This window comes from Barbatula barbatula (assembly GCF_947034865.1).
Source record: "Barbatula barbatula genome assembly, chromosome: 16".
Taxonomy (NCBI): Eukaryota; Metazoa; Chordata; class Actinopteri; order Cypriniformes; family Nemacheilidae; genus Barbatula; species Barbatula barbatula.
In genome coordinates, this window is record NC_136779.1 from 2389477 (window position 1) to 2533655 (window position 144179).

General features: G+C 38.0%; 1 protein-coding gene across 1 annotated transcript; it reads right to left on the reverse strand.

The window, feature by feature from the left end:
• Nucleotides 1-33600: 33600 nt before the first annotated feature.
• Nucleotides 33601-106657, reverse strand: tcerg1l (transcription elongation regulator 1 like; the record flags this gene model as incomplete). Its single annotated transcript, XM_079477107.1, has 13 exons — nucleotides 33601-33757; nucleotides 36745-36863; nucleotides 37341-37430; nucleotides 37967-38105; nucleotides 39668-39746; nucleotides 40383-40534; nucleotides 42958-43046; nucleotides 44522-44604; nucleotides 47809-47934; nucleotides 88579-88752; nucleotides 103096-103276; nucleotides 104165-104311; nucleotides 106394-106657. 13 exons carry the CDS (start codon nucleotides 106655-106657, stop codon nucleotides 33601-33603), a joined length of 1800 nt encoding a protein of 599 aa, XP_079333233.1.
• Nucleotides 106658-144179: the final 37522 nt, after the last annotated feature.

Genomic DNA, 144179 nt, shown 5'->3' on the forward strand with positions numbered 1-144179 from the left:
TTTGAAACCGAGTCTATTATTCACGGATGCCGTGCAAATTTTACAGATGAGTGTGAAATCTCCCGTTCATTCCCATGGGATGCTTTATATAAGTTAACAACAGTAACCTAAGGGGTTACTGTATATCAGAAGTGTGCAACCCATTAGACAAGACTGAGGTAATGTCTCACATTCTCCATTTTCAGTCTATTTCGGAAATGCATCATGTCAATGCAGCCCTTAAGACAAATCACTACATTTAATATTTATAGTTCAGATCTTAAAAAATGGAGCTACTCAAGTCATATTCTGCTTCATATTTCCCACATTAGTGTCTACAGAACATTGCTGAATCAGGGGGCAGAAGGCCTCAAAATCATTTAAAAACAAGCATTAAAATAAGAATAAAACAACTAAAAACAACTAAATATATAAAAACAACTAAATATATACATATACTTTAGGTGTGCAAAATGCAATCAACTAGCAGAAATTTAGTATACTTGTACTGTAGGTATTGCATTAATACTTGGGATCAAATTGTCCCATACTATAAAAGTGTTATATACACTATGTTTTATTGACGACTATAATTTACATAACTACATTTTTGGCATGTTCTGCAAGTATACTAAAAGTGATTTTGTAGCTATAATAGATTGCTATTCTAGCTTTATAGTATACTAGGTTAATACAGTTTTTGTAGTCTATTAATGTCATGATCCTTACTCTCCTTGTCTTGGTTTTCGAGTCTTGTGGCAGGATCATGTCAGTCCCATGTGTTTTGTGTGGAGAAAGAGCATTGTTTTGGTTTGAGAAGCCATGCTCTCTCTCCGGTGTCACGTCCTTTAGTCCCGCCCCCTTGTTTCCCCGGTTAGCGGTCCATTAGTGTTAGTCTTGTCTCTAGCCCTGGTCCATCTTTCCCTTAGTGTTTCAGTCCCCTCACCTGCCTCGTGCAATCCTCCTGTTAGCTTTCCCTTAGTGTTTCATCCTTGTCACCTGTGGCCGCTCTCCCTGTGTCATCAGTCCTTGTTAGTGTTTCCCTTTATCAAGCCCCAGTTTCCCTCTGTCCCTTGTCGGTTCATTTTGCACACTTTGCACATTTACCCTTCGTCTGTCTGGATTACCCGTGTTCCTGTTCCCTGGACTCAAGTTTGTGGACTTAGTTTGTTATTCTTAAGACCTTGTTTGTTTTGTCCCCCTTGTGGGAAGTTTTAGTTTTCAGTCTTTGTGTTCATGTTTTCCCCATCGAGGGTCTTTGTTTTGAAATAAAGTCTTGTTGTTCGACACATGTCTGCCTGCTCTTGGGTTCTGTCCACAACCATAACAATTAAAGGTCATTTTTAAGTATATGCTCAGTAAACTACTAGTTAAATGTTTTTTTGAAGTAAATTCCAACTGCATACATAAACAATCAACTACTATTTCATGTGCAGTGCCAACCCCCTCTCGAGGCAGCTCATGGCATAGGCACGAAATTTGTAACTATTGATTTGTGTTCGTGGACACGAATTTCCCCTTATTTTCGTGTCACTCAGCACGACTATGAATACACAGACCGTTTGTGTTAATTTATATATTTATAACCTGATATCAACATTTGTGACCGATTGACACAAAAAAAGAGGAAACACAAATATATAGATTACAGTACGTCACATTGTCACGAATTCCCTTGAGACTGTGTTGGCAGTGCTGTGTATGTTTTATGTCTTAGCTTTATATACTTAAGTCTAATTTTAAGTATACTATTGAGAAAGTAATAACTATAATGAAAGTATACTTTACTTTTTTTTTAAATTAAAATTATTATACTGATTGCAACAGGTAGAAATGGTCAGGGGTGGTGCCTTTAAATCTTTTGTGGACAGGGGGGTCCTTGAAGTGAAATAGGATGAGATCCACTGTTTTATACCCATGCAATCAGCCTGTGTGTTCGTGTTACCATTGTAAACTCAGTACATTCCCAAATCTAAACCACAGGCCTCATTGCTGGACTTTAATGGCCTGTAATGAGTGTCCGTCTGATATGAGAATGAGGGAAGGGCTTGACAGTGTAATTAGCTGATCATCTTCACACACCAATGCACAAATAAGCCAGCGCCGCATCGCATTCCTTATTTACCAGCACGGAAAGAAGGGGCACGGGGTGCCATCAATCTCTCGCCGAGGCTAGAGGGAATAAAACATGAGGTGAGATCCTGACCTGCTATTTCCTCAGCCGTTCATCTCAGGCAGGAATTACCTGCTGCCGAATGTGCACCGGGAGCGCGGACGACTGTGTGACCCACATTAATAAAAAGACATGCATATGATTGCCTTAATTGTGGAGAAATTTGTTCTCGGAGGGTGAGCCTTGGCACGCCGTAACCTCTGTCACATGGGTAATTGATGCGATAATTAAATGAAAGTGATGGATGATGGGAAAAGGTTGCTGGAATGGATGCTGATATTCTGCCGAATGCATCCTGTCAGTCAAAACTCGCCGCTGTGGATCGGCGAATTTTGCTTCTTCGCTGTTTTCAAATTATAATGTAAAATTATTATAAATGTATTTCAATTTCTGTCAGTTTTCTTAACAAATCCGTCTCTCAATCATTTCCCTTAGAAGTCAAGCAAGAATTATTCTAGTCTGTCAGTTGTTTTATAAGATGTCCAGGTGCCACGAACACTATTTCCCCCATCGATCACTCAAAAGAGTCGCAGTACGGTAGTGTTGTGTTCCCGGTTTAACGTCGCAGGAAACTCCTCAGGGATCAGCCCGAGGGAGGTTTTGGCAGAACACCGTGACTGGAAAACGTCCATGGCAAGAATGTTGGCAGGCCACACGCGCAACGTTGCTGCCCGCTGCCGTGTTGAAACAACAATGACTGACGCTAGAGCCAATGGGATTCTTAATGTGGCATATGAGAATGCTAAGAGGAAGCTGTCGGGAGGCATTACACAAATCCAACAGTTCTCCGGTTATCTCTGCAAGCCTCCTCGGAGCGAGGGGAGTAGGAACTTAACATCAGCATGAATACAAATGGGGGAGCGAGATATTGTAGAGCTTACAGGACAGAACGGCAAAGTAAGGAATTAGGTGAATGTTTGTCGAACGGTTTGTATTTGGGATGAAGCATCCGCATCGGCGGAGGCCGGGCTTCTGTGATGTGCGATTCAAATTCGGCATGCCGCCCAGAAAATATTGCAAACAAGGAAGGTTATAAGCAGATAGAAGTGAGTATGTAGAAAAGAGCAAGAGATTTGCTTAATATGACTAGGTGTTATAATCCCACTCTTCAAATTTAAGTTATAATCGAATTCCTCTGACTCTTTTGATCGTGAAATGGCCATGAATGCACAGAGGTGAAATTGCACCATATTTCTAAATTTCATGGCTGAGACTATTAATACTTTTACAATTAACTAAAAGGGCTTGTTGCAACCGAACACTGAGTATTATTTGTTGCTTGTTGCTGTTCTCCGATGCGTCTCAGTGTGCTTCTCACTACATGATGCTGAGGTGAAACTGCCAATGGAAAGATGTTCGGTGTTCAACGTGGCTGACAAAATGTGTTGTTTGTGTCAGGTGATGCGCATTGATCTGAAAATCTAATTTCATCGCTATGGGAACGTGGCAGGAGCGTGTGACATCAGTTTTGCATACTACAATTTCAACTCTGCATTGCACCAGAGTACTTAAAAAATACATCATGTGCAGAAGATCTCAAACACAGTCATTGTTTTTACATTCAACGTTTTCCTGTTGATTACTGAAGCCCATTAAAACATTGATTGGATACTTATTACCAGATCAACGTGATGTAAATATGTACCTATCTGCAAGCAGATTTATTTCAAATAGGGCGTAAAAGCTTTTGCCGAGTTTGGCATGTCTTGAGAGTATTCCTGCTCTACACTGTAAGAATATTTCAGACTAAAATGAAAGCACATGTCATGATTTCATATGCCATGCTCACTTATATATTTTTCCATGGGATGAAAGTTCTTTATCTGTTTTTAAGGAGCTTGACAGCTGTGCTCATTACAACCCATTCTTGCATTGGACAAACAGCATATGGGGTTGGGAAGGCATGAGGGTTAATAATTCTGGGTAAATAATTGAGGATTTGTTGGAATAGGAAGGGTGTTAAGAGGTCGCCGATGACTAAGGGTTTGGCTGGTTTGTGTGGTCCAGACAGCTCATATATTCTCAATTTCATTGTATTCAAAAATTATATTTTCTACATATTCAATTGTTATAAAATGTACATCATATTCCCTGACTACATGTCCGGTAGTCTCAGGAAAAGTTTCACATTTTTGCAATAATACCCTGCATTGGATTGTATTCTGTTTGTGTTCTATGCATTGAATGATTTGAATATTTTTTTCATATAGAATTGCTTTGAAACAATCTACAACCACACGGTCAAAGTCATTAGTACCCGCCTGCAAAATGTCTTCTTCGATTTGATTGGCTGAACGTTTTGTCTTCTTTAGTTTTATTGATGAACTGTCACTGTAATTTGATTGGCTGGAATTCCATAAACCCTGTTTGATTGGTCAATCTGTTGAAATTAATATGACACTTTGATTCAGAGTGGCAAAATGTGAAAAGTGCAGGTACGCAAGAAAAAGTGAAGGTATGTAAAGATTAAAATAGAGAAGTACAATGCACCGGCACGTAACGGCACTGGTATAGATTATGGATGGTATATGAGTGAAGGGTTCGGGACTGTGCACATTCTTGTGTTGCCAACAGCTAATCAGATTTGTCATGACATCATTTCCTGTGGCTCCAGAGCGATTACTAACATGACATTCAAGATTCAGGGGTTTGGCTCAATCTGCTGTTTCCATGATCAAAGATGGCAGATTTTAAATTGCATAATTTTGCACAAAGGCACAAGTGCCATTGAGATGAATGAGGATACCAACAGATAACTCAACGTCTCATACCCCCGATGCAAGCGATGGCAACTTCATTTATCAGCGATCACGGTTTTATTTGTTTTTTCAAATTGGCAAGTTCAATGAGCTACATTATTGTACCAATTTTGTTGTTTTGTGAAAAGTTTTAATGCAGAAAGCACAGCCTGGGAAACATTAACTGGAAGCAATATTTGCTGTGTTCTGTGATGTATCTGCATAATGCAGGAATGATTCAAGGCACAAATATAAAAGGAACTTGGCACAATTGCTGTTGGAGCTGAAAGAACCAAATTTCCTCCATCAAAGGACAAAAATAATTCAATTAGGTTTGTATTGAATGAGGGTTTTAATGGGGAAATTGTGTTTATTAAAAAAAACTGACAATGAAATAACTGGGATTCATATTTGTGGTTACCTTGACAACACTTGTAAGGTGCAATTTTCTATGTTTTAGATAATTATTTTAAATTACTTCAATTATTCTAAAAACATTCGAACAAAAACTGTTCAGGAAGACATTTAACCAATTCATAAATTCGAATGGTCATAGGTCTCATGGTAAAATGAAAAACTGCAACGCATTTAAACAGAATTGGAAACCACCCAGATTGAAACAGGGTGCTTGTAAGATTTCATGCTTTTAAAAGTATACTGATGGACTTCTAAATTGTCCGATATTCCCAAGCGACGCTTCAATGCGTAACCGTGTAAAATGTTTTGGAATCAAAGCATTTTGATGAGGCTCCCATATCCCTCTTAGTTTTATGAATAATTCAGTTTACAACCTTGAATGCAAATGAAGGTGAATGATATCAAGAGATTCCATTTCATTTAACGTTCCATCTGGATGGGTTTTTGTTATATTGCGGCTTTTACATGTCATTACCGATAACCTTGCGTGCTGTTATTGAAAATGTAATGTGCATGAATTCCCTGCAAAATATTTGTCTAATTTTATCTCCCAGTAACGGAGATCCGTCTGTAGATTTGGGATTCTTTGAGTGCGTGCAGACAATCAGACACCATTCCTAATCTTCTGTTGATCTTAATGGTCAATTACGGAGTCCATGTCGTCTCTGGACTGTTAAAATGTGTCAGGTGGAGCTGCAATTATACGTCAGACAGACAGATGCTCTGAATGCCGCTCTTTCATTTAGTGCTGCTATGAAGCTTCTGATAATCGTTCTGTTTTAGTACAGATTAAAATCATAAAGCTGATATTCAGTCTGTCTTGAACTTAAAATGAAAACTCTCAGTTCTTAAAAGGATCCGCTTTAGTGAAATAGGCTACTGTAGGGGGATAGACCCCTCTTTATTCGTTGCTCTTTTATAGCTCAGGATATTTAATGGAGTTCTTATTTGTGTTTCATTTAAGTATCAACTTAGTCTCAGATGTCTTTCCTAACGTTGCAAATAAATTGAGAAACAAATGAGACTGTAAATGTTGAAGCACATGAAGAGTCTGGAGGTGCAGATTGTGGAGGTAAAATCATCTGAAATTGGTTCGATTTGATGAGAAATGTTTGAGTTCATATTGAGATCTTCAATAACATCGACATTTGATTGCAGATTTGACATCTGAACCTAGTTTGAGACGTTGTTGACATCTCCTCTGAAACTCGAAAGGAGACGTTTGTAAGATTTCTGCTTTTGTTTTCACCGATGCAGAAACATAAGAAACATTGGTTTATGTTTATTCTACATTTAATCTTATATCTTTTAAGAAAATGTAATTGAATGTAATGTAATTTTTTTCTTATGGGATCCTCCATGTTCTGCTGCTCTTCGACACTCAATGCGACGATAAATTCAGTTTGTGAATGCAACAAATATCCATATTCCCCTTAAATTTAGTTAAACATACTGCATTTCTTCACATAAGATGATACGTTCCTTCTTTATGTACTGTAGCCACGGTTTATTTCTTATTAAAGTTTCTTGGATATTTACCTTCTCTTAGTCGAAAGCAAAACAAATCTGATGAAATGAAATGTGTTCTATAATACATAGACAAACCTCCTCCTGCACAGAGATTACTGACACAGAGGAAATGTAATATACACAGTTCAGCGCAGAGATAAAACCATGTAACTCATAATTCAACAACAGCTCAGCATATGCAATTGGAAATCCATTAAGAGTTCAGTGATTTATGACTATCTAATTATTTCGAGTAAAGACGATATATATTCAGACATTGCAGCCATTTGCTTTATCATTGAGTTTTTATTGTCCTTAACGGAAACTCATTTGTCTATTTTGAGTTAACGTGATGTATTCAAATAGCTTGATTTATATCAGAATAAGAACAGCAGGGAAATACAGATTCATGCAGTAAGAAATAGTTAGAAAACTTGCTTCATATCGAGCCTTACATTGCTCATACTGATGGCCAATTGGATTAACAATGTTCTTTTTTGTTTAACAGTTTATGTTGCACAATATATTCACTTTTGAAGAGTTAGAAGTGTTTGGTTCCAAAATGAGACAACATTTTTTTTTAAGTTTTTTATTCCAATTCATTTCAATCAAACTGCAGTTGGTTTATTTTGATATGAGCCATTATAACTAAACTGATTTGGCTAACTAAGACAATAAAACACAACAAGAACATGATAACCTAATACAAAACATGATTTTTGTAAAAAGGTAAAAAATAGTTTTTGGAACCAAACTCTTCAAATATGCAGTAGTGTTAGGAATTGTGTTATATGCGAACTTTGCTATACAAAGTTTTAATATTTCAACAATTTTCTGGGAAAATACCTGTTGAAGGAGGAGAGTGAATAGAGGTTTTTTCCTGTCTGTGTCTTGTACTGCTGAAACCTCTGAACCTGACACCTCACCTGACCTTTTGTCCTCTACTGACCAAACAGACAGTTTTATGACATAACCCACAGCGGCTGGAGGGACTGAACAATATATTAATCAGAACCATCAGGCCGTCCATGACAGCATGACACACAACAGAGAAGAGAGAGCACAGCATCCCGGTGAGACACAATCAGACCATGAAACAAAATATCAGAAGATGAGCTGCAGAGACCAGCAGATTTCTGCTGCTGCACTTTGGTTTCCATGTGAAATGATCTCTTTCAAAACTACACAATTATTTAAATAAAAGATCAAATATACAGTCATTTTAGCAGTAGATTTTTACATTTTCTAAACAAAACCTGAGTGCAGCTTCTGTGTTTTTAGTGGTTTCCATAATGTTTGCAATCTGGTTGCTAAGGTGTTTTAATGGTAGCACCAATGTTGTTGCTACAGTGTTTTTTCAGGGATTGCTGCAATGTTTCTGTGTGGTTGCTAAGGTTAAACGGTACCCTCAATATTTTTTTGTGGTTGTTAAGGTGTTTTAATGGTAGCACCAATGTTGTTGCTACAGTGTTTTTTCAGGGATTGCTGCAATGTTTCTGTGTGGTTGCTAAGGTTAAACGGTACCCTCAATATTTTTTTGTGGTTGTTAAGGTGTTTTAATGGTAGCACCAATGTTGTTGCTACAGTGTTTTTTCAGGGATTGCTGCAATGTTTCTATGTGGTTGCTAAGGTTAAACGGTTCCCTCAATATTTTTTTTGTGGTTGTTAAGGTGTTTTGAGAGGTTGCATCAATGTTTCTATGTGGTTGCTAAGATGTTTTCAGAAGAAGCATCAATGTTTCTATCTGGGTACTATGGTGTTTTGAGGTGTTGATGCAATATTTATATGTGTTGCTAAGGTGTTTTAAATGGTAACATCAGTATTTCTGTATAATTGCTAAGGTGTTTTGAGTGGTTGTTTCGATGTGTCTGTGGGATTTTCTTCAATTTGGTTGCTAAGGTGTTTTAATGGCAGCATCAATATTTCTATGTGGTTGCTACAGTGTTTTTTCATGGATTGCTGCAATGTTTCTGTGTGGTTGCTAAAGTTAAACGGTTCCCTCAATATTGTTTTGTGGTTGTTAAGGTGTTTTGAGAGGTTGCATCAATGTTTCTATGTGGTTGCTAAGATGTTTTCAGAAGAAGCATCAATGTTTTTATCTGGGTACTATGGTATTTTGAGATGTTGATGCAATATTTTTATGTGTTGCTAAGGTGTTTTAAATGGTAGCATCAGTGTTTCCGTGTGGTTGCTAAGGTGTTTTGAGTGCTTGTTTCAATGTGTCTGTGGGATTTTCTTCAATTTGGTTGCCAATGTGTTTTGAGTGGTTGCTGCAATGTTTCTATGTTGTTTCCAATGGGTTTTAAATGGTAGCTTCAGTGTTTCTATGTGGTTGCTGGTGTTAAATGTAGAATCAATGTTTTCTATCTTGTTGCTAAGGTGTTGAATGGTAGCCTCAATATATTTAGTGTTTTGAGTGGTAGCATGCGGTTTTTATATGGTTGCTGAGGTGCTTTGAGTAGTAGCATCAATGTTTCTGTGTGGTTGCTAATGTGCTTTGAGTGGCAGCATCTGAATGTGTGCTGTATAATTGTGTCTGTATCTGAATTTCTGGTTTTATGAATCCCATTACCCCACTGATCAGAAATTCCCTGCTGTTCTGGTCCCATCAAATGTTTTCTGAAAATAAGCACATCTGTGCCGATGGTAGTGTTTACATTTCGACCCTCTCTTGAAAGCAGAAATGATCAGATTTTCTTTTTTCTTCCATACATCTCAATTTCTGTCTAATAATAGTCTCTTCACTTGGACGTAATAATAGTGTTTTTGGGAAAGGCTGTCTGTGGATTGGATTTATTGACAGGGGACACTGAATGGTTCAATATGCTTGCTTCTTGTGCTAAACATCATGGGAAATAAGTTGCCTGGAACCACTGACTTCAACAAAGTTAATCTTACATCATTCATTGTGTTGTGTTTTGGTTCAAAAACAACATTAAGTTGGTTTAGATGTTAAAGGGATAGTTTACCCAAAAGAATCTGCCATCTTATACTCGTGTCATTATAACCCTAAATAACTTTTTTCTTCTGAAAACACCAAAGAAGATACTTTGAAGAATGTTATTAACCGAATAATGGCGGTATCCATTGACTTGCATTGGTTTTGTGTACGATAAAAGTGAATGGGTTGTTTGACAGATTTTTGTGTGAACTATCCCTTTGGACATCTGTATCAAAATAAACAGATAATTAGTTGAAGATCTTTGATTTGTGTATTTTGATGTTCTTTGTCATCTGTGTTTAGGTGCTACAAAATTATGATTATTATTTTTTTGCTTCTAGAATGACCATTTTTGGTTCCCCAAAGAAGTATTCACTCAGTTTTTTATAATCTAAAGACCCTTTAGCCAAATTTCACCTTTTGTGAAACAGAAAGGTCCTTTGGATGTTACAGATTCTTTATGGAACTATTCAGCCAAAGGTTCTTCCATGGCATCATGAAGTGAAGTGTACTTACTATTATTCCTGTCTATAGGACAAGACAACCTTTGTTTTCCCCGTTGTATGGTTTAACCCGTCCATCAGTCAAGGTCTCCTGTATGGCTGACCAAGCACAAATCAATGCCTGAAGTAATTAGTAGTCTTAGACAGCGATGCAAAAGTGCTTCAACCTGACGTCCACTTGTTAACCACACAGGAAGAGAGCAACAGCTGGTCAGAGACAAGCAGAAGAGAATCCTTAAGGCCGAACAGATGGTCGGCCGATCAATAATTACATCTTGTACAAACAATGAGGCCAGAAATCAGAGCTGCATCAATGACAAAGAGGAGAGATGAAACCGCAGAGAACGCTCGGCTTGCTGTCGCTCCAGCAGGCAGGCAACTCGGCTGAATGGCAAAGAAAACACACTGGGTGACATTTTAGAAAATTGGATGTAAACAGTTTCTGGTGAGTGGTCTCAAAGCACCAACAGAGCGACATAAAACACCATTGAGTAAAAATATGTTCGAGTCAGGCAAAAGTTCAGCCTGTGGGAGATTTCACCAGCATATCAAATATGATTTGTGTCCCTTTGTAAACATTGTGTAAACAATCTTCAAAGCACCAATGCTTTTTCGTAATACATCTCCACCTTGTTTTTACATGGTTTATGGTTTTGTGTGCAAGTATTGAATGATGAGTGCAAAATTAGCTGTATTGTAGATTATTTACATTGTAACTTTTTCTCATAAGAGAAATGTTTGCTAAATGCTGCAATACACATCTCTTCTTCCTTAAAATGTAGTTTTTATTGAGATTTTACAACACACCTATTTAAGTTGCATTACTTTGCTCCTATCGACAGCTTAATCACGCTGCCCTCAAAACCCACCTCCATCCCCATCTCCTCCATATCTGCCTGTATCTATCGGATCATTTTAATTGAATCCTGTTACTCATCATGAACGTTTCTGGTTCCCCGGGTGGGGGGACATGTAATTTAAGGCTGCATGGACATTCGGAGAGTTTGCCCATAACAGTTTCATTCCGCAAACCTTAAATATCGCTATTGTTTAAATATTTGACAACAGTGGTCCTCATGGAAGTATGGGATATTGTTTGCTGAAAGGTTCAATGTCTTTTGGTTTATTTATCTGGGCATCTGCACAAATCAGATTAGTTTAAATAACATTTGCCGCCTGCGCCGTTACGGTGCAACTATGCTAATACACTAGCGGGAGCAAATTGTCAGTCTACGGCAAACCAGGGATGGAATTACAATTTAACTTGCCTTCAAGGGCATTTCAGGCTTTCATTGGTTATTCAAGCGAAGCAATGAAGAGCAATCTACACTGATATTTCAATTAAAGTTTTGATTCAAACCGCTGCCGCACACAAAACGTAAACATAAACCGTCGACCAATCCACTTTCACGAAATGTGTCTTTCATGTCCAATAGACGTTTAGACCTCTTGGGATCTACTTTAAGATCCAGCCTTGTGCAATGCATGTCCACTTAAGATGCGATGATAAACACAATGTACAATGATGAAAAAACATCTGCCTGTGTTCAAGGACAAGGGAAGACATATTTACGACTGCTGAGCTGAAATTAGACGTGTCAGTGCGCAAATGGGTAAGAGCTCAATCAGAAATCCCCAGTTGGATCAGATTTACCTCCAATCCATACAAAACAAAGCAAATGTATATATTTATACTGTATATGCTTTTAAATGTATATATTACATGGATCATATATTAAACAGAGCTTTGTAGCTCAGTGGTAAGAGCATTGCGTTAACATTGCAAGGTTGTGGGTTCGATCCCAGGGGATTGCAGGTACCTATAATGCAATGTAAGTCGCTTTGGATAAAAGCGTCTGCTAAACGTAAATGTAAAGCGTTTTGTCTTTACCTTTTGAAAGTGGACACCTGAGGCTGGTGCGCATGGTGTTTATGTGCTGAAGGTTTGTAATGAGCGCACACATTTGCGATACTCCCTATAGTTGAATGACTCTTTTAAGCACATTTGTGTCCTTTTTGTTTTAGGTTCTGCCTCGTGTCCTTCACTCTGTACATTTTAAAAGTTAAATCATTTTCATTTCTAATGGGATGAGGTGCGTTTGTTCAGGTCATAAATAATAAATGAAACATATTATTAAAAGTTCATGTCTTTTAGTCTGATTTGCACCACGCACTTTAAATGTGCTAAAATCTCTGCAGAGGATTGTGTTTTTGTTTTGACTGTACGGTTGATTTTGAATATGTGTTTATGATGATGGAAAGAACCTAAAGGCATTTGCATTTACTGAAACGCAAAACATTTAACAAACTGTATCCCGCAAAAAAAACGAGGAGATCGAGTAGGGAATTTTCACAGCTCATGGGATTTTATGTGTAAGATTTGCTAAAGTGTCCAGTGTGGGTGCTTACACCAAACATCAGGTCCACATGAGATTCGGAAAAAAACTGTGTTTGTAAAAAATTAATTATTACACAATAAATTACCCAGAAACATATTGCATCACTTTGTCAATGTCTACTCTCTGTCTGTCTCTCTCGCTCTTCATTTTATTTATGGTGAAAATGCATTTGAGAGACTCAGCATGTTTCTGTTGAAGTTTCTGGGTAGTCTTTACTATTGTCACCGCATGCCTGTACATCAAATAATAAATTGTTAATTTTTTTAGAATTGAAGGTTGATGCTACAGGCAGTTTGTAAAAAGAAAACTTTATAATGACTGTTCCTTAATTAAAGCTTAGACTGAGATGTACAATTTCGGGACTAACGCATAACAGAAGTGACAATAGTTGCCTAAACGCACAATGTGATCGATAAATTCAAGTCCTTTTTGCATTTCTGCTTTTTCTTATACGTACATACTTTTAATATAATGTTTAATACCTAGTCAACTGTAGACATGCACTCTTAAAAATAAAGGTTGTTTACGATGCCTTGCAATGACCTTTTTTGTCTAAATGTTCCCATAAAGAAGCATTTTCTGTTTGAATGTTCTTTGTGGCGAGAAAAGGTTCTTTAGATAACGAAATGGAAAGACAGAGATGGTTCTTTGTGGAACCAAAAATGGTTCTTCTATGACATCGCTGTGAAGAACCTTTTAAGCATCTTTATTATTAAGAGTGTAAATTCAGTGAAGCATCATTTTCATTTTTTTAATTCAGTGTAAAATCACCAAACTCCTCCCTCTTGTAATGGATCGTAAGAGGATACTCATTTCAACTTTATACATTTTGGGACATGTAGTCATTCCAACTTCAAGTACTATTTAGGAAAAATTTTGCAAATCGGGACGCAAGGATGCTATGAGGCCATGTGTGTATTATCATATTGGCTTTTATGTGTGCAGTAATTATGTTCTGCTGGACAGAATGGAGCTTTTCGCTGCAGATGCTGCAGATTTGGCAGCTGTTCTTTGACAGCCCGCTGTCAGACACAACCGTGTTGTTTTTTCTTCATGTCAGGAGTCAACAATGTTTCCCTCACAATGCTGCTTGACATTAAGCCACTTTAATGTTCAAACATCCGATTTTAAAAGCACTCAATGTGAGACAAACCTAATAGCCAGACAAATTCACAGAACAGCTTCAACTTTGCTTCGATTTCATGTCGATGTCAATTTGAATTCCAAACAGTAGACGGCAGACTCCTGAAAAACAAGCTTTTCTGTGTTTCTTTTGGGGTCTTTTCTGTTTAATGACTTCCATTTTAAAGTCTTTTGTTCCATGCACAGCCGAAAAACATTCGCTTGAGTAAGAATCTTGAACATTTCACACCAAGTACCACATAAAAACAACCAAATGTTGATCAGACAGACCAGATTACCTATACTCACAATACCGTGTAGGACTTGAATGAAAATGAAGCACATTAAGCAGACCTAAAATCAACATCCCTGAAACGTATTCAGTGAGTCTGTCTCTGCATCTCACGCCATCTTTGTAATCTGTCATCCCGTCCTGTTCAAAACGCAGAGAACGATGCGTTTGGAGCCGCTTTGACACCCATGCCTGCGCTCTGCCATTTCTCCTGCAGGTCATTACCAGATACTATTTAGTTCTCTTCTCCTAGTAATAAGTCTGGCCGGGCTGACTGCCATTGGTCCTGCTTTAGAGTTAAAGAGGAGAGGACAGCACCATTTATCATCTAGATTCAAGCATCAAGCATCATATACGGGACATGACTGTGGAGCGCAGCTCCTGGAGCTTTTCGTTGTAAACCCTTAGTGGGATTTTCAGTATTCAGCATTAAGGGTTAAAAAGAAATGCAAATTGTGTCATCATGTATTCCTTATGTCTTTCCAAACAAACCTCTTTCTGTGAAACACAAACGAAGAAAGTCATTCAGGCGTACAGGTTTAAATCAGCGTAAAGGTGAGCAAATGATGACAATCTTTGATTTAATTCTTCTTTTAACATGATTTCCCTGTATGCTTTACACCTTTAAATCACGAGTGTTTTAAAATCATTTAGTCTTCAATTTTTTCTTCGGAACACACTTCACACCCCTTTGAACTTTTCAGCTTTGTCATAATAACCACACGTCCCCGAAGTACCTGCTCCATTCTCACCGTGACCTTTTGCTCTGAGACAGAGATCAAGTGCTGAAACATTTCCCATAATGCCTCCACATCTGCTGAACTAAACTTGGCAAGATCTGTTACAAATGAAAGTGTTCGGTGAACCCAGCAGCTCAGAGCACATCAAGGTCACGTCACCGAGGAAACATAAAGGACAAACGGTCAGAGTTTATTATGTGTCGTCAACCTCAAAAGGTGGTATTTTATGATATGATCTGCGTCCCAAACCTGTGAAAATCTGCTCTTTTAGGAAGCATTAGGGGTAGGAGGCATTTAAGCAAAAAGCTAATGTATTGCTGTCATGTTATATTCACACTGTTATTTCAGATTTGTCCTGGATCATTACAAATCACTTTATAGTGAAAGTGCCTTTTTATACAAACTCACTTGATGCGTTCACTGATAAGTGCGATTTCTATTTTAAAGTGTTTTTCGCGCGTCCTCCCCACCTGGATAACCTGGATTGTTAAATTTGATGAGAAATATATGAGTTCATATTGAGATCAGAGGTAAATTTTGCATGATTTTTACCCACCGTGCAATTAAAAACCAGATAATACACTATCGATTTATTACGCAACATTTTCTGTAAATGATATTTCATTCTGCTGTATAAAGCACATAGATTGTACTACAATTGTCTATTCTTATTTTTTACTTCTTCATATTAACATACACGCATGGCTTTACTCTCTATATCTTTATCTTATGTTTGTCGTATCGTATTTCTTTTTTTATACCCATAGGCCCTTATTGAAATCATCTGTGTACTGTATTCTATTGTGTTATGATCTCTGTGTACTGTTGCTCCTGTGTACTTGATGCTCTTGTCACCAAAACAAATTCCTTGAATGTGCATACTTGGCAATAAAGCTCTTTCTGATTCAAATTAGAAGACTTGACCAATCGGATCTCATTTTGTGACACTGTTGAGATCTCTTCTGAAAGAAAGAGACATTATGGAGATTTCAGACACTTTTTTTCTCAGGAGAAATATCTTAGATGTTTCCATTTTCTCTCCATTTAATCTCTAAGATATCTAGGAGAAAACATTGCGATATGAAAGATCTCAAGAGTGATTTTGCTTCATTTTCTTTTACATTACTTGATCTGGTGTCGGAGGGATTTTTATAAAGCGACAGAATATTAAGTAAAGAGGACAGATAGCCCTCCAGGCATCATGCTGATATCTCAATCTACTCGGCGTCTAAGTAGTTCTTCTGTCAAGATTCTTCTCTTTATTGTCAAAAGTAGCGAAACCGAAGTTCTGATTAATGGCATATATACGCTGCAGAAGCACATCACTGTATGTTCAAGTGCCACCTTACCTAACTGTATACTGTCATTAAAAAGAAAACCACATCTTCTACTTTAAAAGAACCGAGCTCAGATAAAGATCTGTATTCTGTATTCTTTAGTCTAATTTTGCCACTTTGCAAACTGCTGCATGCCTTTCTGGTGCCTTACATCAGCTAACAAAGAAACATTTTATCTTCCAGACTGCCTAGCCGTTGCACTACAGATCTTTTATGAATCAATACTAATGATGAAATCTCATCGTGTTGCCAATATTTTTCTACAATTGTGAATAATCACTTGTCGCCTAGTCTGTGCTTCGAAAGAAACAGAGCATAAAGATCCAGACGATAAGAGGTTATGAGCTTCACTGTAAAACATTTCTGTAGAAATGACAGTATTACCGTATTACAGTATCTTACTGTAGATTTACATCCATCTAATTTACTGGCAACAGTTTGTTCAAATATCATTAAACATTAACAAGTCTTTATCCTTACAGAAAAAAAACGATAATAACAGCCTCGTGCAAAGCTTTCTGGGAACCAAAATAAGAAAAAAACTGAAAAAGGTTTAAGTGGATTTCTGGTTCCCAGAATGCTTTGCATGAGGCAACGATTTTATCGTTTTCTTTCTGTAAAGATAAACACTTGTAATTGTTTTATATTCATTCATCTTTGAACAAACTGTTGCCCAAAAAATTTGATAAATATAAATCTACAGTAAGTTACTGGCAACTTGCTGCATAACTACAGTAAAAACTTTTAAAGTGTAACATTTAATTCAAGCATGTAAAGCAAGACATTGCATACATGCATCATTTATGGAATTGTATCCGTTGATCATAAATATGTTGTTGAAATATAACGCTGTTTTTGAGAATGTAAACATGCTGTAAGCTATTAGTCACCCTTTCTTAAAGGAAACAGTTCAGCCGAACACGCAAATTCTATCTATTTACTCATCCTAATGTCATTCATTCTTCTTCAGATCACAAAAGAAGATACGCTGGTAACCAAAAATGATTAGTTCATTAGTTCATAAAATTGATTTTGAACAACATGAGTGTAAATGATGCCAGAATATTTTTTGGGGGTGAACTGTCCCTTTAAAACCATTGTGAAAAACAAGATTGGACAATTGAAACAGAATTTTATACTACAGAGAAATAAAACGCTAAAATATGACCCATTTAAAGTTTTTCTGATGATGTTACCATTCTGTCTTGTCTAAATATTTATCAACCCCATCACTCTCTTCGATCGGCTCTCTCTTTAGTCTCCACGCAGCTCTCGGCTCAGCTGCCTGTGAGTCCGACGGAAGGAAAGCGGGTCTGTCTGTCAGAAGTGCCTCAAGTGCGGAGAAATGACACAAACTCATTGAAGAATGAAATGAGGAGATCTGTCATGTGTCAAACCCCTTTGATGTTGTACATTTCCCAACCAGAGGAGGAGAAGCACAACACAGGGTGCAAGAAACATCAAGGGCTGAAGAGGAGAAGGGTCGAGGACACATGGAGAACCAGACGTTGTGGGGAGGTCAGATGTCATCAAGGTGCAATATCCTGCCATCTATAAAAACACTGTGATTATCAGCTCACTGAGGTTTGACATGCAGTATTATAGGCCCTGTCTTCATGCTAACATGTTTTCCCCCGCAGTGATGTATGTATCCTGGATCATTGCAGCCTTATTTAAATTCCCGGCTTCAGACACGATTTCTCTTTGGATTCATTTCCATATTTTTCCTGAAGGGCCCATATTGAAATCTGCCAAGCATTCTCTGAAGCAGTCTAGCTGAAAAAGACTTAATTATTTTCTGCACCATTCTGTCCAAAGCCTTGCAGCCTGCAGTCATATTTCAACCATCTTCTGCTTTGTCATAAGCCGCTACATCTGTGTTCAAAAACAGACGGGTATGAATTTGAAGCTGATTAGAAATAGATCCGCGGAAAGTGAAACATATTCTGGTTCATGCTTGGTAGCACAATTTGCTTTTATAATTTGATTGTATTGATACATGATTATGGTTTATGGTTATTGTAAATGTAAATGTATTAGCACCTATTGTACAATTGCTCTTTTATGACATATCTCTTATTGCTCCCTGAATTCTTTGTAAGTCGCTTTGGATAAAACCGTCTGCTAAATGACTAAATGTAAATGTTAATGTATTATGCTTATACAACTCTAGGTACATGTAAACATGGCTTTGTGAACTGCACTTATTGTTAACTCATCGACAAAATGTGGAATGCTCTCTCATTTCTAAGTCGCGAAAATGCTAAATGAATAAATGTAAATGTACGGGTATATAACTGGTTTTATTTTATTATTGCTTTTTATGTTCCTTTATTGGGGCATCTGTTCAGCCTTCAAAGTGCATGCAAAAAGCACAATTTTCTCTAATAAAGAGAAACACTTTGAAAAGAGTTCTCTGCTGTGATAATGAAAGCAAACATTTACAATAATCGACACTCATTTTATTCATTTACTAAAGCAAGCGCTGTTTTAATGTTGCCCTGTTGTGATTTAAAAGGTTACATTACATTACATTTACATTTATGCACTTGGCAGATGCTTTCATCTAAATTGACAGTGCATTTACCCTTTTTACTTTTTTTATTATTAAGTGCCGGGAGTCGAACCTTTTAGGGTCATGGTCTATCAGGACACAGAAAAGCTATTTTGTCAAATTGTGCTTTGTTGTTTTTAGGTCGTCACATGATGGTAAATGTAAAAATGCTCAATTGGTACTTTACATTTTCTATATAATCCCGTTGGGGATGCTGATATGGTAATTCCTTAACACTGCAAAGTCACGTATGAATTTTGCCCTGACAAAACGTTGCACGGCGTTTTTTAAACGGAAACTCACCTGTTGTGATGACGCAAGAGTTGAACTATGGCAGCTGAGAAGGCCATTCTTTGTATTTTTTTATATGTTTTCGGAGCCTGATGAAATCTGTAAAAATACGTTTTTAAAACTGCAAAATACTTTTCTTCTAATATCTTCAATTGTTGCTTATACCGAGCTGCAGACGACACAATTGTAAACCCCTTTACTCGGACCCATTGTGCAAACCGTCTCTTAAATACATACATGTTTCTGCTGATATTCTTGACATGCCCACCAGGCAAGAAAAAACCCTCTCTGCTTTGCAATTCACCTTCTTATACTGTGCTTAATAGTAGGTACTGTTTTTGTGTTTGAATAGTAGGAACTTTTGAGTGTATGGCAAAAAATATTGCACAGACTGGGGCATACTAACAGGAAGCGGAATTGACTGTTGTTGCCTTGACGTCACACACATCAAAATACAGCTCTTCTCTCCATTAAGATATTTATTCATTCCTTATTTTGAATGTAATGTTTACTGTATACTTTTTAATTTGTTAATTTAGTGAGCTTAATATCAGTTTATTAACTATTTATACAATTTATTAATGCAGTGGAGCGTCACTGAACTCCGCCTACTCGCAGTGAGTTGTGGGTAATATCAGCCTTTTACTACTACTCGGAAGTAGTAGTAAACCATCTGGGAATCTTTGGAATACTATTTTCAATATACTACTTATTCTACTTTCGAATACGGTTAGCCTGTTGTACACCGTGTCGGAAACCGTAGCAAAACGTTGCACACCGGTTTGAGTTTGAACGTGCCCCAGCTTAAACCAGCACATGACCAGCCTTGGTACATGATACCTTACCCAGCAAATGCAGGTTATATCAACAGGGTGACTCAAAAATATTTCCATAATGTTTTAAACATGTGAGTGCTTTATGTTTTTTAACAATTTCAAAGAGGATATACATTTTTTTATTTCATTATTGAAGACTGGGGATGAAATTACACATTTTGTTCATACTGTATATAGAGGTTTGCAAGCAGTAAGTAAATGTAAAAAACATGTATTGTACACAAAGATATCTTTTAATGTAAATTTACCAAAGTGAAAATAAATTCCAATCTTTGGAGAATTTTACAATAAAAAAGGGTCAACATCCCTCTCTCACTTTTACAAAAGAGCAAAGATCTTCAATAGTTAATGGAGCCAAATTAAAAGCAATGAGCTGTTGGCGTCACGGCAAGCGCTTCAATGGCCATGTGTTGTCAGGCGGCAAAAAAACATGTTGTCGGGCGGCTAGTTTTTACCTCAAGAGTTGACAGGAATGTTAGAAATGAACAATGGTCCGGTATTTCACTTGAGTACCCGAACGCTACGACGCAAAAAACACTTCTGGACCCTGACAGCTCTTCTAAGATGGGTGTCTCACTTCTTCAGGTGCGAGGCGAGTAAATGACAGATGGAGGTGGGCTATGTGTTTTTGCTCATTCACAGGTTTTGAGTCGCTCTGTCTGCGTTCACCAGCCCTCGAATGTAGTCCAACAAAACAAATGTTACGGTCTCGAGAGAGTGCAGTTTGTTTAGTAACAACAGTTTAAAAAGCAAAAAAATATTATTTTGTGATGCATCTTCAGACATAAGTGTTACGTTTTTCGGATGTCAGCGTGTCTCTGCTGCATAATTTTTGTTTTATCATTAGCAGTAACCTAGTTAAAGAACAGTGGCATCGGTTGGCGGCGTTTCACCAAAACCTATGGTATTACAAAATGTCCTCTGGCCATACAACAACCACATTCCAAAGTAACGGAACAATAAATTACACCAAATCATATCTTACATTAAACTAAATGTGTACAAGAATCCACGAAACTGAATAAATGCATGAACATGCACAAAGACTCACAGAAAACAAAAGCTACCATCATATTGTTTAAAATGTGCTTATTTCTGCAGCAAAAGGTTGACTCCAAAATATCTACTAAACCATCTGCCATTTATACTGTGCGTGACAATTGCTTCAAATCCACAACCAGATGCTATCATAACAATACAAAAGACAACATTAATCGAGTACGAGTCTAAATTGTTGGTCAAATTTTTTTTTAAATTAACATCAAACAGGACTGAATATAAAAGATGTCTTACCTTGTAAGAAGCAGTTTAAAATCTGTTCATCCAAACGAAAACACAGGCAACGTTATTCCTAAAGACGCTCTTATATTTAGTGTAGTAAACTGCGACTGCGCAATACCGACACATGGACTACATTTTTTTATTATTGACAGACAAACTAACAAATATGATTCATTCACTTACTATATTTATACATCTGGCTTGGACAGATGAGATTGATAGGTGACTGTTAAAATAAAAAATAATAATTTGTAATAATTAGTATGTCGATAATAAAGACCTCCCTACTACCCCTCCCCTCACCATACACTTTATTATTAAACACCTGTTTAATAGTTTTATTTTGCTCCCCATTTTGCTGAAAAAAATGCCTTTATGATGTGAAAATGTACACGAGGTAAAGGTGGATTGGAACCTGCAACGCCACTGATCCCACCATTAAAGATGTTGTTGTGTGAGAGTCATTTTTACTTTCTGAAACATACATGCTTCCGACGCCCATGCTAAAAATATACAGCCGTTTAAAACATTTTGATCATCTTTAATGAGCATCAATATGAACGCTTTGTTTCCACTGTTTTATCTGAATGCTAGGGTACGGCAACCATATACGCAAACGTCGCCCCTGCCCTGCGTCTCATTCTAGTTACACTCCTGACATGAAATACAAAAGAACATTTCATGGAAATTGCGATTTGTTTCTAGGTTTTGGTGACACGCGTTTATTGTTTGATATAATTTCCCTGTCCTCTGTAATTTCAAATTTAGTTATTATACTCTGAGTGTATGTACAAAGCAAAAACACATTTATAGACAGTTCGATCATTTCTAGTGCAGTTGGATGGCTTTTTTATGTTATACTGCGCTTTTATGAAAGATGTTTTTTTCATCTGGTGTGTGTCGTGATGACAGCTATGTGAAAGCATTCGACTGCGGGCTTCTGAAGTTTTTCGTATTGACCAAGCTTTTCTTTTAAACAATGAAGAATTCCTCTTTATATACCATTTTATTTCTGACTCAGTAATTGCTATTGAACAATCTCTTTGCTATGTAGGAAAAGCATTTTGTTTTATGACTGGGACATGAATTGCTTCAACATGGCAATTTTACCGAAATGAAAAACATTCAGTTTGTTTCTTCAACTCTCCACTTTTAGATTTTAAATCAAACGGAGAATATTGCTGCTTGTAAACCCAGTTTAACTGAGTTATACAATTCTCTTAATATGGACTTCATAAATTCATAATTGTTCCTAAATCTGAAGTTTTTCACATTTGGTTCGATTTGATTTATTCTTACTTTTATTTTGTGTATAATGTGTTGCATTTCATACCTCGGAAGACTGTTAATGAGTTAATTTTCAGAAACAGAAACATTCAATAAATGAAATAAATATCATGTTTTTTATTGTGCATTTGCAATTACATCAATCAAACTGCAGTTCAGTTGTTTTGATTAAGTAATACAAATAAGAAAATACAGCTAACTAACACAATTAAAACATGATTTTTGATCTAGAAACACCCACTTTTTCAGGCCAATGATAGTGATCCAGGAATTATTTTGCACACCTGTTCTGATATTCAGGACATTATAAAGCCCGTGTGAGTTAAAGCACATGCGTGTTGGTGCAGATGTCAGCTTGTTGCACAATTTGCTCTCATTAGTTTGCTCGGTGCGCTCTAAAAAGAACATATCCAAATTTGTGACAACCGTGTAAAACATTTACACGGTTTGAGAACTAAAATAACAAATGGCTTCCAGATGGAAGTATTTTAAAGTTAAAAAGCATGCCTATTTTTACACGCCTCTTTGTGATGGCTTTAGATTGACTTGTTTGTTTAAGAATGGTGACCAGGTTTAAAATGCACAGAAGTACCCGTATTTAGATGAGATGAAGATGCGTGTACAGATGTCACGCTGCCTCGTTGAATATTCACAATCCCACTGCCCTGTGCCCGGATCAAAGAGCGCTTTAAATAAGGAAAACCTGAAGCAATGGGAGATGTTTTACCAATTTGTACAATTTATAATCTAGGTTGAACTGGCACAAGTGAATGTAGGACGTGTCACGGTTCCGGATGTGAATATTGGAGGAGACTCGTGAGATGAGCTTCACAGAGGGAGGCTTCCATGTAAATCTAGACTGCTTGTGAAGTTGTGAACTAAACCCGTTTGCACGAGGAACACTAAAAATACATAGAAATACGAGAGCTCTGCATAGTGACTTGTTACACATTTGGTATCAGTGACTTTGTTTCATAACTCTGGGACCTGGACTTGGAAAGCTGAAGGATTTTGAGGTCGTTTTTTGAACTATTTATGCGATTGGCAGTCACGTATCCAAAGCGAAGTGCAATAATGCCCACTAAGGGATCGAACCATGACCTTGGTGTTGCTAGCGCCATGCTTTATCAATTGAGCTACAGCAAAGGTAAAGTCAGGAAATATTTTATCAAGTTTGTAAAAAAGTGAGATTTTTTTTAAACATTGTTACGCTATAATTAGAATGTAAACATTTAACATTTAAACTATATGAAGTACTGACATTTGATTCAAACAAACCATTTACATTTACATTTATTCATTTGGCAGATGCTTTTATCCAAAGCGACTTCCAAGTAGTTTTTTTACAGTGGCACATTACTGCAGAGCAATCAGGGTAAGGTGTCTTGCTCAAGGGCACTTCAGTCATGACCTGCTGGCACTGAGATTTGAACTGGCAACCTTCTGATCACAAACCCAACGCTCTAACCATTAGGCCACAGCTGACCACTGACCAAAAAGAAAACCAAAAAAGAAAAATCTCAGATGAGATCTCTTAAATATTAGTCATCAATGAGAGTAAATGGAAAGTGAATGGATTTTTTGGATATGTTCTCTTGTGTCTCAGATGTTTCTCTTGAGAAAACAACTTTGAAATCTCACCAACGTCTCCATTTGGAGTTTCAGATCGCCTCAATGTCTTTGAGATCTCAACAATGTCTTAAACTGAGCTCAGATCGGTCAAGTCTGCAATCAAAGGTCAAAATTATTGAAGATCTCAAACATTTCTAACGAAATGTACCCAAATTCAGATTATTACCTCTATAACCCGCATTCATTTTACACCTTAATACTATTCATGCATCTTAACAATTGCTCATTCATTTCTTGTGTTTATTTCTCCTGCGCAATTCTTTGAGAAACATTTGAGACCAAGTTGATGCTTAAATAAAATGCAACTGGGACCTCCTGAGCTATGAAAAAGAAACCTCTGCACAACAAAAACTACCTAGTAAGGACAGAATAAATATGAAGAGAACCATTTTCAAAAGCACACTTCAGTATTACTGTGCTGTGTGTATTCAAATTATTGAGATAATAGAATCAAAATATTCTGCGTGCACTAATGAATATTTCAATAAATAAAGCGAGATCTTTGTTTTGGTCCGTAATGAGCCCCTTGAGGGAGCGGCGTATGGTCGTGCCCCTTCCTTGTGTGAATCACCTGTAAATGAAAGATTAAACCAGCGCATGCAAGAAGCATTTCGTATACATTCCCGATAGACTGAAGATTACTTTTCCTCTCCGCCTGTAAAAGAGCCAACATTTGATTAATTAGTCATGGAAAGTGGCACATCTTGAGCTAAAGAGAGAGAGAGAGAGAGAGAGAGAGAGAGAAACTCAGGCCAAATGAGGCACTGACAAATGAGAGAAGTGCACCAAGCTCTAATTGGGGAATTGGTGAATATTTCAGAAGTCGGGAAGCCATTTGCCATCCTGGCAGATTTGCGGTTACAGACCCCGCAAAACACCCCGGAGAAGCCGGAGACCTTGTAACCTCACACGAGCACGTAGACAAGGGCGGTGAGGATTATTCATTTACTGTAAGCAAGCAGATTTTTGTTTCTAAAGCTCTTACTAGTTCGAGACGGGGGCGCAGGGGTTCGGACGGCTTATCGGAGGGGAACCTTCCTTTACTAGTCGTTCCTCAAAACCAATATGTGATTTGTTTCGTATCAACACAAATGGCTCCAGGCACAAACGCTTTAGTGAGCGGAGGCCTCGTGGGAAAAATAAAAGCACAGTTTTTTGTACAAATCACACTTGTGTAATTTCTTACGAGAAATGAATTCGGTAAAGCAATTTCAGTGAAAATCCATAATGCAGCCACGCATAACGATCTTCAGTCTTTAACAAAAGAGCTGTTGCCTGCATGTCTAAAATGCTCAAAATCCCTCAAGCTTTTACTTGTAGCAATTAAAATATGTTTTCAACGAATCTCATGAATTAATCTTTCAACGACTTAAGAGAACTGAGACTTCTCTTTATTTGTTTTTAAAGTAAAATAGGCCTTTTAATATTAAAATGATAGCTTGGAGTTATCCAGTATGGGTAATAAATGTTATTCTGGGTTGCTTTGTTTCATGTTTTATGATGTTCATATTTAACCGTGGGTTAAAAACGTATTCTCGGTTTTCTGTTTTCACCTTGGCATCTACATTTTGCATCTACATTTTGATGGGATCAAGAATATATTCAAGATGCTTTTAGTCATTTGTGAATAACATTTCTGATGATAAGTATGCACTTAAAAGTAAAAAAGTATATTTTTATATATTTAAATGTGTAATGTTTGCCTTGAACTGTTTAAAAAGGAAATATATTCAATGGTTTATCTATAGAAGATCATCTATAGAGTTTCTAGAAGTTACATTCTAACGCTGTATTTTTAATAAGCTGTGCATTATAAAAATAAAAATGTATATACTATGTTGCTTTACCCAGGGTTTAAAGCGAGTGAGTCCAGAGTGAAAACCCTTAAAAGAACCACAGACATTTGTTTACCTCCGCCAGGTACTGTTTGTAACTGCACTTATGAAACACCATTACATGACAGATGGTTTGAGAGGACTCACTCAATTTCCAGTTATTTGCAGCTCTCTAACAGCCTCCTGAACATCCATTTTCAGCTGTGAGGGTCTGTGGTCCATCGATCCATTCCTGCATCTTCACCTGCATGGTCTGTCATTTATGTATCGAGGGTGAATTTGTTTCTTGAAAATGTGAATTGTGATGCTCTGTAGACCATTTATGGACTTGTGGACGAGCGAAGAGTGCAAAGGTGACTGTTGATTCATACAGATTTAAAACCTGGGATAATGATAGGGAATTGCTCCGATCTGCTAAAAGCTTTCACTTTCTTCTGAAGGTTTGCGTTTGAATCATGAATTTTCTTTCACAAAGGTATTACTGCGGTCAGGTGAAGTTTTTTCTTTCGTGTTATTTATGCAAGTTTTACTTTTACACATATGCATGTGGCTAATGCGTTTCTCCAAAGCAACATGTAGTGCATTCAAGTATGGATTTTCAAGATCTTCGCATGTGTTAACACAGTGTTTTACCACATCTTTAGTTTCCCACTTCTTCCCTTTAGCTCTTTTGCTCATTCTTTTATCTAAAGCACAGTCTCATCTGCACCTTCATCTCTAACTGTGAAAATGAGAGCAAATGGAGGTTTCATTAATGGCTTGGTTTCACTATTATAGTTACAGCTATATAACTATCTGGGACAGATTGCTTTGCTTGCTCGGCATATGCAAATAGTGGCAGATTAATTGGCAAAGAGAAGAAACGCAAAAGCACAGTCTGTTAAATGACCAATGCATTGTCAGCTAGAATTATAGCAGCAGTCAGCCACGTGAAGTGCTTTCATTTTAAGGGACATTAAGTTGCAAGTCTTTAATTTATCTCTGTGTAACAAGGCTCATGAGGGCCGTCACGTTCTCATTTTCTAGAAAATTGGAAATATTAAGAGAGATATGAACATGACATATTAATCATTGATAAATGATATAAAATGTTGTTTTGGATTAGCGCTGTGGATGTTTAAACTGGGTGAAATAATTTTTTTCTTCCTTGCTTGAATCTGTGATATGAATTCATAAATTGATCGTATTTTGGTTTTCTTGTGTCGTGATTGAATATTGTGTGACATTTGCTATTATTTGTATTTTTTTTTGTATTTGCTTTTAATGGTCCCACAACTTAAATGAACTAACTTTAAGTATTTACAGTACAACAAATACAGCTTGGTTAAAGCATTTGCAGGGGAAAAAACAGGCAATGCTTTTTTCCAATATCCACAATATTTTATAATATACTGCATAGAAGTTGCATCGCTTGCATAGCTTTTTATCGCTTTATTTAAAATGCAAAGTTATTGCATGGGACATGCCACCTACTTTGATTTAAAATCTTAAAGGTTCAGTGTTCAATCTAATATTGATTAAAGTACTGAATGCCTTCTAATGAGCATTGAACAAAGTGAAATTAGTCTTTAACAGAGTCTGTTCTCACAAACAGTGGCTATAGTCAAATATTTAGTGGGATGGTGAGTAACAGAATGAACGCTGAATCATTTGATAGGGTTCTGAAATATTTAAAGGACATAATAAAAGCATGTTATTGTCTTGTGGTAGGTCAAGTTATTCATCCGTAAGGTGTCTCCGAGCAGCTGAGGAGAGCAGAGATGTGTTTCAGGAGGGATTCTTGGTGTGGCTGCGGCAGGAGTGTAAATTTAGCACTCACACACCTTTCCTAAAACTTTTCACAGGCGATGATATTTGCCCACAGTCACAGTCAGTAGGTGTCAGAACAAATGTTTGGGTTGGGAGAGCTTCTTTTTTTCTTTTTGCTTAGAGCTTTCAATATTACAGTACAGCACAAATGTGATGTGATTTCATTAAATGTCTGTTTATGTATAAATGAAAATAAAATACACAAAGTGCATTCATTTGGTAATTGGCAGAATGAACATTGAAGCATTGAAGCTAAAATATAAATGTTTTCATAATAAAAGAGTATATGTGTATGTACTATGCGTGTGGAATGTATAGAAAATATCATTTATATAATCGACACGGTCCTTCCGAAACCTCTTCGCTGATTTTCAGGAAATGTTTTTTAATGATTAAAGGGGTCCTATATATTTTGCCTTCATATCAAAGTCTTTATTATCTTCATGTGCTAAACAAAAGGTTTTCATTTTTCGCGACTTTACAGATGTTGTGCCCAAACAGCCCCTCACTACCTAAATTTAAAGAAGTGAAATTCCACCAGACCTCCCCTTTAAATAGCGTGTTGTCAAAGTCGACAAACACTATTTACATTTTTGCTTATATATTTAATAGCACAGCGACGAACATTAAGTGTGATTATTAATTCATAATAATTTATTGAAAAAATTTAACAAAATGTGGAGATATGAGGTTTCACATGAAAAACAGCGATACGTGTTTTAATATAATGTAATTGATTAGCCTTTATGCACGCGAGGCCATATTATAGAAATCGTCTTGAACCCAAAGCTATGATCTGAATTGAGGTTATACCTAAAATAACTATGCTTACAGATTCTCAGTTGGATGCTTTTGTTATATGGCTCCTGGTGAAAAAAAGATAGGCCGGATGCCTTTACCGTTTGCATGATTTGGACATTTTAACATGCTCATTCTGATAAACATTCTGTGTTTTAAAACCTAGTGACCCAATGCCAACAGGCATTGGCAAGTATATGCACACAGATGCTATAAAATGCTGTTTTGGCTCTAAGCATATATTTATTTTAAAGGGAGGACGAGGTTAAAAAGTATTAACCATTTAGCAGAAAGCTCTTGACATGAATTACAAGATTAGACAACATTATGCAAGACAGCACGTTTTGTTGAAACAGAAACCCCCTCAGCAACACCAGTCAGACCGAGTGTGTTCTCATTATGTTGTGTGGATTTTTATAACAAACAGAACTTGTATCTCATAAGTACTGGGACAAACTGTTCATGTAGGAAATATATCCAGAGTTGTGGTGGTACCGGGGGGCTCAGATCTTAAACGCGCCTCCTGGCGAACCGAGATGATTCTCCAGCAGTTGCTAATAACCCTGTCTCATGAATATTACATGAGTAATGCTTTTCTCAAATGCCACATGTAAACACAAGCAATTTGATTAAAATTTTCAGAATGTGCTGTTTCTGGAGTACACAGTGTAATGGTGTTTACTAATGAGAGATTTTTATTATGAAGTTCATATCTTGTGTTTGAAACTGGGTTAGATTAAGAGTTTTAGTTTTTCGTTGATTTGCAGTTTTAACAACAACGATGCACGAATGAATGTATTTTAGTGGAGCTTACTAAAGGAAGCATCACATGGATTTGGCTGTATTTTTTCCAAAGCAATTTTTTGTGAATTCAAGCTATACAATATCAGTGTTTGATTTTGGGTGGGAATTTGAACCCACAACCTTGTTGTGATCAAATGTATGCGTGAAAGTTTTTAGTGACATGGAAGAAGAAAAAAACGTATCCATTTTTTCCAATGAGGCTGTTATTGAGTGTCCTATAGACTTTCTGCTTGTGTCATTTCCACAGTTACATCAATGGAAAATGTGGAAAATTAAAGGACGATGTTTACATTTCATGAATTCCTTCATTAGTTCTGCCGTCTTACTTCGGCATCAATATTGATTCTGATGCTTTATCCCAACAGCTGTGATCTCTCTCTCTCTCTCTCTAATAAAACGTCGTTATTTTTAATATAATAAAGATATATATTTGTATTATGTGCCATAACAGATTATTACTATAAGTTGTGATAAATAAACGTGCAATGTTTGTAAAGCTGCTTTTAAAAATATGTAGTCTGATTATATCCAGTGTAACAACTGTAAATTAAATAATTGTATTTGTACTTTTTTGGGACTTTTTGACCACGTCCAACCTCTCTCTAAACCTTGCATTTAAATGGACGGCTATAGCTGTCACTGGATCACGTCTCCTTTGAGGTCACTATGGATAAATGTTGTTACTGAATATTCACCCGTGATAATGCCATTTGGAAAGCACGCTTCCTCAAATAATTCAGCGCCTTTAATTAATTTATATAAGCATCCATAAGCGGTCCGACCACCTGCCGGACGTCACAGAAAAAAGTGTCCTGAGGAATGCCACCTTACCTTGTGACAGCCATAGTCCTTCAGCAGTCTGTACCTTTGAAGACCTTCCTCAGAAACGCTGCATATATCCGAAGGACTTAATGCAAACATTGTAATGAACTTAACTTCTGAACTTTGCCAGGAGAGTTTCTGCATATGTTGGAAGTGTGTGCATGCTAACTATATTGCTAAGGCCAATCGGATAGACTTCAGCTTTGGGAATAAAATACAGAAAATGAAAACTGGAAATGTAGATTTGAAAAGAACGATGTTTTTGTGTGATTCTTATGATGTTATTATTTAGACGAGAAAGAAAATTACAAACATTGGAGGAGAAACATTTTTCTCTGACATCATTTTGCACGTTTGGGTTTGCTGACGTTGGTCGCTGTGTCTTTGGGCGCAGGGTTAAAAAGCTCTTACAATAGATGGCATTTGAAAAGCCTTTCATTACCTGTGATTATGACAGATGCTGTCAGATTGTTTCTGTACATCCAAACAATGATGCTCTTACAGTCAATGTAGAGTTAGTGATCTCCTCACTCCCTATCAGCCGGCCGTTGGCTTTTCTCTCTCTCTCTCTCTCTCTCTCTCTCTGCAGTGTGAGTCACCTGCAGTTTCAATAATGGATGGGAGTAGACACATGCTTGGAATGACGCCAGAGAGTATGGATGTCCCGTAGAGCAATAATGGAGTTTACTCCTCCATAAAACAGTTTGCCAGAACACTGTCTGCTGTCCCGTGTTTATTTATAGCTGTGTTTCTCAGAGGTGACACTGATGGAGAAGGGCTGTTGACTTTTCCTCACGAGTGAGTCGGTTCAATCACTCTGTGTGACGCTGAAAGAACGCTGTACCCCCGACAGCGTGAACACGCTCCGGTAAACCAGCTCCGGGTCTCAGTACCCACAACTAGAACCTCCAGCGAAAGACAATCATTTATCGGCGTATTCAAGGTGAACACAGGGGTTTTATGGAGCAAAACCTTCGATTGAATTAGTTTTTTTATCAATAATTAATACACAACATCTCTCTCAGTAAGTTTTGAATAAGGAATATGTGATAAGGTCTCAAGCTCTCACAGCAGTAGTGGATGTTATCTGTTTAAGTGTAGTCTTCATGGTTGTGCTAATTTAAAGTTCTTTAATGGAAAGATAATTGAATATATTTGTCAATGGAAATGTGATGTCCTGGCACGTCTCCTAAACTTTAAGTCTCATTTGCTCATTTTTCGTCACAGTCATGTGAGTTGAACACCAATCGGGTTCATCGTACATGTCAAGTCATAGATGGGAACTTGAGTCTAAAATGTTGACTTAAAGAATCAACCGAAGATTCACAAGCAACTGATTTGACTTGTGAACAGTTATCCAAAATAAAGAGACCATTTCAAAATAGTTTTCAGTTGAATTTACTATTTACATGTTATGTATGTGTTTAGGTAAAATGATAATTTTGTTTTTAATTCTGTGAAGATATAACAATATTTCTCCCAAATTACATATAAAATATTTTTTAGATTTGTATTTATTTGCAGAGAACGAAACCTGGAAAAACAGGTGAAAATAACAGAAAGGATGCTCTGTATTTTTTCAGACCTCAAATACTGCAAAGAAAGCAAGTTCATATGTACTTATGTTAAGCAATATAACAGGAGTATTTGTAAATGTATTTTGGAAAATAAACATAAATGAATTAAAAAATATTTTGGATGTGATAACCTGGAGTTTTATTACGGTTTTCATGTGTCTTGTCATGCTGTCAGTCTTTCAAATTGCTGTTGTCACTCCTGAGGTTTGATTTAGTTTTTTCCACGGCTGTGTGTTTTAACATATGATAATATATGTACAACGTGCTATACTGTTTTTTAGATAAGTGTGCCTTAACAAACAGTTCCTAAAAAAATATGCATTTATAAAAAATATACAATTCCTGAAAGTAATTATAAATTAATCCAGATCTTAGAGAAACTTATAATCAAAAGGTATTTAAGATTTAAAACTTGTGAGGAAACACTAAAATTTAAGATTTGAGTCGTGCCAAACTTGTGACAAGAACACTGCCTTTATTTTATTGAACAACTGGTTTTACATAATGTGACGTAGATAGAGTTTGGGAGCTCCAGTGGAGGATTATCCGTAAACAATAGTCTCTTCTGGCCTTAGTGTCATTCTGTATCTGTATTCAGTAGAGGGATGTTTTATTTTCTCTTGAAATAATGAGGTTGCTTCACACGGGCGACCAAAGATGGCACCTCTGGTTGGTTATTTGCAGGCAATGCAGCACCAGCGAACAACTTTGTCAAGCAGTAAAGATTCAGTGATGCCCTGGGAAGATGACCTCACCCCTCCATACTCATCCATAGCTGAGAAGTTTATGTACAAAATAAAGATTTCATTGAATGACTAATGTTGATGCATGACAAATGTTTGGTAAAAAATGGAATCACATTGAATAATGAACGCTTTCCCGGTGGCGTGTCACAGATAATTAGAAAATCTCATAAGAATTACTTGGTATTTCTCAGCCTGGATGAGAGTTTGTGCCCATCAATATCACGGCATTTCATGAGAGATCATGTTTCCTTCAGCATTGATAGGCTGCTATTGATCGGTCCAGTGATGGAACGTTTTATAATCATCCAGAGCTTCCGCAACTTATGACTTTTATTGTGAATAAAAATAAACACTGACATTTAAGAGTTGACTGATATGGTAAAAAACAGATTTATTGTAAATGAACAAGACAAATCAAAAGGTGAAATGACCGAATACTCGTAATTGTTACATGGTAACAATATGACGCATCGTGTATTGAATGAATAGACTGACAACTTAATGGCATCGTGAAAAAATAACTTCATTATTCAATTCAGTTATTTTAATTCATCTAAATGAATCCACTAGATCTTATTTTTCTTACAGAACATTTTTTCTGCACTTTTTTCAGCATTGTCAAACTTTTAATTTTACAACATCATGACAAATTGAATTACACAAACCGTTAGACAAGAGACCCATCAATGCACAACATCACTTATTGATTCTCACAAATTCACTGGAGAATCATATCCATTAAACGAAATCATTCACTTTTACAGTCACTTTTATAGCAGTTCATCGACATCTATTTACAATTATTAAAAATCCTTCTCTACCTGCACCCACAGGTCAATGGCTTTATGTAGTGTTGTGTACATCTGTCGGGTCAAACAGCGTATACATGTTCAGCGTTGAGATTCAGAGATTAAGAGCTTCAATATGAAACACATTCAGTATGGAGTTAATTCACAAGCTGTGATTCCTATGTGTAAAGCCGCTTCCATCCGACCAGATTGTGCTTGTTGGGCATTTCTTTTGTTTTGTTTGAAAATCAGTCATTGGAAAGCAAATAACAATGCCGCCGTAGGTTTCGCCGCATCCTCTGGTCACACATACGGAGGGACATTATCACCAAAACACTGATCCCGACCATGTGATGAATCCAAAGAGCTCTCGCCAATGCCCACAAATCCTCATCTCATCTTTCTCAGCCGCAGTCGGTTTTCTTTATCCCGTTTCTTCAACGTGCTGATGAACTGGGTAAAAAACAGCTCCTGGTCTTTCCTCTTCACAACTTGTTTGAAGCGTGGATCTTTCCCGTACTTTTCCAAAAACTCTTTGAATGTTGATCTACGAGAGAAGACAGAAATGAGATTTCTGATACGGTTTTATTTCAGCAGTGTGATGGTTTGAAATCATCGCTTTGGATGGTTCTGTGTTTTCCTCTTGAAAATGTGGTCTAATAGAGGTTTGATTGAGAATGTGTTCCGTGGTTTGACAGTAAACCCTTTTCGGTTAGAGAAATGGAAGGATGCAGGACAATTTCGCTGTGTCTGAGCAGCGGGCGAAATGTTCGGTGAAAACATCAGGCGAAACTTGTGTACCTGCTTCAGGAGCAATACATTATCTGCTGTCTTGTACTGCCTCACAGCATTATAGGCGGCTAAACGCAAACCTGGCAACCCAATGTGCTGAAACACCAGGTTCACCTCCCACAGATCAGTCTCGCAAGAAAACATCGCTCCTTTCACAGGATGCTGTAAAATCCTCAGTTGTCTTGTTGCTGTTTCGCATGGTTGCAAATGAGAAATCTTGCTTGTGCAAAAATCATTATAGTGCTGCGTGTCTGCCTGGATTTTTCTATATGGTTGCTGAGGTGTCTTGAGAGGCTTTTAAAGTGTTGCAATGTGGTTGCTACATAAGATATTCTGATCTCAAGATATGCCTTGCGCCTGTAAGCCGATGTAAATGTAACTGTAAATTTATATATGACTTTAGGGTTGTTGTGTGCCGTGTATAGAACAAACACAAGGGTAGAATAAATAGTGTTGGACAGAGATGTGTCGTTGTTTGTCTTGTTGTTTGTCTTGAGCTTTGAAAATACTTATACTGCATGTACCCTCATGAAAAATACTATAGTATACTATAATATTTACCACTGTAAACTTCAGTAAACGTCCTAGATACCGTAGTGTTTTAAAAGGTACGATAATGAACAGAAAAGTAAACTGTTTATTCACATACTATAGGTAATATAAAGAATATAATAAAAAGAAATGACAATTTACAATAGTAAATACTACAATATTAACTACATGTTAAAGTTATAATATTTTATATAGTTATCATTTAATATAGTTAGTAGTACTACAAAATACTATAGTAGTATATTTACTATCATTAACTACAATATACAACATGTTACAATTTGTTCTAGTAAATACTACAGTATGTTACAAAATTGAATACAGTTTAAGATTTATTGTTCAAAAGCCATAATTTCATATAGTTAATACTACACAATAGTATAGAAGCATATTTACTATAGCTTACTATATAATTTAGTAATTATGTATTACAAATTACTATAGTTAATACTGTAGTTTTATTGGAAATATATTTAAAGAATAAAGAATAAATATATCAACTGTATCTGTCATGATTCTGCCTAATCTTGTCTTGGTTTTCTGGTCTAGGGGCAGAATCATGACAGACCCACGTGTTTTATGTGGAGAGAAACATATTATGGTCAATCAGGACATAATATGTGTTCTCTCCAGTCTCGTCATTTGGCCCCGCCCCTCTCGTTCCTAGTATTGCTTTCCTCCTGTGTCTCATTACCCACACCTGCCCATTGTTATCTCCTTTGTTAGTTTCCCTATTTAATGCCCTCTTGTCTATTGTCTTGTGCTCGTTCGTTTGACTTGTATGCTGTACTTGTTCCCGGCACTGTATGTAGAGTTCTTTTGGCCATGCCATGCCATGCCATGCCATGCCATGCCATGCCATGCCATGCCATGCCATGCCATGCCATGCCATGCCATGCCATGCCATGCCATGCCATGCCATGCCATGCCATGCCATGCCATGCCATGCCATGCCATGCCATGCCATGCCATGCCATGCCATGCCATGCCATGCCATGCCATGCCATGCCATGCCATGCCATGCCATGCCATGCCATGCCATGCCATGCCATGCCATGCCATGCCATGCCATGCCATGCCATGCCATGCCTAATGTTAAGTTATCTAGTGAGTCTTGTGTTTGGTTATGTTTGCCCCCCATGTGGGAAGTCTTTGTTTTCAGTGTTTTCCCCCCATCGCGGGTGTTTGCTTTGTGTTTATTATTTATTAAAATCTCTGTTAACCCCGTCACCGTCCGTGTCTGCCTGCACTTGGGTTCTTCCACCACGTTCCACGTCCACGTTCACGACAGTATCTACCCAAGAATGATTTATTTAAAATGATCTTTTCCTTACAATTTACATTGTTTGGAAAGAATTGTGCATGTGTTAATATTTGTGCTTAATATTTCTTCTGCTATGTTCACTATAAATGAATCAGGAAAAAGAACGCAGTAAGAGCGCACAAAAAGACTTCAATCTAAATCTCCTCCTCGTATATTACAGTATATCCGATAAATCTTTTTATCTACAGCATGAGCACACAACACATTATCGCATCAATCCCTTCTTGTTTTTCACATTATGCAGGTACACGCCGATTGCCAACAAAACATAGATGTATGACTTAGTTTGACATACCGCGCGCAGTTCATGTCTGGCATCTTTTAGCACTGGGACCGCGCCAACTATCAGTTTCAAACGATCTCCCAATCGAGCATTATATCCACTGTTTATATAACATCCATCACTGAAGTGCCCTGAACAAACAAACACACCTCAGCTTCTCTCCCTATCGCAAGTGTTACGAGCTGCAGTGCAGACCCAAGCTTGACGCAGAACAGCGATCTTGTTGGTAGGCGGGTCTTACTATCGCTCGTCGGTTGGCACGTGGCGTGTTATGGCTTTCTCCTTGCCGAGCTTTTCCAGGAGAGTTGCCCAATAAAAGGAATAAGATCCCTGTTACGAAGACTTATAAAAAACTTTCAGAAACAAGTTGGGGTGTATCATGCACAGCAAATAATACATCATACGTCCAACTTGTTTTTTAACATGTTGACCATGTTATGCATGAGAAGCCAGCACGTTTAACAGCGTAAAGATGTCAGAATGCATGAAAGAGCGTTAAATCCCCCCTTTAAGAGCTCTGCTTCATTCTAGAGATGATCTTATTAATGAATCAGGAAGAGACATCGGGCTGTTTTAAACTCACCTAGACGTGACTTTCGACTCCTCCAGCAGTTTTCTGTATTCCTCCTTGGCTTGCTGAAGTTTGCACTTTTTCTCTTTGCACTCCTCGTTCATTCTTGCTTTGACGAACTGTTCGAAAATCTGAGGACAAAGAGACAAAACGTTCTCATTTACGTTATAGGTTATACCTGTACATTCAGTTTCATATGCAGTCAGAATCTAGATTTAGGACGTTTAAAGTATACAAAATATAAAGGTACATTAGTTTTACAGTTTTGGGTATCTTGGGTTTTCGAGCTCAAATGCTATGTGATGTTGTTTTGTATTGAAGCCAAACTCATAATTTTTTTTTATGAATTATTTATGTTCTGGTTTGTGTACATGAGGTTTTAAATAAAAACAAAAAAATTGACAAGATCTACAAAAACATACACATTACCGCATGAATATTTAATATACAAGCCATTTCGGGTTACATTTCCAGTAAAACAACAAAACATCTAAGAACAGAATAGTGGTAAACTCGTGGAGGTCTGGAGTGAATTGAGTTTGAAGTTTGGTTAATGTTTGACGTTTATCGAGGCTGATGTGAGCAGAAGCGAGATCGTCGTGAGATACCTGTTTACGTTCCTCTGGACTCAGCAGCAGGTAACGCGGATCAAAGACAATTTTGTGTAATTCCTTCTCCCAGGTGGAGAACGCAGACACCTGTTCAAGACAAGCGCGATGAAATACTGCTCAAGCACAACAAACTCACGTCAATTACTGCCTGCTGCGTTACTTCATTTCAACATACACACTGTGTGCAAACACACTGCCGGTAAAAAACGTTCCCTCAGTGAGATTTTGAGGAACATTGTGGAGCAGAAGTGTTCAGTGATGGAGTGGAGATCAACTACAGAATAACTCTGGTTCGCCTCTGCAGATGAACTGAAGATAAACTGAGCTCTCAAAAACGTCATCTCACCCTGATGTTGTTCTAAACTTGTGTGCATTATGCTTTTGTGTATTTCTTTTTTCAGTTTAACACGAAAAGGGAAAACTGGGAATGGAGGAAAGCAAGATTGGCTATTTCTGAAATTTAAGAGCACTTTTTCATTGTCAAAATAAACTACAAAACGTGCAATACAAATTTCTCATCAATGCAGATGAGTAAATAATGAGTGACACAACTTTTTTAATTCTTGTATTTCTTTAAACCTTGAAAATATGACAGATATATATACTGTAAATGAAGCTCTTACCCCTCGTTCCAGAAGCATGTCTCTAAAGTGGGCGATTCGGAGCTCCAGCGGTAGACTCATCTTATCAGATGATGAAGAAAAACCCTTCTGTTCGCATTTTTCTCCACTCAGTTCATCACATTCAACATTGTGCTCCAGTCTTTAAAGATATTAATAAACATATTAATGATTTGTTCATTCACATACAGCTGTGAAAAAAATTAAGACACCATTTCAAATTCCATTTAATCTGCATTTCTAGATGTATTGTGGCCATTTCAGTCCAGTGTCTGTTGAATTTCAACAAAATCGAACCTCATGAGTGACAAAGCCATCCAACAGCAATGTGAAAGAATGACAACATGATAAGACACATGAAAACTCCAGGTTATCACGTAAACTTCTTTTTCTAAATATATGTACTATTATATGGTTTAAAAGTTAATATGAACTTGTTTTCTTTGCAGTATTTGAGGTCTGAAAAAATACAGAGCATATTTTCTGTAATTTTGACCTGTTTCTCCGGTTTTCATTTTCTGCAAACAAATCCAAATAGAAACAAGATTTTAATTTTAAATTTGGGAGAAATATTGTTATAGTTCACAGAAAGACACAACAATGATCATTTTACTTAAACGCTACCGGTCAAAAGTTTTTGAACACTTATGTGAAATGATCATTGCGTAAAAAAAGGTTTTGATCTGAAGGTGTATGCTTAAATATCTGAAATTAGTATTAAAGACAAAAATATAATTGTGAAAATATAAACTTTATTTATTATGAACTAATACAAATTGTATTTAATGAAAAATGACTTATAAAAGAGCAGCCAGAAAGAACACAGAATAGATGGGAACTACTATAATATTTTTCAAAAAGCACAAAAATGAAACCCCAAGAAGCTGCTTGAGAAAATAGCAAGAGGACATTTTTGCAAATATTAGGCTAAAGGTGACTACACTTAAGACTCTAAAAATTCTAAATAAAAATGTTTAACTTGTTATAATTTAGTCAAAACATAATCCATATAGTTGCCTTTGTGTTATTCTACAGTTTTGATGATTCTACAATTTTTCCTACAATGTGGAAAAAATGTGACAGTGTAACCTAAAAATTGTAAATTCAGAAGAAAACTACAAATGAATTTGAAATGGTCTCTTATTTTTCTGTATATATTAATTAATTGTTTCTGAACCGTGGCCTCAAGATAACCTAAATATTTAAAATAAGACAAAACGAGCATTAACAGAAGCTTAAACAACATAATTTAAATCAAAATGTTCTAGTTATGCCATAACATCTTATTGAGTCTGACTGAGTGGTTTTTTATTATTGTTGTGGAAAGTAAGGAGCCATAAAGTCAAAAACAGAACAGAATAAGTTTCTTCACAAACAAAACTGTAAACTTAGGACTTATATCATTTTTTTATTAAATTCTTCAGACAAACACACTCTAGTGTTTCTGGACGAAATGTAAAGCGTGGGGCTTGTCTCCGAGCAGACGTTTGGTAGCACTTGTTACATTTAAATAATCTCCACGAGAGACAGTGTGAGAAAATGAACGGCAAGCTGTGAGTGCAGATGTTGTCATCCCAAACCCAGAGCTTTCCCGTGGAGTCGTGATTATCAGGATGAGTGACACACGACGCGTCTGTCAAAATCTCCTGTGTGAATAAAAGCATCAGAATAGATCTGTTACTTTAGCGTTTTCACATCACTCACCTGTTGCGTTTGCTCTTTGATCCACAATCTTCATCTGTATCATCATCATCATCAGCGAATGGAGAATACGAGTCGTCGTCTGTTGACGATACAGGCACATTTGACTTTTAAAAGCGTTGCGTTCAGAAGAATAAAAGTCTACAATATAATTATTTAAATTATGAATATGTGAATTAAATGTTTAAAGTGTTGATTCTATATTTAAACCACTTGGTAATACAACAAAAGCTGTCAGGTTGTTCATCTGTAAAGTAAAACCCGAGAACGAATTCGCTGGAACGGTCATATTTAAATTGCAGAAGTCAAATAGATTAAGGTCATCGATAGATAATATCCTTGAAACGGCAATATAACTAAATCAATACAGATGAGAAGCTGGATGGGAAATCAAGCCAAGCATATAATAACTTCCAGACAAGATCCAGACTAATTCAATATTTGTTGAGCTATTTCATTGGATTAGTGCCTTTACGTAATCCACGAGTACCGCCGGCGGTTTGTGGGTGTATTAATGTCACTCGAGCATCATTATCTCACAGTGAGGATTAAACTTCTGTGTGGAGTTCAGCCCCTTCGCATGAATGTGACCCTGAATTTCACAGCAGGATTCATGTGTCATGATCACCGAATTACAGCCCTGAAAGTGTCAGCTAGGGACTGGAAACTACAATCCAGTTGCCAGCGATGAGATCCAGAAACGACCATCAGCTCTCACCTAAAGAGTCTTTTTTGCGTTTATGTGGCGGATCCTCTATGATGCGGTTGAGGTCTCCACGGTCTTTCAGATCCACCGGTTTTTCCCATACTGACAGGTGCATTGTGGGGTTGAAGAAAAATACCCTGTCGTCTCCCGTCCACACCACACACCTAGACAGAAGAGAACAGATGTCACGCACGCCAACAATCTGACAGTGTTTTGTGTTTGGCTCACAGATGGCTTCGAAATCCCAACGAATGACAAAAATCTGCCAGAGAGAGACCGAAGAGACCCAGACGGGACTGTGGGTCACACCGAAGAGCTGAGGACGACTGGGATCGGTTTGTTTACTATGGACTGTGACGTGTTTTACCTCACCAGACGGTTTTCTATTTCAAACTCATCCCTCATGATGACAGATCAGGAGATTTTTAACAGATCAAATTCACGATATCTCCGACCTCAAGTTTCGACTATTACGCATTTTAGGTACTTGTCATAAATCAAAAAGTGACACAAAATGGCCGCCCTGGATATTTTGGCGTCGCGATTATAATTTCGGACCCATTTCGGGTCTGACGTGATGCGTGTCGGATGAAGTATTCATAGATTCCGCGGTAGTCTGTGAGGTAATTTGATACAACCTCACGCCAACCATGACAAACCAATTCTGACATTTCATTTTGCTTCCCCATCACATCAGTGCTGTAGAACTGACCCCATGATATTAAAAAATCTCTGAAATGGCACATCCGCTCAGCTCATATGCAGTTATTCATAGCGCAGACAGATGGCTGGCACTGCTCACATGCTTTATTTATATTTCCTATAATATCGCAGGGATTCTGTGTTTGTGGATCACATCCGTAAAACCTCTGTATATTTATAAAACAATAAGCATAAACTAAGCTTTAAAGGCCGGGAACTCTTACTGAAGACACATTTATCCCTTTAGAATGAGTTTTTTATAGACCTAGAGACTTAAAGGTTATGATTTCTTTTCAATTTAACAAGACTCTCTACTATAGCAGCCGGTCCACTGTATGAAATTTAGCAGCATCTAGTGGTGAGGTTGCCAACTGCAACCAATGGCTCGCTCCACCCCTACCTTTCAAAGCACTACGGTGGCTGACAGGGGACTATGATGTCGTCATGTTTTCGCTTCTTTGCCGAAGGAGATAACGTATGTACGAAACGCGCTCTGCAGTTTGTCCCTTTAGGGCTACTGTAGAAAAAACATGGTGAATTCAATGTAAGGCGACCTGCCGTGCATGTAGATGGAAAAGCTCATTTTAAGGAAATCAAAACACAACGCTTCATTATGTAAGGTCTTTATACACCTCTGAAGACATAGTTTTGTTAATTATTTTGCATTTCTGTCAAAAGATCCTTCAAAAATGACACACTGGACCTTTAATATGCAGAGACAAAATATATATATATACATATATCTAGAACCAACAAATGGAATTTAATTTACTCTATGTATAAAAAGATACAAAAAAGACATCGAGATCTCAGACTTGGAGGAAAATGTAAAACGTAAGGAGTTTTCTGAGTTGCGTTTCATTTAAAAATTCAACACTGCTTAGAAGAATAAAAAATAGAAACAGAAATGAGAAAATTGTTTGGAGGTGTAAAATGAATGTAGATTGTAGAGGTCAAATAATCGGGATTTTGGTCAATTTGATGATAAATGTTTAAATTCATAGTGAGATCTTCAATGATCTGAGCTCAGTTTGCGACATTGTCGAGATCACTTCTGAAACACTAATGGAGACATTTGCGAGATTTGCTGATACTTTTCCTGTGGAGAAATAACTGAAACGCCGAAGACTCAAGGAAAGTTTTCATTTTCCATTTAATCTCAGTGAGAAAAACTGAACTACGAGATGTCATCTGTGATTTTCTTTTCACACAAGGAGGCACGTGTGAGATGTTCTGGGGTCTTTTCTTTCCAATTAATTTTCTTAATCTCTACATTGCAGCAATTTAAAGATTATAGATTTATTTCCTGTGGGTCTCCGCTCTTTACGTTTTTATATCCAACAAGAATCTCATCTGAACTGGATAATTATGCAACAGCTCGTGTTTCTGAGAGTCCCCTGAAGCCCGAGGGTCTCGAGTACGAGTTAAATGCAAAGATTTACCAGTGAATTTGGCTCTGTGAGTCAACAAAAGCTGAACGCGTTAAGCCGGGATGCCTGCGGAGCTGCAAGAAATTATGTTTGTGCGTGTATGTTTGTATGCAGTGAGGGAAAGCACCGCACTCCTCTGGCAGAGAGAAACATCTTGCATAACACATTGTCATAATGCAGGTTTGTGTTTGTGTGTCATTGCATCTGTTTCCACTATATCACAATTCCATCATCAAACACTGAGAAAGTGACATGTGTCATTTAAATGGCTTTATAGCCGTTATATGAGATGCAACCACAATGTGTAATAATGTGTTGGATTTTATACCTTATAGGCTAACCCATAGACAGCTTGCACCTACAATACTGCCATTTTAAATGTATTGCTGATTAACTTGCAGAGTTATTTATAAGTTATAAAAATGCGTCAGATTGAGGATTAGCATTGCAGTTACCATGGTGATCCAGGTATCGGTGTAGATGCAACCGGCCCATTATCTTTGGGCGAACTGTCCTCATCCATGTTGACTTTAAAAGTCTCATCCTAGACACAAATACACAGTATATCAGCATAACATCCAAGAGCGAATGATAATGTTAAATGTGATGATACAGTAACAGTCAAATACAAAGTGAGCACTTTGAGTTAGAATATGGCTATTTCATTTCGCCCACAAGAAAAACAAAAATGTATAATGCTTTAGTATTTACTATAGTAAGCTGTAGGAAAGCTATTTGAACCTTACCAGAGTAACTATTTAAGTGTACTACAGTATTTACTAGGCTACAGTTGATCAAGTCACTATTGTTCATACTACAAAATATTGAAATATACAGTATAGTCTTCTAATTAATATAAAGTAATACAGCATACTAGAAATGAATGTAGCAAATACTGCTAAATTACTAAATTTTACTATAGTAGATACAAAAGTGCACTATTGTATTTACTGCAGGTTATAATTCCACTACAGTTAACACCACAGAATACTGAAGTATGCATGAACAAAGTATACTAATTTCTATAATGCACTACAGTAAACAATATTTTACTACAGTTTACTATAGTAAATACCAAAGTGCACTATAGTATTTACTACCGTTGATGATCAAATCACTACAGTTAATACTACAGAGTATTGTTGTGTACTGTTCATGAAAAGGTGTATTGATTTCTGATATGTACTACAGTATGAGACAATTTACTACAGTTTACTATAGTAAATACCAAAGTGCACCACAGTGTTTCCTACGGTTTATTATTTCACTACAGTTAATACTATAGTACAGTATATGAACAAAGTCTACTATTTTCTATAATTTAGTACGGTATACTATAGTAAATACCAAAAGTGTACTTCCGTGTTTAGTACTGTATTTATCACTATAGTTGACACTACAGAATACTGAGGTATACTGTACATTAACAAGGCATAGCAATGCCTACAATACATACTGCAGTTTACCACAGTTTACTATAGTAAATACTAAACAGTATTTTATCATGTGGTTATTCTAGCTTAACTTCAATTATCTAACTTCAATAGGTTACAGGCCACATAATAAAACATTGTTTTCATTGTGTTCAGCACTAAACACACACTCGGAATTACCCAGTTCCTACATGACCAACTGATGGAGACTACTAACTCTCCACATCTGTTGGCCTGGAGCCTCGCTCTGTCTTTACGGTCAAATGAATGATCATTCTGGGTAAATTTCTCGAATTAATCTGGCTGAAAAGTTTTTAAAAGCCATTACCTATCGGGGCACAGCGGTACACCGCACTCGAACAAAAGCCATTATAAACTCCATCTTAATTGGACTCCAAATTTGATTTTGCCGCAGTTTGACCTTTACCACAAATCCGTTTAATTTCACCCTCAAAGAAAACTTGACATGATTTTCGTTGAGACCAAAGGTCCGGAAACAAATGAACTGACAAGTGATGCCCATTATGTTGATGTCGCCAAAAACACGGGTTTAAGTATCAAAAATACAAATGAATGAATGAAAAACCTCAGGTTTAGTGCGTGGGTTTGGATCAGGGTGGAGAACGAGGGCGTCCGCGCTAGGCGTCTTCTTCAGTTCCAATATCTTATCTGACAATGAGAAAGACAAATGATCAATATTCTGCCGATGTCGTCTCCTTAAATCCACATTGTCTAAAGTGGCTCATCAATAGTAAATATTGCAAAAGACAATTCCCTGTAATGCATGTCAGGAATTATAATTAAACCTTTAAACATTTACTCCGTCTGCTAATGAAATTGTTATGCTATTCAATTTCATTAATGTATTCCTGAAATGAAAACACTGCACATCAGTTTATAATTAAACCTATTTCAGTTTTTCTATTTTAAGGCAGAACAATGATCCAGCAATGATGGGTGACTTCATTTACATACAGTGAATCAATATATATATACATTATATGTGCAATTAAATATTATTCGTGTGATTTCATTGCTTAGCTTTTTTATCTAAAACTTTCACATGTGAAGCACCGTATGTACAGTATACGGTATAATATTGTATTTATGCTAGAGATCCAATACAATATAATCTACATGTACAATATAAAATAATAAAACAGAGCAGTTTTCCGCGTTATCTAAGTGTTCAGCAAGTCAATAAGGCATACAAATAAAATATAATTTTCCAAGCAACGTTTGAAAGTTCTGAAAAGAGATTTCAAAAGATTTTTAACAGAAATTGATCCGAATAAATCACGACTCCAAATGCCACTGAACGCATGGCAGACAAAATCAATAGGAAGAAACCCACTGTGACCGGCAGTGATGGTTAAAAGCATTATACACAGCATTGTCATTCACTTTAGTTAGTTTTGGACGCACTCGAGCGGAGTCTGGCCTAAAATAATTTTTACTTCTCGATGGAAAGCTTTGAAATGAGATGTGGCCAAGAATAAAGTGGAAATCAAAATGTGCTGCTTGATCTTTGGTCCTGAATCAAATGAAACTCGAATTGAAGTCGCATATTGAAGCAAGTTTGACTTTACACAAACTCGACAGGGATTATATGGTTAATATTCTAAATCAGTGCAAAACTACAAAACAAATATTTACTCTAAAAATGTACATTACATTTCCATAGGCGTAATTTACGGGTGGGACATGTCCTCACTGCTTTTTGGAAGAAATTAAGAAATGCTTGCGGAAGGTGTGTATTGTTTTGGGGAAAAATGTGTGGAAAGCTCAGGATGCGCCACTTTCTCACCGTCTCCCGCTGCTCCACAGTTAGATCTGCAGAAGACAGAGAGCCACTACTCCAGAAACACGGCCAGTATGAAATGCGTGCATCATCCGTACTTGCGGCGCTTGCTTTTGCATCCAGTGTCCAAGCACAAAATGCGTAAAACCAATGACATTTTTAATCATAAGAATAAACTGTTTTTAAGTGTAATGCATCGCAACAGCCAAATGATCTTCCCCGAATGACAGTTTGGGAACCACATACTGTGATAGCTGGAGTGGAAAAGCAGAGTACATATGATAAATATTCTCAACGAGTTATTACAGAAACAATTGATTAAAGTATTGTTTTTGTCATCCCTGCTCCCACCACTTTTCAAAACAAAGGTACGCCTCTGTTCCATGACTTCCATTTCCGTTGGCCTAGAGATCACACTTTAAAAAGTCAAGGTTTTTCGTGATCACAGGGACTAAATACGAGAGGGCCAGCGTGAATCTGAAACGACTTGTTTTATAAAACATTCAAAGCTGACATATCCCGATTAAATTTGCATGAAACTCTTCTGGCCCTATAGCAACTCTTACAACAAGCAACTGCTTTGCAATTAAGGTCGAATGAAGATTCTGTTTGATTTATATCAGTTATCATCTCGACGCTGGAAGCGATGACTGGGATTCTCTCATCCACGCCTACGTCGCTCATTTATCTGTTTCTGTCAGAAGACACGCTCGCGTGGCATGCGACCACTCTAAGTCTTACATTCATAACAAACAATGGTGTGTCGCTACTGACTGCTTGTGTCAAGCTGTTTGAGTCACGATAAACATGCTCTGTGACGGAAAATGCAGAACTGCAGTGAACAAAAATACAAAATGAATTCAAGTCAGCTTTGAAGTTGTTAGCAAGCAAGTCAAAAGAAGCTGTGCTTTGTGACCACAACAGAAGTGAACCGTTTACGGGAGTGTTCTCAGGCTCAAAATAACGTAAAAAAAGTGTCAACACAAAAGTGATATAAGCTTACATGTAATGTAAATTCAAAGAACACAAAAACAAACAAAAAAGTGTTTTGCTTAAATACATTTTTTAAACATTAAAATATAATTAATAATAAAATAATGAAAATTAATTATAAATAATAATTAAATATATACATTATATGAACATTTCAAAACTTTTTGCGTTTTTCTGAATTTACTATGTATAGGAATGACTATTCATCTTTGTTTCATTATGTGAACTATTAACAATATTTCTCCCAAATTTCAAATTCAAATTCAAATTTTGTTTATATTTGCACTTATTTGCAGAAAATGAAAACTGGAGAAACAAGTCAAAACAGCAGAAAATATGTTCCGTTCATATTCACTTTTAAATAATACAACAGCGATATTCATGTAGTTTAGAAAAGTACAAAATTATATTTTTTATGCGATAACCTGGATAAACCTTTTATCACAGTTTTCATGTGTCTTGTCATGCTGTCATTCTTTCGCATTGCTGTTAGACGACTTTGTCACTCCTGAGGTTTGATTTTGGTGAAATTCGACAAACACTGGACTGAAATGACCACAATACATCTACACATTTTAATTCCATTAAATAAAAATTTGGAATGGTGTCATGAATCACGTGATGATTGGAAAAGCAATACATATTATCATCCTTTTCTGTGTGTACCAAAAAATAACAAAAGTGACAGGGCGATGCTGTAAAAATAAATAAAAGTATCCTTAAGAATTGACTGCAGGGTAGAAACTTTGCAATAAAGTTGTCAAAGAAATCCACAAATCGATGCAGTTAAGAGACTTAGAAGCCCATTTTAGAGAGAGAGAGCAGACAGATAATAACACGAACAAAACTAGTAGGGACTGGGATAGAAACACATTTTAAAGAAGAACATTTTAAGGCAAAGGTTATCTACTTTCCAACCAAATCTAAATAAAAAATAATTTATATAAGGAAAGGTGACACTCACAGTGATATATAATCAGAGGCTTGGAAAAGAAATCGCAAACTACTATATTACAACTTCTCACTGTTTGTTGTGACATTGCGTTTTAAATGTGTTTCTATATTGTGTATAAACACACCTGCTCGTCTTTGCTCTTTCCAGTTTCCAGTAAGCAGTGTTACTCCAGGAGCATTGAGCGATGTTACCGCGGTAATGTGTGAGGGCAGGACATGTCCCAGCAAACCCTCCCAGCTGCCGCGTGTACCTGAATGACACAAAGAGAACAATCTGTTTTTCTAAACATGAACTGGGTCATTCCTTCTGTGCAGAACCTGACCGTCAATGTGGTTTGGGCTCAATAAGGCCCAAAAACATACTTAAAAACTTAATGGGACAGTTTACATAAAAATGAAAACCATGTCATTGTTTATTCACCCTCATGACTCCGTGAAACACAAAATAATTATGTTTCTAAAGATCTTTTAGTGGTTTTGTGTCCATACGTGGAAGTCAATGGCCCTTTGTGTAGTTTGGTTCTTTAAAATACCTTTTCTTTTGCGTTCTGCAGATGACAGCAGCATGAATACATGATGGGGTGAACTATCCCTTTAAACCACAAACCAAAAAAGGCAAACGCACTCCTCAACAAACATGTATAAATCTTTCTCAGTCCAAAAATGCATATCAGCTTTAAACGTGAAAAGCATCACAGCATGGCTTCACAAATTTAGATTGTATCACCGCGAGGCGAAAGCGTTTCATTACACACGCTCAACTTATCAAAGCTTCAATCAAAAGTTCTTCTGACTAGTTAAACGTTGAAAGATGCTGGAAGCAACACGAGCCATATTTAACCTTTCATTTTGTAGAGTCCGTCTGAATTCTGCTCGACAGACTCGGCTTGTTCATAAAGGTTAATTACATTTGTCTTTAGCTGTGGGCCGGGCATTGCTGAAATCCAGAGGGGTTGACGGATTGTCAGGTTGAATATGTATGTGGCATTTCCACTGGCAGGGGCAGCAGATGCTAGGCTTTATTTCAGCTTTCGCTTTCTGTAATCTGCCTTTTATGAATATCTCGGAAAATAAATGAACCATTGAAACGGTAAACTGTTATCCATAACACATTCATAAACTGTTATATCATTTAAATATCGTTCTATATAGAGACTTTGTTTCTATAGAGACAAATATGCTTCAAAATAAACTAAATGAGTTATTGAGCAAGTGCATAAGAAATCTGTCAAAACTCTTACAATAATGATTTATAGTATAAGGATTCTTTCACAAATGTCAGTTTGAGTTCGTTTGACGTCAACCCATGTCAAGATAACTACGTAAAGTGACCTGCAATTTTACGTTTTAAACATAGATGGCGATAGCGAGGCAAAAGGGGACAAGCGCGGTTTCAGCGGCAACAACATAAATAAACGTGATGTGGGCCAAACTTAACCGGTAGAACGCCGCAAAGAATCAACAACTGTTGAGTAGTTTTAATGTAATTGAATACAATTAGTATACAATAGAATATTAAAATAAATTAATATAAATGGATATTAAATTGTTATATTGTAACCAAACACAGACCGGAAGTGAACATCAGGCCAGGTGTGTGCGTCCAATGAAACCATCTTTTCTAGAACCACCAACCAACAAGACGCTCTACCAACAAAGCAAACGGATCAACAACGTGGAAGTTAAACATCCGTCAATCGTCATTTGCTATCTGTTTTTATTTTCTAGATGAATTATGCATTACGGGAGTTAAATGAAGAGGGAGATTATGAGATCTGCTCATTAAAACATTTAATGGAGCGTGAACTGAAGATTTGCATCTGTTCGCTAAAACAATATGGCTGTTAATATTGCTTTCAGATCTATAAGACACGCACAGACACACAAATATGGTGTATTGATAACCCTGGGCAGCTTTCAATCATTAACACACTTTTCGATGTCTGCTTTGTACATTAGCCTTCATTTATTACACTCAAAGTTGAGTCTCGCCCGTGGTTTTTCATCAGCCTTCAGAAAGAGTCTCTCATGTATCTCATCCATATTGAATTAGCTGCTTGTGTTGCGTATAAAATATGCTTTAATGGCTACAGGCATGCGAGCCTCCATTAAAGGGTCCGTCTTTCAGCTCAGTCATTTAATAATTAAAAGCGTAAGATCATGAAGCAGATAAGAGGATTCAAGCTACCTAAAGCAACAGTGGAAGTGTAGTCTACATGTTGATGTTAGCAGGCATGAAATGAGTTGCCCTAAATCATGTTGGAGTTAATATTGCATGTGCTATCATTAGCCGGCGTTAACTTTGTTATCTACAAAATTACTTGATAAGAGTGCATCTATTGTAGCTTATGACATATATGACATAGCTGTGAAAAAATGGAGGCTTAACAATAACAATTGACCAGTTCAGCAAAATTTGCTTTGTGGCACATCCTGCGAAAAACCGAGCCTGAGCCGGGTAAAACGGGGTCAAAGCACAGAGATGACTCTAGGGGAGGTTAAGAGTTTGATGCGTTTTGATGTCAGGACTGACAGGCTAGGGGACAAGAGCACATTATCTATAATCTGTTGTTATAAAGGCATCAAACAGAGACAGTGAAAGCGTTTGGAATGACCTAGACATGACAAATGGCTGCTGTGAAACCTTTACAGCAAAGATGATGTGCACTGAACGTTTCAGGTTCGACTGAGAGGTCGAAAATGAGCATCCTGGCTGTCTATTACTCTAAGGCTGACAGTTTGTTATACACGGTTTATTCACGTGTGCTACCAGTGTACTTCTTTTGAGCTAACCAAGTATGCATTCAGTCTAGTTCCCAAAGTTCTCAAAAGTACAGAAAGAAAATCTGTCAGTATCCACATTTTTCGCACTGCGCATAATCAACCATCATACCTTGCGTATGCGCGTAGGGCTGATGCTTAAGACTTCCGGTTCGCCGCTTGATCCCATTGGTTACCCAGTACCAAGTTAGCTTGAAAGCTTTTAAACAGACGTTGTAATACTTCTGTTTCATTTAAAACGGCATAATGTCAAAGAGCAGTATCTACATTTTTCACAGGGGGCGCAGGGGCATGAGTTTTTTTACATAGAGCGTAAAAAACAACTTTGTTTCTCACCACAAGAAGTTGGACAGTGAAAACTACTGGGATTATGACATCAAACTCCAGCCAGCAGGCACATTTGATATCTCATCTCATGTTCGTAGACGGCCAAGAGCTTTACATTTATAAAAAAAATCTTTGCCATAACCATCAACAGTTCACATTTCTAAAGGGGAGGATGCTGAGTGCAGTTTTCTTAACAGGGAAGGTTTTGATAACCACAGCAGATATAAATAAATCTGATGACATCGTGTCGGATCTTTTTTTAAATAATGTAGTATTGGAGAAATCTGGATGCTTCAGTGTGACTGGTTCTGTTATGTCATGTAGCGATATAGCATGCTAAATGTGCCATTATTATAATGTCAAGTAGCCCTGGATATATGCATCATGTGTTAATAGTGATGTACTATGCTATAACGATAAAGTAAATAACGAAGAAAACAATATGTTGTGATGTTTTTGAGAGGGGCAGAATGTAGTAGTCAGAGCTAAGACCGAGCCGTCTTTAAATGTCATTTACTTTACGCTCTTGTTGTGTCACGCGGTTACACTCGTTTGTAAGGTTTTCAAAACTTTCTGTGGCCTTTTACCCCAAAGATTCTTTGAGAAACTTTATTTTTAACCATTAACAGACATGTTCTCTAACATAGGATGCGTGCGTCCAATGAAACCACCGATACATACGTTTAATATAAAGGGTAGTGGTTTACTATAATGGCATATTCTAAGTATACTGAAATAGCCTATTAAATACGTTTTACATAGTTTTACTGTCTTAAAAACATCGGGTTCGAGCAACCTGTACGGAACCTGACCTTATTTTTCCAGAGTTCATTTAAATTTTCTTGTAAATCTAGTAAAATACTTGAAGAGCAAAGATAGTAATTATGTTACTGTAAGTTTACATGAAGAAAACTTTCAAGTATACTTCACAAACAAGTAATGTATATATAGATTTTTTATTAGTTTTTCTTTGCTACAAGTATTGATAAATGTAAATATAATTTCCGTGTAGTACCTGCAGTATAAGCAAAAACGGCTGAAAATAAAACCATTTTTGAAATAGTAGAATACTATTAGTACACGTCATGTGCTTATCAGTCCACGGTTTCATTTAAAGTTGAATTCCAAAGCTGCTCATCTTCCGCTCTATACTGAGTGTTTTTTTTATCGATGTCTTTTCTTTTGGCTAAAACCTAATTTCAGCTCTGTCTTTATTCCCCTCAAAAAGTGGCTTCCAATGGTTCAATTTTGTAATATATAGCCAAGGCAAAGAAGCAAAATAAAATCAAATTTTGTGGGATTCTTTAACAAGAGACTTTTTTTCTTTGCCTTAAATTGCCCCCTTTATATCAACTATGTGGGCTCAAAAACATCGAAATTAAATTTTATGAAAGTTTGCCTGAAGAACAGGCAGCCGCGACCATGCTATGAATGCCAAAATAGCAGCTTTCGTGTGAACCGCATTTTGAATATGGCAACGCTTTCCAAGAGAACGCTGTTATTTCGGGAATCGTTCACAGCCCCTTTTAGACCACCTGCACTTACTGCCTCTGCACGCTGAGGTCTGTAGTGACAACACCTTCAGACATGTGAACTTATCACATCAGATCACATTTAAAAGCTTTAGAAGAGTCGAGCTGAAAACAGCCTCTGCATGCATTCGTCATAAAGCTCGAGGTCATTTGCAACAAACCCGCTGTGCATCCTACTAATTTGTATCAATTTACAGTTCCTGTCATGCCCATGTGATCAAGAAAATAATCACTGTTTATTTATGTGAGGAAACAGAACAGCGTCTTCATTATGAATGAGGCTGTATAGTCATTGGAGACATAGGGGTATGAATGCAGACCGATGACTCCATGCTTCACTAGCTTTAGATTATATTCAGATAGAGCTAGACTGTGTGTCCATTTTTACAAACCTTTTATCACATCAAAGGCCCTTTAAAAAGGAATGAAAGTTCACAAAAGCAGCTCTGAAAAGACAATGAAGAATGAGCAAACTGAATTGAGGAATCACTTGAGATGTTTCTTCTAAAATGTCTATGATGCAAAAAAACATTTGACAGAGAGAATACATTCATTACATACATAACATTCATTGCCAATTTAAACGAATTAAAGAAACGGCACGCTATACGGAAGGGTTTATAACATGGCGAAATGAACTCCCTGCGGATAATTCCATTTGAATTAAATTTTAATTTAAGTGTGTTTTATTGGCATCATGACAATTGTAGATATGTATTGCAAATGCATTTGCAACTGGGCTGCGTACAACTTATGCGAATGTGTGTACAGGAAGAAGAAAAGAAAAAGTCAAATACCTCACGAGTTTCAATGCGTTATACTTTACTCCAAAATAAATCTGAAATCTCACAATGATCTAACACAATTACACATTTACTTTGAAAACGAAGCCGATAAATAGATAGATTTTTTAATAATTAATAAATAACAATTTTACACCGGAATCACTTAAATGGGTCATATGGCGTGAATATGTGTTTTCTGTGTCTTTGGTGTGTTATAAGTTGCCCATGCATGTATTAGAAACGTAAAATTGCAAAAATTAAAGTGTCGGAACAAAAGACGCATTCTATCTAAAAGCGCAACACAAATCTACGTCAGTTCGTGGTATGACTTGACTAAGACCGCCCAAATGTTTAAGCAAGTAAGGTGGGCGTACCTGTCAGTACAATTGCTTTGGAGCCTGATGTTCCAAATATGGTAAAAGGTGTTACATTTCCGTCACACTCTTGCAGTATTTGATCAATCACTACGCACAACGATAACTGGCCAATCATAGCACACCTCGCTTTTCAGAGAGGCGGGGCAAAGAGGAGATACAACGAAGGGTGAACTATTCCTATAATAACAATTCTAAATAAATACAAAAATAGATCAAATAAAATATGAATGCTTATATTCCAATAGATAATATAAAACAATTAAAATGATATAATCCTTGGATAACGCAATGCGGCACAATAATTGTTTAATCATGATTTTGGAGACCAAAATAAAATTTTAAATCCATTACACAACCTTATTACTCTCATTTGAACCCAACGTCAAGAAATCTCAAGTAACACGCTGACAGTACAGTAATAAAGCATACCGCACCCAAAAGCCCTTCTTCATCCTTCAACGGTGCATGTCGGGTTTTAATATTGATGTCGCACATCCATAAAACTGTACTTGCATCATAGCACAGATCACTTTTCTGGCTGTAGTCTTTTACAAACAAAGCACAACAATATCACACAGCATGAAACATCTTTCCTTAATTGCTTGATAATCCAGACTCGTTTTATTAATGACAAACTCAACAAGTCTCTCTTCACCCTTGCATTTAAGACCTCGTCCTGCCAAAACTGGTATCAAAGAAACAAAGGAACAGAAAGTGATCCAGTTCAGTCCCACGGCACATCAGACGAACATCAGAACCAATGAGCGGAGACGTGCGACGCATCTGCCAAGAAACACAAGCGTTTTAACTCCAGAGACGCCTGCTGGCCCTGTGAAGCAGTCTGTTTCCTTTCACTCCGACGCTTCTTGTGAGCGAAATGAAGTGGCCCAAGGGCGAGTTTTCGGGAGAGATGAATTGAACATTAAAAGCTGTACTTAAAACTCTTTCTTAATTAATTTTGGGAATAATTATGAAACGCCCAGTGTGGGTTTTAGTTTAAAGAGATTTAAGTTATCTGGGTTTGGACCCACTTACCAAAACGTGAGGCTTTGATTGGATAATGGAGCTCGCTGTGAAGTATTATTGCATTCATTATTTGTGCCTAAACTAATCTCGGTTATAATAAGCGTGAAATTGATACACGATATCTGAAAGATGCTTTGCTTTAGATGTGTGTTCTTGTTCAGATATCTCAGACTCAAAGGCGGTGTGACAAAGCAACCCACAGTCCGTTTTCAACATCTGGTTTTTAATGATGCCATGTTTGAAATAGCAACACATGGCCAGTCATACCACAATGGTCTTGGACGATGTCATTTTGCCGTCATATCGACATTACAACGTCATTTTACAAGTCCTTTGCATGGCAGCACTTACAGTACTGTGAAAGCATCTCACTGCCCCCTACAAGTGGCACTTTAATCAGACTTATTACGATATTTGGGAAATAGTTTCATACAGTTCATACAACTACAGAATGGCAAGCCCTCAAAGTTCCGCACAAATTCTCTCTATAGATGATTTGTGAAACGTCTGCCATTCTTTGCTTTGGAAGGATGTCACGCCTCAGCAGTGCATTGTGGGATGCCAATAAGGCTTGCCGTGCCAGGGCTGCCACCCCTAGACTTACTAATCCCCCTCAACAGATCCATCTAAAGAGCAGGTAAACAAAAGACCTCCAATGCGTAAGATTAATTTGGGAAGAACACAGAGCGGCTAAATTGTACAGGCACAGAGAAAGTGAGGGACGGGATTTAGTCAGATTGGGCATCAACTTTGAAAACCGAAACATTTGCATTTTAGCTCACAGGTAACTTAATTCACACATGGAATCGACTATTTCTCATGAATATCCTTGCAATTAAATAGGGAGAAAATGGAAAGTTGCGTAGGTATCAGATATTTCTCCCCAGAAAGAAGCAGAAATCTCTCCATGATAGTTTCAGATGAGATCTCAACCATGCCTCAGATTTGTCAAGTCTGCAATTAAAATTCACAAAATGAACTCCACATCCATACTGGATTTTATCAATTGTCTCCTTTGTTTCCATTGTTTCTCCTAAACTATTTTAAACAAAAAATCTGTGATCAAATGAATACTTGAAACACAGCTGAGAAATCTGGGCAGATCTCCAACATCTCCATTCTCAGATACATTAACTGGGTTACTGTCAAACAAGAGTACAGACCTCTAACAACTCAGATACATTAAGCTTATGTGTGAACAAGTACAAGAGAAAAATCGACTTTAAAATAAAGGCAGCGTATCGGACATCAAAGTCTACAGAAAAACAGATCAATAACTGCTGTTTGATTCTTAAGTTAGGGGAGTGACCACAACCCTTCACCTATTGACCAAAAATGGGCGATAAACTCAGAATTTACAGACAAATCTTAAAAAAGCCTCTCTTGTGTTGGTGAAAACGGTCAATACATCCAGCAGGAACCTCTAACCGCCGGTCAGAGAGGAGGCAAGTCGATAGATCTTTTACCCTTAAGTCCAAAACACTGTATACAGTCCAACTGAACATTCTGTCATTTTTTTTTCATTATACAAAAATGACAGAATGTATCTCTTGATTTAATTCCAGGTTACACCTAACAAGAACAAACACAACTAAAGTCGTCCGTGATCAACACATCACAGACTTTCATGTACTGTAGATGCTTCTTATACTGCACGCTGCACACAAGGTCCTTTCTTTCGTTCTGGCGTGTGCTTTGACTTCAGTCTGTGTGCCTTGTTCTGTTTGTCTTTCAAATGAATATGGACTTAATTGGAGATGTAGATAACCGAATGTGGAATGTACTCCGGTCCCCTGAAAATACTGTGTCAATAGAGATTACAAGAGCGAAGCAAGTCAATTACTCTAAATGCCAGCCATTTTCCATCTGTGAAGAACACCTTGTGTTTTTAAAGGTCGCCTAAGGTCTTTAGACAGATCTGTTGAATCTTTCTGCTCCGAGATCTACATTCAAGATAAATGGAACTAATACTAATACTAATACAAGTACACCAACACACAGCTGTTTGTAACTTTGAAATGATCTCAAAGACTAACACGTGCACGTAAGTGTCCTGCACGTACCTCAAATTTAAGTTCTAGCCCGGGCCTTGTCCGATCGCTTGTCAGAATTATCAGCCCGAGTCCGAATGACGCCTGTTTTTTTTTTGTACTTCGACAGGCTGTTGCAGGCATTTTGTTTAAATGGCAAATTATTCATATACTACAGACCTTTTATTAAGTTAATGTAGAAAAATGTTTGGATCATTTTTATGCTGAACGCATAGTTTGAATTCATGATGTGAATGAGACTGTTGAAACCGTTGCAGCCATTAAAATTCATTTTAAAATTATGTTTTGTTTCATTTCTTTTTCACGTGTTTTTGTTAGTTTGTTGCTCAGACACAGAGCTGCTTAAATTCCTCTTTTAGCTTCGGCTGTTCGGCACAAATGGTAATTGTATTCAAGTGTGCTACTAGTCTACTTCTTTTAGGTAAAAAATGGGAAAGTATCCTTAAAGTTAACATTTTATGCACTTAAAATTACATTTAAGTATACTAGACTTGTACTGATGGTAAACAGTATATATACGTCTACTTAAAATAAAGATATGAAAAAATCAAGAAACGCCAAAATAGGAACACTGTAGTATACTTAAACTACTAAAGGAACACAGAAGTATACTTAAAGTGCAAACCAAATACAAATAATAAACTATGCGGATGAAGTTGAATTCCCCTAAAGAAGTACTGTATAATTTAAGTATAAAACCGACTCAACTAGTAGATTATAATAGTATACTGTACCAGGTAAGGTATATTTTTAACAACAAACTGTCCTACACAAATTGAACACATAAAGTATTGATCTAGTAAACTAGTAAAGCAAGTTTGTACTCTTACAATTAAAATATACGAAGTATGCTTTTATCAAAGAAAAAAGGTAATACTACAATTACTAGTACATGACACTAGTATGCATTCATGTACTGAATAAAATATACTTCAAATATACTTGAACTATTCCTTAAAGGAGTTATTGTATTATTAAGGTCACTTAATGTTCATTTTGAAAGGCAGCAAGGTACATCAATATCCAAAATATGTTTCCTTCCCTTTCTCACATGAATACGCTCCCTATTAAGTCACTGACCGTCTTCAGCATCGTTTTGATCAGAGTTCATACACGAAATGAAGGTAAATCTTCACAGAAGGTGAAATATTTACACATCTGAGAGAAGAATTTGATGTAAACTCTGTTTCTCTCACGGAAGAGAAAACATCAGAGTAGTTCATCTTCGAAAAACCTCTTAAGATGTTAAGAGTTAACGCAACGTGACTGTGACATCTCGGCACAAAAATCGGTGAGTGCCACTTTTGAACACAATGTGTCTTTGTCACATTACCCAGTAGCGGATGCCTTGAGACACCTCGGATTAGTTTAGAATTTAAAATCACTTGGCCATGATGGAGACTCACGCTGCTGAGTCAGCGCTGACGGTAATGCCTGGAACACTGGCCTTGTCCTAAAACACTTTTCCGACTCAAATTAAATGGAAACAAAGTCTGAGACAGACACTCACTTCTCAGATGAGTGGAAATTCAATCAAAGACACTGAGATCAGCGCACTTTTATGATGTAACGCTTTGCAAGACTGACATGTTGGGAAAACAAACCTCTTCCTTTCATGTGTACAAGTGTCGTACTGCCAATGTGAGAGATATTCGTCTAATCCAGCGAGTGTTTCTCAGATCTGAAGGAAACGTGCTTACCTTGTGCTTTTTAAGCAGAAAGAGAATAACGTCAAATATTTAAAAGCACCTTGAATACGTGTGATGCAACTTTCCCTTTAAAATCTGAATTTATTGAAAGACTTTCCTGTTTTAAAAAATATCAATTCAACGTGGACTATGATTTGTTGTACTCTTAAGATGCTGTGTTGTTTTAACACATGGTTGAGCGAAATATGGACAAACCCAATCGCTGGGTTGATAAGGTTAATAATAAACAAGGGTTGGACATTTTTAGATTAAACTTTTGAGCGGTTTGTTCATATTTTACAGGTGAGTGCCATCAAATAGTTCATATTCCTAGAAGAGATAAAAGCCAAAAAAGATTTAAAGCAGACTGAAATAAATACATACATTTAAAAAAAAACAGAACCCTGCTCAAAAACGTAATAGAAAATGTAATGGATTTACTGGTTAAAAGGGGAATTGCATTGTTTTAAATGGAAACTATAATGGTTTCTATTGGTATTAAAGGGGTCATATGGCACGGAAGATACTCAGCCACACACCTTTCATCAATACTTTTTGTTGGTTATTAACAGGCAGGTACGTTAGAAGTAAATGAGAATTGATCTAGGGTAGGGTAAATGCAAAATCAGAAATCAGTTCTATTGCAACCGAGATGCTGAAACTGTGGAAAAAAACTATGTAGAACGCAACTGTGCAAGCCACAAAAATAGCACCTTGCATTGAGTCACAACATATTTCGGCGGTATGACAAAACCATGCTCTTCGGCTAATTATAAGATCAGGTCATCGCAATGCATTATGGGGTAAGCCATGACGGATACATGACATTCTGCCTTTGGCAAATACATGTTATCTATCTCTCAAAACATCCTTCACGTCAGCACCTCGAAATGCTTTGTAGGCAGCTCAATAGGTTTGGAAACAGAACAACAGCATACGATAAAACCGGACTGAGAACTCATAACATGTCACGTTTGGCAGATAGTTCTATCGCCTGCCCTAAATATTTGTCTACCTCACACAACCTCACTGATCCATAACAACAGCACCGGTATATGTGATCCATCCAGATTCTGTTTTCTTACACTTTTCCCTGTTTGCGGGGCAGATAAAGCCCTATCCATCCAATATGAACCTCCCCGAACATTTTTCTTCGCTCTGTCAGGATTGTCGTGTTCAGAAACAGACCGATGCCTTTTCTAATATGTCCATTACCTTCCTCCTGTAGGGAGCTGGATGCCGGAACGCTGACACTGCCTCTTAAAGTTTGGCTTTAATTTGAAGGAAAACAACGATTTAAAGCGAACTCCTGTAGAGAAGAAATTCAAAGATTGAAAGATTTTAGTAATTACGCTGCAAAACGGCCCCAGGAGACAAACAACAATTATTTAATGTTGTGATGGAGACTGTGGTGATATACAACATCACAGTTTCCTTTTAAAGGGAAAACATGTCACAAACGCAGAAGTTTCACTTACTAGTTTCATTTCTACGCTAGCGGTCAAAAGTTTGACTGAAATGCTTCTCGTGATCTTAAAAACCTTTTGATCTTAAGGCATATGCTTAATGGCAAATCCATTTAGCCTGACACATTAAAGCCCCTTTTAGAATACCACACGTGCACTCTGAAAAATATTTTTTAAAGCTGCTCTAAACCCGGGTCCCATCATCCAACTGTCAGGTGAAAGACTCCGACTGAAGTCTTAAATTCTCTAAAGGTCTAATTGACATCTCTGAAGGTCTAATTTCTTTGCACGGGTCCTGTCGTACAGTGTGCCGGCAGCCGTCCATTAACATGCTTGACACTTCTTCATGAACTCACGCAGACAGTGGGAACAAGAAGATTTAATGGTTCAAAGGGACCTTACAGGCAAAAGACAAAAACACACTTAAAGTACACTTGGCGATACTAAGCATTAAGACCCGAAGTGAAAGTGATATTTATATCACGATAAGATAAATTCTTCAAACATGTCTACCTGGTTTGCAATAGAATGTATTTAAAACATTAAAGGAACAGTTCACACAAAAATACAAAATCTCAACCTCATGTCATTAAAAACCAATATGTGGAACACAACAGAAGGTATTTTGGAAATGTCTCAGTGGTCCGTGATGTTCGGTTACAAACGTTCTTCAAAATATCTTCTTTTGTGTTCTGCAGAAGAAATAAAGTCATACCGACATTTTCATTTTGTACCAAGTCGGAACTGGTAAACCTGGTAAAAGAATCAATACTTCACGTTTTATCAGATTTTCATGCTAAATGAGTCTATCGTGTGCTTTTCACAACAAAGACGAGTGAAGGCTTTAAACACAGCCTGTATTGAAATAAATCAAATGTGGGCGTATAATGTGTGCGGCGACAGGTGCTATTTAGACACTAGCTGTAATATAGATTCATTCACACAAATGCAAATTGTACACATTACTATTTTCTCTCAAATAGGGTGGAGTGTTGTGGGTGTATTTTGACATTCTGACTTTGGAACAAATATAACGCCTGTTCAAAAATAAACTCCCATGTTTACCACTCTATAAAAGTGTGATTTTATAAACTGCTCATTCATAGTCGAGGATTAAAATTGATCTGCTTTAGGAATACAGACGGAAACGGTTTCAAAATACGTTACATATTAACATTTGTACTTTCCAGAGAACAACACAGGTAAAGAAAGTCTGTGCATTAGTAATTCTGCATTCATCACAAAATTCGCTCTCTTCTTTATTCTTTTGAAGTGGTGGTTGCTATAATCGACAAAACAACATTTACACAAAAATCTTTGAGGTCCAGTGTATGACATTTAGCGAAATCAATTGGTGAGGATATGAATTGCAACCAAAGGCTTATACACCTCTGAAGACATGTTTACGTATATTGTATTGTATTGCATTTCTGTCAATAGATCCTCCAAGACATTACACACTAGACCTTCAACCTGAATTCAGCTAAGTGTCAAATGGTAGTACACCTGTAGGAAAATAACATGTTGTTTTATTCTATTGGCATACTGATTATCATTGATGTAACCATGTTTTACTGCAAAAAACCTTAGTTAAACCATAGTACATCGTTCAAATATGGTAACTATAGTAAAACTAGAGAGTAACCATTTTGTTGGTTTTATTTGTAGTAACATCCTCAGATTCTTTCAAACAGGTATACATTGATAAGGAAGATTGTTGAAAGACTTGGGCTTTCTGACATTCTTCCAAATTTCTTGCTTTGTGTTCATCTGAACAAAGACATTTATACAGATTTGGAACAACTTGAGGCTGATTTAATGAAGACAGAAGTGACATTTTTGGGTGAACTGTCCCTTTAACACCGCACTTAAACTAAAGCAAAGAGTAAGCTTTAAAGGGATACTTCACCCAAAAATGAAAATTCTGTCATCATTTACTCACCTTCGTGTTGTTCCAAACCTGTATAAATAGTAGGAAAAATTACTTTATAATGTATTTTGTTCTGTTGAACAAAAAGAAGACATTTTGAAGAGTTCTGAGGCACTTTTGACGTCCATTGTCATTTTTCCTACTATGGTAGTCAATGGGGGGAAACATCTGTGTGGTTACAAGCATTCTTCCAAATATCTTTCTCTGTGTTCATCAGAACAAAGAAACGTATGCAGATTTGGAAGAACTCGAAGGTGAGTAAACGATGACAGAATTTACATGTTTGGGTGAAGTATCCCTTTAAAGCGTCATCTCCAATAAATTATAGTTTAAAAGTATATCATCAAAATATTGTGATTTGTAACATAATAATAGATTAGTTTCAGAAGACAATTTAAAGCCATATATGAGGACTGATCTTCAATCAGAGAGACCTGTGACACGAGGACACGCAGAAGAGGAGAGAAAAGGACAGATGACCTTGAGAAGAGTTTGCAGGATAGTGAGAGGTCTCATAATATGGATGACGCGTCAAGCTAGAGAGTGAGGTTGAGAGATGGGGAATATCTGTGGAATGAAGCTGGGAGTACTCGAGAGGTCCGGGAGTTCATCTATGAGGCAGGATTCATTAAAATGAAGCAGGAACCTCTTTCTGTTGCCGTTCCCTGAGGTACAGGTGCGGGGCTGGAGTCTGGAGGAGAGGCACCAGAGGAATGAGAGCAATACACCATTCTGACAACGAGGGCTGTGTTCTCAATACCTGCTGTGCCGCCTGCCTAAACAGCATGTGTAGGCATCATATGCTTTTTCAAAATGTAAGCCAAGTTAATTCTGCCGCATCAGTAGAAAAGCAATCCCATAATGCTATGTGGCATGTTTAGTAAGAAAACAAGATCGAAAGGCGATGAAGAAAGCAAGAATATAAATATTTGTAAATTATTTAAAGATTTAAATTGAATTACAAATTGATCATTGTGTATGTGTAAGTCTTTTAGAGAATTGCATCACAATCTTGAGTTTCAAAACAGAGCTCAGAGCTTCAGAAGCAAACAAACCGTTCTGAAGTCAATGCAAGCATGTTCCTGCTTAGAATACACAATACCCCAGCAAATCTGTTAGACGCTGAACGAGATGTCCCTTGTTTACCTGCTATTAACATCCAACTCAGGTGATCAGATTACAGATGGACAGCGCTCAATACAAGTGTGAACAGACTCGAAAAAGTTTAGAGATGCAATCGTTCAAACCACATTCAGCAGTGAGTAATGCTCACTTCTGCAGGGGACCACATCACTTTTGAGGTGTACATGTAAGCGCTAATGTGTCCTACAATTTCAAGTAGGGCTGTCCAACGATTAATTGCGATTAATCGCATCCAAAAGTTTGTGATTTCATAATATATGTCTGTGTGCTGTGCATATTCATTTTGTATTTGTAAACGCATACACATACATGTATACATATTTAGAAAATATTATCGTGTATTTCTTTATATTTACCAATAATTTAAATGATCTATAAATAATTAATATTTTACTTAAATATATGCATGCGTGTGTATGTTTTTATAAATTCTAAATGAATATGCACAGTTCACAGACATACAGTATATTATGTAAACAACAAACTTTTATTCTGGATGCGATTGATCATCAATAGGTGTTTGACAGCCCTGATTTCAGGATTTAAGCTTGATGCCCAAAACAGCAAACGGGTGCTGGGAATCCCATATGCTTAGAGGTGAAATAAAGATGCAAAACTAATAATTTGATATAAATATTTGGCAATATAAGATTTTCGCTATATGTTTATTGAAAGAATTCACAATATCCCAATCTATTAAAAATGTTATTAATCGAAATCATCTTCATTTTGTCTTTTCTCTTTTGTGGCATAAAGAAACTAAATATTAAATATATATTATGAAAAGAAATACTAAATCATATGTTAAGAATGCTACAATATGGCAGTCAAAAATGATCTCAATATATGAACTATCTTGCTCGCTCTATTACTCTCTCGCCGTACAAAATCATAACACAAAATGGCAGAGAGACAAAAAAGCAATAATTCTTCATGAGAGGCAAAGACACAAAACTTGCCTAAATTCCAGTTTTATTGCAGATCAATCTAAATGATCCATACATTGTGTGTAAGAAACAGTACATCTTATTACATCATTCAAAACGTTGGACGGAAACGAAAATGTTTCGTCAGACAGGTCTCTCTAATCCTAGCCAGGGGTCTTGAAGATGACTTAAACTTGGACTCAAACAAGACAAAAACCTAAAAATTTCATAGTGTTTGGTTATTTGTACAACTAAAACACATCTTACTATGTATGCCAACCTCTAGAATCTTTTTTCTACTTGGGTGGAAAATGTGTGCGAGGAGCCTTCAAAATATTGTTCAAGAGAATAGTGTGGCCTTGAAGTCAAAAAGGTTGAGATCCACTGTTTTGTAGAGCATCATGGGTGAAGTTTCTGTTTGTCTGAGTTAGTTCAAATGTTATATTAACGGCTGGAATAGAAGATTTATTTCCTGTCGCTCTTGTGCGAAAAATTCCATTGTTTTGTGTGACAGAGAGCAGGCAGCACAGAGGAATATGCATTTCCATTTGAAAGGAGACCTGAGAGGCTCTGAATAAAAGCACGACACCAGTGTCAAATAGTTGCATCAATTCAGGACATTATGCGGCGACATTTCATTAATCTTCTCTCATTTGTCTTCTTAAGAGAGCCGCTGTATTGAGGAGATTTGAACGCGCAGCTTGGCTCTTGCATGGGTATATTCGGTGAATAGTCGGCCAAGTCAAGGCGTCATAAAAATGAACCTCTTAAAAATGGGAAAAGGTTTTGGAGGACTTTGTGATTTGATGTCACGCTGCCTTCGCTCGAGAGCAAATTTTAGAATCTGCCTCACAATAAGGAATTATTCAAATCTGTCCTCTTTTAACCCCTCTCTCTCCAGCTCTATATTTAAAGGGTGTCATGTTTTCCTGGCAAGCTTCCTGAGCAGAAAACAGATCAGATCGAGCGAGTGTCAGTCTGTCAGCTACATCCTTATCCATTCCAGAAATGTAATATGCAGACTCCTGTGAGTCTGGGCGTGTCTGGATAAGATATCGCTCTGATCTGAGAGAAGAAAAGGAAATGGATATGGACAAATTCATGTTCATTAGCGTTGGTTTATGAGTGGGCTTATACCTGACAGACAGTCACTAGAGATTATGTCAAGTTCTCCAGCGGTTAGCTGTAATTGAAACATGAAGCTGATTCATTTCAATGTGAAACCTTATTTACTTTCATAACTCATAATTAGTACATGTTGTCCCGAATCATTTACATTTACACATTTAACAGATGCTTTTATCCAAAGTGACATCTTTTCAGTATGTCCTGCGAATCGAGCCAACAACTTTTGCAGTACTAACGCAAACCTTTTGAGCTACAAGAACACAACATACACAACGATGACTGCAACATTAAACAAAAGTTTGTAAAGTAATTTTGCATGAGTGTAACTTGCTCTAAAAGACATCTGATACGTTGTAACTTTACAATAATATTATATTTGTTAACATTAGTTAACGCATTAGCTATGAACTCAATAAAAATCTACAGAATTTATGAATATCAGTTTGTGTTCATTTTAGCATTACTAATACATTTCTTAAATCAAACGTAGTAACTGTTAACATAAGTTAATGCGTAACATAATGTTTTATTTAAACAATACAGCTGTTGCTTTCAAACTTCATTGTTGAAAACGTCTTTCCTTTAAAATGTCGCTGCAAATGCTGCTCTCTGAAGACTGTAGGTGACACATCACAGGGACGCACATCACGTCACATCACAGGGACGCAAAGCATATCTTGCCAGCTTGCTCAAACGTATATGGAAGTAATATATCAATAAGTAGCCTATTGTATTCGGCCTTCAAACATAACTTCCCGAACGCTTCTGTCTGTAATTCGTACATTAATGACTCCAACAATATCGTGTCTCGTATCTGTATCGGTATAGTTGTGAACTCCGCTATACTCCTAGAATGATTTTGAAAAGTTATACCTTAGTTATCGTTTGTAATGTGAATGTCCATTAAAGTTGGGTGTATATCTCACTGTTTACTGTTACAATAATTAAAAAGCTTTGCTTGCCATGCTTGTCTGACCGGTTTGATTGTCAGACAAAATGGCGGTCAGTCAATCAAACTGTTTACGAAGGGTCAATTGAAATACCCTTCGTCCACATCTAACAGCATGGGCTAACCAACCATTGTTTACTCTTTAATAGAAGTTTAGAAAGTAAAGTCGGTTGCAAACAGTGTTTGATGTTAACTTCTGCAAGTGTTCTGAAATGAAATATATTGAAGGGATGGATTTACAGTACACTGATTGGTAGAGTGGAATCTGTGCACGGAGCTCTGGTGACTGTTAATGTCCCCAAACTCAGACCTCTGACGATAATCACACTCCAATCTAAACAAACAATGGCCTGATCAAGATGTTTGCTTCAGTGCAATTAAAATTTTATAACAGATCAGATTGAAGGGCTGCCGCAGCGCACAGGAGGTTTGTTCCCACACGGGCGACGGATTTGCCATTAAAGTCCAGCATTTCTGTTGACTACATCAAAAAACATTTTACAAGATGTTTAATAATTTATCAAAGGTCTTCAAAAGTTTGAGGAACTGGGCCATTTTGGTGAGAAACTCAATGGATGGAAAAACCCACAGTTCTGAAATAGGACCAGGCGTATGGAATAGAAGTATAGAATAATAAAATTCACAATTCTCTTATGTAATGCAGAGACTGCTTGTGATAAAAAGTGAATTATTCTATGAAAAACTAATTGTGTCCATCCACGACTACCCATTTGAAAGAAAAACAAATGAGTTATTTTTGGAAATGAATACTAGTATACCTGCGTTGCAGAGTGTAGTAAACTATTTGATGCAGTTTGCAACCAAATGTTGTAATATTCATGATTATTACAAGGCTCGTTGGAATGCTTGATTTTGATTGGCCAGTCGGGACATTTGCAGGTCCGTTATTCCCAAATAACAAGACAGGTAAAATGTAATATTAAACAAAACTTTTTTATATAAATATATCTTTTAATAACATACAGTATATGACATTATATTTATAAATGATTAAACCAAATTGCCTGTTCGTGACATCAGAAAGTCGTGTAATTAGTGTGATAATGTACAAGCAGCCGGCTGTTATCGCGAAATACGGCACTTCAGTGTGATACAAGATCACACTGTCTGGGCTTATATCTGAGATAACAACCGGCTGCCTGTATATTATACCTTACATATGATGTGACGGTGTCCCTAGAGTGATATATAGAACAGTGGACCCGTATACCCAGATCAACCTGACATTAAACCAGCCATTAAATTATTCACACTATCACCTCACACTCACTCCCGTGACAGCTAAACATAGTCATCCATCTGGATAAGATTAACAGAGAGCCAACCGAACCCAATTGTGAGATTCAGGACTGACCCCAGGTGGCCAGGCGTGTGATGTTGATAGAAAACCTCAGTACTTGATTGGTGTGGTTTGGTTTTGCAAAAGGCCACACAGAGGTTTGCGGCATTCAAAAGTGCATTTCAGGGCCGCTATATGCAAATCATCCGCCATATTGGAACAGTCAAAGGCGGCCCCGTAAACACTCGAGAGCAAGTTGACTGTGCCCCTGCATCCGTATGAACATCAAATGGTGCGTGCTGTTGTGAAAATCCAAACATTTTAATTGCCAAACTAACACAATATAAAATGTGTTGTTGTATTGTTACCATAAAGTTACCATACTTGAAATATTAGCAATATTGAGAAATTCTAACCTCATAATACAGTGGGTCTGAAAGTGTATATATTCTATAGATGTGCCACCTTACTTTGAAATATTAACCTCTAAGCCTCTTAAAGAATTCATGACATTGCTTGACAGGGGCCTTTGTTGTTGTCTATTGAAACGGGAAATTGGTGCATATGAAAGGCTCATAGCTCATAGCACATATCAGAGCCATAAATGTTGCATACGACCATGCAAAACCAAAAATGTATTTTTATGTAACTAAATTAAAATTATATAACAATCTAAAAATAAATAATGACAAAAACACACCAAAATAATAAAAAAAAGAATATACATAAATCAATAATAAAAAACTGACAATGAAGATAACTCTCTCCTAACCTATGTTATATCATAAATATACATATTACAAACTATTTATAATATTACACTGAAAAAAACAACTAGAATTTACTTTTTTTATTTTATGTACATTTTATTTCTAAAGTAAAAATTATGCAACTTAACACAAATATATTAAGTAAATCCTACTAGTTGTTTGTATAAAATAATTTATAAATAAAAGCAAATTTGAAATGCTAATAAAGCTAATAAAAAAGGTTTCCTGGTTTACGTTTAAGGTACAGAAACCTGTGTATGTGTGCACACTCTTCAAAAAGTGACTCGACCAAAATAAAACCAAATTCTTTGAAACGAGGAATTCAAGGCATCACAGCGAGGAGACGCATGCAAACCTCGTCTCTTCTCAAAGTAAAAGGTCAGTCGAGATGTTTCCTCTTCACGAACACAGATCTGCAGGTGACCTTTTCCTAATGCACCTGGGAAAGCGTTGTTACGCGGTGACCTAACATGGTCTTTTCATACTCTCAAACGCATGTCATCCAAGTGTTATCGGTAGAAAGGCTCTTTGTTTTGCTTTGTTTCCTCTCCCTTTCCACATTTTTCTTCAAATCACTTTCAGCTGGGGAAAAATGGCTCTTTCCAGGAGAGGTCTAAAAAACCGCCATAAAATTTGTCAATCACTGGGCTGACTACAGAGGCACTCACAGACAAAAGATACGAATCAGGACATCCCATGTGATACCCGAACGGTGAGGTTACCTCAGGTTCACGACCAGATACACACAGCGACGTTTGTCAAAGAATACAAAGCCTACAGTATCTCTTCAGCACGACCCAAAAACAGCTCTGGGTTTCTTGGTGCTGGTTTAGGTTGGACGGATATATTTGATACATAACATGCAGGGTAATGCAATGCAACGGTTTCTGTGCTGAATATCCATTCATAAAGGCCGTACGACTTCACAAGCACATCAGAGAGCTACAACAGACCTGGCAGAAATACAAACACTACCACGAAAAACAATCCTACCACAGCACTTTATATTCGACTGTCCTGTGAATTAAACATGAGGGGGGTCGTAACAGGCTTTACCATTCAGAAAATTTAGATAAAATAGCTAAAGAAAATGGGATGGAGGGATGAAGTGATGTATGAATGAGTGTTGAATGAGTGTTGCTATTAACGGAAAACCTAAAAATATAACAAAGACGGAAGGATGTAATGGACTGGGCCTTTTTTGGACTCTACACAACTGTTGAGTGAAAGTCCAAAATGAAAACACTGCCCAAGGCCCAATTCACATTTTGCATCTTTTCTGCATGCATATTTGTTATTTTAAATGTAGACACGTGTCAGGCGCTTGCAAATAGGGGGCGACGCGGTGGAGGGCCGATGTTGGCCAAATTATTCCAGGGCGGACTTTGCTTCTCAGTCCGCCCCTGGACAAATCTGATCTCTTTTGAAACTCTAATGACTCCTTTTAACCGAAGACAAAAGTTTTTATTTGCTGTCCATTTAATCTCAACAATGTCTTTATTATTAATTATTGAGATGATTGTTCGTTATTATAGGACAGGTTACCAAAAAGGTAATATCTCCAAATAGGACCAAATGCTTTAAAAAAAAAAAAAATGAAAAACAGTCAATGCAAAACTATTATATTACTGTATTTCGAGTCTCCTGAAGCCAAGCGATAGCTTTGTGTGAGGAACAGGCTGAAATTAAGTGTCCACACAAACACATTGTCTCAAACTAAACACAGACCTCAATATGAACTCAAACATTATCTCATCGAATTGACCCAAGTCCAGATTATTTTACCTCGACAATCTACATTCATTTAACACCTCCATACTCGTCATGGTTTTGTCTCATTTCTCTTCTTAAAAAACTAAGAACGCCATCAAATCTCTCGAGCTTTGAAACAATAACATTTGTCTTTTCATCACCACACCAACTGTCCCGTCTATCAGGGTCTGTGTACTTGAGCTACGTATTAAACAAACCGAAACAGATTTTATAATATAATAATGATGACATATTACATAATTAAAATTAATATAATTAGTTTGCCTTCAGCTCCTCGCTTAATTGCACAGAACTGGGGGGTCAAAGCTAACGATGCGAGGCGAAACCAGACGGATTTCAATTACAATAATCTTATTACACATGATTTTAATGGCACATTTTTGTCTGGAATTCATGTTTACCATCAGCAAAAAATAACACAAGCCTATAAAGCCCATATCAGATTATTCCGAAGCACTGCCATCATTCAATACTTTGTTAAAAATAAACACTCTACTTCATCACAGTGATGTTTTATACAGCCACATATGAATATGATGATATACTGCACACATTATGCAAAGATATAGAGCCATTCCTCCACATAAAACCAGCTATTAACGCAATCCCTTTTGGCGGACTGTTTTTATTCCTTTAAATGCACATCTAGAATACTCTAGAATAAAGATACACACAGCAAAAAATATAAAGAAGACTTCTTTCAAAGAAATACGTTACATACATATTAAGTTACTTTATTGAGTTTCAAGTACCACCTTTGTCTCAGATGTTTCTTTTATAATTCCTTATAAGAATTGAAGACAAAAATAATACACTTGAGGACATGGATCAAGACATACGTGGTCTGCTGGAATATATTCCACGGAGGACAAAAGAGTAGGACATCACCCAGGGAGATCAGATCCTCATCGATCGCGACAACCAATCAGAAGCACGGCTTGAAGATTTCGCACTTCTTTTTTTCAAACTTTCCATACCAAATATTTCAAAAGGAATTTTAATGTGGAGACTTACAAAGGGACAGATTTGAAGAGCGACCCTCTTCAAACGTCCTCGAGCTGAATTCAGAACTCCGGTAATAGTTTTCTTTTCTCCGAGCGAACGATAAAATGGTACTTGAGTTCACTTATTTTAGACACTGTGGCAGCACCTATCCGGATATGATATGACCTCGCGTTTAAAAGAGAGACGATGAGATTTATTTGTCGGCGACAAAAGGAGAGACGGGAATCCTGCCGGTCTAAATTGATTTTGGGAATTTGTCATGATTCTGCTGCATCATGTCATGTTTCTAAGTATAGTGGCAGGATCATGGCAGAACCTCATGTTTAATGTGGAGAGAGGCAATTATTGTTGTAATTGCCTTCCATACGCTCTCTCCAGGTCTCGTCTCTGTTCCCATCCTCTCGTTATTGATTAATGCCCTACACCTGTTTCCCTCTTGATTTGCTCCCTTACTTAATGCCCTTGTGTCTTCTGTCTTGTGCTGGTTCATTGTGGTTCGTGTGGTGAGTTCATGTGTCCTGTTAGTTTAGTTATTTGTTGTTCATGTTTAAAGTTTATTGTAGTCTTGTTAAAGTGTAGTTAGTTTTAATCCTGTCTTGTTATTGTACCCATGTCATGTTTTGTTATGTTACCCCCACGTGGGTCTTTGTTTTATTATTTATTAAATTATCTGTTAACCCCTTACCCGCTGTCTGCACCTGGGTCCTCTCTCTGTGTCTCACCACGAGAACCATGACAGAATGAACCAGCCATAATCGGACCCAGCAGACAGAGGGATCGTTGTGGCAGCAGTAGAGGCTGCCGGACTCACTTCCAGGGCCAAGAACGCCTGACTCCCTTCCAGGGTTGAGACTGCCGGATTCCTGCTCAGGGCCGAGGCCGTCGGATTGCCTTCCAGGGTTGAGACTGCCGGTCTTCCCTCCAGGGTTGAAGCTGCCGGAATCCTGTTGCCCGCAACCGATCCCCAGCCAGGCATTCCAGGTCGGTGCAGCTGGGCATTCCAGGTCGGTGCGGCCGCGCATTTCCGCCTGGTGGAGCTGGGCATTCCTGCCCGGCGGAGCCAGGCATTTCCGCCCGGTGCATGCGGCCATTCCAGCCCAGTGTATGTGGCCATTCCAGCCCAGTGCAACATGTCTGTGTCTGCCGGCTATCCAGTTTGTGTCTGCCGGCGCTATCCAGTTTGTGTCTGCCGGAGCTACCCAGTCCGTGTCTGCCCATGTTTGGACTTCCCTTTGGACTCTTGTGTCCCTTACCTTGGACTCTTGTGCTTGCTTGTTTTGATTTGTTTTATCATGTTGATTTGGTTTTGCCTTTGTCTGTCTTGTCTTGTTTGTGCCTTGAGGAGCATCAGGTTGCTGCTCCTTAAGGAGAGGCTTCTGTCATGATTCTGCTGTATCATGTAATGTTTCTAAGTATAGTGGCAGGATCATGACAGAACCTCATGTTTAATGTGGAGAGAGGCAATTATTGTTGTAATTGCCTTCCATACACTCTCTCCAGGTCTCGTCTCTGTTCCCATCCTCTCGTTATTGATTAATGCCCTACACCTGTTTCCCTCTTGATTTGCTCCCTTACTTAATGCCCTTGTGTGTTCTGTCTTGTGCTGGGTCGTGTGGTGAGTTCATGTGTCCTGTTAGTTTAGTTATTTGTTGTTCATGTTTAAAGTTTATTGTAGTCTTGGTAAAGTGTAGTTAGTTTTAATCCTGTCCTGTTTTTGTACCCATGTCATGTTATGTTACCCCCACGTGGGTCTTTGTTTTATTATTTATTAAAGTATCTGTTAACCCCTTACCCGCTGTCTGCACCTGGGTCCTCTCTCTGTGTCTCACCACGAGAACCATGACAGAATTGGTGAGTAATTCTCACTGCTATGAGAAACTGGTCTGCGGACACTTAATCTGTAAAGATTACGTATTATAATGCGAAAATCAATGTTTTAGAAATAAACAGGGGGACTTTGTCATATTGTCGATTAGCCCGTAAAGTATTCCTAGTGAGAAAATGATCATTATTGGTCTCGCTGAAAGACTCCAATGCAGTGTTTAGACAACAATATATCACGTCTGGCCCTGTTGAAAAGATACAAGCTTCTAACAGTAGGGTGCAAGACATTTTACGTCATGGCAATGTAATTCTAGCTGGAACTGAAATGATAATTTTGTACTTTAAATGTGGAAATTGCTACCATTGTTTGATGGGATTATTCTTAAAAAATTAATGAATCAGCTGTTCGTGCAGAAATATCCGGCCATTGCACATTGAATTTCCGCACATCAACAAATAAATACGACCTCACGTTGTGTCAAACACGTTTACACACGGCCTCCGATATTTTCGTCATAGTAAAAATTAGTTAGATTTTAGTTACGATTTTTTGCATCCGTAACAAGCATCTTGAGATGCGTTTGACCATTCACAGACACTGTAAAATACGAAAAAAAGCATACGAACATTTCGGACTGCAAAGCTTCAATTATTAACTTTTTTTTTTTTAAATCTAAAGTTTGTCTTGGGTCCGTTTAGCCTGTTAAACTTTATGGTTGGATTGTCGTACAAAATGGCGGACAGAGAGTGGGGCACATAATATCGGCGTTATGATTGGTCCGGTCGCCTGTCAATCGAACTCCACACGAAGGGCCACTCAAAATCTACCACACTCACTTTCATACATCACCAATTCTGCTGTCACATCATGGGTGGATACTAAACATATCAAGCAGTCTTGTCACAGTGCAGAGCACAGCATGTCGAACAAAGCTAATGATGGAGATAAAATAGCAAAGGCTCGGCGTCATAATTTCACTCGCACTTCAGTAAGTTACAGTACGTCTATAATTGATGTACCATTTCCTAACCAATCATCCTGTCAGTGCCTGTGCTGTTGAACTACATCATATATCGGTGAAATTATGACATTCGCTCTTCAATTATGAATTACATATGAAAGGCTCGGAAATGAGATGGGCGTCGTGGTAAGCGTCACCATTGTTGATTCCTTCCCGCGCTTGCTGGAAAACAAATTACAGGTAATGCAGCCATACGTGTGTGTGTTGCCCGGCACAGACATTAAGACAGATCTGTTATTCACAGACGGTGCAACACTTACTGACATAAAATCAAATTTGCCATTTACAACTCAACTCATTTTAGTCTGGTAATGATTTTTCCTGTCAATAACGGAATAAATAAATAACTCGACCCGCAATTACAGCGTTCTGATTCTTATTCAGAGACGGTAATGGTGGTGGCCAGTGGTTTCAAAACCAATATTAAATGTCTTGGGTTTTTAATCAAGCTCATATTAAAAAAGGCTTTTGTGGCACTTTTATTGAGACGGGAGAGAGGGAAATAAGTCAGACTCAACCCCGTCATTCTCACATGAGCAATAATAGTTGATATTAAGGGAGCGTGTGGTGTAACCAAGGGATGAAGGTTTGGCAGATTAGCACGGACTGCTCTCTAACTGGACACATTTCTCCATTGACAGCCATTTAATAGCAGCCGTGTATTCTGATAATATAGCATTGTCATGATGTCATGTCCTAGTGCTAGAAATGCAGTGTATCCAGTCCGATAAATCACTTTTGAATCAAATTGAAAAGCAATGAATCGAAACAATTCGTTGTCAATCTAAAGAAACTATATATGATTAGATAGCAAAAAACAGGCCATTCCCATCGAGTCGTACATGCAGTCCACCATCTGCGGACGCTCACGGGACATCCACGTGGATCTAATATGCTTAACCACAAAAAAGAAAAAAATCACAGATGAAATCTCTTAAATATCTCGATTATTTCTCCTAGACGTCAATGAGATCGGAAAAGAGTCAGAAATGTCCCCATTAGAGTTTCAAAAGAGATCTCAATGCCTCAAACTGAGCTCAGATTTGTCTAAACTGCAATCAAAAGTCCATTTTATTGACGATCTCAATATGAAGATTTCTAATCAAATTATATTTGATATAATGTAAAGTATAAAGATTCAGAATTGTATTATGTCTAAAAATAAGTAACAATGTTTTTCACTATAGTCATAAATAACATTAAGAAACATGCAAGAAGCATGAGTCCGCTAAGAAGACTATAATATAATATATTATAAATATGTTGATTGATAAGGTTATTTCCTGATATATTGCATGGGTGTTTTATTGTGTTCAGTTATAAAAATAGTTGAATGTAGTTAATCTGACCATAACAACCTGACAAGCCACGACAACTGGATTAACCCTAACATTGTGAAAATTATCAAGATTTTTCAGGAGAACAATACAGACACGGTCCAATATTTCTGTCTTTGTGATTTATCACTAAAAGTGTTTATCAGCGTTTTACTAAAAGTCCAAATGAATACCTAAAGCGTTATCTTTATTTCCGTGCGGTGAAGAAAATTCCTCTTTGAATCGTGACCTGCTAACACTGCTCTTATCTAACATCATGTCATTTGCATAACCGTCCTCTCATTTTGTTGGCCGGCGTGTTTAAATGTGAACTTTTGGCGGGTCAGATCTTGTATGAGCCAAGCACACTACGTGCATTTCCATAATCACAATCTATCATTCATAGTAATGTGATTCCTAATAAAACCATTTCTAACTTCATATATACACACACATTTAGTAAAACAACAGTATCATACCCCCACTGAGAATGGCGTTCTCACTTACACACATCAACTTTTTTAATAGCAGGTGAACGGAAACGTCTTTAAGTGCGAGCCAGAAAATGTCTTCTCCCACATCAATAAGACTTCAAGACACTGTGAGCTCTGGAAATCTGGCAGTGAAATATACAGAAATCACACTAGTTTGTCTTCACGCACAACATGTCGACATAAATAGACACCTCTCTCTGACACAAACAAGTATAAACACTTTAATGTGCAATACGTCTGCCTTTTTACATGGTGTCAGTCATCGGGGTTCAGGAGAGAAAGGAAAAGAATTACTGCAATTTTCTGATTTTTTTTTTTTTTTAGTGTATTAGAAGTTATAGTATAGAAAGTCAAGCCATATACATTTCTTTCGGAAAAAGTTGAAACCAATTCTTTGACTCTGTTGGTGTTGTTTTGTATTTCCTTGCAATTATAGTATTATCATCAGCATTACAAAACACATGTTGTACGGAAATGTCACCACACACAAACACGCAACCACACCGAAGCGCGCTGCTGAATATCACACGCATATACTATACGCTTGCTAAGAACGATACTCGTTCTTTATCATTTATTTGCAGTTTTACAAAAATAAAGTCTTCCAGTCACATTCAGGGCGTTAGTTGAAAGTCTAATGTCTCAGCACAGATAGGACTCATGTAATTCAGGCATTTGAAGAGAGCTCAGAGCATCTCTATTGACATTAAGGAGCTTCCCACAGTGTTGGCACCTCACAGAGAGCATGAAAAACTAAAAGCAAGACAGAACTAATGCACCACGACACTAATATAATGTAAACATCTGCTTTTAAAAAGAGAAATCCATCCTGACCACCAGACTTGTGCATTCATGAGAATCTTAATGGGCTCTGTTTCAGAAATCTAGTGAGCTGACTATGTAGACAGCATTTTAATGCTTGGTAGGGATGCACATAAATCATGCATTTGTTTCAGTGAGCAGATAAAAATGTAGAAGAGATGATGTATTATTGGGAAAATATACGTACAATTTGTCAAACACATTTCCAATTAATCCCACAATGCTTTGTGGTAAAAATGTTAATTTATAAACTATGTTAAAGTTTAAAGCATTATTGTTTCAACAGGATACATCATATATATGTAGTAAGTTATTGTATCTTTCTTTAATATAGTGCAGAAGTGCTTTACAATAAGGTTCCATTCCCTTACATTAGTTTAAGGTCCAGTGTATGAATTGTAGCGCCATCTAGAGGGGAGGTTTCAAATCGCAACCAACAGTTCACTCCACGCCTACCCCCTCCCTTTTGAAGCAGTACTGACAAAGGACTTAAAAATTACGTCATGTTTTTGCTTCTTTGCCGTAGTACATAACGCATCTACGAGGAGCGCTTTGTAGAGAAGATAGAAATAGCTCATCCTAAGATAATAAGAACACAACAATTCATTATGTAAGGTCTTTATACACTTATGTATATTATACTGCATTTCTGTCAATAGATCCTCCAAAAAATGACACATCGCACCTTTAATGCATTAGCTAACATGACGTAAAATTGTGCAATTTTTACATCATTTAATAGCCTTTGTTGATGTTAGTTAATACTGTTGTTTAGTTCATTAACTATTGTAAATTGATAAATTGATTTTGATTTTTAGTTTTGATTGTAAACATGTATTAGTAAATGTCGAAATTAACATAAACCAAAATGAATGACTGGTGTAGAGGTATTGTTCATTGTTAGCTAATGTAGTTTACAAATGGAACCTTATAGTAAAGTGTCACCCAAATACGTTTTGTAACATTGCATGTACAATGATGCTCATGTATAGCATTTCTGAATCAGTCGCAAGAATCCAATTGCATCAAGATGTTGTCCTGTGTAGCTGCCGATGTAGATTTTGGACCAGAGCCACTGTGTGAATGATGTATTCTCCTGAACAAACTGCATGACAATCACTCCCCACTTTTACATTACCATTTACAATCCAAACTGCATGAAAGGCATCAACGATTCTTTGTGGTCTCGATATGACGAGTCTTCCAGTTACAATCAAACAGTTGTTAGAGCAAAATTAAAAGCCCTTTAGGGTTTACATGCCCTTATGTTGCTTTTGTAGCCTGAATGAAAGGAAATAATTCCTGGGTTTCCATCATCTATACATCTGATAGCCACAACAGCATCTCTATAGATTCACATGATAGAATTCATCCCCCGCAACCACATATAGGACTCGGCAGTGAAAACATTCCTTATAAAATATATAGATCTGCACACAGACACACATACACACTCCAGCTGACACGTACACGCACTCTGTTCTTTACCTCGGGCGATCAACCTGGCTGACTCCAAATGTTCACTGAGCACCAAAGGAAGAAAACAGTTAATCAATATGCATGATGCAGAGGAAGACGGAAAGATGGAGAAACCGAGGAAGACGGGAAAATAAAAGGATACGCTTTGTCTGTTTCCTTTAATGAACGACCATACTTCTCTCGCTTTAATCTCAGTGATTAGGCCATGACCCTTGATTTGGCAAAGCGAGAGAACAAGAGCGTCGTGCCGAGATCTACAGAGAAACAAGCGGAGAAGCAGGCAGATGCTCAGTTCGCAGCACTGCTTGGAATTGCTTGGGGAAGTCCAAACCAATAACCATAATGTAACCCGGATAATCCAGGTTACGAGTAAAAGTGTTAAGGATGTGTAAAAACATGGGAAAATTAGGGAAAAGGAATGAGAGAGAAAAACAAGTATTTTAGAAGAGAAAGTGTTTCATCCAATCATCGATCGTGCTGCATTGATTGACACTCCAACGAGCCAATGGTAGCAGCGCACTGAGATTAAGCCCGTGACGCTGCGGCGGTCAGAGACGTTGAGAGAGAGCGAGTCAGAGGATAGATATTGAAAAGGTAACTTAGATGCAATCAAAAGATTTCGTTTATGAGTGAAAGGGATAACTTTGAAGAGCTGACGACGAAGTGAGAAGGAGACGGAACAGAGAATTGAGAATAAAAACTGATGTAGATGAATGGAGCACCAAAATCACCGCGAATTATCTTATTGAAGGAGATATTACATTTTTGCCTTGGTGAGTTGTTTTTTTCATATATTGGCTTGACTTTTCACAAGAAAACTGTTGCAGACTTAGTTGAAAAATTAGTAATGTGATGTTAGCGTTCATATAGGCGCTTATGCATAGCGTGTGAGCTAGTGCTAATTTGCACGCGGGGCTAAAGCTAACCGCATGTAAAGATGCAAATGAGTCAATGACGAGTGATGATGTCATGTAGAAGTGTCAAGATATTGAGTCAATATGTTGTTTAAAATGTATATATGATGTTTGTTGATGAAAATGTTCGAATGGAAGACTAATTATTGTTTTGCCTTGTTTTACAAGGCTGGGTTTTTTTGTTTCTTCTTTTTTTTTTCATGTATGTGTTCTTCTGCGAAATTGTGATCACCATCCTGGACACGTGAGACGCGTATGAGCGTATGTAAAAGGCGAGCCACCCACGGAGACAATTTGATTGTTGCGTTTTGATCTTGAATTCATCAAACTGGTATGAGAAATCTTTTCCTTTTGTTTTTGGACAAATCAGACTGAACTTTGTTTTTCTATATTTTTTCCTTGAGTCTTGGACAAGAGAGACTTTGAATCTGAACTAATTGATTCTGAGGAGTCAACAAATCTTTTGATTCGAGTCATTTAAAATCTGAACTGAAAATAACTGAATCAATTCAGTCAATCTTGAATATTTGATTCATTTTGCTGAAAAGACTGTCACCCTTTGAGTTTTGAATTTGTGATGATGTTTTGAGAACATTGTTTATTTTGTCCTTTCAATTTTGTTGGGTTACAGAAACCGAGTCTGTTGAGTTTTCAACAAGTTTATTTTATTATTTCATTTTAATACAAAGTATTTGACAGTTGTTTTCAATTGAACTGATTTGTGAACTGATTCGAGTCTTGAGAATTACTAACTGAAATACGAAACAAAGAGAGTTGATCGTAAGCATTGTCATATGTTGTATGTTCTGAATGAGTGTGGAAATTGAAATGCTTCAGACAAACTGCTACTGAGAAATTCAATGAACGCAAGATTTCAACCAGTAAAAAAAGTTCTGAGTTTTCACCTACCTGCTGTGTTGCCTCCCTCTCTCCAGTAGTCGTTCCTTACCTTCTGATCAGTGGCCCATATCGAACAATATTGAACCTTATACAAGTGTGACACATCACACCTGACACGCGCTACACGAAACTTGGCGAGCCAGCCAGGAGAGAGGGCACAGCAGCGACAGAGGTGAATAATCATCGATACAAGTACGTACAGTGAATCTGACAGAGATGGATGTTGTGGAGAGGGAAGGCGTTAATGTGCAAAATGCAGTAATTGTTAGTGGCATAACACTGACTGAATCAGATCAAGCACTAGAAACATGCCTCTTGAAATTTGGCTCCATACGACGCAATCTACTGATTGACGATCCACAATCTGAGTTTTATCGTAATGTAGTAGTGGAGTTTACGCACAGTTCAGCCATGCGCGATCTTGAGTCCCAGCTGCCTCTAACCTTAGTGAGCCCTGCTGATGCAGATACTGTGTTCCATGTGCGTGCTCTGGGTACGGTTTACACCCCCACCACTAGTAGCGCCACCGCTGAGTGCTTGGAGAAACTACAAGCAATAGCAAACGCCAATGGAGAAACCCTAAGAGATGTCCTCCAACGAGAATTGGTCAAGGTTAGTGGAGTAAAAGCTCAAGCCGATGCGTCATGTAGAGCAGGACCTGGGCAAGAGCAAGGCCCTCTAGAGACAAGCCCCTTGACAAGTGCGACTAGCACTCCTTCACGATTGGAAGGATTAAAGTCACCCTCTGAACTGAGAATAGAGCCTGAAAACCCAGTCAAGGTGAACATGGGTGCAGCGTCGCCTCACTTTTCGAACAATGCAGATGACAACTCTGCTGAGACTATATCAGTGAATCTTCCCATGTCTACTATGAACCCTTCAGGCATCCAGAGAATAGTGATGGAACATATTGTGAGGACGAGTGATCCCGTATCCCTACACAGTGCTCCATTCCGCCTGAAAGCTTTCTCTGGGAGGAGCCCTCGTCCAAACAACGAGCCTGACTTCGACACCTGGAGGGCAAGTGTTGACCATTTACTGAATGATCCATCCCTTCTTGAGTCACATAAGACGCGGAAAATTCTGGACAGCTTGTTACCGCCTGCTTCAGACATAATCAAGCATGTGAACCCGAACGCCCCATCTTCAGAGTGTCTAAGGCTGCTGGAGTCCGTCTATGGGTCGGTGGAGGACGGAGACGAATTATTAGCCAAGCTTATAAGCACCCTGCAGAATCCTGGTGAAAAGTCATCTGCCTACCTTCACAGATTGCATGTAATTCTGAGTGCTGCCATCAGACGGAGCGGAGTCGCAGAGAGTGAACGAGACCGTTGTCTGTTGAGGCAGTTCTGCCGTGGCTGCTGGGACAATGCCCTGATAGCTGATCTGCAGCTTGAAAAGAGAAAAGCAGACCCACCTCCTTTTGCCGAATTAGCCATACTCATCCGTACAGCGGAAGATAAGCAAACATCAAAGGAGGAGAGAATGAGGAAACATCTGGGTATGAGTAAGCACCCATCAGTTCCCCTTAAACTGCGTACAGCAACACACCAACAGTCTGCTTATTGCAACACATCAGAGGAAGACACTGATTCTCCAGCCCTTGCTGCTCCCAAGCTGAAAGCCTCTAAGCAGAAGAGTAAAGTGCAACTCCCTGAAATGTTTGAAGTAGGCATTCTGAAGGAAGAGATCGCAGCCCTCCAAAGCCAAGTTGCAGCCATAAAAACAGCTACTCATCAGGAAGTAAGAGAGCAAGCAGGGATGAGTGATCTGCAGGAACTGAAAGAACAGATAGCGGGGCTTAAAGCCCAAGTGGCTGTTTCTGGAGCGCAGAGATACCAGTCTGAAAGATCCCTCAGTCAGAGAGAGAACCCGAAACATGGCGCCGTAGAAAGCAGCAAAGACAGATATGCAAGACCAAAGTACACTGAGATTAGAACAAATCGGCCTCGGCCATGGTATTGTTTCCGCTGTGGGGATGACGGCCACCTAGCCATCAACTGCCAAAATCCCCCAAATTCATCTAGAGTTGAAGAAAAGAGAAGGAACTTGAGAGAAAGGCAGGCTGAGTGGGATTTTCAACAAGGACTTGCCACAGAGGCTTTAAATTAAAGTCAGTCTCAGTCGCAGGGCTGACGGAGACTGAGAGAAACGAACAATGCCCTAAGCATCAACGAGCATTTGACAAGCAAGCCGACACCAGAGGCTCCCCGAAGTTACCAGCTGGACTGGTAGGAACGAAATGCACTGCACAAATTAAAGTTGAAGGAAAAAAAGTGAACTGCTTGTTGGACACAGGGTCTCAGGTAACGACAATCCCCCTGTCTTTCTACAATAGTCACTTGTCACAGCATCCCATGCAACCGTTGAACCATCTGCTAGAAGTGGAAGGAGCAAATGGACAGGCCGTTCCCTATCTGGGATATGTCGAATTAACTCTGAAGTTTCCTCAGGAGTTCCTAGGAACTGAAGCTGAAGTTCCAACATTGGCCCTAGTGGTCCCAGATCTGACATATGCACCTCAAATCCTCATTGGCACCAACACGTTGGACGTCCTGTATACTGATCATGCACAAGCGGTTATGCCCAAAGCGAAGTCACATTGCCATGGGTATCGAGCTGTGATAAGAGTCCTTGAAGCAAGACGACGACGAGCTAGTACGAGTGTTTTGGGTCAAGTAAAAGTGAAAGGAGGTACGTCTGAAGTTGTAACAGCTGGAAGTACCGTAGTTCTCGATGGTTATGTCAACATCATTGGGCCACTGACAGAGACTTGGGTGGCAGTGGAACCGTCAACATCATTTTCCTTGCCTGGCGGACTGCTAGTGGCTAATAGTCTGCACTCCTTACCTCCAAAGCGCATTGTCCAGATACCAGTAGTACTGAAGAACGAGACGCAGAAGGATTTAATAATCCCTCCGAGAGCAGTACTGGCCGAAGTGCATGCCATCCAGCATGTGATTGAAGGAAGACACCCCGCGAGTATCCCTGAGTGCAAAGCTGCGAATCCTTCACTAGTCAAAGTTGTTCCTGACTTCGGTGACTCACCCTTGTCATGTGAATGGAAGGAGCGGATAACGGATCTAGTGAACTCCATGCCAGACGTTTTTGCACTGCACGATCTAGATTACGGCCACACTGATAAGGTGAAACACCGTATCAATCTTAACGACAAGACACCCTTCAAGCAGCGTGCTAGACCTATCCACCCGCAAGATGTGGATGCCGTAAGAAGACACCTCAAAGAGCTCCTCGATGCCGGTGTCATAAAACAATCTGAATCCCCATTCGCTTCCCCAATAGTAGTCGTGAGGAAGAAGAACAATGATGTGCGCTTGTGTATCGACTTCAGAAAATTGAATTCCCAAACTATAAAGGATGCGTATGCTCTGCCGAATCTGGAAGAAGCCTTTTCTGTTCTAACTGGATCCAAGTGGTTTTCAGTTCTTGACTTGAAATCCGGTTTCTACCAAATTGAGATGGAGGAGGCTGACAAACAGAAGACTGCGTTCGTATGTCCATTGGGGTTTTGGGAGTTCAACCGAATGCCACAAGGGATCACAAATGCACCAAGCACCTTTCAAAGATTAATGGAGCAGTGCATGGGCGATCTGAACAGGAGAGAAGTGCTAGTTTTCATTGACGACCTTATAGTCTTCTCTAAGACTCTTGAAGAACATGAAGCCAGACTCCTTCAAGTTCTAGAACGGCTGAGAGATTACGGACTGAAGCTTTCTCCTAAAAAGTGCAAGTTTTTCCAAAAGTCAGTCCGATATCTGGGCCACATAGTGTCTGAGAATGGTGTCGAAACAGATCCATCCAAAATTGAAGCCCTCAAAACCTGGCCAAGACCTAGAAACCTAAAAGAGCTCAAGTCTTTTCTCGGTTTCGCTGGATACTACAGAAGGTTCGTCCAAGACTTTTCCACTATAACAAGACCTCTAAACGACCTTACTGTTGGTTACCCCCCTCTGCAGAAAAAACAGAGACGAAGCCCAAAGGAAAGTACACAGTATCGAGATCCTAGAGAGCCATTTGGAGATCGATGGACTGAGGAATGCCACAGAGCGTTTAACACCATCATGGAGAAGTTGACTTCAGCCCCAGTCCTCGGATTTGCAGATCCCAGCCTTCCATATGTGCTTACTACGGATGCGAGCACCACCGGACTTGGGGCTGCCCTTTATCAAGAACAGGAAGGTCGAATGAGAGTGATCGCCTTCGCCAGCAGAGGCTTAACCAAGAGTGAAACGAGATATCCAGCGCATAAACTAGAGTTCCTCGCGCTCAAGTGGGCAGTTACGACCAAATTCAGTGATTATCTGTATGGAGGAGAGTTCACTGCGATAACGGACAGCAACCCGCTCACCTATATTCTGACATCTGCGAAGCTCGACGCGACCAGCTATAGGTGGCTGTCCAGCCTGTCGACGTTTAACTTCAAGATTCAGTATCGTGCAGGCAAGCGAAACCTGGATGCAGATGCGCTCTCAAGACGTCCTCATGACATGCCTCTGGATGACGTAGTCTCTCAAAGAGAATGTGAGAGAATCAAGCAATTCACCCTTCACCATTTAGCAGAATCAGATCAACCAACGATACTGCCAGCAGCGGTGAAAGCTCTTTGCGAAAGACACCAAGCGTATCAGAGCTGTATTGATCCTGTTGTGTCATACTCCCAACCTACCGTCTTTGAGTCGCTGTCTCTCGGTGTTGGTGCAATACCCCAAGAGTTCCAGCAAGAGGACGCCCATGGTCTTCCAGTTCTTCCCCGAATGTCTGAAGAGGAGCTGAAGGAACACCAAAGAGCTGATCCAGAACTCAAAGTTGTTATCGAATATCTTGAGTCTGGCAAGAAACCAGTTGGGAAAGTAGAACCTGTGGAAGTGTCCTTATGGCTAAGAGAGTGGAACAGACTCAAGTTTAAGAACGGAATGTTGTTCAGAAGGAGGCAGGACCAAGGAAATGTGCTATATCAGTTGGCGTTACCTGTGGATCTCCGAGAGACCGTGCTAACGAGCTTGCACAATGACATGGGCCATCTAGGGATCGAGAGAACTCTGGATCTCGCTAGATCTCGATTCTACTGGCCAAGGATGGCAACGACTGTGGAAGAGAAAATAAAGACCTGTGAGCGCTGTGTGAGGAGGAAGACTCTCCCTGAACGAGCTGCACCCCTGGTGAATATAGTGACAGGCAGACCACTTGAGCTAGTCTGCATGGACTTTCTGTCGCTTGAACCAGATCGGAGTGGTACGAAAGATATTCTAGTGATCACCGATCATTTCACCAGGTACGCTGTAGCGATACCCACCAGAAACCAGAAGGCTGAAACCGTGGCCAAATGCCTGTGGGATAATTTCCTAGTACATTACGGATTTCCGGAGAAACTCCACAGTGATCAGGGGCCCGACTTTGAATCAAAACTGATTAAGGAGCTGTGTACAATAGCAGGAATACGTAAAGTGAGAACGACACCTTATCACCCTCGCGGCAACCCCGTGGAGCGTTTCAACAGGACGTTGCTTCAGATGTTGGGGACCCTGGATGATAAAGGAAAGACCTGCTGGAAGAGTTTTGTGAAGCCGTTAGTCCACGCGTACAACTGTACTCGTAATGACTCAACTGGGATCTCACCATATGAGTTAATGTTCGGGAGGCAACCCCGATTACCCATCGATCTGGCTTTTGGGTTACCTGCTGATAAGTCATCCCAGTCTCACTCGAGCTATGTGAGGAATTTGAAGGATCGACTGAAGGAGAGCTACAGGATAGCAAGAGAGAATGCTGCAAAAGTAGCTGTGCGCAATAAGCGGAGATTTGATGAGCGAGTGGTTGTTTCATTCCTTGAGGTTGGCGATCGCGTGCTGGTGAGGAATGTCAGACTAAGAGGAAAGAATAAGTTGGCAGATAAGTGGGAGAAAGAAGTTTACGTCGTGATCAAGAAAGCTGGCGACTTACCAGTCTATACTGTTCAACCTGAGAGCAAGGATGGAACGCTCCGTACGTTGCACCGTGACCTGCTATTACCCTGTGGATTTCTGCAAAAGGAAGATAAATCTGAGGAGACTGTAGTTTCAAGAAACCCTCGCAAGCCTAGAACTCGAGCAAATCCTGTTTTAAGAGAGCCTGAGAGTGAAACCCAAGATTCTGAATCTGAAGATGACTTTGCAAAATGTGTACCTCGGTACTTACCAAGAATTGAGAGCAGAATTCTTTCCAGCCATAGACATGAGGGTCAATCAAAAACTGGGGTTACACCAGAAATTACTCCTGAGGTGAGGACTGCAATTAGTACAGACATCGGGCTTTCTACCTCAAGGGAGTCACAAGGGAACTTGCCTGACCTACCTGATGATGAAGACGGGTGTCTGTGTGATGAACCTGAAGAGGAGAGATTGCAGTTAAAAGACCCTACAGGGTCTGATGTCTTAAGTGATGTGTCTGTGCAGAATGGACAGCAGAACCAGAAATCTGATAAGCCCCCACCTGGGACTCTCAATGGAGAGGATGAAAGGAATGACGACTTGACACAGGATGAATCTGCTAATTTGAGGAGTACCCGAGACCGCTCAAAGGAGATTGGCCAGAGTTTGCCAGATGTTCCGAGACGCTCAAAAAGGCATTGCGAACCGCCAAGAAAGCTACAATACTCCACGTTGGGTAATCCCCTTTCTCTGGTTGTGCAGTCATTACTACAGGGGCTCAGTGCAGCTTTCACTGTGTCATTGGGAGAGCCCTACTCTCTTGGAGATAACCCTCAGAAAGCGTGTAGTGGGAATTCTACTGCAGTGACTTTGCAGCCTAAGGGATGCAGCGGGACCTGCATATCTTCAAAGCAGGGAGAGTGTAACCCGGATAATCCAGGTTACGAGTAAAAGTGTTAAGGATGTGTAAAAACATGGGAAAATTAGGGAAAAGGAATGAGAGAGAAAAACAAGTATTTTAGAAGAGAAAGTGTTTCATCCAATCATCGATCGTGCTGCATTGATTGACACTCCAACGAGCCAATGGTAGCAGCGCACTGAGATTAAGCCCGTGACGCTGCGGCGGTCAGAGACGTTGAGAGAGAGCGAGTCAGAGGATAGATATTGAAAAGGTAACTTAGATGCAATCAAAAGATTTCGTTTATGAGTGAAAGGGATAACTTTGAAGAGCTGACGACGAAGTGAGAAGGAGACGGAACAGAGAATTGAGAATAAAAACTGATGTAGATGAATGGAGCACCAAAATCACCGCGAATTATCTTATTGAAGGAGATATTACATTTTTGCCTTGGTGAGTTGTTTTTTTCATATATTGGCTTGACTTTTCACAAGAAAACTGTTGCAGACTTAGTTGAAAAATTAGTAATGTGATGTTAGCGTTCATATAGGCGCTTATGCATAGCGTGTGAGCTAGTGCTAATTTGCACGCGGGGCTAAAGCTAACCGCATGTAAAGATGCAAATGAGTCAATGACGAGTGATGATGTCATGTAGAAGTGTCAAGATATTGAGTCAATATGTTGTTTAAAATGTATATATGATGTTTGTTGATGAAAATGTTCGAATGGAAGACTAATTATTGTTTTGCCTTGTTTTACAAGGCTGGGTTTTTTTGTTTCTTCTTTTTTTTTTCATGTATGTGTTCTTCTGCGAAATTGTGATCACCATCCTGGACACGTGAGACGCGTATGAGCGTATGTAAAAGGCGAGCCACCCACGGAGACAATTTGATTGTTGCGTTTTGATCTTGAATTCATCAAACTGGTATGAGAAATCTTTTCCTTTTGTTTTTGGACAAATCAGACTGAACTTTGTTTTTCTATATTTTTTCCTTGAGTCTTGGACAAGAGAGACTTTGAATCTGAACTAATTGATTCTGAGGAGTCAACAAATCTTTTGATTCGAGTCATTTAAAATCTGAACTGAAAATAACTGAATCAATTCAGTCAATCTTGAATATTTGATTCATTTTGCTGAAAAGACTGTCACCCTTTGAGTTTTGAATTTGTGATGATGTTTTGAGAACATTGTTTATTTTGTCCTTTCAATTTTGTTGGGTTACAGAAACCGAGTCTGTTGAGTTTTCAACAAGTTTATTTTATTATTTCATTTTAATACAAAGTATTTGACAGTTGTTTTCAATTGAACTGATTTGTGAACTGATTCGAGTCTTGAGAATTACTAACTGAAATACGAAACAAAGAGAGTTGATCGTAAGCATTGTCATATGTTGTATGTTCTGAATGAGTGTGGAAATTGAAATGCTTCAGACAAACTGCTACTGAGAAATTCAATGAACGCAAGATTTCAACCAGTAAAAAAAGTTCTGAGTTTTCACCTACCTGCTGTGTTGCCTCCCTCTCTCCAGTAGTCGTTCCTTACCTTCTGATCAGTGGCCCATATCGAACAATATTGAACCTTATACAAGTGTGACACATCACACCTGACACGCGCTACAATAACAAGCTCACATTTTCTCTGACACCAAACGTGGAGGCATGTCAAAAGTAAATTTATTTTTGGATTTGTAGAAATGTGCATCAGACAAGCACATAAGACAGAGAAAGTTCTGGCATGAAACTCTAGATGGCGCAGTCCTAAAGTCTAAACCAATCTGACATAGTAACTTTACTACACGGCGCAGCTCATTGTTTCCTTCCGTATCAGCAGCCAATGAGCTCTAAGTTTAAATCGTGGCTAGTGATTGTTGTAGCAGTGAAGCACGTTTCAGAAACCCTCCTCCTTCCCCAGTTCCGGCAGGAATAGATCTGCTGCAAGGTGAGTCCGCCAAGACCATATACATTTATATGTCATGTACACTACCATGCTAAATCCAGACACCTTTCTTGTTACAGTTCACCTGTTTAAAAAAAACTGCGCTAGTTGGGTTATTTTTACAGCAGAGTTTACACGCTGAGTTGAAAGCGATAGAAAACATTGTGGAGACTATTTCTGACTGCCAAGTATCTGCAATTACAATTCCCCAATTACAACATCAGAAGCTTTGAGAGAAAGCAGGTCCCTCATTACGAAGCCAAATATCACACCAAGTGGGTCAGACAAAAACACACAAAAGCAGGTTGGCTCTAACCTAGGCCAAAAGTTTTCTACTCGTTTGTGTGAAGTTGGGTCTGGATGAACAGGGGGACAGTAATGAAGGCAATCTGTGAAGTGTTCTTACCTGCGCGAGGTGCCGAAAACAAAGGAAATTTGATCGGTGAAAGCGAGAGCAGGTGGAGTGGGTGAGCGGATGACACACAAGGCCCTCGACTCACATCAGACTCCATCGCCATCATGGCCGCGGCTGCCAGCGCTATTCCTTTAGACCTTCCTCGCTTGATGGCCACAGGACAACCTGGATTAACAGACAAAAAGATACAAAGACAGAACATTACTGTCAGAGACTTAATGTTATACATTTAACATAATACTCTAACTGCTGCCCATGCCTCCACAAAATGTGCTCATAAATGTTTATTTTGAAGGTTGAGCTTAAACTGGGGCACAGAAATGGTCCAAATAAATTCAGTAACATCACTCTGTGTGTGGAATTCTTTCCAGGGCAGGCAAGTAACTAAAGGGGAGGGTGAAGAATCTATTTAAAGGCATGATGTATAAACATCGGGTAAGCACAAAATGGGCGTTGAAAAATGTCTATGCAATTTGTATTGAGATTTATAAAAAAATAAAATAAATAATGTACATTATTTATAATTTACATATGTACATAGCCAATGGAAAATCTTGACTGTGCGTACACACACTTTAAAGGGATACTTCTCTCATAAATTACGGTTGTACTTTATTTTACTGTACACGTACCTACTGTATATACTTACCCAAGAAAGCACTCTGTAATTTAAAGTAGCTGCATGGGATAAAGTTGGGTTTGGGGTAGGTTCGGGTTTAGAGCCTAGTTATTACACAGTTGTATTATTTACTAAATACACCGTATGTACATGGGAAACAGGACTGTAAAATAAGGTGCTACCAAGAAAGATATTTGGAAGAATGCTAGCATCTGACAATTCTGGGACATCATTGACTACCATAGCAGAAAATAAATCAATGGTAGTTGAAAGTGCCCCAGAACTGTTTCCTAAATTTCTTAGAATATTTGATTTTGTGGTCGACAGAGAAATTCAATAACTTTTTCCTACTCAGGAAAAGTTTCTAACATTCTTCCAAACTTGTTTGGAACAAATCATGTGTGAATAAATGATGACAGAATTTTAATTTTTGGGCGAACTGTCCCTTTAAGGATGAAATCCACTTGTATGGACATGCTAAGGCACTCCATATTTCTGCATATTACTCCATATTAACATACTGAACATTTAAAATCCATAAATGTATATACACAGTAGCGCTATTCAGACAGTGTTCTTGTTTAATAGTTCTTTATGGTAACGCACATGCATTCCGATGGCAATTACAGGAAATGTTTTGTCGACATTTTGCTGCATGAATATGGCCATAGTTAATTGTGCTTAGTTATTTACAAAATGAGCATCCTTGTGCCAAATACAGAAATGCCCATTACCTGCAAACCCTCCAATAGCATCCTTACAGCACTTAGCAGTTGACAAAACAAATCTTCAAAACAACATTTGTTCCTCCACGTAAACCCAGTGATAATGATATGGACAGGAATTACATTACCACACATGATAATCTGGTTAGTAATTCATGGGAGAAAACAGACAGCATGCATATGCAGAAATGACATTGCATGCTCCCTAAAAACAATTACCATGTGAATAAGGCCAATAAGTGATTAAAAACATATTCCTAGGATTCCATCTCTTGCATCCGGAGATTTGAACATATGTGAGTTCTTCCCAGCGGAAGCCATGCGTAGGCATTTCTTTCTTCTTGGCTTTAATTGGCTGCCAAACAGGTTTCATGGGCTTTCGCTATGTGGCTTTCATTACAGTTTGATACACTACACACAGACGCTCTAGACATTATACAATCTACTATACGTTTCAATACTTTACTGTTAAAAAAACATTAGAGCAAAACTATATCCGTGTCACATTTACATAAAGGGACGTTATTCAAAGCAGCTGATATTTCCTTCAAGCTATACATTTGAACCATAGCAAAACATGAGATCTCTTAATTATCTTAATTATTTCTCCTAGACATTACAGAGATTATCTGTAGAGTAAAGGAAAATACTAGTTTAAGTCTAATCAGCAATTTCTCCTACAATCTCAGAAGAGATGTCAACAATGGCTGGGCTCATATTTGTCACGTCTGGACTTAGAAGTCAATATTATTGAAGATCTCAACATGAACATCTCATCGCATTTACACAAATCTAGATTATTTTAACACAAACCTACGGGTGACCTCACGGACACTACAAGTCTAATGTATGTTTTATTCTCTCTATGTTCTGAACTCATGAACTAGGTGTTGCGAGCAAAAAAATCACATCTTCCTGAACAAAACTCATCTGGAATAAACGTCAGCTGGCAGAGCATGGCACTAGCAACAGTTTATGTTTTTTACTCCTGTGGAAATCATTCAGTATATTTATCAAAAGCGTAGGACCTTGCAACTCACTAAATGCATGTTTTGCCAAATGCATAAACATTAAATGTTAATGCATCAAACTTCCCAGCGTCAACGAAAAACATAGTCACAGATGATAATCACTCGTTGGTCACCTTTGTGGCGGTCCGGGTGAGCAAACACGCATATGCTCATCTCCAGCATTTCGAGAGCCTGTCGCCTCTGAGCGATGGAAACACTATTTAACGTAATCTTAAAGGGATGTTTGGAGTGAGTAGGCGGGGTGTTTCCTACACGCTGAGCAGCTCAAATACTTATCTAATGCTACTGAGTGGGCGAATCGGAGAGAAGCAGAGCAGTTATCGTGCACACGTACCGCACTGAAAATAAGGCCACCGGGGAATATATCATATGGAACCACTCCAGTACAGTGTCTCTCCGACACTGAATAAAAAACAGAGAGTCATGGGACGCACTTTATCATCTGACAGCGAAAGCAAAGGGTAGAGGGGGTTAAACTTAACTAATCTTTTAGTTTGATAGTGATGATAAACAGAGGTCTAAGAGATCCACTTAAACACCTAGCCACCGGAGATGAAGTGACGGGTCACAGAACATACAAACAATGCATCTTTCATCTGGAAATACTCTCCGCGGACATGACATGAAATAGAAACCTTGAATTATACATCCAGCGAGGGCTTCTGCTGTGAGCCAGTGCATCACATGACTGCAACAGAGGTAATTCCTTAATAGAAACACGCTGTTTAAAAAACACATTGTTTTTTTATCGCTGGGTGTTGCGTCTTGACAGGTTTGACAAACAGAGACAAACCCTATAAATACAACAGTAGCCGATGGCTGTAACAATGAGGCCATTGCTCAAGTCTCTAGGGAGGCAATTATTGCTGCGCTCCTAAGAGTGTCCTCCAAACCTGTCCAAAACAAGTCCTTACCATTCATGCCTTCACAAGCTACTAGACCCACTGTTTGTTTTTTGTTTTTAAATGAGACATCTGAACAATGTACCGTCGTATAGTCTTTGTATACACAGTAGTGTACACATTTTTTTCTACTACAGGCCAGCTGAGATAAATTGTGTAAGAACAAATTCTGGTACTGGAGATGTTCCTTAGTGTAGTAATGCAATTCACTTTGTACTGTTATGTTTTCTCACCGGTGAATGTGACATTAGTTTACTGGAACCGATCCAACAGTTTCTCGTCTGTTGTGTTTTGGAGGAGGCGTGGCTTTGGTGATTCGCGAGAGGGAGGGATCGTATGATTGCGCCGCTAGCAGGCAAACGTTAGCATTTTCAAACGATCTACTCTGCCTTTAACTGTTCCAAAGTTTAGGTGTGGCTATGGTAACAGCTGGATCACCCCTGGATTTACAGTTAACAAGATCTGATTGAGACTTCTGACCGGATGGTGTTCACACAACAGATTTTGGCTAAAATATGTGTCGGTTTACTTTATTTTGCAATCCTCACTTAAATAAATGATCTACATTGTCTTGCATCCACTCGTAAAAAAATATAAAAATATTATACAAAAACGTTTAGTTTGACTGTAAATAGATTTGAATATTTTACCTTTGCTACATCAAGCTAGACTACTCATCTAAAAGTTTCTAATATTAACATTACAAGATGGTATAACGATACAGTCAGCTCACAATTCAACACAATATGGGATTTGCAATACAAAAGTATCACACGATTTTAAACTAAATATAATGTTTAAGTTTCAGCTTTTAAATTAAACAACCACTTTTGCTGTACATACAACTTCTAACAATTGAAAACAATGAGTGACCTGCAGTAAAAGTACAAAGAAAAACAGTTGGGTTAAATAAACCCAGAAACTGTTTATACTTGACCCAATGTAGCCGGTCCCAATCGCCCCGCTCTCCGCGGGATTCGAACCGATGGGAGACGGGCGCTCTAACGAGGAGGCTAAAGACCGCAGTCTCTTGCGTCTGTCCCTAGAGCGTCTCTGTTGGTCGGGGAGTGAGGCTTACACACTGCACAGCTCTTCACTAGCTTGCACACGTTACACCGACAACGGATATACAACCCAGGCAACCATCTTGAAGCAAGTCAGGTGTCGGTCCAGTAGGATTACACAGATATCATATCGTAAAAACCGAATGCATCAGTGATGCTAACTAAACAAACTGTGTTTTGAGAAAGTTTAATCTGAACCAAAGCAGTCACCGCTCTGTATGTCTGTATCCTTCATTAAGTGTGTGTGTTTCTATTCGTTCTTCCCTTATCTCAAGGGGTCTTGTTGAGTAGAAAGTATTCAAGGTGAGACAAGGGTAAATGAAGAAGCCTTCAGCACTTTGGAGCTGTCCATTCTGCTGTGGTGCTGAAACTGCAAGTGAGTGCACTTAAAAAACTTTTGGCCACTTATATGTGCTTGAGACTACACTGCTATTATATTCATTCACAGAGAGCCTCTGTGTCTCTGTCCTCCTCTCTCTCTCTCTCTCTCTCTCTCTCTCTCTCTCTGATGTCCGCCCATTGTCCTCCCCTTCCTCACACATTTACTTGGGTAATAAACTTTATACCTCATTCTCTCTCCTTGGAAAGTTGTTGTTGTGCAAATTTATGGTATCGCTCTCCAGGGCTCCTCCTCTAACACAAAGGCTGGATAATAATACTAAGCGCCTTTGTTTTTGTGTGGAAGTAGTGGCTTTCAAACGGAATAAGTGATTGAGCTGAAAACTAGCCCGGTGGGGACATACGGTGCACTGACAAAACATAAGCACTGTTATTATGTATCACTTTAATATAGATTTACATAAAAAACACAAAATGCCCCTTAGTGATATCTGAGTGATTCAAATAGTTAGTGTTCTCCGATGAAAAACAGCAGGTGAATAAGATCTCTTTGAAATCTCAACTGGTTCTCAGGTAGCAATGAGAATAAACGGAGAGCAAACGGAGACGCCTTAACTTCTCACCTCAAACCGCACAATTCGCTGCTGTAGATTTGACCACATTCTCATGTAATACTTCAAAGATCCATTGAGCGTTATATTCTAAACTTGTGTTTAAATGTGTATTTTAATCTTTTCATATTTTTATTTAGGTGCCACATAACTGAAACATTGTCTTATAAACTATAAAAAAGCAAACAATAAGCAATAACATTTCCCCATAGATTTATTTATATGGTGACATGGATTCTGAAAGTTACTAAATACCAAAAAAAAAAAAGATTAGTAGTTACCCAGTTAATTAATATTCACACAAAGTCAGCCCTAAAAAGTGTGTCAGACAAATCAATGTTTCTTATTTCAAATGTGGGAAAAAACTTGTTGAGCTAACTCAAGCCATATGTGAGAAAGCGTGTTACCGATCGCATTAGTGAGGCGTTTACATTGCGCTAGGTTCTTCGGGCATAGCCAAATATATTTTAGGACGCTTGAAATCCAGATGAACAGCTTTTTGGGGTCAGTTGTGGCCTGGGGGTTAGACTGTTGGGTTTGTGATCAGAAGGTTGCCGGTTGGAATCTCAGTGCCAGCAGGTCATGACTGAAGGGCCCTTGAGCAAGGCACCTTACCCCTGATTGCTCTGCAGTAATGTGCCACTGTATAAAAACTACTTGTAAGTCCCTTTGGATAAAAGCGTCTGCCAAATGAATAAATGTAAGTATTAAGCTTCTTACGAATCGTGCTATAATCTATAGTTTATTATTGATTTCAGTTTTTCCTGTAATAAAATGTGTATTTTTCAAGTTTTCAGTCTTGGTCAGGACTCTGTCTATGGCCAAAGGGAAAGCATAAAAATGTGGAGGTGTTTAAGGTCCCATTTAAGTTCCCACAAGAGCTTTGGAGAAATCCAGTCTAAGTAGACCACGTTCCCACCGAACGCTTCAGTGCTCACTTCCAAATCGCCTGCTCAACTTTTAACTCTATTTTCCAGAAGCTGCGTATATCTTGACAAGGCACCCAGAGTGACTTTTCACGTTCCATTAGCTCCTGTCAATAATAGAGGGCTAAAATTCACGAAGATGAAAAATAAGATCTCGGATCAGGTCTGTGAAACAGACGAAAGTACAAACGCCTTTTTGGCCCAGAAACCAGAACCTTAAAACGCACTCAACTAGAAACAGTCTCCAGAAAGCCCTTAGGTAACATCTCAAAGTGTTTCCACCTATTAGATGATGAATGAACGGCCCTAGTGGGCTAAAATAAAACTTGCACTAGTTCGGTTGCCAAAAAAAACAATTTCTCTCCCTCCACACACTCGTCTGTTGAACTTACTGATCAAGGTGAATCAGTTCTAGTATTTCTTTTCTTAATAATTGTTCTGTTGTCATTATCATAAAAACATTTCCAACCGGTTCTCCTACAGAGCGAATATAGAGCCTCACTATTTTCATGACACTTGCTTATCTTAATGGTTCATAAATGGTTCTTGCATTTGGCCACTGATTCAGCGAGAACACCATATTAAAATACACTTACAATGCTTCCTGCGATTCAGCTGTTTTGCCATGCCATAATGAACCTACAAAACCACAACAAAAGAAAAGGTCAATGTTAACAGTACAATTCAATGCACTGAAAGAGAAAACCTGGGCACGATTAAATAAGACAACTTCGATATTATGGCACTGTCCTGTACTCCAAAGTGAAGACAAAAGCACGAACACCAAACGCCAAAAGGGATTGCTCGACCAAAAAATGCTTATTTCCCTTCCTACTGCTAACCTTGAAGTGTGAACATGTTTAGAAATCCTGACCAGTAGACTTAATATAATAAATACAGTGTAGCACTGCAACTAAAAAAACACCATTTTGTACTGTTTGGTAAAGCGTGAGGGAAAAAAGCCTTTTATATGGTTATAATTGATATGTTTACTGTATATTTGGGGTATTTTATGGTACTGTAAGTATGAATGTTGCTTAAAACTCCAAGCTGTGCTAATTTCTCGGTCACTTACAGATTTAATCACAGTTGTAAAAGTGAATCTAATAATGATCTTCTAACTCAGTTTGTAAGTTACTACAGCTCCATTGTTTTCTTCCAGCACTGACAGTTTTATCCATTTTCTCTGTGTGCTATAACCTTTCCACGATACGGAGGCTAGAACGTCCCGCAGAGATGGCACGCAATTGAGCTCGGTCCAACCTTATAACGATACTTATTGATTCCTGCGCTGATGTGAATCAAAAGGGACGAACACATGACAAAATAAAACAGGAGTATTGGTTTATCAGTACATGACAAGGCAAACGTAGCATTTTGGATCGATACAGTATATCAAGCTGAGCTGCTCACACAATGCTGATGGGTCCCTTGTAACGACGAAGTTGAATGGTCACAAAATTGCATCGAAGTTGGAAACATATGTCTGGGCTATTATAGCTCCTGTTTTGTACTGACAATTTGTCCTTCTTTTAGATGTAGAGCACAAACTATTAATGTTGGACATGGAAACGCACAGTAGGGCCAGAGGCAGATTCAGTGTTTGGTAGATGAGTAATGCCTGAATCACAGAAAATTGTTGGCTTCGGTTATCGATTTTCTCCATTTTCATCATGTCACAAATGTATGTTCTAGTTTTCTGGCCTGCACGCTTACTAATCATACTCTCAACGTGTTTTTAATGGATTTTTTTCTTTGCAATGTTTTGCAATGGTGGATATAAAAAGCAACCCTGTCAAAACTGATCATTTTGTTTTATCAATTTTCATAAATCAAGTTTTATCTTGTTAGTTAGCTGTAGTTTTTTGTTGTCAGTACTTTATCAAACAAACAAACGCACAATATGAAAACAGAGTTATCTGTTTTTGCAAATGAACTCTTCACATATATTCAGTAGTTTAGCACAATAACAAAATTGTATGTAACGCACCAACAAACCACATTATAATTGTAAGATGTAAGGTTGGGTTTGTATGTGACTAGTGCATCGACATTTTATCATGAAATGAATACAGCTTTCAGTAATTGAACATAAATAATACAATTCTGAATGCAGAAGAGAAGCCATTCATCTTAATTCCTAAGCGCTTTGTTTTCTCTGAGAGCATTTTACTCGCGAAAAAGCAATACCAAAATACACAAGACGATGTTAAATAAAATGGCGAAATCTATCTCGATAACAATAAGATAGCAAAAAAAACTAATGGGAGTAGTTGGTGAGAAGCTAGCCATATTTATGTCTCACAGTGTAATGTCTGGATTACAAAAGGCGGCAAATTCTGCCCAAAAAACATAGATGCTTAGATTGGAAGAGATGTACATTTACTAACCCTGGTTCATATCTCATGGACATTCAGTTCCAAAAAATGAACAATGGTTACAAATCCATGGCTAATGTAGTTAAACCATGGTAACCACAAATTCAACATGGTATTTGTTATAAAACTATGGTTATACAAATAGCAATCAATTCTGCATTATACCATGGTTAGTTTTTATAAGTGCCTCTTAGACACCACAAACCTTGTAAGTCTGCCAGAAACACTTTCGCAAATAGTGTGGTAAGATACTGGGGCTGGCCAATAGAAATTGAAATCGTCAGATGATGCTTTGGAGTTTTGTGCACAGTATGCATCGTACGACCTGTACATGAGCTGGTGTATTTCATCTAAGGGGTGATGAAGTTAAGGACACACAACATTTTCACAAACAAGAAAAGGCACCCATGTAACTTTTACAACAATCTACTGTACCTTGCTTTCTCAGAGGCAATTGCTGTGAGTTCCGCACCAAATTATCCAGAGAACATCTAGCGATACTAATAAAGTAAGCTGTTACTTGGGAGAAAAGCTCTTAAACTGCGCTGACCTGTGCTGGTGTGTTTGCAGACGCTGAGAATGTTCCTGCGGGAAGGAAGCGAGGACGCAAATTGGACTTCCTTACAGTCTTCGATTCTGAGAGTACAGTACACCCTCTGGCACCAATTACTGCCTCGGCAAACGCTCATCAACAGCTCGAGCCCAAGAGAATGACTTTGTTAGAACAACTAGAGTCTTTCAATACCGTTCAAGCGGCCAAGTCCGCTTCTCGAGTTCGGTCGCTCCCGAAGGCTTTGCTGTGCTGATGTTATTCAACTATCACTTTGTATCCAACACCAAGGTGTCCCAAAATTTCCGATCCGCTTCACCAGTAAGTTAAAGTTAAATAGTTCACCCATGAATTACTGCATAACCTGTTCCAAACCTGAATACATTTGGAAAGAGTGCTTGAGAAAGATATTTACAATGCTTGTAACCAAACAGTTCTTGGACCCCATTGACTACCACAGTGGGGAAAATGCTAATGGTTGTCAAAGGTTCCTCAGAACTGTTTGCTTTCCTACATTCTTCAAAATATCTTATTTAGTGTTCAACAGAACCAAAAAATTATAAAGTATTTTATCCTACTATGGTCAATGGTGTCCAAGAACTGTTTGGTTATCAGCATTCTTCCAAATATCTTTCTCTGTGTTCATCAAAACAAATACGTTTATACAGATTTTGAACAACTCGAAGGTGAGTAAACGTGTACAGAATAAGTGAAGTATCCCTTTAAGCTTAGCTCATCAAAGTTGAAAAAGATCAGGTTGATCTCATAATGGCATGAACAAAGATCATCTCTTCTTGGGCATCTTGCGTGCGAACTAAAGAAAACAGATGAGAAAGGGACACAAAGCAAACTGCCTAACAGAGCATTCTAGGAAATGTCTGTTTTCTAAAATATCTTTCCTCACTATTTGATGGTGCTCTCGGCCATCATGGCATGCAAAAACATAATATTAATAATATACTTCACTTCGAATCTGTACATTCATTCTCTTTCGCAGTTCATTTCACTCACATGTCACTCATTTCATTTCCATGAGATATAAATATTTTTTCTTCAACAGATACAGCCACAGACAGAATATTCTGGTGATTTGCAGGTTATGGGGCAGCAAATGTATAATTTTGGGGTTATGGAGCCAAGAGAGGCAACTGTAGAAAGCGTATGACAGATGGCAGGAGACCTCCACACCCTCTCATTGGTTATTTCCATTGCAAAACGTTCTTTGTTTGTCATTTCAATATTACAAATAGCAAAAGCAGCTGAATATAAAATATAGTATATAGGTGTAGGGAAAAAAGTGAAACAAAAAAGAAATCTTTGATTCTATGTCGAGAGTAAAGAATAAGACACAAACATAAAAATTCTGTCATTTCTTTCACCCACAAGTCATTCAAAACCTGTATAATTCTCTTTCTTCTGTGCAACACAAAAGAAGATATTTTGAGAAATGTCAAGGGGGTTCAGTATTGTTTGGAAATTCTTCTAAATATCTTCTTTTGTGTTATTCAGAAGAAAGAGAGTCATACATGTTCGAAAAGATACAATGGTTAGAAAATAATGAAAGACCAATATGAATGGTGAACTATCCCTTTAAATGTGAATCTGATTCCAGTTGAACAGCACTTTATCACAGCTGTGTCCATATCTATGACAAACCTATACTGTACATGATATTTCAGGATGGAGATACTTAAACTGGGTTGGTGCTTTGTCTTGGGAGTGTATGAGCTTCATAGAGAGATTTTCCAGGATTGTATATCTGTAACAACTGTCATGAACAAAGGAAAGAAGACATTTTTCAAACCTTTGGTCAATTACCAGTTAAAACCAACCGGTTTGTCCTCTAGATTAAAAAATGTATAGCAACCACGACTTGCCGCCCTTCGCACACACACCCAAACTCTCTTTCTGTCAATGTTGCCTTTCTTTGGCTGTTTGAACTCACTTTGAGAAAGAACTGCCTAAAAGGGTTATTGGACATAGATGGGTGGACTGACCACACACACACACACACACATATTCTCTCTCTCTCTCTCTCTCTCTCTCTCTCTCTCTCTCTCTCTCTCTCTCTCTACAACCCTGTTCCAGAATCTAGAGAGCCGCCTACTGTTGCAAAGGCTGTTCAACATATTCATGCTGCGTCTTAAGACACCCTCTAAATTCTAATCACATCACATTTATCCTTAACAGAACAGTCAGATATCCATCCCAGAATGCATTGCAACACAGCGAAATGTTGATTATAAATATCCTTATGTTTTATTCAATATATAAAAAGTAGTGATGAAACCTGCAATGACAGCTAGTCACAATGAGATTTGATGTTGTTGATATGATGTCATATTTGAGCTTTTGTTTCCATTAATATGTGACATATTGATCGCTAAAGAAGCCCAAAATATAAATAGTTTTCCCTGACAAACATATTGTTTCAATTTAGAAGAGATCTAATATTCCATTAATAGTCATTTGGATTACTTTAATAAACGATTTTGCAGCTTCGCCATGTTTGGCATTCAAATATGATAAAATGACAGAATTTCAAGATAAGATTATTAATTTGTGTTCAACTGAAAAACATATGTATGTGGGGTGGTATGAGAGTATGACATTTTCACATCTAGATGAACTTTATCTTTAATGCCAAACCCTACTTTAGTCAACGATGAGTGGAATGTCCGGTGCACGTCACATTAAAGTGCTATTTGTACGACACCTAAAGACCAGATTTCAGATTAGTTATAATGAACATTTCATGTAGGCACTGGACAGGATTTTACTGATACAAATGCCAGCGCTTCCCTGCATCAAAGTACGGCCTAAACCACACTTTAAATGAATCAGACGTGTCAGCCACCTGACGCATGAAACATAATCACATCTAAACTCTGATTCACAATCTACAATCCCAACCGAGACAGTCTATTATAATAGATAGTATAATTATGGCATCAACTAGATACTTGTTTATCTCTTAGAGACATAATTGCTCACTTATATACAGTGCAAACTACAAGACATACAGAGGCAGATGAAGAGACAGAGAGAATAATTGGTGGCAGCATTTAGACAGTCTGACCTAAAAACAACTACAGGGAAATGTGCTAAAAACCTTGAGTCTGACTCTCTTACAGTGTTTAATGTTTATGAAATCTGTGTTTGAGGTTAAAATGAACTCAGAATAGATACAGACATATACAACAGGGGATCACAAGTAATCACTAAAGCACTTTAAGCAAGAGCTATGATAGAGCTCATTGGAGATTTAAATAAGAGACCACTTCAAAATTATAAAAAAAAATTCTGAATTTACTTTTTATAGGTAGGTGTTTAGGTAAATTCACCATTTTGTTTTCACCATTACAAATAGAAATACTGTTTATATTTGCAGAAAATTACGAAATAGATTAGAATAACAAAAGATGCTCTGTGTCAGACCTCAAATACGGCAAAGAAAACAAGTTCATATTCACTTTTAGGCAATTCGTCAGTAATATTTCTACGTGTATTTAAATTCAAGAAGAAATTTGTATCCGTTTTTTGTGTTTTGTGTGTGTATGCTGTCAGTCTTTTACATTGGTGTTGGATGACTTTGGGCCCTATCTTACACCCGGTGCAATGCGGCACAAGGCGCAGTGCAAGTGTTTTTGCTAGTTTCAGCCTGACGCAGATCTCATTTTCCCGTCCTGCGAATCCAGTTGCGCTCATTTGTGCGCCCATGGGCGTGTTGGACTAAAAAAGAGTTGTGCCGGCGCATTGTTGGCGCGTTGCCATTTTGAGGAACTGAAAATAGACCAACTCAAACCTAGTCTAAAGTCTAAAGTCAATGGCTAAATATTTTAGAGTTAGGAATATGCGCCTACAGGCGGGTGCACAGCGCTCGTATACATTCTGCTTATTACACACAGAGGGACGAGCAGGAGCACACAGTAATGCCAAATATTTATAAAAATAAATAATAATGTAAAAGATTATTATTGCGGACATACAGATTTAAAAAAGCTTGTCCTGTATATGGTCTGCTTGCGCGCTTTAACCTCTTGCACGAGCAGACAAGTTTTCTTTTTGGAGAAGTGTCTGGTCTTCAGAATTCCGCCGTGTAAATTGCGAAATTTACTATGGCGCGAGCTCAACTGGCACTTAAAGGGAATGAGAGATGACACTCTGATTGGTTTATTGCATGTCACGCCCAAAAATCACCCATTACTCATTAAGAGAATCACGACATCCCGTTTAGACCGCGCGCTCGGGCGCACCGGTTTCCCGCCGTTAAACTAGCAAAAGTGGATTTGGACACGCCCTGAGTGCACCTGCGCCGTGCGCTTTAATCCATGCGCTTAGATTGTGAAAATAAAGCCCTTTATGTCACTCCTGAGGTTTGAATTTGATGAAATTCTGGATTCCAATGCCCACTAAACATTTAGAAATGCTAATAAAAATTAAATTTGGAATGATGTCTTAATATTTTAAAACGTCCATAAGAAAAATCACAGATGTTGTCTCTTTAATATCTCAATAATTTCTCTTACGCAGCAATTGAAAATAAAACGAATAGAGAATTGAAACTTTTGCTAAAAGTCTCTTCTATGTCTCAAACTGAGCTCAGATTTGTCAAGTCTGCAATCAAAAGTCAATCTTATTGAAGATCTCAATATGAACTCAAACATTTCTCATTAAATCGACCCAAATCCAGGTCATTTTACCTCTAAAACCTACATTCATTTTATACCTGGATTTATACTTCATGGATTTCAACAATTACCCCATTCATTTTAGCAATAAAATGATTATCAGGTATGAAAAAGCAACCACTTCTCTGGGTGTCTAAGCTATAATGAATAATTTCACATTCAGAACAGCACTTGAAGAGATCCCACACCGCAGGACTGACCCTTTATAGGCCAGTACAGTGTGTGGTATTTGTCAGATTGTCAGGTTGCCAGAATCAAATGGCATAATTAGTTTGTACAGCATCCTCATTACACTTCTTCATTACACACTGTTAAGCTGTCTACACCGCTCACTCCAGCTGACTAAAGCATATTATGATTGAAAACGAGCTGAAATTTAATATCATTTCATCTTCATTTGATAAGCGACGCAAATCAAACCGCCTCTCGCTCCCACGCACGGAAAGATCCGCAACGTTGTTTTGCTCTCAACGAGAAACACAACATGTCCGCTGACAATCCTCCTATGCTGTTACATTGACTTCAATAAGAAGATTAAAGTTACAAAGAAAATAAAGAGTCTTGGGAGAAAATAAGCCAAAAATATATCCTCTGATGGATGGTAGCCAAACAGAATGGCAGAAATCACAGGGGTAGGAAATGGGTGCTGGGATCATAAATTGTCCCACCTACCTGAAATGCGTCTGGGTGTCAAAAGCAGTGTGTGGATATTCCTGGAGGCAGCAGCTGGCCTACATATGCTCAACGCTGTTGGATTTGTCCGCAGCACTGGTTTCTCCAGACGCTGGAAAATTCCCATTTCATCTGGGCTAATCCAACTGGTCTCCAGGGCTAAAGTGTTGTTAAGAGAAAACTGCAAATGAGAGAAACAAAAAAATCCTTGTGTAGTAGGAGAAGAGTTGAAAAAAATTCACAGAAAATTAAAAGGTTATTAAATGCCCACGAGCGAATGTTTTTTGTGCTGCAAATCACATTAAAAATACGCTGGAACGACATTTGCCATGTATATGAGGCTTATAAGTGCCAATAGAGCTTTTAAAAACATTAGCTCTGTTAACTATTTGCACCATTATTGAGCAGGAATGAAGATACATTCATTCAATTAACTGTGTACACAAAAACATTTTTATTGACTTAAAGAAATCTTAAAGCTTTTAGCTGTTTGAAACATATAAAACCACAGCATAAACATTTTAAACTGGACTTTTGATGCTTATAGTTACCAAGATAAAGTTATTATTTGCCCATCAGAAATGTAGGATCAGTCTGTGTTTTTCCACATTTCAGAATAATAGTATCACTTTAAAACCACGATGACACAATTGTAACTGTGGGAATCACGTTGGGACTAAAACAATCCTAAATAAATGAACTGTTCTATTATAACATCTTCAAAGTAATCACTCTTTGCCTAGAATGTGCAAAATCGTACACTTTATAATTTTAGCATTTAGCATTTTATCATCCAGCTTCTTCAGGTCTCACCCTGAGACGCTTTTAAAACTGTATTACAGGATCTTCGGCCTATTCTGGACTCCTATTCAGGCTGCTTTGGAATTCATTATTTTGTCCATTTAAAAATTAAATGTAGTCTTCTAATGAAAGATCAAACATCTGCGTGACAACTAGCCCCGGTCTTCCCATAATGGAATCATGCCCATTCACGTGACAATCTCAAAAGGGTTACATTCATCTTTAAAGCTTCATTTGGAGAAGAAGAGTGTATATGAACATGTTTTACCTTGTAGTCAGGCACACGTTTTTCCACCCATCTCTTGCCGTAGTGTGGAGGCAGGACTGTACGGTATACTTGAGGGAACACGGGGAGCAAGTCAACACCAGCAGAAGGCTGGAAACCCAACAGATGAGGTCTGGATGGCAAATCCCACTGGAAAAGACAAACAAAAGAGGTACAAATAAAGTACAACTCTAATTGGTATGAAAGAAAGTATGAATGGTGTTCTGCATGTCTTTCCAAGATGGAAGTCTGTCAAAAATCCTACATTTTGTTTCTGGCACCAGATTTCTCAGGTTTAATTACTACATGACGACTCTTGCAATGCCCCGTTTAGGTTTACAATCAATAACTAGAGAAACCTCTCCACCTCTTGTTAGCGAGTCATCAGATGCAGAAAGATTTGGAAATTAACTTCTGTTTGTTACTCTACGCTCCACGACTGGTAAAGACTGTGAAATGAACTGAAACGCTGTATCGATTATTCAATGATGGACTAAAAAGAAGTGCCAAAGGGTTCCTTAGTGCCTCTTTGCAGACCATCCTACAAAAAAGCTTTTGTAAAGAAGAACAAAAAACTGATCTTGAGTTGACTTTATGGTTATTGGAGATTTAAGTTGTAAACAGCCTATTGGTTTCTGGGCACCTTGAAACATGGTATAGTTTTGTGAATGACTAGAAAATGAAAGGATAATTGTGCTTTTCATATCTTATCTGAAGCCTTTGTTAGCTTCTTCATCTAAGAATGTTAAGTGGTTGTTTTAAATGAGCTCAACCTCAAGTATCTTCGAACGATTGTGGATTGTGTTGTAAATAATACATTGGTGAACAAATAAAACACTTTTAAACTAAATATTTTTACTTTTTAAAACTGCTCAGCCTTTAAAACAACCATCAAGATTTTTCAAAGCTCTTCCCTTAAACTCCCTGTCACACAGAGACTAAATTTTATGATCAAATCGATTCATAATTGCTAAAATGCATATTCCATTTTTTTTACACCTCTAAATAATACCTGACCCACTAAGAAGGATGAACCTTCACCGTTTGCCAAAATATTATACAGACAGAAATGTCTTTAAAAAGTCAATTTCCCTGAAGGTCACTGAATCATTCATATGTGGTGCAAACACATCCAACTCTTGTTGACTTTCAAGCTGGAAAAAAGATTTTTGCAGACTTTAAAAGGCGTTTGAGTTTCTTCGGTGTTCAATGTAATATCCAATTCTTCCACACACAGCTCCGCGTCAGTGCCTCTCTGCAGTGGCAGTCAATCAAAGGCTGTTCTGAAGGCTTTCTGCAACTTTCTGTTTAAATGATATATTCTACTCTTCTCAGTACCTCTCTCCAACTGTTTCCAGCACTGTACTGCCAATTTCATTTTTGCAGCTTGCTCTAAACATCACTATAATGATGTGAAAAACACAAGGTCCATATTGCAGTTTTTAAGCTGCTTCTGCTCGGCACACAGATTAAATGTCACGCTGAGTTTGAGCGTGTGAGGGGGATGCGACTGCAGATGTGAGGGTCGTCCCGACTGCAGCGCCTCTAGTTGTGGTACAGTGGCACTGATGGGGATGACAGCAGGTGGCTCAAAATTTCATTCCCAGTTTTACAGTTTGAAAGGCCCAGGATCCCAAAACATGGGCATGTTTTTTAAGATTGCTAGAAATCACAATTATTGTTTTGTCACTAATAGTCCTAGCTTGGAGACCATGCTAGCATATGACTCATAGTTGACAGAATTTGGGAGCTGTAAATATAGTATGTACAGACATGTCCATTCATAAACTAACAAAAACTGCGACTCATCTTGTTCAGAGGACCATATACATATTTTATAGACTAGCAGATCTAAAACTAACAGCTATGGATATTTACAACAGGGACAGGCCCTTCAAAAGGAAAATTTTGAATGATATTATTTTACAATATTCTTACTAATTTTGTGAATGCAAAGTATGTGAAAGTTGATTAAACATTACTTTTGTGAAACAAAAGAATCATGTAGAAACTGATTTAGTTATACCAGCAAAGTTACTGTGGCTGTCAGTCTCCAACATTCATCCCTTTGTGTTCCACAGCAGAATATGTCATTGATTTTTGCATATCAAAAGTGTCACACATCTAACATTGAGGTCATTGAACCACATATAGGACCGGTGCTATACATCTACATTAATTCTGTGATATGGCTACTGGAGACTTGAGAAAGTATTAATGATGCCCCGTCACCTGAACACCGGGCAGCGTGAACTGACTCATGCTCGCCGGTTCCGCAGCGGCAGCGCGCATCACCGGCAGAAACGGGTCGAACGACATCTGCCATCCCGACACCGCCTGAATCACCGGAGGAGGGCGAGAGGAAATGAGAACCGGAGGGCTCGAGGCCACTCTACACAGTCCGGAGTTGGTCGGGATCACCCAGAGCCACGGAGGAGCATCCGCGCTCATGTGCCACAGCTGAGGCTGAGCTTTGACGCGCTGGACCGGGATCATCCCTGCCGCATCCTACACCGATCTGACGGAGAATGTTGGAGATATCCGTGGAGTAGACACTGGCAAAACAGATATTGCGCAATTAAAATAAACTCAAAATATGTTTGGTCACACTGGACCGCGATCCTGCTCGAAAGTCCCTGAAAGTTACCGTACACTTGTGAAAAAGAAAGGTTCTCTGCCAGGCTTTTGGTTCAATACAGAACCTGTAATATCCACAAACACGTTTCTACGGTTCTCTGCAGGATACAACATGTGAACGGGTCTTCGGAAGGTTGTAAAACGGTTATATAAAATCACATCACTGAACCCTTAGAACCTTTTTGTGTCTGTATTTCAAAGCACGTAATCTTACTGCCAAAACAGCACTGAAAGATGTAACTTCAGATAGTCTTACACCGGCATATCTCATTAAATTGAGGTCATATTGATAAAAGATCCCTTCTTTAAAACATGCCAAGCTCCACTCCCAAATTCTGCAGCACATGCAATATTCGCATGAAATTAAACAGGTTCAGAGTGCTCTTCTGTCTACATGAAAAAGTTACTCGTTACTCTAGTCAAGCAAGACGCACCAAACAATTTTATTTAAACTCACCGATGGGGTGCTTCAAAAATGCCGTTAGTTTAACATCACTGCGGCTGTTTTGTGCTGAAAATAACTGAATAATGCAAGAAATAAACAGATGCATTAAAAATTGAAAGTACAGTTACAGATTCTTGAGAATACCCACAAATGTTCCCAAAGTGTCCACGAAAACGCGTATGTCCGCGCGCGGGTTCACGCACCGTGAATCGCACTCCCCATGTGCACGATCACACCAGTGGATTCTTCACGTGTCCTCCGTGGGAATCACGTTGAAATCTGTTCGCTGTCAAGACGATGATCCTTCGATATCCCCGAAGTGCTGTAACGCCCCTCCTAAAACATGTCAAATTCATCACTCGTCACATTATAATCCTTTCCGTTCTCGCGCGGCGTGGATAACTTGTGCGTAGATGAATACACACTGTCTTTTTGCAGCTTTAAGGTGCAACTCCTGCCAGTCCGCTTTCTGTGCGGATCTGACGGCGCTGTGGGCAGCCCACTCCAGTGCGTCAGGGCGCGCAAAGACGCACGACTCTCACTCATATGGTCTAATGAGATAATTACAATATGGCCCTGTTGTGTGTTGTCTGTTCTCATTTATTAACAGCGACATGATCAACCCAGAAAAAAATGATTTAGAAATTTGCATGGATGATCATTTTAACCCTCACGTCCCGTTCGTGGTCTAGCAGACTCCAAGGGCATTGAATAGGTCGAACAATTTGGGCTGCTCACACATTGATAAATTAGTTTAATACCTAATGGCATATTAATCCTAAGAGAACAAAATATCTTTTTGGTACTATGACTTTTGGAAAGGGTCTCAGAGACCATAGAAAAAAATTGTCACCTTTATTCACATTTCCCCCATTTGTAGTCCACAGTGATTCTCTGATAAGAAACTTGCTAAAGATGATTCAACTTTCTACTCTGCTCAAAGAATTGTAAATCTATAAACAAATTTCAGCAATCAATATTTATCAATTCAACAGAAACGTTATATTTAATGAGTACATGCATTCCCTCCGAATCAAACACATAGTTCCTTTCACTGGTTAAATAAATCTTTCCACACTTTCTGTGTCCTCTGCTTGGCTCGCCATTGGGTTTTTCTGAATGATTTATCATTTATGATAATGTTGGACAGCTCAAATAAATAAATAAGTAGGAAAGGTCTGCTCTCTGATTCCCTTATAGAACTCAACATTTGCCGGACACTGCAATAAACTGTAAGGAATTTCTTCCTAATTTTCTCTGACAAAATTTTGGTTTTCAAAAGCTATTTTGTCTCACACCCCAGGCTCTTCCTCTGTTCTGGTTTGTGTCCTTTTAAAATGGATATATGGCTGTAATTAGGAAGCATTTCCCTATTCACTCATCAGCCTGGATAAGGAGGCTGAATACCCAGGGCTGTCTGTGGAACAAAATATGGCTTTGCCAGTCCTGTGGCGACAGAGATTATTAAACTGGGGCTGTTATGTTGTGATATTCCAGTTTTGGCTCGTCTACCTTAAGGGCACATATTTATAAACTTTCAAATCATTTTTAATTGATTATAAGTCTATAGATTCTGTGTGCATGAGAAAACCAAGTCAGAGCATTACTAAAATATAAGAAAATATTTGCCACAAAAGTGATGTTTCAGTGACCTTTGTTGACATTTCAGAGTATGATCCGTGCATCGCAAAAACATTCAAACGAACAAGACTTATACAGTATATGTGTTTAATTGCTATATCATATCATAATGTTAAGTGGCTTTTTTGAGCAGTTCCAATAAAAGGTGTACTTCAAAATCAAACAACATTGTAAAATGTAGAAAATCATAGAGTAACTAGTCTAATCTGAATAGAGCAAAATATAAAAATGGTGATGTGTGTCAGCACGCAAGAGAAATTATCCATTGAAACATCTTACAAAGAGCAAACAATAGCAAACACATTACATTGAAATGAAAATGCTTTGGACTTGTTTCAAAGACAACATGAATGTTAAATGTCCTAACAGCTGGACGTGTGATGCTCACAGAGAGCACATGGTGAGGTTAATAACAGGGTCAAGCTGATGTTTTTATGGACCAGAACTCTTTTAAATACTCTTATGATTCAAGTGTCTTATATACTTTACAAACAAATAAATAGCTTTCCTGTGGCTCAATGGTTAGAGCATAGCGCTCGCAACACCAATATCATGGGTTTGATCCAAGGGGATTGCACATAATCAGAAACAAATGTATAGTACAATGCAATGTAGGTCGCTTCGGGAAAAATCTGCCTGCCAAATCCGTAAATGTAAATGAATAACGTAAAAAAAGGTCTTATGTCTGTTTTCAATCAGTTTTCCCCAAAACTCTGCCTGTCTGCCATTGTCAAAACTGGCAAATGGCAACATTCAGAAACATTTGCTAGAGCTCCCTGGGAACATAATGAGAAGTAAAGTTTGTTGTTGTACCAGATTCTGGGACCAGAATATTCCCACAACCGGTGCTGTACCACGAACGGGCTTGTTCGTACACATCTGCCTCAGGCACTAGAAAATTGATATACCTGTTCTCTCTTGTTCAAAACGCCGATGATGGTGCAGTTGGGATTCTGTGATTCTAGAATGGAAATGGAAGAGGTGAAGTGAGAAGGTTGTGGTGAAAGCTACGGTTGACCAAAAATGACACGTATCATTAATTATGTCAGATCGCATGTGGCATTTTTCTCAAGTTAAACCCAAAAGAAACCTTTAAGAAATACAAGCGCTGTGTGCTTCAAGAAGCTGGAGGAGTCTGGTCAGTTTTGCTGGATGGAATCGCGACGTGAATATTCTGCTCAATGTTTTGGTTTGGCATCATGCAAAGTATAGAAACTCACAAGGGTTTGGAAGATCATGAGGCTGAGTAAATGGTGACCATTTGTGCTTTCAATCAAATCAACCTATAGAAGATACTGCTGTCATTACTGGCATTGCAACAATGCAAAAAATGACATTCTTCCTAAGCATTTTTGTTTTGTTTTCTAGTAAAAATGTTGAAAAGTTCTTAAATTACGATACATGTACATAACAAGAAAAGTAACCTAAGACGTCTTGTTTTATGAAAGAAAATATAAGAACGAGGTAAGTTTATGTTTAAAACAAAATTGTAAATGAAATCTACAGTAAGTTACTGGCAAACCTGCTGCAAAACTACGTTAAAAAGTTTGACTATGTATGAATCAAATGGCTTCTCATTTTTTTACTGCAAAATTACAGTATATAACATCGAAAAATGTGATGCAAAGATGATCGGCTAAAAACCAAGAGTCACAGCTGTTGCCTTGAGCAAGATCCTTAAGTCGATTATTCCAGACGCATTAACTCTAAACATAAGTTTTGCATTACCTCTTTGGAAATATTTAAAATTTGTGTTAAATATATAGTGTCTGACTGCAGCTACATCAAACCACAAGCAGCAGATAATGGGACTGTCTTTGGTCTTTTTTTAATGTATTTAGTGTGAAGTACAGGTGGGTGAACAGCAGTGTGGTGTGACATGCAGACCGCAAGTGTTCTCTTTAGGGAACGGTTATGACAACTCGTGGTACTGCTTAAAGCACCACACCAAAAAAGAATGACGGGCCGATATGTTTGTGTGTGTGTTTCACACCAAATATCAATCACAGTTCATTTCCAGCAAAGCCTTGTATTAGGCTTGTTTAAACAATCTAATGTGTCATACTTTGTCTTTGGGTGACATTTGTGCAAGAGAACATTTCACTCTTTATTATTTTATCCCGTCTTTAAGATTTGCAGATGTTCTAGGCACATTCTCTGTTTGTGGTGTTTGTTTTCCGGTGTCATTAAACCTATACGTGTTTGTGAAGATAACAGCATTAACGTTTTCCATTTCCTCTGCCACTTTAAAACAAATTTCAGCACAGTTCACTATGGTGAAGGCAGGCATCTGGACTGTATGTATTGTAGCTTGTTCATATTTTGAGTGCTTCTTGACTGCGAAAGGAAAGGTGAGACCATTATCATGTGGAAAACAGATTTGAGTTAAATGCATTCATTTGGAGATAGAAAAAGCAGAATTTTCAACCAAGCAATAATGAAAGAGAGAAAATTATGATTCAGTGTAATTATTTCAAGTCAAAAGGTGACAAGATGACACATGGACAATCATCTGCTAATGTATGTTTTAACTTTCCTCTAGCTCAGTGGTCAGAGCATGGCGCTAGCAACGCCAAGGTCATGGGTTTGTGTAAGAAAAATCACTCGAAGAGATTCAGGTTAATCTTCAAAAGGTTTACTCTTAGAAAATGGGTGCTCCTCTGAGCAGATCTTTTATACACAAGACTTTTATGTCATGTTACGAAAGAGATATTTCTATGATTGGTTAGATACCCTTATCACTAAGCAGAATAATGCTGAAAAAAAAGATAAAAAGTTAAAAAGGTCAGTGTACAGTTCCTCAAAGAAGCTTCATCAATCTTCTTGTATCCTGTTTTGATGATAGTTTTACTCGTACAGATGTCTGTTGACCTTTTGAATTGAATATTCTGTTCCCAATATAAAAACACCAGCATCATCAACAACTTAAGCATCCGAAATGCCAGCAACATAAACACCAGCATCATCAACTCCAGCATCCTAAACATCAGCATTGTTACTTTAAGCATCCTCAACACCAGGAGCATAAACACCAGTATCATCAACTCAAGCATCATAAACACCAGCATTATCAACTCCAGCATCCTAAACATCAGCATCGTTACTTTAAGCATCCTCAACACCAGGAGCATAAACACCAGTATCATCAACTCCAGCATCATAAACACCAGCATTATCAACTCCAGCATCCTAAACATCAGCATCGTTACTTTAAGCATCCTCAACACCAGGAGCATAAACACCAGTATCATCAACTCCAGCATCATAAACACCAGCATTATCAACTCCAGCATCCTAAACATCAGCATCGTTACTTTAAGCATCCTCAACACCAGGAGCATAAACACCAGTATCATCAACTCCAGCATCATAAACACCAGCATTATCAACTCCAGCATCCTAAACATCAGCATCGTTACTTTAAGCATCCTCAACACCAGGAGCATAAACACCAGTATCATCAACTCCAGCATCATAAACACCAGCATTATCAACTCCAGCATCCTAAACATCAGCATCGTTACTTTAAGCATCCTCAACACCAGGAGCATAAACACCAGTATCATCAACTCCAGCATCATAAACACCAGCATTATCAACTCCAGCATCCTAAACATCAGCATCGTTACTTTAAGCATCCTCAACACAAGGAACATAAACACCAGTATCATCAACTCCAGCATCATAAACACCAGCATCATCAACTTAAGTATCCTAGACGCCAGCATCACCAGTATCCTGCAACATCGTAAACACCAGCATCATCAACTTAGTCTCTAAACTCGAGCAATGGACAATATTGTCTGTATGGCATGCCCTATAATCATTCCTGACATAACATTTTTGCTGATGAAATGCAGCTAGGGTTGCATTAAAAATAAATTGGCATGTAATTTAATGCGTTAATGGTAACTAAAGTTATTACTCTGCTGTAAGCAGAAAACAATATGTTCCCAAATCACAAATTACCACCTGCTCTACACGAGTTGTGATTGTGTTAAATTAAATGTGTGCACGTCTTCATTATTTAAATAGTTATTTAAAGGGTCTTCATTTTCTCATTTGTCCAATTAGATTGTTTTAAACAAAAACATTTCCTTTGAAATATTATTTCAAATAACTTGTCACCATTATCACATCTGAAATAACTTGAAGTGCATAAACCTGAACTGAAATAGCTATCTGCTATATCCTTTAATAAAAATAAACCTTCTTTACATTACAATACAATCAGGACAGGCCATAAATCAGCACCCACATTTTGCATTAGAGTCTAATGTGCCACATGCCTGATAGTAATGATAAGTTAAGCAAGAGAGCTGGTTCTGTTTTTGCCTTTGGCGTTTCCTCTCTTCACTCTGCCACACACAGAGCAGTCAGAGGCTACTCTATCATATAGCCAATGTGGTCTATTTCACTCACAATTACCCATGATACCCTGTGGACACGGCTGCATCTGTGATAGTGGTCATACGGGAGATCTGTTTCTGGAATTGGCAGAGTGGATTGAGACCCCATGAGTCTCATAAAGGCTCGGATCAAATCTTCCTCCTCAATCCAGGTTCTGTCACACTTCATCTGAAGAATCAGGCATCTGCTCAACCTGCAATGTGGGAACCAAAGAACTTCTACTAAAGCTCCATTTAGGCGTAACTAAAAACAAGACGAAAACAAGAAGATTTTGGATTGCATTACCTAGGTTTTTTGGCTGATCATAATTTTATGTAATTTGGTACTTCGATACCAATACACCTTATTTTGTATATTTCCACATTTAAAGACAATAATAACTCAAACATATGGAATTAACACACAGGTAGTTATGGATATTCTGTTGTGATTGATGTAGAATGTAATCTGTAAAAGTACTCCTCATTTTATCAACCAGTTTCATGAGGTCTCACCCTGAGATCCCATTTATCTGGACACTTATGGTCTGCTCTTTTTTCACATTTACTAGTTAATTAAATAAAATGTAAGTTTAGTTCGTATTTTTGTTATAAAACCTTTTGCAGACATCTGCCAGTAGGCACGAGTTGTGAAAAAAGACAAGACAATGTGAATATAAAAGTATGAAATGCAACTGTTTAAAATTATCAATAAATATTCAAATAAATATTAACAAGTTGTTTTCAGACAATATCAACAATCGTATAATTTTCGACAAAATTCTCAAGTAAAAAAACAATGAGTGCGTAAAGGTCAGTTTATACTTGTACACATAGGACATATGCCGTAGCCTATGCAGAGCCGCGTACCCTAGAGCTTAGTTTATACTCATGCGTAGTACCTACAGGCTATTTTATACTCCTACGTCACTGTCTGCGTTGACAGGCAATTACCCAGAAGCAGTTGGTCTTTCTTTGCTGCCATTTTTTTTTTAAACTCGACCCTGCTCGACCAATCACATTCCCCGAGAGAGCACACACATAGAATTGTGGGACATTGAAGGCAGGGAAGGACACATATATGCTGCCTTCAAAAACAGACCTTATGGAGGAATCTCAGGAGACAGGAAGTAAACCAAACCTTGGATTCGGACGTGCCTTGATGCCTTCATACCTTGAAATGCTGCCTCGGAAGTCAGCATTTTAGAGCCTTCTGACGCAGCCATTGGTTAGTAAACAGTCACTTGTGTTGCAGCTTGAGATGTAAAATACAGAAGAACAAATAATTAACTTAGATAATTAATTTGTAAATGCGTTTGATGAACATGACGCTATCGCAGAGTTCTTTGACTATCTGAGGGAGGGGTTCAAACAGACCAATCACAGCGCTTGCGCTTTGCGTTCAATTGACGCGTTGTTAGATTTTTGGAGAATTGAAACTAATGCAAGCCTTTTGGCCGAAAATTATGAAAACCTTTCAAATTAAATCCTGACAACAGGACAACATCCAGCCTTAAAGCAGACAGATTTGCAAACACTCACAAATTAAAGAAAAATTTTGAACAGGCATCCTCCACAATCGAACCTGATTTGAATGTGCCACAACGTCTGCAGCTCAGTGTCCATAAGATCAGACACGCACTTGCTCATTTCATGTAGCAGAGCAGGGTTTTGTCTATTCCATTGATTGAATTCAATGCTTGTTGTACATGAGAAAATCCACCTGGAACAAGATGTCCCGTCTCACCCATTTGCAGGAACAAACAAGAAGCTTTTGGAGAGAATCCCAGCCTGAAATAAACCCAGAAAGTACACAGGTGATCAGATGTAGTGCAGCCGGCACATGGTGTTACCCGTTACGCTGCTTTAATAAGCCGGCTAATTCAATGAGATAATTGGCAATGTGCGGTTTTCTGCTCTTCCTTTGGCAGGGTGGGTGCAACTAGCATCCCATTAGCCATCTCTGTTCTAAATGCATAATATCGGCAATATATTCAGAAGATGACTGCCTCTGTCTCATGTCTCATGAGCTCTTGGGCAAGGCAAATTCGATTTCTGTGCCATAAAAATGCTTCTGAAATAATCCAATCCCATTCCAGATCATCTCTTCACCGCCTGCTTTCAGACAAACGCTGCTGACGCTGAATACAAAAATGTAGGCTTTTTATTGCTCCTCTATTCTTGTGCACTCGACATCGACGCGACGGAAGGCCCGGTAAGATCTCGTCTGTTATGAGTCTCCACTGCTGAACAGAGGTTTATTTGGAGCTTAGCTATGATTATCAATAATGTTCGTTTGGAAAGCCCATGGCCCACTTTCTGAAGACACGCTGCTTTAATCGTCTAGGAAAACGATAATGCATCTGTCCTGTCTCTTAAATTAGTATTCAGTACCTGAATGATGAATCCTTGCATCGCCGAATGGCTTTCCATCACGCATCACTTTCAACGTATGTGGCATTCTTCATAGCACCGTAATGGGCTTGATGTTCAAACTGACAGGAGCAAAGATTAACAGATAAATAAATTAGGAAATAAAACCTTAAAGCTGTCACTCATACAAACGCAAGACTGCTTTTTATGTTTACCCTGTATTTTGACACGCCTGTTACCATGACGACACCCACTGTCATGCTTTATTCACAACTTTGTTGTTGCGTCTACACCTCAAAGTGGTAATAAAATCTTTTAAAAAAGGAAAAATGAGGAGACTGCAAACAGGATAAACGGAAAAAGGAGCCTTTATTATCGTAAAGCCTATGGGAGGAGCAAGACATTATGAGCCTGTGAACACAGCGATATATTAACTTTTCTTTTCTCACCTTGAACACAGTAAGATCACATTCTTCTGTATCCGTCTCGTGAAGGTAACACATTTTTATGAAAGTCTATAATTGGCAATATGAAGGCATTATTGCTCAGATCCACAATCGGGTTTGCCGGCTACCTAGGAAACATTAAAGCATCGTAGGCTCCAGATGCACAAACAAGAGGGAGCAAATTCATTCTGGCATATGACATACTTAATTGTAGCGAGAGATGGTCTCACATCATTTGCAAATAGGGATAACCTATGTTAAAACGCAAGTAAAGGTCTATTGCTGCTTACAATTATCATTTTAATTTTCTATTCATCGCATTTAAAAAACAATACTGCATTGCATAACAGAAATTTACAAAATGTGTGTATTGTTTCTAAATTAGAAGAAAACATATGCTAAACATGCACCTTAAATCTTACGTACAATTTGGAATATAATGTCTGTAGAAAATATCGAAGGACATTATTAGACCGTTTAAGACATATTAGACATTATTATACAGTATAAGCTGGCCAAAATGTAAGCTTGGGGTATGAAAATGCTCCTTAAAAGATAAACAATTTGTCTTAACCCAAAAAACTTCCAGATCATCAGATGAAAATACTCTTTTATCAACAAAAAAGTGCATTTTATCATTAAGACAGAGTAATATTTGATTTTGAATCTAATTAGATGAGATATTTATAATTATATATTAGATATCACCATTATGTTCACTAACATTTTTATTATTTCATCATTACATCATTCATTTCAAACCTGTATGATTTCTTTCTTCTGCAGAACACAAAAGAATATATTTTAAACAACGTTGGTCATCCAAGAACATTGGACATCATTTAGTGCGTTTACATGCACAAAATAAATGGATATCTAAAAAAACTTGTTTTCACTTGTTTACATGCATAGTAATATACCGGCTACACAGAAAACCACGTTTACACGTAAGTTCAAGACTTGACAGGTTTCTCGCGTGCAGTGACGTCATCGGTAGTCTGTTTAGTAATTAAAAATGCAACGGGAAACGGTCAGAAGCTGTATTTTTATATCTCTTCTCATGTCCGCAGTACCTGCATATGCAATAATAGTTCTTCACGTTTCTACATCAATTGCGTGATTCAAGAGCAGACTTTTATATGTTATTTTACTATTACTTCCGTTTGGGACTTTTACTACTGCGCTTTCAAACATGCATATATTACATAAAGTATATTAGCTTATTAAGCATAATCTGCATAAGTGCATGTAAACGCACTCATTGACTTCCATTGTAAGAACAAAAAACAGCTCTCAAAATATCTTCTTTTGTGTTTCTACAGAAGAGTTATATAGAGGGTTTCGATCGACATTAGGGCGAATAAATTATGACTTTATGTTTGACATTTAGTCATTTAGCAGACGCTTTTATCCAAAGCGACGTACAGAGAGTTCAGGGAGCAATAAGCGATATGTCATACAGGAGCAATAGCTGCTAATACAAAGTTACTAGTTTCAACAAAAGGTCGAACTATCCCTTTAAGCTCAACAAAAATAACACATTTATCCTTTACATTTGAATTGTGGAATACTTTAAAATGTCTTTGATTTCATGCAGGAAGACTTACAGCACAGTATCAGAATACAGAGAGTGGATCCGTCTCACCTCGAAGCAAGAGAGAGATCACTGGGTCACACGAGAGATTCTCAAACCAGCAGCAGGAACCGACATTTATATCACAAGCCATCCGGCCCACACTCGCATACTAAAATATACTGCAGATACAAAAAAAGCCATTTATGTTGCTGTAGTGTATACATTCTGAATGAAATGCAAGATTCTAGAGGTTATAATATTCTGGTTTTATTTTATAGGGATGTTCACAGGAAACAGATATGGGGATATTTTTAAGGCCCACGTAATCATGTCAATGCTGATGTATTATACTGCACTGCAAGTAGATACTCCACAGGAGACCTATAAACCTTTACACAAAAGTAATCATATTGCCAGCAAAAAATAACCCACTAACTTTCTACTGCTTATGTGTACCATTTAATAGGTACAGTACGGAAGAAGACGGTCTTATTTTTAAAAGTGTCAATCATAGCTGCAAGAAAAGAAAGAACATGGCCGTGTTAAAATAACGGCAGGCAGTTGTGTATAGGTTAATATTCAATATCAGAAAGGTTCATTTCTGCTTTTTTCAGATGTTCCAACTGCACCTCAGCAATGTTTCTTTATAAAAGATATTTTCTTGTAAACCCAGCAGACGGCGTGTGATCTCTGCAGCAAATGTTTACACTGAGCTTTAAGCTGAACTTGGGTGGGATTCAAGTTAACGGGTCCGGGAAAAACGTCCTTGCTGTTTTAGATTAGAGTGGATGTTTGGCTCAGTGAATCTCCAAGCGGATAAAAAGAATCTTTATTTACTTTCACGCTGTCGTGGCGGCAAACCCCTCGAGTGCTATTGAAAGAAACACAAAGTCACACAGATTCTTCAACATCCCTACGTTCAACAGCCGAGACCCTTTTATACTTCACTCAGATCAAATAAAGATAAACAGCCAGAACAGGAATATGTCACCGCTGCTGTTTCTGCTGAAGTTGTCATTGCAGTCTTTTTGATGTCAAAGTATATAATTGCGCATCTTATTTTGTTTTCGTAGGCACACCTCCTTCAATAGCCTTTAAAGCACAACTTTTGAAATGTTTACTCTAGCTGGATCTTTCAAAATGTTCTTGACAGAAAACAACAGCGTATTTACTTTCAAGGCAGATTTTATAAAGCGGCTGGGTGTCCCGTTTCAACTTTAATTTGTTATAATGTTTGGCTACTGACTGTGTTAAACATACATTATCTGGAGAGGATGAAATGTGGGTCTCACTTATATGGTAAAATATTGGATTTTTTAAAACACTGTTATCTGCAACGTCTCCTTTTGGCAGCATGTGCTTGTTATTTGTGGTGGATGTCTAGCCGTCTCCTCGCAGGCGATTAACTCAAAGATGCTTCACAAGTTAGATGAGTTTGAGATGTCACATACAGTACCTGACCCCTGTGCTTTCATTTCACTGTGCCAACGTGTTTCCAATTACAAAGTGTCCAGTCTTGTTAGACAGAACAGATATGACATCTTAAACTCCAATTAGTCAAAATCTGAAACATCTTTAGCTGGTAGAGACGATGCTAGTACACCAAAGCCACAAGTTGAAGTCATACAAGCGTATGAAAAATGTACTTCAAACATACTGCCTTTTGATTTATTTTATCATTTGTGCAAACACAGAGAAAAACAACAAAAAACCAATCGTAGCTTCACCACAATGTCATAATTTCTTGGGCAAATTTGGTAATTTAGGGAGCATTTATGCAAAAAAAAACAATGTAAACAAAGAAATTCTTTTTGAGTTTATGCTTCATACAACTCTGTCAAAATGGTTTAGCAAATCTGCGAAAATGACCGAAAAGATGCTGTGTTATTTAGTGTCATGTTTAGTCTGATAATGGAAATATTGTCAAGAACTTTAAAACTAGTTTTTTGAAAGCTTGCTTTCATGCCTCCGCTGTCGTGTACATAAATGTTATTTCCCTTTTTTAGTTGAAAACAATGTCATGAAAGATCCCTCCTAGTTCAGACGTTCTAAGTTCCCTGTTTCAAGTCACAGCCCTGACTCTTGAAGACACATCATCATTTTGACTTCTGAATTTCTAAGCAGCTTCCCACAGCTCCCCAGAGGACGCGGAGCATAAATCGTGAACAAAAATGAAGTATTTTAAAATCTTAAATTCACGACATACAGCCAAGAAGTTGTTTCGTTTTTAAACAGCCCCTCAGGTTGTGGCAAGTTTTGATAGATTGAGTGGTCTAACGTATAAAAGTAATATCAGCACCCTTCCACGACAGCTCAAGTCAAAGTGACACGTCTGACTGACCTCAGAGGAAGTGAAACTCAAAGCTCTTCCCCGTCCACTGACCACACATCCGTACCAACCACACGAGTTCTGTGTGACTGCGATAACATGGACTTCGATCTAAATCCCTGCCGTGTGTATAAAAGACGCGGTTGCTGTTATGAAAAGTCAAAGGATGTCGATGTGTTAGAGCTAAAGGGAGGCAAAAACCTGACCACTGAACCCTATATAAACTGCGCTTGAAGAGTTGAGGCATATGCATTGTCATGTTCAATCTGTGATAGAAAAGTGTAACTTATACAATAAGTATACAAAAAGTTTGACTTTTTCAACAAAATTTAAATTCTGCAATTTTCCCTCCTTATGTCTGAATTGTGAGCTCTGCCCTGCTTTTCAGGTACTGTGTTACGGTTTAGCACATAATGGCCTCTCAATGGAAAGATGAGCAGGTTAAATAATATTATGCTAAATCAGTCCTTATCAAAAGCTCAGAAATCATATTAGCTTTGAAGATTATAACAGGCAGAACCAACAATGAGAAGCCCTTATCACTCTATGAATTACATTTACAGTACATTTGGGTCGAGACAGAAACCAGCCCACCCAAGTTTACATTTTACATTTACATTAAGTCATTTAGCAGATGCTTTTATCCAAAGCGACTTACAGAGAGTTCAGGGAGCAATAAGCGATATGTCATAAAAGAGCAATAGTACAATAGGTGCTAATACAAAGTTACTAGTTTACAAGTTGGTATATCAATTTATATATTTCAACCTAAAATGAATATTCTGTCATCATTTATTCACTCCCATGCTGTTCTTCACCTGTGCAACTTTCCTTAGAATGCAGATTTTAGAAATACATATTTTATTAAATGAAGAGTATGCATGCTGCCAAGCTCCTACAATAACAAAAAAGCATCATAAGTAAAAAAGTCCTTCATATGCCATACATATTCACTCTCAGCTGTCAGCTTATATTAAACAGATGTGCGTTGCTCTTAGCTGAACTAGTCCTTAAACCAAGCCTATCCATATAATATAAAAAGCCAAATTCTCATAACAGACACATTTCACAGATGACAGATATGTGATGAGATTGAAGTTAGGAAGACTCTAGGACTGTGCTGCTCAGTTTTGTGCCGAAGGGGCCCCGTGCACTGCACAGCACACTTTAGCTGTCTAAGTCATCTGCAAACAGAGGTCAGGGTATGGAGCTTGACAAGTTGAAGGTTTGTTAAATATTGGATGTTGGACACATCCAAAATGTGTAGTGCTGAGAAGAACCCCGGGAGCAGAATTTGGACACCACTCTGGTGTAGTGTCAGACATTGCTTGACATTATGGCTTGACGTAAAATATGATTTTCAACTTAACTACTTCAGCCATTCTTTCCATTGATGAAAGTTATATGGGTTTGAAACCCATATATTAATCTCAGTTCTTTTCAACAAGTGACTGGGGATGGAAATGGTTTAATGACATGTTATGTAGTGGCTTCTGCACGTTCCATATCCTTTCAATGAAGTTAAGTCCACAGGCAGTTATCAAGAGAAGAACTCACATTTTGTACTCGTTTCATTTAGTTTTACAATCATAGTGAGAATCTCTCTGTCCCCGTCATGGCTTTCACCACTAGGCGCTTCCAAAAGTTCTTTGTTCGACAAGTCAAGCCAAAAAACGTACCTGCCACATCAAAATACAGAGCCACCCATCAGACCATTGTTGGATAAACTCAGAGATGGCAGAGCTTGTCTTCTCTACTTTAACCAAAATCTTTGCCTTACTCAACTAGTAAAACTTCAGCTACAATACAACTTTTGGCAGAGGTATATTATTAATAGGAAATCGAAAGTAAAAATAATTAAACAAATGTGAACAAATGTTCATATATGGTAAGTCATAAGTGGTGCTTGTTACAGCCAAAACTATAAATTATCAATTTTTGCCTTGCAGATGATTAAACAAGTTATATATATATATATATATATATATATATATATATATGTATGACTATTAATCTGCATTAAAGAGAGATTTAAGTCTTATCTGCAAACCCCAACATCAGGTGTTGGACTTTTCCCCTTTCAGCTACCTAGCAACGACCTACAACACCCTGGTAACCACCGCCTAATCCACCTAATTATACTGTCAAAGATCCCCAGTCCTGATCTGTTCGACTGCTGACACCCTATTTGTGACCGGCATTGACGTCTATGAGAGTTAACATGCTATTGACACCTTTTCAGTTTTGCTTCCCAAGAAAAGCCTTCCCTTGCACTTCCTGTTTCATTTTCTTCTCTTTGAACTACACGCCCCTTTCAACCACTGGAATTAACTGCGAGAGCTGACGTTTCAGATAAAGCCCACATCAAAAGAATGTGTGACGTGACTCACGGCTGTGTATTGGGCAAACCCACGTGGTCAATTTTGAGGAGAAAGCATCATATAATTGGATTTTACTGAGAGACACATGATGTATGAAACATACAAAAATATAAACTGTGTGCCGTGTGTATCATCATTGTCTCTTGTTTCATCCCAAACCATCATGACGTTCTTCTTATACAGAAGTTAAGAAGATATTTTGAAGAATGTTGGTAACCAAACAAGACTGACCCTCATTGACCTCCACTGTATGGTCACAAAGCCACTGAAACATTTCTCAAAATATCTTCTTTTGTGTTCCATGTGTTTCAACCACATGAGGTTGAATAAATGATGACAATTTTGATATGTTGTTGAACTATCCTATTAATACCCCAACAAGAATGTATGGAGAATATCAATAAAGAAATACTATGCAATACCGTGTTAATACCTTCCTGTTGCCATTCCTGAACAAATAACATACGTACTAAAAGTATTATTATATTATCTCAAAGAGAAGAGGACGTTATATCCCGGTTTTATTCTGTACGCAATCATAAATGTGCTATGAAATCACATTTACAGTCCAGTCTGTTCAGTGCCCTTCTGTGCTCAATGCAAACGTGTCAACTCCTGTTAACATCTAGTGTGGTGTCTCCAGAGGGAACAGACCTTTCCTTCATCTTCTGGAACTTCAGTAGGTCATGTACAGTTCAAGAAGAACAGGTCTTGTCTCACTAAATTCCTTATTTATTCAAGGCCAGGATTTAATAAAGAAAAATTAAACTAACAAATGGTTTTGAATGCATCGTAATGCTTAAGTAATGTAAACACATCAATTTGCTTTATGCCAAATTATATTTTTATTAATAAATGAATTGCTTGATCACTTTCTATCTGACACTCCCCATAGAGTAACATCAAAGCTCTTAATACAAGCCCAATGTGTCAATGCTATACTTTTAATAGATAAAAATAATGTATTTCTCCACAGGCTTTCCTGAACGAAGAGTGCACTTGTTTTCAGCCGTGTTGCTCTGAGTGGTAGTTTAGATTAGTGACTAAGAGAACGGTAGAGAGTAATTTTGCGTAAAAATGCAAGCGTACCGTACGCTTTAAAGTACGAATGTGTTGCACCCATTGTTATTGTAAAGAGGGTTCTCCAAGTTCAACAGGTTATTTACACGTAGGCCTACCAGTCTTTCATTAGCTTGGATATATGAAATTAAGAAACAACAATACAAACAAGCTCATACATTCTGTTGATGTGAAAAAAAACAATACTTTAATCCCTCAGCGAAACTGAGACGCAGATTTCCAGTGGGCAGCTCTGATACCTTCCCATAAACTGAAAATCTGCGGCAAGCACCTGTCCAGATGGATATGCATGTAATTACTACTTTCCACAATGTTTCAGACACCTAGTAATTAACTTAGCGATTTTTTTTCTTTTCACATTACTGTGTCAGTGAATTTAGGAAATAGTGCACGGAGGGATACGGTATTGCGACATTGTCTTCATACGTAACTCATGGGAAATGTTTGTTTTGTGACAAAAAAAATAATTATGCAAATGATATCACACTGGTCGGGCCACATCTGCTTTTACTCTTGGTGCTAAATTAACAGCAATTGTTATCACATGCTTCAACCAAACTCTGACTGCGCTTTATGCAGCTCAAACTGCATTAAACTGCAGTATATTAAAGCTTGTACAAAATAACGTCCTTAAACCATTTGCTTTCCAAAATAATAGACATTTCAGTAATACGTTTAATAAGCATAAGTTGCCTTTGCGATGATACTCTGCGTGCAAAGTCAGCGAGAGCGCCCCTTGCAGAAATGTTAACAGCCATGTTTTTTTTGGATTCGTGTTGCGGGTAAACGAGCGTTTTTAATGCATTTCTATGAGGTGGGATAGAACAATTGGAATATGTTAATGAAGACTCATAAAGATTGTATATGGCGCTGCGCAGACTACTCGACACATGATATCAAAGTACAGCAAGAGGGATTCGCCTGATCTTTGACTGGAATTGCTCTCGCAGCACTTTGACATCAGAGGTTAATAGGACTGCGCTGCACACGCGTACGAGGCAAATAATACATATCAATGTGTCAAGAATACACACAATATACATCCTGTTTTGGCTCACAGTCAACCTGGTTACCGCACAAAATATGAATAAATAAATTGGTCAAGTAACGTTTCTAAGCTTCGCCTTAGTGCTCACTAAGATCTTTTAAGTATGAATTTAAAATTAAAGAGTTGAACAGGTTCAACTGAATGTTCTGAATCACTTGAAGTTGGAGAATTTGATGAAGTTGGTCATTTATGATTTTTTCTTTTGTCTGTTCAACTGTTAATTTGTTATTTTATAAAATATACACAATCTTAAATCTACCCTGAGCCATACTGTGTCTTCACTCTGTACTTGAAATGTGGTTAATCTAGTCATTGAAAAGGCTATACCATGATTTATTGTTTATTTTACGTGATGTGTTTTTAATAAGTAAGAAATAAAGTCGTATTTGGGTGTAATAAACCTATAAAACAATCTAAGTAGTTGGAATTAGGTTGAAAACTATCTTGTGCACTTTTTTCGATCTGAAAAATTAGGGTCATTGGGACTGCGGTTCTCTGAACTCCGATTCGGTAGGTGGCGCTGTCACAAAAAATAGGGTCCCAGAATTGCAGGTCCTTGGAATGGCGGCCTCCAGTATTGCAGTCGGACAATATTGTGTACAGCTCCATTCTGCTTGATTAAAGACTCAATGTAAAATCATATTTTAATATTCGTTAACTGGTGGTGTATGGTCATAGCAATGACAAGACTATGGATTTAAAGGGAACACATCAAGTGGTATTTACATTAAATGTCTACATTGAATGTTTGTAATGCATTAAATGTTTGTTTGCCAACCGCCATAAAACTCTATAATATGTTTAATATTTAGGATGACAGCTTTTGTCAAATGCATGAAAAGTTCTATAAGAAATTTAACTGGAATTTTATTACGTTAAAAGTATACTAGCCATATTTTGGCAGTTTGATTAATGTGCATTTCTATGGTTTGTTTAAACTATGGTTCCTGTATTGAACAATAGGAAATTAGTTTTTACCATTATTTTTACTACAACTGATTCTTCATTTCTCTTGAACTTTTGATTTCACGCAATGGCTGCGTTAACATTTGTAATTAACATGCGACCTGTATCTGGATGTTGTCCACATACACATTGAACAAGAACGCTATTTAGGGCGCAAACCAAAGAAACCGCGCCGCCACTTGCAGCCGAACTCTGATAGCACACTCCATCTGGCTTTCGTCTATTTGACGTCTACATTTACATCTTTGATTCAGCAATTCATCTCATAGACGTCATATAGACACCTATAAGATGTCTGTCAGATGTTTATGATTTTGAATGGATGTAAAATGGAGGCTCTTTCTACGATGGGGCGATTTTTGGGGACGTCATATAGACGGAGACGTCATATAGACATCTATAAGATGTCTGTCAGATGTTTATGATTTTGAATGGATGTAAAATGGATGCTCTTTCTACGATGGGGCGATTTTTGGGGACGTCATATAGACATCTATAAGATGTCTGTCAGATGTTTATGATTTTGAATGGATGTAAAATGGAGGCTCTTTCTACGATGGGGCGATTTTTGGGACGTCATATAGACATCTATAAGATGTCTGTCAGATGTTTATGATTTTGAATGGATGTAAAATGGATGCTCTTTCTACGATGGGGCGATTTTTGGGGACGTCATATAGACATCTATAAGATGTCTGTCAGATGTTTATGATTTTGAATGGATGTAAAATGGATGCTCTTTCTACGATGGGGCGATTTTTGGGGACGTCATATAGACATCTATAAGATGTCTGTCAGATGTTTATGATTTTGAATGGATGTAAAATGGATGCTCTTTCTACGATGGGGCGATTTTTGGGGACGTCATATAGACATCTATAAGATGTCTGTCAGATGTTTATGATTTTTAATGGATGTAAAATGGATGCTCTTTCTACGATGGGGCGATTTTTGGGGACGTCATATAGACGGGGACGTCATATAGACACCTATAAGATGTCTGTCAGATGTTTATGATTTTTAATGGATGTAAAATGGATGCTCTTTCTACGATTGGGCGATTTTTGGGGACGTCATATAGACGGGCACGTCATATAGACACCTATAAGATGTCTGTCAGATGTTTATGATTTTGAATGGATGTAAAATGGATGCTCTTTCTACGATGGGGCGATTTTTGGGGACGTCATATAGACATCTATAAGATGTCTGTCAGATGTTTATGATTTTTAATGGATGTAAAATGGATGCTCTTTCTACGATGGGGCGATTTTTGGGGACGTCATATAGACATCTATAAGATGTCTGTCAGATGTTTATGATTTTTAATGGATGTAAAATGGATGCTCTTTCTACGATGGGGCGATTTTTGGGGACGTCATATAGACATCTATAAGATGTCTGTCAGATGTTTATGATTTTTAATGGATGTAAAATGGATGCTCTTTCTACGATGGGGCGATTTTTGGGGACGTCATATAGACGGGGACGTCATATAGACACCTATAAGATGTCTGTCAGATGTTTATGATTTTTAATGGATGTAAAATGGATGCTCTTTCTACGATTGGGCGATTTTTGGGGACGTCATATAGACGGGCACGTCATATAGACACCTATAAGATGTCTGTCAGATGTTTATGATTTTTAATGGATGTAAAATGGATGCTCTTTCTACGATTGGGCGATTTTTGGGTACGTCATATAGACGGGCACGTCATATAGACACCTATAAGATGTCTGTCAGATGTTTATGATTTTAAATGGATGTAAAATGGAGGCTCTTTCTAAGATGGGGCTATTTTAAAACTGCAGCCTTTTTAAAATAATGGGAGGGAAACTAGAGATCCGACCAGATTTCCGGGTGAGGAAGCCACTTGATGTTGACAAGTGTAAACGTGCTGCGTCCCGATTGTCTAAAGATATGATCTGCTTGTTAGGATCACAGATATTGCATGTTAATGACACATACAGCTAAATAAGACAATATAATAACAAAAACAAATTTTGGAACGAAACCCTTCAAATATAAACGCAACGTACGTTTGTCAAGTAATGGTGTTTTGGACCAACATGAGGGAGAGTAAGTGATGCCCTTCTGTAAAAAAAAAGTGACTTTTTCATAAGCAGTGACTTTTACTTTGCACATTTGTTTCAGCAAAGCTTAATTTAAGCAATCAGCCGAAGGCATTTCTTTCTCACACATACTTCAAAACTGTCAGAGTCCCAACAACTCCTGACTGACTGACTGAAGCTGATGAACTGTCTGTCACCCCTTCATATAGTGGTGTATAAGAATTGAAAACCCATGAAGGAACGTTTGGATGTTGTGCAGGAGAAGCACACAAATGAGAATTCTGTCATTTTTACCCACCCTCTGTTTTGTGTTCATCCTGTGACATTAGTTCCTAAAGACAAATGGTATAGACTTCATTGTGGTTTTGTGGTATTTTTCTTGGGCTGTTTTGGTGATTGACAGCAGAAGTGTAGCACCTCCCTCCCACCACTCACACAACCACATTATCATAGACACGCTTTAAACTTTCCGAAATAATAATATTTTAAGAGTAAAATTTTGCTTTGCCATATCGCAAATGTTGTCATTGTCGATGCCCAGCTGAAGCCAGTAGACTAAAGGAACACACAACCCCAATCCTTACAATTAACTTCCTATCAGCAAATAATTTGGGATTGTTTTATTTCTGTATGCCATTTAACTAAAACTGAGAAGCAAAGCTGATAAGATCTGATGTTTGTGTCCACTGTAAATTTTGTTTGCAGTTGTTGTTATAAGTGACCAGGCTTTACCTCAACTCTTATTGGTTCCTTAAAATGTAAATTCGGAAATTAAATCTATTTTGATTTTAATAAATCCATTACATATAGGGATTATATTTCATTCATTTGGTTTGGCAAAACATTTTTACAGTGTAAATAATGTTGGAATTTAATGTTTGGGGGGTCAATTTCTCAGAAATGTGTTAAGAGGAAAGGGAATAGATATAGGCACCAGGCTGTGTTTGCAGCTGTGAATGCCGGGAAATCATAAATTGAAATGCAAAAGTTGCCTTCTGCTTCACATATCTGTCTGTCCCACCTCTCATATGTTCTCTCTTTGTGGTTATTTCTGCCTTTGACCCATGAACATAGAGGTTTTTTACTCTGTTCTTCCCTCTAAGCTGCCCAGCTTGGAAACATGGAGACCTGATGTACGGAGAATCTACAGATCTCCACGACGTGCATCAGAAATCAAGACTAGCTTTGTAAGTGATTTAAGCATCGGAATATTGAAGAATCAAAAATCAGTATTGAATTGTAAATGTATGTTGTTCTGAATCTATATGTCAGCGTGATATTGCCTTCATGGAACACAAATGTAGATTTTTGTGAGAATCATTATGCAGCTTTAACCATTCAAGAACGTTCATTCGTACCACCTTTCTGCTCAAAATATACATAAGACTGTTCAGTTTAACTCACCTATGCTCAGATTCGGAGAAACAGGTGTGTGCAGGTGCATGTACATTGGAATTCATTTTTGTTAGTTTGGGACAGTCTTGTCCTCTCTAGTGTTAAAATGCAGAATGTAAAATGCCGCATGTGCTGCGGTTTGGTTACTGGTTTTGATGTACATGCAGCTGTAATTGGTGTAGGATTTTGTATGTGTCGGCGAGGACCAAACATAACAGCGGTTAATTGCCCTACCATGCGAATTTCAATCCGGCGGTTTGGAGTGACCCTCGGGGGACCTTTGGCCCTGATGTCACATCTGACATTATTTACAATGGCAAAATAATTTTATTAATCCCTTTCTGTATAAATGTGGGCCTCAGTGTGTAAGACAGAGAGAGATTTGCCTTATTCGACCATTGCTGTTGAAAAGGTTTCTTTAGTGTGTCTAGTTTTGCCTGTATCCGGCCTGCACATCACAATCCGAGAATGCAATATGCTTATAGAAAATGCCGTTCCCACCACGGCAGTTTTTAAAGAAATTCCCCTATAAATGCATGCACGGATAGTATTTTGACCATTTGATATCATGTTTGGACTACTTCTGCACATTCCGGTGGTTATTGGAAGTGGTTTATATTTTAGTTAAATACAGTGTGCTGCTTCACACCAGTGGTTTTGCTTCATGACCCAAAACAATACCTTTACGATTGTGTAAAATTGAATTTCAATGGTTTGATGTTTTTAGCAGCTAATAACAAAACACATTGTGGTCGCCACATACCACATTTATCAATGCCGGTGAATTCACTTTAAATGTAATCTAGGCTAATAGCTTTTACTCCGTCATTTTTCATAGTTTTTCAGGATGAGTCATACCTCCCATCCATGTTGGTATCTGTGCATATGGAAGTGATTCCATACCTCCCATTCAATAGTTTATAGGTGTTATGAAATAGTTTTATTATCTGTTGATTTCTGATTTATTCACCCATGTTAGCGTCTCTCACTGCTGTCTGATTCCCCATTGGAACAGACCTGTGAACTTCTTTGGGGTCACTGCATACCTCCTTTCGATATGATGTCGTAATGTCAAGAGAGAGTCAATTTAAATTCTTGCTCCAGCGTAAGTTGATGTGACGTGTTGGAGTGTGCAGATAAAAATTGGAGTGACGTTTCCTGATGAGAGTGTGTTGACTCTGTGGACTATGGATTTCATGCCCTGTAGCTGTTTATTTATTCCTCAGGCTGTTTATTTCTGCAGTGCTGCTTTGAGATGGTTAAAACCCTTATCTTCAGCAAAAAGCTCAAGTAAACAACTGACAAAATGATAGAGGTGAGCAGGTGGATGCAGGTCTGTGCCATAAGTGTAATAAGAAGTTTGAATTTGGTGGTCTTTCTAAGTAAGACACAAGAGAGCAAACTCCTCCAAGTTTCATACCTACAACATGGTTCTATTGAAGCAGTAAATATCTGATTCTCATATCTGAAGACATTGAAAATCGTCAGCATAATTAGTGTAAATGACCTTTTAGTCATGTTTTGAGTAGGTTATTTGTTTACATTGCTAATGTTATTTATGCCATTATTAAAATTTCCCTCTTTCTTTGCCTCTTCGCCCTTGTGATTTATCAACATGCTATTTTTACGGCAGCCCCCATTAGTTCTGATACACAACATCTAACGTCTAAGAGCAAAGCCGCATGGTCCACGCTTTATGAGTGATTTTAATTACCTAACAAGCATTAAAATAAAATCAGCAATCTGGAACTTCTTTTGGTTAAAAATTTAACTCCGATATCAAGTTCACGCATTTGTATGCTAATACATAAAATATTAATGTTCAATTCAAATATGTCTGTTTACCTCACCCCTATTCAGAATGGTAAGCGTATAATAATGATTTATAAGTTGAACGGTCGGCCGGGTATGATTTTGCGGGTCAGTCTGACATTTGCAATAAAAAGGGGCTGTTTGTAATTTTTTGGAGGCTTTAATATCTATTGACAGAAATGCAATATAATGTACATATAACTAAGTCTACAGAATGAAGCGTTATCTTTTTATTACTTTTATTACTTGAATTTGAGGTGTTGTTTCCACAGTAGCCCTAAACGTACAAACTGCTGGACAGTACGCGTTTCGTAAATTTGGAAAAGAATTGAAAACACGACAACATCGTTGTGCTGCCGTAGTCCTTTGAAAGAGAGAGGTGGAGTGAGCCGTTGGTTGCACATTTACAACCTTCCCCTATAGATGCCGCTAAAATCTCCACATCTCTTTTAAAAAAAATAAGTTAGTGAAGTAACCTACAATTTTATGTTTTAAACAGAAATGGCAAATGTTTAGCGGCTTCAAACTCTAAATTTCACATTTCCTATGACAAATTTTCTTTTGAGCTTAGTGTTTTACTACAGTTTATCAGACCCCACTCCATAATCATGTCAACCTTGGTAAAGTTTCTAATGTCAAGTTTATACTTGTCCTCCTCAAAAAGGACGTTTCTGCCAACACTTCTTTTGAATTTGCTTTTTATCCACATGTGTAAAGATTTTGTGGAGTTTTTTTCTTCCTTCTCCTTGGACCACTCTTACATAAAGGTCCCCGATGACGTTTTTTAGAGAACAAAAAAGATTTTCTCTCCCATAGTGCATCATTTTTTAAATAAAGTACAACCATGAATAAAGAATGAAATTTCAGCTATTATGTTTTGTTGTGGAGCAGGGTAGATTTGGTATTTATGACCGCAAAATAAAACCAGGTAACTATATACTTTAGGGTTGGACTGTTCTTAAAGGTACACTTGGATTTTTAAAATGGAAATATTTAAATATTGTACGCTAAGAAATGAACATTGAAAGGTTCGTGTAGAAATCTCTGGGGCTCTTTCTTGGGATGTTCATCTGCTGTTTTCAAAGTTCAGATGATTGGTGTACAAATAATCGATTTGATATTTATTTCCAGAAGGACACAAAGGCTGTATAGACTTTTTAAAGCAGTAGTTTGAAAAGTGATTTTTAAGATGCAGATTTTGCTGTTTATTTAGCTGCAAACCGTCTTCCTTCATTTGTTATGGTTCGTGTATAAAGGTGTATGTTTGCAAATAAAAGGTCGTTTAAAATTCAAAAGCTGTCTCTTCCTTCATCGCTATCTGTCTTTCCCTTTGTGTCTCCCAAGTAATAATTTTGCCTTTAAGAAAGCACAGAACTATTAGAATTGTGACAGACATGAAAATCGATGCACTTGCCGACAGGGCTGTTTACAGAATACATATGAGTTTGTGAAAAAGGTTCTCTCATCCTGCAGGCATTAGTAGAACGACCAGTGTGCATTATTGCTCTTCACACATTTCCTCAAACCTTTATAAAACCTGTCATGCGTCTTCTATTACAGCGCGCAGACATTATAGACATCACATGATGGAAAAGCTGTTGTGCTACCAGAGGAAATTGTTAACATTATCCTATACCACTTGCAGTGCTAACCAGGAATACACTGTCACATGCACGCCCAACCTTTAACTTCACTCCTGTTTCTTGAAAACATAGTGCTGGTGATTGTACGTATAGAATTCATGGGAGAACTGGCCTTCTCTGATCCGTTATAAGCCCAGCACACGATATTATTAAGTATTTCCCAGAATGAGTTAGTGCCCAGTATAGGTCAACAGATCAATAAGGGCATGAGAGCGGAACAGTCCAGAGCAAAACAATGAAAGAGAAATAAAAGATCTCACGGTTGCTCTTCGGAGAGGCAGCTATATGGCGCGTCTAAAAGCTCCAGACGGCACATCCTGCCAGGCAAAGTAGAAGTCAATAAAATATTGACTTTCGCAAAATCTGTGAACATCATATTGAGTGAGATGAATGGAAATCATATAATTAGAAATATTTGTAGTTCTTCTGTGTATTTGTATGTGTATATGTGTAGGTTTAGAAACACTGACATACTGGCACCCTTGGTAAATAGGAGCAAAGAAGACTATAAAAAAAAGAAATCTGCATTGTTTCTCCTTTTGATATTTTATTTTAAAAATCAACAATATTCCAACATTTCATTAAAGTAAAACAATTTGAAGTGGGAGGAATATAACATTATAAAATAAAAATACCGTGCACAACCTGGTCAAAATGATTGGCAACCTCCATTTGCATGAAAGATAATATTTATATATAGTATTATAAGAGCAAGATTAATTTGTTGGTATTTGATATAAAACATGATGCTGTGTATCTGAACAAGATGTCCAGGACCTCTGGTATAAGAAGGTTCACAAAAATAAATATCTGGCGACTTATTTAACTGTGGATATGGGGCATTATTTGAATAAAAGTCAAGTCAGCTTTATTAAAAGATCAAAACGAGAAACATCCCCATTTTTACATCCTTCTTTCCTCATATTTACCAAGGGTGCCAATAATGCCGGAGGGCACTGTACATATCAGATAATCTAATAAGTACATTTGACTTGTGTGCTTGCAAAGAGTTATGTTACCTTTGTGCTTTGGTTTTGTGTAAATGAAATGCTCTACTGAATTAAAGGAATAGTTTAAACTTTGAAATAAAATAATTGTATGACTCTCGTACAAGCTGTCCGTGTGTTTAATTCTTCTGTCGAAAAACGAACCGAGACTTTTGAGGAAAGTTTCAAGGATTCATCTCTATTTATGGGGGGCTGTTGGTTAATCCAAAACTTGACGTACTACGTAATTACATTGGAAAGGTCACGTGCGACGAAAGCTGAAGTTCCGACCTAGTGTTTACGAGTGTGGCGAAAAAAGCTCTCGGATGTTAAATAACACGTTGTATGTCTTTGTGCAAAATTATTGTTTAAAATTGTCAGTTCGTGTGCATATCATGGATGTTCAAATCTTTTGAAATCTACTTCACCCTTTCCAATGCGTAATACGGAAGTCGTGGACATGCTAGCAGAGGCAGTGCAAGCCATGTACAGTATATGTGTATAATCTCTTTTCTAATCTCTAAAGATTTCTAGACAACACCCTTATTCATCTACTGGTGTCCTTTGGACTGAAATTTGGACCTTTACCAACAGCCCCCCGTCTAAGTGCAATAAATGGATAAGAGCCCTGGAAAGCTTTCCTCGCCTCGATTTGTTCTCGGCCGAAGAAATAAAGACACATGTATGACACGTGGGTGAGTAAATTATAATGAAATGTTTTTTTTTGTGTGAACTATTTCTTGGTTGGATTGTCTGATGTGCATGCGTTTCTGTACTCATTGGACACCTTTAGGTCAAACTGACTGCTTACAAGGATAGGGCAGAAACTACCCTGGCACACATCAGCAGGGGTTAAAATGTCTTTCACCTTTTGATGCAGATTCTGATGGAAGACTCCGAACATTGGAATGTGGAAAGATTACCACGAATATGTGTGAGAAATGTAAAAGTAGACTGAAGGAGTGAGAGAGTGAAAGACTGGTAGTGAAGGAAAAATGCAGCCGCAGGTGCAGGAAAGCTGGTGCGCAGGGAAGAGCAGCGAGAGCGTGATCAAGTATTTTATAGAGAGGCCTTGTACCCATACAGCATAAATTAATGGATGTAAATTAGCAGCAAACACTAATGAGCTGGCGCCTGTAGCGTGTGGCCTTCCTCTGAGCTCAAACCCTGTTCTGAGCCCGTCCCTCATCGGATCTTACACAAGGACACTTTCTTTTAATTGGCATATAATGCTCAAAATCCCACTGAAGTGCTTGCTAGGCAGAGTATCATTGAAAGCTGTCTTCGTTTTTTTCTCTCCACATTTTTCTGCAGGTAATTCAAGTCAAAATGGTGATGTGTGCAGTTTTTTTCTTGGTTGAAATATTTTCTTCTATTCTAACTTCATATGAGGAACGGCCATTTGATGGCTGATTTCCCTTCTCCCAAAGCTTCCCCTAGGATCACAGTGAGATTAAATGGATAACAAATATAAACTTTTGCTTGAGTCTCCTGCATCTCGGATATTTCATCCGAGAAGAAAAGTCAGAAATCTAACAAATGTCGTCGTGTTTCAGAAGAGATTTCAACAATGTCTCAAACTGGGCTCAGATTTGTCAAGTCAAAAGTGAAGATCTCAATATGAACTGAAACATTTCTCATCAGATTTACCCAAATCCTGATGATTTTACCTTTACAATCTACATTCATTTGACACTTTCATACTCTTCATCTGTTTAACAATAGTCTCATTTGTTTTAATTTATCCATTATATAAGTTGATTTTCAAATCTCCAGAGCTATGAAAGAGCAACATCGGAACAATAAAATGAAATTTAATATTAAGAATTTTAAGATCAAATCTTGTTTGCATACAGTTATGCTTTCTTGCATTTATTCTAAACAGCGAACAGCTATAGTGTTGGGCTGAAATGTGGCGTGTCATTTCTCTTCTACGAATCTTACAATAAGAAACAACATTAGCAATGTTCTTTAGCTTAATTAATGCTGTGTTTCTATCAAAGTAACTTTCAGCCGTACACGTGTCCTAGTCCTGGCACTACACAACACAACAGCAGTGCTTCTGTTAGCTTGCAGGTGTTTCATTTGTCAGCAAAGATTTTTCTTGCAAACCAAACACTAGACTAGAATGTTCCTGTACACCTGTTCTCCAGGTGCCTGGTTATCAATGAGAGAAAAATGAACCTTGTTTTTCTCTGCGAACGTTTGCTAAACAGGTTTTATGTTCACGCAGTGTATGAGTTTACGTGGGCAGTTCATTTGCTTATTACATCTCAATGGCGCCGTCATGTTGATGCGCCCACATCCGGTCTATAAGTCCAGCTTCAAGTGCCATTCTTTGCACGCTTCCACATCGGAAGCTGGAAACTTTCTGATTGGAAATGGAGAGAACGTTAATTTCCTGTTTGGTTTTCTTGTCTTTGTGATTTTTGTTCGGGACACATTTCAAGTGATGGAACGGCCTTCGCAGAGATGCACAGTAAGAGATTGTCATGAGAGAGAGAAACTTCTGACATCTGAATAAAAATAAAAAACAACAGAGCCTCTGCTTTTCTGCATGCCTAGAAGCTTCAGATGTAGCCATGTGCAAAGCTAGAAAATCCAAGTCTGCTGTTCTCTTTCCTTGAAGCTAACAGCAGGGTTTAATTCCCAGAACCACTAACCCTGTTTAAACTCATTGATTACAATTGAGCAGGATTCATTGAGAAGAGGCCAGATCCTGAAAGTTTCTGCTCAAATCTTTTCAGGGAATGGCAGATGTTGACTAAACTGCTTCCTGGAGGAGAACGACTGTTGGATAAGATATATAAAGACCCCTCCTACATGCCCGCAGGCACAAGTTTCAGTTTATAATGTGAGATTTGAAATCGTGTGGAAATGGATGTTTACACCACCCGAGCATGAAAATGCAGAGAAGTTATGTAAATGCCACCAGCCATGATCGATTTTCCACCTGGTCAGATCGATTTGATATTTGTCCAGATAATACGCGATGTCTTAAAATGAAATAAATGCTATGAATGGCATGTTTATGAAAAGACATATACATTTATTTGTGCAATGTAAAATTGGATAATTTTGGTGTTCCCATCCAAATCACACACTTACTTCATTGGTGTGATGCAATAAAGTAAAGCTAAGTTCTCATCGTGTCAAATCTGCGTCTGAAAAATACAGTTTGGTTTTTAGGCAGACGCATAAAACCATGGTTTGCATTACGTATTCATCCATACATTTCAACAACTATGTGGTTGGTGTTTGTGTCTGTACACAATATTTTTAGGTTGATCTGAACTTTTCTTGATTTGCTCGAAGACAAATGATGCAGCAGCTTTATTGGAGGATATGATGCGTAAGGAAGCGCCATAAAAAACTTATGAGCATGAAACCAACGACTGTGTCCTGATATAGAGAGACAATCAGTTTTCTGGAGCACAAGTATCCAGGGAAAAATCCACATGAAATATGAAATGAAAGCAGCGGTTGTAGCTTTCAATGTAAACCCAATCAAATATTCATGACAGAAGAAACATCACAACCCTAAAAACGTCAAACATACTCTGTGAATTTATTTCTCTATTTAAAGCAAAGGTGATAGTGTATGTCCTTCTGCTTTCCTGAGGCTCGGTGGTCAGAGCAAGGCGTTAGCAACGCCAAGGTCATGGGTTCAATCCCATGGGATTGCACATAGTCAGAAACAAAATGTAAAATACAATGCAATGTAAATTGCGAATTGCATGAATATAAATGTTCTGCTGAGGGCTCTCTCAAGAGGGAAACAAAAGTATTTTTTAAATACGTGTATGTGTCAGGAGTTTTATTTCTGTTGTGGTATTAGGTATAAAACTAGATGTTTACATTTCCCGAAAAAATTTGATTAAGTCATGATTCTTGTCTGTTCAGAAACTGCTGCTGTGCTTCTGTGCTGTTGGTGGTTGCTAGGGGTGCTCTTGGTGGTTGCCAGGAGGTTGTTTTCTGTCTGACTTTTTGTTGTTTCCTGTCTTGTGTGCCATGAAAGAAATATTGCATTAAGGTGGATTGTTCTTATACCTTCAGTTGTTGATTCAACATTGGCTTATTTGTTCATCCCAACAGTTATGCTATGTAATTCCTGCTTAAATAAATAAAATGACTATGTTTTGCAATATATACAATGTTTTTCAGGTTAATCCTGGATGTCATGGAGCAGTGGTGAAGATAGTCCTCATTTAAGTGCTACAAAGACCTTGACAGTCAATCTGGATGTGTGGTCACGGGTTATGTAATTTGTTATCTGTGTAAGCGTTTCTCTTTCTTTACAGCTCGTTTCTCTCTATTTCTCAACCCTTTTATTACTGACAGACCTAAAGACATTTGAGTAATCACTCTAGCCAGTAAACAAAAACATATTTTCGTGGCAGTCATGTTGTTTGCGTTTCAGGTAAAGTGCACTCAATGGTAGCTGTGATGATATGTCAGTGCAAGATGTCATATTCGATTATTTTAAAGGGTGACTGAAGAGGGTTTGGTCGCCTCCGAGATTAGGGTAGGAGTAGGCGTGCTGAATGAGACGATTCTTCAAGGAGGTGGGCGGATATCTTAATTCAGTTCTGTCCCTTTTTCATAAGCTACTTCTCATGCACACACAGTGGCGAAACCCACACAGAATTAAACAGAGACCACGAGTAGACTTCCCAAAATGTGGCTTCATTGAAAGCAGCACTATTTTAATTCATGATATAATAAGAAAATATGCAATAAATGAAATTCATCATGAATGTATTTTTATATATTTCTTATTTTTAAATACTTATATTTATGTTGTATTTTTAATAGATAGCCTACAGTAATATAACGTGGCCGAGAAGTGCAAAACAAAACAACAAGTTGCAAAACTAAAAACAAATCTAAAAAGCAAAATAAAAAATCCAAAATCAAAATTACACATCTGGAAACGCAATATCAAGTCTAAAAACAGAATAGCAAATCTTAAAACACAACAACAATTCGGAAAACAAGATAACAAGTCAGAAAACAAAACGGCAAGTCAGTCAAACCGGAAAAGTTAGGAATTATGTTCATATTTCATGTTATAGGCTTATATTGTATGTATCTTCTGAGGGGAGGATGATCGTACACAGGTAGTCGCCTTTCAGCTGCACTATGCGTGCTGATCAGGGCTCATACCGCGCATGCATGCAGTGTGAAACAGACACGCATTCACCTCTAATGCAAAATGAGCCCGTTTTAACTTTATTTACAAAATGTGGCTTTTGAACCTTAACCATGAATATGCGCCGTATCATATATGCATGTCCTTTCTCATAGCAATATTGAGCGTCCTGGATATCTTGATTGACAGGAGTTTCGTCCAATCAGTAGCTATCCTATTACAACAAAATACCTACCTTTTCCTGTTTGACTGATTTGTCGTTGTGTTTTCCGACCTGTAGTTTTGTTTTCTGACTTGTCGATGTAGTTTCTGACTTGATATTTTGTTTCCCGAATTGTTGTTGTGTTTTATGATTTGCTATTTTGTTTTTAGATTTGATATTGTGTTTTCTTATTTGTCATTTTGATTTTGGGGTTTTATTTTGCTTGTTTTGGGATTTGTCTGCTTAATTACTAAATGTTTTTAGTTTTGCGATGTGTCGTTTTGTTTTGCACTTTCCGGCCACCGTATTACTAAATGTATAAAAGAGCATACGTATTTATTGTTTGTATATGTCCTTTGCTTTAGTGTTTTAGTAGAAAAAAATATGATATGTTGTTTTGAGCACCTATCTCTATGAATCTTGATATAATGTATTAATTTATTAGCAGTTGGTTCATGGAATCCGATTGGACGAGAGGAATTGCTGATATTGGAACAGCACAAGTAAAGTTTGGTTCGTGGAAAGAGTTTAGGAGAAAGAAAATTCTGAAAAGAAACCTGTGTTTTCAGAACGCTGAAAGAGGAGGCCTTCGCCTGTTTCAATGTAAGTCGAGCCTTTTGTAAAAGTCATTTCTATTAATTATCCATCAAATCTTTGGTGTGCAGTTTTCGTTGTTGAAAGTTGGAAAGGAAAGTGTCTCTCCATAATATTGTACCGCAAACGAAATGTACTGAGTGATTCCCTAACACGCACAGAAAAACACAGAACTGTCTTAGCACCACTTTAGTATTTCTGTAATTTGGTGCCTAAAGATGACATAAAAGTCTTTAGTTCTGAGCAATAACACAAGTCAGGTGCATTATTGTGTCATCATGGATTACATCGCACATAATAATCCAATGACAGATACTTTCATTAAGAGAAGTGCAGGTGTTTTGAAAATGGTGAAAACAAGATGATGTGTGCGGCATGCTATAGATATTTCATTCACAAAAACACAGATCAGGTCGTTGTGATCAGTGATGAATCAGATCAGAAAAGAAAAAATACACTTTACTATAAAAATTCACATGCACAGCGTCTGTGGCACAGAGACCTGCCTCTGTATTCAGGTACTAAATGTCTCATTTATAATCATTAGAACAGTAATGATGTTCTCAGGAGGGGACCAATATGGCCCAGGCACAAATGTCAAGAGATGGAAAAACAAAAAAGCGCCAGTTTGTCATTGAAAAGGCGATCGATCCACCAGTCTATGAAAACAAAACATAAAGGTTAATTAATCCCTCTAAACTTGATTTTGCTCATTTTTGGAGCGGGAGAATTAATAGCTGTAAACACAGCAGTATGTCTATTATGCTAATTTCCCATTAAAGGCTTTTTATGTAAATAACAACTATTATTTGTTGTCTCGAAGGCTGACATCACTGGTACTGCAGCTCATGTTAAGGGTCTAAACAAACTTAAGTTATAATATTTCCACGTAAATATATAAAATGTCATCTTTTATTCACCCTCATTTCATTCTGATAGATATGTTGAGAAATATCTCAGTGGAACGGTGTCATAATTATGTGGCATATAACTTTCTTTCATCTGCACAAAAAATAATTCGTTTGGTCACTAACTTCGTTCATGAAAGAAATTCATACAGATTTTAATATGGATGTAGAGGATGAAATGAAGGATATATATTTTGGGGTTAGCTGATTATTTAGCTTGATTATTACATTTTTGAACATACGGAGTACACATTCGTACCTAAATATTGGCATCAAATGTATACGTATTTGTACCTAAATGGTATGCGCATGAGTTTTGAACAGAAGAACACCACTCACATTTTCTTTAGATGAAATGAAGTGTTATCATGAGTTGTGATTGCATTTTAGCTTGGCATGACAATGGTATGTGTCCAACTCCGCAATCTATTTATCTCTTATACCTTTATATCGTATGTACTTATTAAATGATGTACTCTAAGCCACTGAACTGTGGGTGTCCTAGACCTCTTATGATGGTTGCCAGGTTGTTGCTATAGTGTGGTGTCGCCAGGAGGCTTTGGGTGGTTGCTTTCGGACTAAAAGTGGCTGAATGTTTCATACTTGAGGGCTTTGAAAATTCCGCAGGCAGCACTTGTTGATTTAATCGAATTAATTTTTCACTTGATAATGATTCAAAATAGGATTTTATTTTGTAATAAGAAAGATGTAAGGCTCACACCATCGCCTCAGAGCACACACAGACATCACAGAATGAAGCCATCATAATCACACCTGACAATATCTAGCTGAATAACAGTTCATTCAAGTAGAACACAAACCCACAGGCATAGATTTCAAACGCTGCTCCTTTTATAGGATGCATGCTTCAGATCATTCTGAAGGTGACTGTGTCCTTTTTGGAGTTGAGCATCCCTTTGCGTGTATGTGGATTATCTTTCTCCTCGCATTCGCACAATGATGGCAGATGGCTTCTTTCGTTTCTTTTATGTTCTGCCAGATCCAACAAAAAATATCCTGTGTTGTCCATTTGGGAGACACAGCTATATATTTTCTATACTAATTGCTTACATGGCATGTTACTGAGAGCCGGAGCTGTCCGTGAGAGCAGAACACTTTTTTTCTGCTAACAAACAGTCTACATCTGTGTCTTAAAAATATGTCGGGGTCATAACTTACGGTCAATTATTTTCCTATACGGTACGGTTGTGATGGGAAAGTCACTTTGACACTCACGGGTTAATACATAGGGCTGATATTCGGAGAGCTTTACTTCACCTAATTGGCCCTTTTCTGGAAGCAGCTGCAATAGATGCATCTGCCTGCGAGTAAATTCGGGCCCTGATAGTGTCATCAATCACTTGACCGGCAGTCTTGGCCTGCAGGCTTCTCACGCCGCCAGCGTTCAAGGATTTAAGGTGATACGCTGTTTTGGTCGGAAACAATGTACAATGTAATGCAGTTTGCAAAATGAAGGGTAGATATTTGTTCAGGATATTTCATTGCAGCAAAGGCACAAAACTAAAAGGTTTTGCTAATATATACAGTACATTTCAAACCATATAAAGGGTTCTGTGATTATTTGCACCTAATGCATTGTGGTTCCTCGTTGAGCTAGAAGAAATTATGACCAAAATATCAAGTTTTATTGTCGGTTTGGTCATATTCTTGTTCAGGTTTTTTTTGAGAACGTGGGCACGTCACACAGCCTGTCTATGTTGGCATCTGCCCGATTTGGCTTCTACTGACAGAAGAATTTGCATTTAGTGTCAACAACAATACATATGGGAAGTGTTTTCTACTCCTTAAAAAATCTGATAAGCAGATTAATTTAGCTTTCCTAACTATGCATAATTATGTGCTTCGTCGCATTTTAATATTTGCATTTAGCATAGTTTTTCCCTGGTGCCCATGACCCCATCAGAACAGAACATTTTTTAGTCACGACACGCGAGCCGAGAACAATTCATTTAAAAGGTTTGGAAAAGTTTGTGATTTCAGCATGACAAACGCCAGCGCACAATGCATACAGCTTCATATGATTGCATGATTGAAAACATATGATTGATTTTTAGTTATATCATCACCGTGCATTACCTAGTTCAATAAAAGCTTTGAAGGTGTTTTTCAACAGATATTGGGGTGACGGGCACAGATATAGCCTGGAGGGGATTTTTCATTGCTGTGTTTCTCATTCCGTATGGGTTGACACCCTTGTGGGATGTTTAACAACCTGACACAGAGATGAGGGAACGTTCTTGCTGGGAAATAAACGAGATTAACGTTTAGCCGTACAAAAATAATATATTTCTATAAAAGTTTGTAAATTAGGGGTGTCAACCTTTCAAATCATACAATTCACAATGTTTTTTTATATATTTTAAAAATGAGTTTCGTACATTCAGAATGATTCTGTTTGGTCCAATACAGCAATTTATAAGAATAGTTCAGCCACAAGAAATCTTGTTGTTTAGTCAACCACATGTCATTGAAAGAAAATGTAAACATCTTTCTTCTGTGCTCACTAAAGAAGATATTTTGAGACATGTCTCGGTGGTTTTGTGTCCATACGGTGCTGGTGTATGTTTTATATCTGCTGTTCTGTGATTTGCAGAAGAAAGAACCTCATACAGGTTAATTGGATTCTTACAAAACGTTCACTAATGTTTCAAATGCTTTTAAGTTGCTTACTGCTCCAGACAGTTCATTGCTGTATCTGTTATAGTCAATATTGCAGCATTTCCTGGACATGTAGGGTTCCTAGAATACCACAAACAAGCAAAAAATGTAACACGAGAAATAATCACAGTTGTGCAAATAAAAAATCTACATAAATTTCTTCTGTATGCGGACAAAACAATGTGACATTAAAAATCATTATGAAACTTTATTAAAATATGAAAAATACGATTGCCTGGAAACATCTTTCATGAACAAATATTGCAGTTTTGTGGATTTCTCACCATTGTTAGATAAGGGCCTGTGGCTTTACTGTGAGCCAGAAGTCAAGATTTCACTATTTCTCAAAGCAGAATAAAACTCATCCATACAAATATCTTTAACTTTCAGTTCTTGTTCTGTGATTACTGACTTTGTTGTTTCACCTGCAGATGAACAAAGCATCAGTAATTCGATAAAAAAGTCTGAATAACACGAATTGATCTTGACAAGAGGGCGTACATCTTCAGTGTTTTAGCGTTATGTTCTATTGGGTGTTTTCTTTTTGGTGAATAGAGGTTTGTGCTCAGTCTAGTGAATGTACCGCTGTCAAATATGAATGTTATCTACGCCTGAGCAATGATGTGGAACAAAAAAAAGTCCACACACTGCACAACGAAACACACTACATGCTACGGTATATACTCCAGAAACTGCGTTCCATGAAAATCTCGCCATTTTTTATGGGTTACGAATGAAGAGGAGCAGCTGAGATGTTGGTTACACCCCAATCAGGACTGCTGGTTCTTTAGACTGTAATTACTACAGTCAGCTGATTATTGTTAATGAATTAATATTCATTGGCACAAAGTGCATTCGTGCATGCAGTTGTCTTGATGGTGTCTGAGGTGATGAGATATTAGATAAAAGAGAGATACAGGTGTTATAAAGTTGCATTTCACTTGACATATTTTATTGACAGGGTGTGAGTTTATTTGCTGTCATTGTTTAACATGTGCACAGAGAAAGTAATGAAAACTCATGACACTGCTTCACCTATACTGTTCTCCAATATTCTTCCATGCTCCCTATTTGAGCAACAGATTTTCTTGTCTCAAACTCGCACCGTTGTTTCAGAGGATTCTGTGTCTGATCAAGATTTCCAAACCGAACAATGCTTTTTGATAGCTAGTGTTTAGTCAAACTTGTCAATGACTACGTTTACATGCACCCTCATAATGCGATTATAGTGAGATTCTGGCAATATTCTGATCACACTTAC